This window comes from Lygodium microphyllum, chromosome 27, assembly GCF_053477565.2.
Source record: "Lygodium microphyllum isolate KBCC chromosome 27, Lygodium_microphyllum_v1.1.10, whole genome shotgun sequence".
NCBI lineage: Eukaryota > Viridiplantae > Streptophyta > Polypodiopsida > Schizaeales > Lygodiaceae > Lygodium > Lygodium microphyllum.
In genome coordinates this window covers 13,927,280-14,071,458 of record NC_141161.1, presented here as the reverse complement: position 1 = coordinate 14,071,458, position 144,179 = coordinate 13,927,280, and the positions used below count along the sequence as shown (strand labels likewise).

The 144,179-nt window shown below is 42.8% G+C and overlaps 1 protein-coding gene and 4 pseudogenes across 4 annotated transcripts; 3 read left to right on the top strand and 2 right to left on the bottom strand.

Moving 5' to 3' along the window:
• Positions 1-47,241: 47,241 nt before the first annotated feature.
• LOC148012069 (Ribosomal protein S18) lies at positions 47,242-119,692 on the top strand. Of its 4 annotated transcripts, XM_087668898.1 has the most exons (8): positions 47,276-47,432; positions 94,295-94,429; positions 116,418-116,503; positions 116,598-116,778; positions 117,785-118,305; positions 118,569-118,667; positions 118,861-118,920; positions 119,016-119,692. In XM_087668898.1, exons 4-8 carry the CDS (start codon positions 116,607-116,609, stop codon positions 119,274-119,276), a joined length of 1,113 nt encoding a protein of 370 aa, XP_087525024.1. In that variant the 5' UTR covers positions 47,276-47,432; positions 94,295-94,429; positions 116,418-116,503; positions 116,598-116,606; the 3' UTR covers positions 119,277-119,692. The 4 variants fall into 4 exon arrangements, with proteins under 4 accessions (XP_087525022.1, XP_087525024.1, XP_087525023.1 ...); XM_087668897.1 differs by lacking the exon at positions 116,418-116,503; XM_087668899.1 differs by lacking the exon at positions 94,295-94,429 and having other exon boundaries at positions 47,286-47,432.
• On the top strand, positions 56,866-58,293 carry LOC148012073 (putative pre-mRNA-splicing factor ATP-dependent RNA helicase DEAH5 pseudogene; annotated as a pseudogene).
• Positions 67,723-69,253, bottom strand: LOC148012072 (uncharacterized; annotated as a pseudogene).
• On the top strand, positions 94,466-108,473 carry LOC148012070 (uncharacterized; annotated as a pseudogene).
• LOC148012071 (uncharacterized) lies at positions 102,731-105,744 on the bottom strand (annotated as a pseudogene).
• Positions 119,693-144,179: the final 24,487 nt, after the last annotated feature.

Here is a 144,179-nt window from a genome sequence, read left to right as displayed (position 1 = left end):
TGCATGTGGTATTTGCGTAACTGCAACCATAGAATCTCCCAAATCATGCAATACATAATCACTGCCATATCTAGCACCTCTGGCCAATAACAAGCAACCACGATGGATTTTCCATGAAGTATACCCAAGAGAGACATAATATCTTACACCATGCAACTGACTGACATAGATCAGGCTCTTACTGAGCGTAGGTATATGCAAGACATCACGGAGCATAAGAGAATACACATTTGGCAAAGCCAAGTGTATATCCGTTGTACCAATAACATGACAATCCTGCTCAAGGCCCAAAGAAATGCATCCGTCAACCTCCCTGTAAGAAGAGAACCAAGCCCTATGTGGAGTAACATGACAAGATGCCATACTGTCTAAAAGCCAATCAAAGGTATAGGCCATATCACTGAGCAAGTAATCTGTAGGGTAACACGATGCCAGGAGTCTAGGCTCAGCTACATCATCATGGGTAACTACATGCACCATACCACTATCAATAGTGGTCTCACCTACTATATCACTAACTCTGCTCTCATGTCTAGTGCGGCGCAATCTTTTTTGCTCTCTAATCCACTTGAAGCATTTACGCTTCACATGCTCTGTCTTTCCACAATGAAAGCAAATAGAACCTGTAAAACCTGTAGAAGAGGAAAATTGCTCTATAATAGCATGAGAAGGGCTGTCCAATACATCCAAGGAGCTCAAAGAATTAGGAGAACTCTCATCAGAGAGAACAGGCTCATCAAGAGGACTATCTGCATGACTAGAAGAGCTGGAAGTCATCATAGCATACTGCAAAGGGGACTCATCCAAACCAGAAGAGGAGAACACAAAGGCATCAACCACAAATGCAAAAGCTCCCACACAGACAAGCCTAGTAGATAAAAGCATGACATATCCAACCACTGTAGCTTGTAGCCATAAAAGCATAAGCATGCCTCGAAGCCATAAATGCATAAGTATCCCCGAAACATAGGAGTATACATAACTTTGCAGTGTCTCATACCATGTACTGACATACATGTCTAGCCAAGAATGGCAAGTGGCAAATAAACCTACAAGAATCAAGCTCCAATAAATGCCCAAATATTTGTGTAAAAGCATCAAGGTAAGAGGCTCTAAAAAATACATAGCAACAGACCATGTGCATACATGGGTGGCCATAAAGATCAACGACTCCCCTGACATACACGAGAAATAGCAATCCAAATAGCATAGATGCCATACAACAGAGAAGCAGGACAACCATAACTGTAAATCCCAAGCGCTATCCAAGTCTATTGATCAGTAAGTATCCTGCATATCAAATGCAAACGAGCAATCACAGCTCAATAGGCAACTGCCAAAACAAGGGAGCAATTCACTGCTCAATATCTGTAAGTACATCCAAGTAATAGCCAAGATCCATAATCAGAGCATCAAATCCCATATAGCATCCAAGGTCGTAACTGAAAAAGCCAAGTCGTAATGGAAAGAGCCAAGTCAATGTCCAACTGCTCAAGGGAATACTCAAATGAATGTCGAGACAAGCTCAAACAACTACCATCCACAGCCAAAGCATAAAGCATTCACCAAGACATCATAACCTGTACCGGGTAGCCTAGGCATAAACCATGTCATAGATGAAATTCCAGCTGTAAAGAAGTGACAGTCAAACCTAAATCGAGCTCTAATCTCAAATCAAAAGCATTCCGGAGAATAAACAAGACATGTGGCATAGTCCAAATACATCATAACATCATACCAAGTAACTGAGAACACCCCGTCCCAATAGGCATAACCCAACTGTAGCATAAATAGCTTCAGGCCTGAAGTTTCCAATAGCAAATAACAGTCCAAAACTGAGCAATATAATGCTCAAACCAAGCTCAAATCAAGTGCCAACTCATAGGCATACATTCCCTGACATGTAGGCACCAACCGGGTATAATCGGGCATCAAATGACCATGTAGCATGAGCATAAAATGTAATGACTGGGGGCTGCCCTGTTTTGGGCTGCCCATGGACTGTGTAAAACAGTCAATGGCTGAGCAAGATCAGCTCCAAAACCATCTCACATGATAGGCATACATTCCCACATCATTCAGGGAGCATTCGGGACCAACTGGGCGACCAATGTCAATGCCAATGTGGCCCAAACATAAAATGCTAATGTAGCACTATTGTAAACTATCTGTGAGCAGTCCTGGACTGAAGCAAATCAGCCCACAAATCAATGCCAAGTCAAATGCCAAGTGCCGAGGTCAAATGCCAAGTGCTGGGAGGTCCAATGGACCAAGATCAAGTGCCAATGAGTAGCCAAGTGGGTGGGGGAGCTGGAGAATGATCACATGCTGTCTAGGGCCTGCCAAAAAATGGTGCAAATTGTCCTGAAGGGGGCTAATCACGTATTTTATGAAAGGGGGGTTCAAAGGAGCCACAAGGGGACTCAAAAGGTGCCAATGAAGTCCCAAACAAAGCCTCAACAAGCCAAGCAAGGCGAGAAGCTTCAAGCTTCAAGGGGGGAAGCTCATCAATGGCTGTCCCAACCTGTAAACCCTGTTGTACCTGTGTGGACTGAAGAATGAGAGAGAACAAGATCTCATACCTCGTGTAGATGCCGGGAAGAGCTCGCAAAGGAGTGGCTCTGATACCAATTGAAAGGGATGCAGGAGACGTGGGAGACAAGAGCACACACAATGTAGGTGCTATCAATAATGCTATGATAGCCTTATTACACTTTCATAATATATATGAATAAAGAATATGGGCGGTCACTGTACATGGGCAGGCCCAAGGGCCTTTTACCCCAACACCTGGCCACATAGCCAACTAGGCTTGTAGCCCAAGGATTGACCTCTTGACTATGACTCAGCCTTGATAGAGCGTAGAGGAGCAGCATAGTTCCCGTACTACCCTCAGAAGTGACGAGAAGTGACTAGAGACTACGGTAGAGCCATACTGGGTCATAGACACAAAGGGGGGATAGCTAGAATTGCATGATCATTTCATTGATGCACCTCACACGGTAATTTCTTCCACAAAAGTGCACTGGAAAAGGACAGAAAGCTTGATTTTGCATCGTTCACAACATAACACCCACAGCACTGAGTGCATATAAGTTGAGGACTCTGTTTTCAATAACAAGGAATGCAGTCAAACTTAATAACTCAAGGAACACACCAATAGGAGGAAACCCCATAACATAGTCAGATGCTTTGGAGCCCCATCAATAGGACCTTCGAAAACAGTGGTGGGACCAAAATGACAACAAGATTGAGGGCAAAGCGCTACCAGAGCTACTAGGGCTGATTGACAACCTCGTGGAGTAGGAAGCATGAACGATGTTAGGAACAAATGTAGACCAAGGAGAGGACCCATTTGGACCTAGGTGAATTCCCAGTTGTAGTAGTCCAAGACATGGTTAACGAATACGACATGCTAACCAGACATTGGTCCATGGTAGGTCAGTAGAGGAGGTGATGGCAAGCCTGGAGGAAGAGAGGAAAGTGGTTAGGAGAGCACTTGCAGGGCATAGCGGCCTACAATCGCAAGCAGAGAACTAGGAAGCTACAACAAGACATAGATGTGCACGAGACTCGACGCGTGCTAGCCTTAGCTGACAAAAACAAGGCAGGACCAACTGCAAAGAAAGAGAAAGAACTAGAGGCAAACCTCAAGCTGAGCAGCTTGTGACCAAGCACCTCATTGACAACACAACTGTTGAACAGAGTGCGGCAGCATTGGCGACCTCGCTACTCTCAAGCCTAAGAATTACTCAGGGGGCAAAGAGCTAATCAAAAATCCTGTGATAGCTAAGTAGCTGGACAAGTACTAGCCTAGTATTGACCCGTACAGTTTTGTTGAGAAGTCTGAGCAAGTTTGTGAGGCCAACTGTCTCACGAACCTTGCACAAAGCTCCCAAGCTTTCAAACTTTGCTTAGGCGATAAGGGTAGGACATGGTACACCAGCTTAGAAGTGGCAAAGCGGGCAAACTTTGCTCGACTAAAAGGTCTCTTTATTAAGAGATTCTTGAAAGTGGGATACTTTGATAACCTCATAGTCTGACTAATAAATGTCAGTCAAAGGGGGACAAGGAGGACATAAGAGACTACGTCACTCATGTGTGCAGCCTCTTCAAGAGAATCCCCACGAATGAGCGACCAAACGAAAGAGCAGTCTCCACCATCTTCATGAACGGAATTCGCAGTGAGGAGTTGTACAAGGCGTTGGTAGGTAACTCTAGCCTGCAGTAGCAAGGCGTGCTAGCAAGGGTCTTCGATGAAGCAATTAGGGTGGATGACTAGCTAAGAGAGAGCAACTCTCGAAATTCAAATCGCGACAACTTCAGCCAGAGAACCTCAGAGGGGACCACCACCTCCAGCAAGGAATCAACTCCTAGCACACAAGACAGAGGGAACAGTGTAGATCAAGACCAAGAGCTAGCCGAGGTGAGAATGGAGTTAGTACGACTGCAAGAATTGGTGAGGAAACCAATGCAACCACACGTCCAATGTGTGCATTGTGGCAGCAACCACCTCTCGACCGAGTGCTAGGATCCTAGGTCTAAGCCTTGTGCAAAAACTATGGTAGATTCGGCCGCGATGCCATGCACTGTAGGTTGCCTAAGAAATTTCCCTATGTCTAGTAGTACAACCCTTCATACCTAGGGAACAAGTGGCCAAATTTCCCTGGACGAGGAGCCCAGCTAGTGCTTCCAGCACCAAATGATGCAAAGCCCATCATCCCTAGGATGGAGATCAACTCGACGGGCATACCTTGGCTACCAGGACCCTACGTGACCTACCCACCGAGTGATGCTCCAGTCCATTACATGGAGGAGCCTAACGAAAACGAAGCATATGTAAACCCTTACATCTTGTATGACAAAGAGGGCAACCCAGTCCTGATTAGTACTACCGCTGATGGCGTTAGGTGGAGATAGGGGAAAGGGATTCATAGGACTGAATCTCGTGTTGGACCTGTGGTCACTCGGGCCACATATCGTCACGCTATCGAGAGAGAGAACAACTGCATAAGGAAAAAATCGACCTCAAATGTGTCAAGTGTGGCATCACTCACCTCTTTGTTGATTGCCCTATACGGAAGCATCCCCTAACCCGGCAAAGGTGCCCTTAGTGCCTTGGGGTTGTTTGGAGTTGAGACATTCGACAACGAGGACACACCCATCCTGCTGCATGTCATGACCAGAGCACAGACAAAGCAAGCGGGAATATCAATGCCAAGGCCTAGCAATGTAGATGCAATCTCAATAGGAAAAAAGAGCTAATGGAGAAGGAGGAAAAAGACTTACGCAAAGGTCACTTTTAAGACTGAGGGTGCGACAATGCTAGTGACCGATAAGAAGGTCATGGATGCAGAGGCAAAAACTACTACTCCAAATACGGCAAAGAAAGGGAGTGCCAAGGTAGGGGAGTATCCCCATCCTAGGCACCAACTCGAGGCAATAGCCAAAGTCAAGGAGTGGGTAAAAGAAGCCTAGGAGCACCTCAAGGATGCGAAACCTGTCTTAAAGGACGAGATTGAGGACCTCTCTAGTATAAGCATGCCAGTCTCACCTGCAGACCAAGGTTGAGAGATGCACCTATGACACAAGCGGTGCCACCTAGGCCAAGTTTAGATGCCATGAGCTAGCCAATTAGTCAAGATCAGTGGGCAAGGAGCACAAACCTAGGAGAGAGGCAAGCATCCAGCAACCTCCTCGCGACATTAGTGACCACCCCAGTGACTTTGAGTTTAGGAGACCTCCTCAGACAGCACCCCATGCTATGGCAAGAGTTGAAACACTGGGTGGAAGAACCGGTGGAGCATGTTGGCTAATTTGCAAGATCATGATGCAGTCACACAGATGCCCAGCTTGACACTATACTCAGTGTCGAAGTCATTACACATTAATGCCTTTTGGGAAGGGATTGAAGCGCACGCACTCTTGCCTATCCTAGCCTTAGGAGACGTCACATGGAAAGGAATCGTAGATACTAGGTTGGGAGTGAGTGTGTTGAGCCATACTATGCTCTAGGCTTGGGGAAACCCGCTCGTCGAAACCGCTAGGTTCAGCATCACTCTAGCTAACAGAATGAAAGTAAGGCCATTTGGAGTCCTAAAAATTTGGGCAATGAAGATCGTAGGTGTCCAGTTCTATGTGAACTTCATTGTCATGAAGAGAGTGGACTACGACATTCTGCTGCTACGACGACCCTGGATGAGGAACACTCGAGTCCTTGAAGATTGGGCAATGGTCTAATGTTCCTAGGGAACTGAACGGAAGCGGTAAAGGTTGAGATGGACACTTGGAAGACAACCCCTATCGACTTGGATGCCATCTCTACCATGCTCAGGGGTGACACACCAGTAAGAAAGTCTCATGGACCCCTGACCAAATACATCCCTTGTCCTGACGATGAGCGAGATTGGATGCATGTACTTGCAACCATCGATCTCCCATTCTCACATGAGGAGGAGACGTACAAATAGGCTGCAAAAACTACAAGTGTCTCAAGGAGGGATCCCGCAGTGCCACTTTGTATGATGGCCAAGAGCTCAAGCAGCTAATCTAGACCTATCCCTTCCCATGTTCCTAGCAACAAGCTAGAACTGCACGAGACCCTCGAGTATCTGGCGGGCAGGTTGACTGGCAATCCTGTTGCTATGGGTATCACCAATTGTGATAGTCATGAAGAAGAATGGGAAGATACAGGTGTGCATGACTTATAAGAATGTTAATGTCGTGATAAAAAGGGATCATTATCCATTACCATACACAGAGCACATGCTTGAAAGGGTAGCAGGCAAAGAGGCCTACAGCTTTTTGGACAGCTTCTCAGGATACAACCAGGTGCAAGTACACCCGGACGATAGGCATAAGACCACATTTGCTACTGAGTGGGGTGTTTTCGCTTACATCATAATTCCCTTTAGGTTGATGAACGCACATGCAACCTTTCAACGGCTAATGTGCACCATCTTCAAAGATAGGCTTAGACGAGAGCTAGAGTGTTTGCAGATGATCTATGTGTGCATTCTAGTTGGGCTGAATACTTGGAGAAGCTGCGAGCAGTCTTTGAACATTGCAGACTTTACAACTTGTCATTGAACCCCTTGAAATGCCAGTTCTAGGTCAAGCATGGATGCATCTTAGGGCACATGGTGTCCAAGAATGGCATAGTCACTGACTCTTTGAAGGTCAAGGTCATTATTGACTTGCCACCACGAAAAGAGTATAAGGGAGTTCGGTGCTTCTTGGATCACATAGGATACTATTAGCACTTTGTGTTGAATTACACATTGATTGCAAGATCATTATATAAGCAGCTGATCATATTCGAGTGGACTGATGAGTGCCAATGAGTATATGAGGAGTTGAAGAAGGCTCTTACAACTACACCCATCTTACAAACCCCAAATTGGGACATCACCTTCCACATGCATATAGATGCGTCTAAGTGTGCTATTGGAGTTGTCCTGTGCCAGCCAGGGGAGCATAATTTGGATTACCCCATGAGTTTGCCAGTAGACAGCTCACCAACACGGAGATGAACTACTCCGCCACAGAAAGGGAAGGGATGTTGGCCATGGTGTTTGTTGTAAAGAAGTTCTGACACTACCTCCTGGCCATGGCTTTCACCTTCTTTGTAGACCATCAAGCATTACTCTATCTTGTAAATAAGCGATGCACTACTGGACATTGCTAGATGGCTACTCCTTCTAGAAATTGACTTATCTGTGGTCGTAGGCAAGGGCAAGCAACACTACATGGCTGATCACATGTCCCAAGTACCTATAGGAGAAGTTGATGGGCAGGGCATAGCTGACGATTTGATGCTCATCTTTTCAGCTTGTCTAGTGAGAAAGATTTTGTTCAAAGCCAATCTAACGCCGTACTGGGTAGACAATATAGTCCAAGTGCTCGAGCATGGTCTGCCCGATAGACCTATCGAGAAGGCTAGACTTCGGCCACTTGTTCTAAGAATCCAACCTTATTAGTCGATGGCCGGTTATAGGCTAGGGCAAGACAGGTTACTACGACGGTGTGTGTGCGAGCATGAAATGCACGATGTGTTGACCGAAGCACATGGAGGGATTGCGAGAGGACACTTTAGCGGAGATATGACAGCCCGCAAGGTGTTGCAATCTTAGTTGTGGTGGCCTACCCTATTCTGTGATGCTACTATGTTCGTAAAACATTGCGACGAACCAAAGGACTAAAGTCCCTATTCAAAAGGATAAGATGAAATTGATCTCTATCATTGCACGGCAACTCTTTGAGAAATGGGGAGTCGACTTCATCGGACCCATCAGTCCCGCAACACAATATTCAAAGGCTAGATACATCATAGTAGCAATTGATTATGTTACGAAATGGGCCAAGACACAAGCACCAGGAGGAATGATTCTAGGACCACTGCCAAGTTCCTGTGGAAGCAAGTAATCTCATGATTTGGTGTCCCTATTGAACTCGTAAGTGACCAAGGCACGCACTTCATCAACAAGGAGATTGCCCACCTACTCTCAACCTTCTTAGTCATCCATAGGAAATCCTCACCCTACTACCCTCAAGTTAATGGCCAAGCAGAATCCACGAACAAGATCTTAGTCACCGTCCTTACGAAGGTGGTTTCTACCTCGCGAAGTGACTTGGACAACAAACTTATGGCAGCATTATGGGCTTATCAAACGGCTTATAAAATGGCTGTGGGACATACACCCTTTACGATGACTTACGAGACTGAGGCAATTTTTCCATTAGAATTCCTTGTCCCTAGCCTAAGGATAGCAATGCAGGAGAGATGGGAGGGGAGGGAAGCTTGGACCAACTGCCTCATGGAATTGGAACGACTTACTAAGACTCGACTCCTAGCTACCCACGTCCTAATTTGTGAGAAAGCATGATGAAAGATGTGGTTCGACAAGCACGTCAAACAACACAACTTTGAGCAAGGAGACCTTGTTTTTCTCTACTCGGTAAAGGGTCACAAGCAGAAAATGAAATTTCAAGGGTTTGGACCTTTTCGAGTGCACACCATTAGTAGGATGGGCAATGTGGAACTTGAAACCCTTGAAGGTGAGGGCATAGGCTTCTTTAATGGCAACGGCATAAAGAAGTACTATCCTCCCACACACCCATTGCACGAGCCCCCTATGTTGGAAGCGTCTGTCAATGTCCGTGTAGCCACCATCACCAAACTAAAGGACGAGGATGAAGAGGCAGTGGCACCAGCATACCTACGCATCATAGCCACCGCTCAGTGGATGCATACTTTTGATGTCTTGATTGACAAGGGAGGTGACTGTAATGTCCTAACTCACCCTCATTGGACCCTCATTGGTCAGCCATAGTTACAGCCCACCAACTCTAAACTTAGCCCATTCGAGGGCAGGCCATATGCACTCCCAGGGAAATGCAAGATTGCAATCTCTATCGAGTCTGAGAGCCTATCCATCATCTTCTACGTATTGCCAAACACAAAGGTCAAGAATCATTATTAGGATGCACCTTTAAGAAACAGGCATAATGCACCATAGATTATGATATGTAGTGTATTCACCTGGCCATTGGCAACGTTTGAATCATGACAGCTTTCAGCAAGGGCAGCGAGGCACCACCCAAGCTTGCGCAATGCCGCCAATAGAACTACCTAGGAGCAAGCCTAGGGAGGGGGGTCATGAGCCACCACAACCCACCTAGACTACAAAATTGCCGCCAACTAAGGCCATCCCCAAAGTCCTAGAGTCTGTGCTTAAATGGGTGCAGAAGCACCAAAAACGACCTCCCCATACCAAAGTACATGTGTATAAGGCTACATAGCCTACATCAGAGACCAAGTGAGCATGGGTAGGGATGAGAGTAGCAAAGAATATTAGTATAGTAGAGCTACCAAGTAAGAACCACACCAAGTATACTACATCATCGACATAAGTATCCTCAACTTCATTTTATTCAAAAAAGAAATAGGGGGATTTTTTCCATTTATAGCCATCATATTGACAATTACAAGGCAATGATATGTGACTACGCACATAAAAAGCTATTAGAAAAGAAAAATGATTATACTAGTCATAGAGTATGCAAGTATAAAAAGACACGGCATAGAGTGACAATTATCTTGGGTAAAGAAGGCCATTCATGATGGTTGATATTGCTTTCACAAGCATTGAATGCCAAACTTAATGGAATACTCATTGTTTCAAGTGCTTTAAGCAACATAGCTATGGCTACCTCTCAGATAGCCATTACAAACTCTCAAAATAAAAATAGCAAGCTCACCTGACCTACCTTCTCATTGTAGTTTATTTGCAAAGGTTTGTCGACGGGTTTGTGACTCAAGCAATGTGCCTGAAGCAAGATCCATCTCCAGAGCCTCAATCATCGCACGAGCTTCGCATAGAAGAAGAGGAGCAGGAGGAGAGGAGGAGGAGGAGGAGGAGGAGGCAAGGGCTTCACCCACAATGGTCCTTCACTCTATCTCACACTCTTCCTCCATCCCTCTCTCACTCTCCCTCTCTCACAGAAGCAAGCTGCAAGTAAGAAGCAAGAAGAGAGCTCCACAAGGTTGCACACCACAATAATGAGCTTATCCTTTCACGTTTTAGCCTTCATTTTTTGGGCACCCTCCCATCTCATTGGTTTAAAACTAGTCCTTTTTCCACTTTGTGCATACTCTATTGGTTTACAAATCCTTTCTAGCTTGTTGAGCCATGCTTGTACATCACTCAAAATATTATAACAAATTTACATGGGTGTTAGCCTAGCTCTCCTAAATAATTTACAACATAATTTTCTTGTTAAAAATTATAAGAACTAGGTAGTCATTCTTATTTACGCATCTCTTTTTCCAAAATTGTATATTTTTTCCTTGTGTGTCTCACCTTCATCTTTGCTTTCCTAAAGAGGGTTCACATTACCCCCTCTTAGACATGTACTAGTCCCATGGCACTCTGCAATCTAGTGGGTAGCATTGTGTGGCTAGTGTTGGTGGGTGAAGATGAGGGTGGTGGTTGGTAATGATACTGCAATTTTGGATCACATTGGTGTGGATGGGATTGGCTTTCTTAATGGTCCATCAAGATGATTTTCTAGGAAATGCTACTCGGTACTCTTTCAAATAACATGAGGTTTACTGCTGCCTAGACCCTCTTCAGTCCACTTCACAATGGAAGGTCTTGGATGTTCTCATGAGAATGGACCTAAATTTAGGTTCTAAGTAAACTAAGGTCACTTATCCAATTTCACTAGTGTTGATCTTCAAGCAACTACTTGTTCTAGATTTTCCAAACCAAAGCCGACTCATATCACACTTGGTTCAAGGAGAGTGAGAAACAAGGGAGAGTATAGGTACGTCGACCCCTCTACCCGTAGGGCAAAGTCTCACTCCGTTCCCTTAAAATGATATGGAGTCAAGGTTCTAATTGATCCTATGTGGTCAATGCTTTTTATGCTATAAATCATCAAATTGTAAGAAGCTCTCAGCTTATCGAAACCACCTTGCCTTGGGGTAGATCGTTAGGAATCATGCCCTCCCACTTCCCTTAGTTAGGTAGTTTTAGTTTCTACTTACCTAACACATTTAAGGTATACACATAAAATCAACTTTCTTCATTAATCCCTTTTAATCATAGTATTCGTTCATGTAACTTAAGTCACAACACATAAACAATGAAAATAAACCTTTGAAAAAACCGCTTCTTTATTTAATAGAGAATCTTATACAAGTGTTCACCTTTTGTCCATATGAAAGAATAGGCCAAAGGTCTTTATTTTACCAAGATGTCCACCTCTAACTAGTATTGAGGACCTCAATAAGTCCATCTTCAGTCATGTACGGGTTTGGAAGATTCCTAGGAGTCTAAGAGTTTATTAGCTAGAGCCCCCTAGCACCCTCAACTCCTCCTGCCCAAGGATCCCCCTATAGAGCAACCTCTTGCCATCAGGGTCAGTCTGAACTCTCTAAGAGGCGGAAAAACCAATCCCTCTTGATAAAGGGATCCACAACTAGCCTTGGGGGAGGTCTAGTGTGCTTTTGTTTTATCCTATTGTAAATTTAGTATATTAGAGTTTTGATCAATTCAATCAAACTTCCTAAGTGCATCAAGTAAATCTATATGAGAAATACAAGCACTTGTTTTTCAAGAAATAATCCTATATAAAATAGGGAATCAATGTAAGGTTTTTAACTTTTAGCGGCAATTCTTTTCAACTTGGTTTTAGCTCCCCCCTCCCCCCATTTTTTCCCCCTCCTAGTTGCCTTCAATTTTTTCTAAGTTCCCTTCTAATTAGTCTTTCTTCGTTGGATCTTCCCTTTGTTAATAATAATTTTTTCTAACTTGTTTTGATCCTCGCTCGCAATCTTCCTTCACCTAACCTTTGTCGAAGGTTGGTTAGTTGACCTTCTTATGAGTCTTGATTATTTTCTATACCCCCTATATGTTGCGAAACAGTTAAATTCTATCTTAGTTTGTGGAAATCAAGTCGAAACCTTGGAATCTCAATTTTTTCTTTAAAAGCTATGTAAGTCAACAAGGTGAGTATTTTCCATAGGGATTTTTTGCTTCTTTTCTCTCAAAAGAGAATTACATCATCTTTTTAGTTTCTTCATGGCCTAGGATTTGTATTTTACTTTATCATGTTGGCAAAGTGAGTTGATTTGAATATCATAGGTTCTAATATCTACTTACACCATTCAATAAATTCCTAATGGTTACATATGCAATTTTAATATTTTTGACTTAATTAATAATGGTTGAATTTTATTTATTGAAGAAGGTAATTCAACTCAATGAATTAAATGACCTAGTTTAATTTTCTTAATTCACTTTACATCATTTATAAATACCAAGAAAAATATTTCTCTATGTTTGTATGATTGATAAATGCCAAAAAAAATATTTCTCTATGCTTGTTTGGTCTATAAATGCCAAGAAAATATTTCTCTATGTTTGCATGATCTATAAACACCAAGAAAAATATTTTCCTATTTGCATGATTTATTTTATGCATTTTATTAATATGTAACTATTCAATGTATTATGATGCTGTGCAATCTTATTTTGCATTTAAAAAAATAAAAATTTACATTAATGGTTCCTACTTTTTTGAATTTTTATTATTGCCTAGTTGTTAAACTAAAAATTATTCATCAATTATTGAAAAATATTTTATTTACGTTTCTAATATTTGTATTGAATAAATTTAATCTATGAAAGAACCTAGGATGTAGTTGCATGTGATAGTGTGTTATTCACATTGATAGACACATTTGTAGCTCTCGAGCTCCCCACTCTAGAATATCATCTCTTCGGGGCCATCGTGAGTAGGGAGTCTTTGTACACTAGCTTCCAAAATTCATTGGTCTTGATTAGAAGCTTCAAGCAGCTAGGAGGATTCCTTGTGAGACAAAGAAGAAGAGGTCATTCCACGAGTGCTAGAAGCAAGAGGGTGGATGAAGCTTCTACAAGCTAGAGAGGTGCTTCTTATATGCGAGGGTCATTAAAGATAATAACTTCTTGCTCTTCTTTTCCTCCTATCCTCTTCCTTACTATTTTTCTCTCTCCCTCCTACCTTCTCCTTCTTCTTCTCTTTCGTTTACTCTTCCTCTTTCCTCTTACGCTTCCTCTCTCTCTCTCTCTCTCTCTCTCTCTCTCTCTCTCTCTCTCTCTCTCTCTCTCTCTCTCTCTCTCTCTCTCTCTCTCTCTCTCTCTCTCTCTCTCTCTCTCTCTCTCTCTCTCTCTCTCTCTCTCTCTCTCTCTCTCTCTCTCTCTCTCTCTCTCTCTCTCTCTCTCTCAAAACAACAACTAGCGTGCAGAGAATGGAAAGGCTTAAAAAAGCTAGTCTTGTCTAGCCTTAAGCTAAGGCTAACAATGTCATCATTACCACGTGTAAACTGACTAATAGCATGGGGCTCAATGGTGCTACTAATAACATAATTTTAATGATGATGATCGTGTTGAGTTCAAGGGAGATGATAGCACAAATTTAGAGGAGGTGGCGATGTTCTTGATGATGTTAACATGCTTTACCAATCTGTTGACTTGTCCATTTGATTTCTTTTTACCGTTTAAATCCTTTGTTAGTATTTTTTCCTCTTTAATCCCCCTTCATGTGCAGTTTTTTTCAAGTTGTTACATCCTTTGCCCCTTAGAGGAATTGAGATGTCCTCATCTCAAAGTTAGGGAATAAGTTGGGTTGCAAGACTTGTGGTATAGGACTCCTCATGCTTCCGTTGTGCTGCTCTGAATATAGACAAACATCAATAGGTCAAGATTATAAAGGTAAAATAGCCATTGCAAAGTAGTTCTCATTATAGATGTAGGGCTTATTACATCCCTTAAAGCACTTTCTAAGATTTCTAATCACCTTCAAGATTTTAGTGGACTCTTGTCCTTCATTACGAAACAAATTGGGGATGTTGTTTATATAGAGTATCTTTGTCCATCCAAGTGGCATCCTCTTTAGGATAGTCTTTCCATGAGATATTCCTTAATGGTTCTACTTCGGAGGGTACATTCTTTTATATTAAGTATTATGTCAGGTTGAAGCTCAAGGACTTCGTGGCTTGGCATTACAACTTATTGATCATCAAGAACATGATCAAGATTGGGTACATAACCCTTTAGAAGGCTAACATGAAATACATTGTGAACTTTCAAGTGTTCAAGAAGTTGTAACTTATAAGCATTGAGTCCTAGACACTTGAGAATCTTGTATGGCCCATAATATCTTGGGCTTAGCTTCTTGAATTGCCCAAAGGATAAAAAACTCTTCTTAGTATGGACATGAATAAAACCCATGTCTCCTTCCTTGAAGATCTGTTCTTATATTCCTAGATCAACATATGTTTTCTATTAATCCTTGGTGGCCTAGGTATCTTGTCTGATAGCCTTAACTCGTTCATCCATTTCCTCTAGCATCTTCTTAGAAGCTTCTACCTTTACGGTGGGATCATAAAATTTTAGTGGAGTTAGGCATTCTTATCTATACAAAGCTTGGAGCGGGGCCATTTGGATGCTTTGATGATAGGATGCATTGTAAGCAAACTCCACCAAAGGTAAGTATTGTATCCACCACTTAGGCTCCATGTAGCAGTAAGGTTTAAGTATGTCTTCGATGACTTGGTTTACCTGTTTAGTTTGCTCATCAGTTTGAGGATGATAGGTGGTGTTGAAACAAAGTTCAGTACCAATGGCCTCAAATAAGCTCTTCCAAAAATGAGAAGTAAAAAGAGAATCACAATCAATAATGATCCTTTTAGGCAATCCATATAGCCTAAAGATATCTTTCACAAAGATCCTTAAATCTAAAGCCTTGTAGTTGGTTTTAATTGGGATAAGATGAGTAACCTTAGTTAGCATATTCACAATTACTAGGATTAAATTGTATCCTCCTTGCACACAGGGTAATCCAACTATGAAATCCATGCTGATAAATTCCCACTTCATTTGTGGAATGTCAAGTGGTTAGAGCTATCTTAGCATCTTAACACGCTCTCACTGTCTTTACTCATTGATAACTCATGCATTTAGTGACATATCTAAGCACATCTCCTTTGAGCTTTTTCCAATGAAATCTTCTTCTTCTTATCAATGTTGAGAGTCTTTGCATAGCTTGGATGCCCTAAAAAGGGGGAATCATGGGCTTCCCAAAGTATCTTCTTCTTGAGATCTTGACTTCGTAGGATGCATAGTCTTGCCTTGAAGTAGAAAAACTCCTTTTGTCGACAAGATACTTGAACTTGAACGTAGGCTTTATCTCCTCAAATAGGACCTCTTTGATCATTTGTTGGTATTTTGGATCCTTACCTACTTCTTTCTTAGCCATTTTTGTGATTGGATTACTGGGCATTGACACCATTGTTGCGAGGATCTTGCCTTAGAGGGTTCCTCTAAGATAAGGGCATTGAGAAATGCTTTGCAGCTTAGGGCATCTGCAATGGCATTCTCCTTACTTGTACCTGATCTCAAAGTCATACTCTTGCAACACTTCAATTCATTGTCGTTGCCTCACGTTTAGGTTTGATTGGAGTAAATATCCATTTGAGACTCTTATGATTGGTGACTTAGGTGAACTTGTTGCCAAGTAAATAGTGTCTCCGTAATTTGAGAGCATGAATTACATCAAGTAGCTCCAAATCGTGGGTAGCATAATTTTTCTCATGAGCGAGAGTTGTTTTAAGGCATAATTTAAAGCGCAAAAGCGGTATGAGATCCATAAAAGTGGCATCTTTGACGAAAAATGTATCGATCACAGATCAAGGAGCTGTAGTTTTCCCAGATGCATTTTGATGCCAAGAATCCAAAGCAAGTGTCCATTTTTCAATCGGATTCTATTTGACCCTCCATTTAATGGCTGCAAGGTTTAGCGTTATGAAGCAGCTACCTAATTCAGAAGCAAAAAGTAGGTGACAGAGGCCAGGGTAATAGATTTCGATGCCAAAAACTATCCAATTGGATCATGAATCTGAGGTCGTTTGCCCCTCAGTTCGGCCCAAAACCAATAGTGAGATAATGTAAATGCGCTAGAGTGAACCATATTTTTTTTAAGTTATGAGTTAATTAGGCTTAAGAGAGCCGAGAAACACAAAAAACTTGACGAATGGGGAAAGGAAGGAAACGTTTTTTTTTGTGCCCCTCCATTCCATTAAATTTGATTTTCATAACCCTCTGCATTAGGCATTCTCCTCTTGGCCATGGATTCCCTGATTTCTTTGCTCCCCATCGCAAAAACCGACAATTTGATGCACTCTATATGAAAAGAAAGAAATTCAGTCTTTCTCTCTCCCCTTTTTCTCTCACCATAAACGCAGTTCATATGGGCTGAGAGGATGAGGGGGAATGGTTGTCAGCTTGTGATGAGATGTGAGAAATGATACAAGAAAGCACAAAGGAGGCATTAATTGCTATAAAAGAGCGTCATCAACTTCTCATTTTTGAAATATGATGGAATGCATATGAGATTATAGCATAAGAGATTTTTATTGAATTTTTTATCGTATCGCTTGTTCTTATGATGGAAAACGATTGGAAATGGTTGGGTATGCTTGAATATGTCTGAAATTATAGAATTATCAATAATTTTCAACAAGTCACGTAATGAAAATCAAAACTGTAAAACCCATAATGCGAGATTAAGTAGAAAAATGATAATTTCATGGATTTTTATTATTCAAATGGTATTCCTATGGAGTTATATTAAATATAATGCTAAATCACAATCCACATAAGCTTCATAAATCTAAAAATAAAAAAATAATGAATATTAAAATAAATGATTTAAAAATATGAAAAATAGATTTTTTGATGGAAAATTTTAGTTTTAATGAGTAAGAAATTACAATAAATTAGGTATACATGTGTGGATGTATGGTGAAGGTAAGGCATGGGGATTTGCCTCAACCTACCTCTATCTTTATGTGAAAGTGTGTGTTTACCACTTTTTTACATGAAAAAATGACATGAAACACCCTCTTAAACCAATGTGCATGATTGCAAAACCTAAATGATAGAGAGAAAGGAATTTGGAAATTTAAGTATCAATTAAATTTTGATTTCCATGCATGTCATGGTACACGACACGTTGGCTGATTTGTGGTTAATTTGTTTGAGCATTATATGGCATTACACCTTGCATTTGCAATTGGTTGCTAAAACTATTGACCAACAATGAGAGTGTGAGGATCCCTAAGCTGTAGGATAGTACAATTTTCTTAAGGGATTGATTAAGTGAGGAAACATAAATATCTATTGAAACGTGCAGTTTGAAAAAAGAGGGAACATTGTTACGATTTTGTTTTATGTTTAAGATGATGTATCTTAGGGCCAATCCACTGGGTGTAGGAGAGTCGTAGGAGCCTCTGTATATATGTGCAATGAGGTGTTGTTCACCTATATATGTGTGTGGAGGTATAATCCCTTTGTTGTATTTGGAATGGAAAAAATAACTGGATTACAAATCGATACAAACACATTATTTATTCAGGGTACTGTATAGCCTCTAAAGGCTCCTGGGCACGAGGCCATGAGGGTGGTTTGGTGAGAATATGATCTCGATTAGATCCTTACAGCCAATGTCAGGCCCATTTTTGGTTCTGACAAGCCGGGAGCTGTTGGATAAGTGGCGATTTTGGAATCTTGGTTAATAGGGATCAATTATTCAATGTATGCCAAATAGCATTAAAATAGATCCATTATTTCCTGATAGACACCGTCAAGCCAAGATCCAACGTCAAGAAAGAGACGAAAGGGCTAGATAGTGAGTTGAAATCCTTAGAAGATATTCTCCTAAGCATAGTAGTTCAATGTCCTTGAGAAAGAGAGGTTTTTTTGACCCTATTATCCCAGCCAGCCCATTAGAAGGGGAAAGCTCTAGCGTACCTCTTACCCTGAAAAGTCAACCTACTTCGAGTGGGGGTATAGTCCCACCGATACAGACCCCTATAGTGAATTTGGTCATTGTTACGCTGCAACCCATTGCAATACCTGCAGGAACACCAGATTTGCCAGCCCTAGGTTTCCCTCTACCCATTTTTAATGGGTTAGTAGAGGAAGATACAGAGCTCCACATCAGTGAGTTTCAAAAATTAATGTTCAATTGAGAAATTTAGGACAAAGGACATCTCATGATGTTGTTCAACATGACTGTGAAAGGAAGAGCTGCAATGTGGTATCATGGCATGGAAGCTAGGACGATAACCACAATCAACTTATTCTTTATGGCCTTCCGAATAAAGTTTGCCCCTAAGAGGTGTGGTCAATATTGGCTACATATTTTGAATGTGATACGTCAAAGAGCCCCATGATAATGCTCGAGCGTATGCCAAGAAACTGAAAGAGGTGCTTTACAAATTGCAAACCTCTATTCCTATTCCACTTGCTGCCCAACTGCAACACTTTTAACATGGATTAGACTTCAATATCCATTGAGTACTGTTACTCTTGTTGATATAGACACTGCTATTATACGAATAGAAGAGGTAGAGTCGCGCTTATAAGTGAACTATGCATCTAGGGCTAACCTAAATTCAAGTCTCAGAAATAATGTGGCATTGATCAATGGAAGTCAAATGTGACTAGTACACCTATGATCAATTCGAATGAAAGAGGAAGCATAATTCAAAATGTGCCCATGTTGTTGGCTCCTCTAATGTTGCTATGCCGATGGCTAGCCAAATGGTTCCACTAAATAATGGAAGCCAAATGACGAACCCTAATGTCATGCCAACTAATTAGCATCAGCAATCCCTAATTAGGTGGTTAGGTGAGTTGAATGGTAAGTGAATGATAACAGTTATGAGTCTAGTGCATCAAATTTTCTTAGCGAAGTCAAGGACATGATGAAGCATTATACCAATATGATAACGGAACAATATAGACAAATAGTTGTAGATGTTAATTTCCTAAACAAGCAACAAAACTTGATAGAAAGTCGATGTCCTGAAGAGGGTGGTCTATCAAGATTTAGTTGTAAGTGGTGTGGTGGTCAGCACTTTCCAAGAAACTGCCCTAATGTCAAATGTGACATATATGGGAAGTCTGGCCATCTAGCTAGTACTTTTGCTAGAGTAAGATCAACTCTCTTTAGCAAGGGAGTAGGCAACCGGGTCCAATTAATCATCAAGCACAAGGAAATAACCTTCAGTAGGATAAGGGACCAAAAAAAATATTGCAGAGAGGAAAAGCTATCATAAAAGAGCTGCCTAGTGATAGTGGTGTTATCCTTATCAAAGTTGTGCATGTCAATACCATAGAGACTTTTGATTTATAAGCCATTACAAGAGGACAAAATGTTAAAGAAGGTGAAAGGGATAAAATGAAACCTGTTGAGGCAAACTTTAAATAGGATGATAAGGGGACACAAGTCCTTAACCATAATGTGGAAGTTGGTCCTCTAAAGGCTACCGATGGCAAAGCTGACTCTAATAAGGAGCTACCAAAGTAGAAGGTAAAAGCTAAGAAAGAGGCATCTAAGCATGTCCAACGACCAAGAGAAAGAATGGTTTGGTGGGAGAAGAGAACCATTGCTAATTATCATGAATTTGACTTAGCCGATTCTCTTTGCAAGGTAAAGCTTGATATGAACCTCCTACAATTGATCAAATTATCTTTAGGAGTGTGTAAATATTTTAATAAGATCCTTGGCACTGGATATATCATTGAACCCTTGGGAATAGCCTATGTGGGAGAGACTGGTTTGAACATGCTGAAAAGTATTGTCTAAGGGTGGCAGCATATATTGACGGCATATTAGTGGATTATGCCATTGTGGATATGGGATCCTTCATCAACATTATGAGTTCAAATTTGATGGAAAGGCTGGGGTTGGAAATCCAAAAGGATGCCTCCACAATTCTTCGGATGGGGCTGATGACAATTTAAGGCAATCGGAAGGTTGTATTACCAAAGTCCACGTGACTATTGCTAGTGTGGAATGCATTTTGGATTTTAGGATTATTAGGTTTGTAGGACAACCAAGCTGTCAAGTATTATTAGGAAGGCCATGGATCTTGCAATTCGTCTGTCAAGTTGATATACCTGCTGGTCATTTGATTTTTGGTAGAGATGCCAGAGACGCATAATAGTGGATGTATATCTTGAATCTCCTCTGAAAGCGAGAGAGTACCCTTATCTTTGACAGAATTAGATGCATTAGAGGATTCTTCTGATAGTGAGACTTTGTCAAGTGATGAATCAAAAGAGGTATCCATTACCGAAGATGTCTACTAGGTGACTTTGAATGAGCCGATAGAAGCTCAAGACAAAATGAGAGATGCAGATGTGATTGAGCTAGATCATCTCAGTACATTGGATGAGCCACGACCAATTAAATTAGAATCTATGCTTAGTTTAGAAGAGAGAAAAGACTATGTGTCCTTGATCCAAAAATTCCGTGATATTTTTTCCTAGAGCTATGATGAGAGCTGAGGGATATTCCTCCTAGTATGGATGTGCAAACTATTCCCTTGAAGGAAGTAACCATCTTGTTCGAGAAAAAGTGAGGCATATGCCTTTTGAGCTAAGGGATAGACTATTTGAGGAGCTACAAAAATTGTTAAGGCTAGCCTGATATTTCTTATACAACACACGGAGTGGTGTTCCCCAATAGTTATTAGGAAAAAGAAAAATAATCAAATTTGACTTTGTGTAGATTTTAGGGAGCTCAACAAAGATTACTATCCACTGCTATTTATTGATCAGAGTCTAGATCACTTATCGAGTAGGGATATCTATTTATTTATGGACTACTTTGTCAGTTATAACCAAATGGCTATTGTAGAGGAAGATAAGTTAAAAACAATATTTATCAATGTATTTGGTATCTTTGCATATCATGCTATGGCTTTTGGATTATGCAATGTGCTAGGGTCTTGGCAATGTACGTCTGATAAAACTTTTGGTGATACTTCCCTAGAGGAGATGAAAGTCTTTATTGATGACCTGGGGGCAACCACCAGAAGGGAGTGATATTTGATTATTTTGAGAAAATATTTCAAGCGGTGCAGGTAGTTCTTTATTGCTCTCAATCTAAGGAAATGCATTTTTTGGAGTGCCCTACACTGATTGCTTTTGGGCCATGTGGTTAGCTTGGCTGGTGATCCTAAAAAGATAAAGATTATCGTTGCGATGAGTCCGCCACATACTCCTAAAGAAGTGCATAGCTTTATGTTGTCAATTGGATATTATCGACGATTTATCGATACAGTGGTTGAGAGGACATTGCTATTGATAAATTTATTTTCCTTTAACTGTCTATTTGTTTGTAGTGAACCATGTCAAGAGGATGTGAAGCACGAATTGACAAAAGTATCAGTCCTGAAAGTACCTGAAAGGGGTGAGATATTTTATATATTTTCAGTGACTACGATGTATACTATCAGTTGTTGTTTAGCCCACATTTGGGAGAAAAAGTGATACCATTGGATTGCTTTTGCCAGTCATCGCAAATTGAGGGTATTCGAGATTAACTATACCTACACGAAGAAATTGTGCCTTAGGATGGTCTTTGCAATGAAGAAATTCAGGCACTACATCTTGTATGAAAAGGTAGTATTTTATACAAAGGCAAGGGGCTAAGGCTATTGTTGAATAAGTTGCAACCGCATGACCGAAGTGGTTGATCACTTTGTAGGAGTTTGACTATGAAATTAGGAGTAAGCCACCAAAGTTGTAGGGCATCATTAACTGTCTTGTGGATTTTAGGGAGCCAAAGGAAGTCTTTGCTGAAGGTAATGACCTCCACGGTCTATTCAAAATCGATAAGCCTCCATTCCATGCTGGTATGCTACCATAATACATTATCTATACACAGGAGAGGTTGGAGCTGCTTTGTCGAAGGCTGAAAAGAGAAAAATTAGGCAGCAAGGCTTGAAATTTGCCTTGATTTTAGGAACAATATATTGACAAGGAATCGATGATGTTTATTGCCAATGTGTCATGCCTAATGAGGTGCCATTTATATTGGAAGAGTGTGATGACTCCGCTTGTGGAGGGTACTTTGTTGGACTGCATTGAAAGCTTTGAGAGCTAAAGATTGGTGGCCATTCATTTTCTAGGATGCATTTTCGTATGTCAAGAGATGTGATACATGCCAGAGACATGATAATAGGGAAAATAGGGAGCACCCATTGACTCCTATCATGACTATACTACCATTTGAGAGGTGGGCATTGATTTCATTGGACCTACAAATCCTTCATCAACTACATGAAAGTATTATATCATTGTGGTGACAAACTATTTCACAAAGTGGTTTGAAGCTTGTGCTACATTGAATGATATGCCAAGGAGACATCTAGTTTTACTTTGGAAGAGATTGTTTGCCATTTTGGTCCTCCTAAGGAGCTTGTGTCTAATTGTGGGACACATTTTTTGAATAAATTGATTGAGGCTTTGACAAAAGCTCTAAAGATTAAATATAATAAGACCATGCCTTACAACCCTCAATCAAATGGACAAGTACAGTGTATTAATAAGCAGCTTGTTGTGGGGATTTTATCCAAGACTGTATTTGAAGGTGGGATCATAAGTTGTATGTGGTTGTTTGGGCTTATAATACAACATGCAAAAGAGTTACATGCCACACCTTTTTTAAATTAGTACATGAGAAAGACTGTGTTTTACCATTGGATATTGAGCTGCAAGCAGTAAGGTTTGCTCTAAACCATTCTTTGGGTGAAGAGGAAGCATTGGAAGAAAGGCTTACTTCCCTTACACATCTTGACAAGATTCGGTTGCAAGCCTTGTTACATCACGAAGTAGGGAAGAAGGGGATGAAAATGCTACATGATCTTCGTGCTAGGAAGTATACATTTACCAAGGGTCAATTGGTCCTTTATTATGATGCCCGATAAGCTCTTCCTAGGCAAGTTGAAACCCAAATGGGATGGTCCTTGTAAGATTTTCCAAATAGGAAAGAATGGCTCTACAACCCTTTTAGAAGATTTGCAAGGGTAGAGTTCAAAACTAAAGTAAACTTTAATAAACTGAAGCCCTATTAGGTATAGGGTTTGACGTCGGACTTGGTGCCTTTACAAGTCCTCCATGATCTAGCTTAAACTTGCATAGGGTACCAAGACTATTGGATGGGGAAAGTCATTCCTTATCTTTAGCATCCATATTTAGAGCATTGTTACCACCCAGGCAAAGTGATTTAGTGGAGTAAGAATTATCACATTACTGAGTAGCAAGATAGCTCTTTCATGTGGATATTAAGGTCTATTGCCACCAATATCATAGGGTTCTTACTAGGGTCCCTGTCGAGTTTAGTGAGGAATGAGGGATTGTACTTGTCATCTTACTCCCCCTCTCTAGGTTAGATTTTGATTATCATAAGTATGAGTAGGTTGATTGTTATGGCAGGTTATATCAATAAAGCTATAGTTTACACATTATATTCTGTTGGAACTTCTCGAGGACCTACTAAGCATGTGAGTGTTGGGGTTGTCATTAAAGATGCCCATCGTTGAGTGGTTTTAAATATGGGAGTGTATTTAGGCACTGCTTTTACTAATAGCACAATAGAATACAAGGCCTTTCTTATGGGGCTAAATCAAGCTAGACATAGTAATATTCGCCAGTTATTGATAAAAGGCAACCCACAATTAGTGACCAACCAATTGAATGGGATCTATAGTATGAGGGATCCCATTCTAAGGATGTACCATTGTGTAACCTTGGACCCTTGAGATCTTTGAGGTTGTGACTTGCCACAGCTGATTCCTCGACATAGTGGAATCGCTTTGCAAACTCCTTGGCTGATTATGCCTTTGTTAAAGATATCTTTCTTAACTGTGGTCCTGAGGGGTTTTTACAATTGCCTTCTAATGTTAGTCTAGGACTACTATGGGGACTGCTTGGCTGAGATGTCCTATTTTGGCCATCGATGGTTAATATGGGTAATCAACCAAGTGGCAATTGACCATATTCCTATTTTATCATGGACGCATTGGATTGTTCAACGGCATATTCATCGAATACCCCTTGCCATTTCTATAACAAGGGGGTTAGCTAATAATTTGATACATTTAGTGTAGGGCATGAATTGGTCAAAGCTTTGTGCTTCAAAGAGGGTTGTTTATTTTACAGTGAAATGGGTTATCTCATTAGGCCAAGAAGGCCATTTGTTTGTTTGGTGCAGGTGTGCTTAATGGGCTTTGGTTTAGCATTACACTAAATAGATTCAACAGAGCACCTTGAGGGAGCCTCTTACTATGCAAAATCTTCTTATAGCCAAGTCCAGGTGATATCCTTTCTCTATGAGTTTTTTTCCTTTATGACATATGTGTATATGTATGTGGGGTATTTTTCTTTTGTTGGGGACAGGCATTCAAGGAATGGAGTCTCAAGTTTGGGTCAAGTGTGTCTGGGGAGGTTTGAGCAGTTGTTTGTCTCCTATGAAGACATTGTGGGGCACTCTAAGAGCTATTTTTAAGGGTAGTCCTCGTGACCCTATTCTGCTAGCCTGCTAGGTAGGTGTTTCTAAGAATCCCTGTTAGTATGAGGCAATTAAAGAAGCTTGCCAAATAAAAGAGGAAAAAAACAATGAATATATTTGAAATATATAAGATACGGGGGTGTGTAAAAAGAGGTTCTAACCCCTTAAAAAATAATAAAATAAAGGAAGAAATTTTCAAAGAGCAAATGATCATCGCCTTGCGAAGTCATGGTAGGTTTCTGGGAATGAGTCAAGCAGAACTAGTGCCTTGTCTTCTTCGGGGTGGCATTTAGTTGAAAAGTAAATAAGGATGGTTGGAGCGAAAACAAAAGTGAGTAGAAGAAAAAAGGATTTAGTGTCGCCTCGTGAGAGCTTGGTAGGTTCTTGGATGCCGAGACTGGACCTGAGGCCTTGATGCCGTGTTCTCTGAGAGCTAGATTTTGAGGCCCATTTTTTGAGTGCAAAAGTGGCCATAGCAAAATTTCATGGAAAATGAGTCGAGTGTGGATCAAGGATCTAGAAATTACCTAGATGAATTTTGGCGCCAAGAACCCAATGCAAGTCTCTATTCATCGATCGGAGTCCATTTGACCTCTCCATTTAATCTCTGCAAGGTTTTGCATTATAAAGCGACTACTAGATCTGATAGCCAGAAAGTGCGTGACATTGAGGCCAGATTGATAGATTTTGATGCCACGAAGCCACATGTCCAGTCTAGTATTCATAATTTTAAGCTTTTTTGGTCCTCCATCTAGGCCGAAACCACTTCCAGGAAGTGTGAACATGAAAAAACTTAACCAGTTTACTTTTAATAAGCTAAAGGCTTAACAAAAAATTTGCATCCCCTCAAATCATTGATTTGTCGAATCTGCAACTATTGGAGAGGAGGGGAGGCATTAGAGGCATGAAATCCACAATTTCCACACTCCCTATCACCCGAACTCTTGTGAGAAACTATGCAATGAACATAGATAAGTGTCAGCGGCTTTACGAGCATGAGATACGTATGGATTTTTATGCAATTTTATGCATTTTGGTTTCATATGGTTGGAAATGGTTGCTACTGCTTGCAAATAATTTTTTCTATCAAGAAATATAAAAAAACCAACAAGTATTAATTGTTTAATCATTTTGTGCTAAACACGCAAAATCTGCAAAATGTAGTTTTATGATAAATCATGAGTTTTGCGGGTTTTGTTGTGTCATATCATGTTCTTATGGCATGAAATGGTGAATAATGATAAATCTTAGCATTCTTAAATATTTTACATAATTTTTAAAGGAAATATTATATTTATATTAAATATAAAAAATGGATTTTATATTAGAAAAATAGATTTTATGCGGTAAAAATTTATGAATATATTCGTGAGAGTATGGTGGGGCTAGGGCATAAGGTTTAGCCTCAAGCTATCCCCATTTTTATGTTAGAGTGCATATTTATTGTTTTTTTATATACAAAAAACACATGAATAATACTCTTTATACTTACCAACGAATGTAAAACCATAAACGGTAGGGGAAAAGGGTTGCGAGGAGTTGAGAATCCATTGAAATATGATTTATGCATATATTGACATATAGGATTCACTCGTTTTAGGTTTTTAAAGAAGGGCAATAGCACAAATTACTTTGATGTTGCCTTAGCAAGGACGCATCGCGTTAGGGTGAATGGTTGAGCATAGAGGCCCAGCTAGAGCCTTAGAGCCAATGTCAAGCCCATTTTTTGGTCCAGACATTCTCCTTGGGTCACAATACGCTCAATTCTCTTATTTTTACGTGCTTGAGTATAAAGTACTAAAGAAAAAAAATGCAATCAACTGGAAAATATGTGACTTCTTATAGACCAGGCTATAGGAGTCCTCACCTAGTAGGAGTCACTGGTCCAGTTGTCCTAGGTCAAGTCTGTAGGTTAGGTCACCGCTTAGGATACTCCTTTGATAGCTCTTTTAGCCGGTCTGTGTTGGAGCAATTGGTTAGCAACTAGCTCTAGATTTTTTATGCTTGGATTATCCCTCATGGACTTCATGCCTTGATTTTATCAGGGGATAGGATGAGGGCTATGTTTGTGCTTTGTTGTTTGTTTTTGTTTGAAGCAGCTTGATGTTCTTTATGATTTGTGTGTGTGTGCACATCAGTTTGTGGGTTCGACGGGCTAAGTCACCCTATCCCATGGTTGCTAATGAGAGCTATTTTAGGGCAGAATTTAAAGTGTAAAAGTGGCATGAGATCCATAAAAATGGTGTTTTTGGTGGAAAATGTGTTGATAACGGATCAAGGAGCTAGAGTTTTCCTACATGCATTTCAACACCAGGAATCCAACGCAAGTATCTGTTTATTGATTGGAGTCCATTTGACCCCCTATTTAATGGATGTATGGTTTGACATTATGAAGTAACTACTTGATTCAAAAGCCAAAAAGAAAGTGATAGAGGCCAAGCTAAAGGATTTTGATGCCAGGAAGCCAGTCGTCTAGTCATGAATCCAAGGTTGTTTGCCCATCCGTTCAGCCCAAAACCACTTGCAGGATAATGTGAACGCGCTAGAGTGAACCAAATTTTTTTGCTAGACATGCCATGGATCTTACAAGTAGGCTATCAGCTTGATATACCCGCTAGGCAATTGATCTTTGGTTGAGGTGCTAGACATGTAGTAGTAGATGTCTATCCAAAATCTCCTGAGGGTGGGAGAGTTCCTTTATCTTCATCAGAGTTTGATACGCTAGATGTTCCATCTGCTAGTGAGATGTCATCAAGCGATGAATCCAATGAGGGGTCCACACTACAGAGGATATCTACCAAGTGACTTTGAATGAGCCAATAGAGGCTCAAGAGAGGATAAGGGATACGTATGTAATTGAGCTCAACCCAGAAGAGGTGAAGTTTTCTATATATCTTCAGCAGTCACAATGCATAGTATCAGCTATTGTTTAGCTCAAATTTGGGAGGAGAAATGGTATCATTCAATTGCCTTTGCTAGTTGGAAATTTAGGATATCTAAAGTTAATTATACATACATGAAGAAATTGTGCTTTGGAATTATCTTTGGGATGAAGAAATTTAGGCATTATATTCTCTATGAAAAGATAGTATTCTTTACGAAGGTGGAAGGACTCAGATTGTTGCTGAACAAGTTGCAGCCGCTTGACCGTTTAGCAAAGTGGTTAATCACTTTGCAGGAGTTCGATTTGAGATTAGGAGCAAGCCACCAAAGCTGTAGGGTATTGTAGAATGTCTTGTGGATTTCGAGGAGCCAAAGGAAATTATGGATGAGGGAAGTGATATTGGAGGTCTATTTCAAATTGATATAGCTTCCATCCCTTCCTAATATACGGCTATAACGTATTATTTATCTACAGGAGGATTTGGGGCTGCTTTATTGAAGTTTGAAAAGAGGAAGATCAAGCGACAAGCATTACAGTTTTCGATCATAGTTGGTGTCTTGTATCGGAGAGGAGTAGATAATATCTATCATCATTGAGTAGTACCCGATTGAGGTACAATTTATTCTTAAGGAGTGCCATGATTCAGCATGTGGGGGACATTTTGCTAGCTGGCTTACCGCCCAAAAAGCTCTTTGTGCTAGATATTTGTGGCCATCGATTTTCCATAAGTGTTGTGATGTCTCCCAAAGACACATGCAAGGGAAAATCGTAGGCGACCTCTAAATCCCATTTTGGTTACATTGCCCTTTGAAAAAATGGGGTATTGATTTTGTGGGACCAATATACCCTTCATTAACTACGTGAAAGCGGTATATTATCAGCTAAATGAGACCTTAAGAGTGCGGGATCCCATCTTACGAATGTATCGTTATGCAACCTTGGATATGTTGCATATCTTTGAGACGGTGACTTGTCAGCTAGTTCCTCGACAATGGAATCGCTTTGCGGATTCCCTGGCTAACTATGCTTTCATGGAAGATGTCTTTTTCAATTGTGGGCCAGGGGAGCCCTTACAATTACCTCCTAACATTAGCCCAGGACTACTTTGGGCTCTTCTTGCTCACACATCGTATTTCGGCCGCACCAATGGTTAGTTTGGGTTATGAGTCAAGTAGTAAGGGAGTACCTTCTGACTCTGTCATGGACACATAGAATTGTGTATCGTCATATTCGTCGGATACCCCTTGCTATTTATGCAAGGGGTTTAGCTAATAACCTTGCACTTAGTGTAAGGTCTAAGAGGCCTTATCCTTGGTCAGTTTTGTGCTTTAGTAGACTAATGTTAGGATCAAGGGATTGTTTCAACAGTACACTATGCTGAATGGTAGTAAAATGTTTTATTTCACAATGCCAAGAGGGCCGTCTCTATCGAATTCTAAAAGTTTACTTCATAAGGCCAAGAGGTGTCAAGATTGTGGGAGAGAAGGAAGGAGTCTCACTTGTAGCTTTCTTGCTTGCACAATGGGGGAATACACACAGAGGTGGAGGCTGAAAACAATTTTCCTCTTCTTAGTTGTGTAAGCCAAAAAAAAACTCTAGTACAAAGAAATAAAAGAACCCTATATATGGGTCTCAAACCAAACTCAACTAACTAAGGTGGCATACTAACTGAGCCACGAACTAGAGTAGTTAAGAATAGCTATCATGTAGCTATTATTCATGGGCGGTGTACCAACCGCGTCTGCAAATGACAAGTCGGTGACATAAATACACAACGGTCACCCTAGCGTATCACGAGTGGAGCTCGATATCTCAACACTCCCCCTCGAGCTCAATCCCAATTCCTGCACACCAAGCAGGTCTCTGAACTTGCGCAGCTTCTCTACGCCCAATGCCTTCGTGAATATGTCAGCTACCTGATCCTCTGTGCTGACATAAACTAGATCAATAAGACCTAGTAAAACCCTCTCTCGCACATAGTGATAATGCACCTCAATGTGCTTTGTTTTAGCATGATAGACTGGGTTATTTGCCAAGTGTATCTACTCATGTTGTCACAATAAATGACAACTGGCCCATCTGTAGACTGATGCATATCATAAAGTAGCTTATGCAACCAAGCTACCTCACATGCAGCCATTGCTGCACCCCTGTACTCGACAAGGCAACTGTAGGCTGTTTCTTGCTGCTCCAAGTGACTGCAGCACTCCCAAAAGAGAACACATATCCACTGGTAGATCGTCTATCAGAAATACTACCAGCCCAATCAGCATCAGTGTATCCATGCAACTGTATCTGAACCCCAGTCTCATAAAATAGTCCATACTGCAATGTGGACTTCACATACCTGAGTATACGTCCAGCCGCATCCAAATGTGGTTTCCTTGGAGCCTACATAAACTGACTTACCAATCCAATAGCATAGCTCAAATCTGGCCTGGTAATAGTCATATAAATCAAACTTCCTACTATGCGTCTGTATATAGTAGGGTCTTCTAGAAGCTCACCTGCATCTGTGCTCAGCTTCACATTCTGCTCCAAAGGAACTGAAATAGGCTTACAGCCTGTCATCCCATATTTGGACAGCATGTCCAATCCATACTGCCTCTGCAAGAGCTGTATCCCACTTGGTGATCTAATCATCTCAATGCCCAAGAAATAACGCAGCTCTCCCAAATCCTTCATCTCAAACTTCTGCTTCAATAGCATTTTCACATGAAGGATATCTTCATCACTGTCACCTGTCATAATCAAATCATCAACATAAATGACAAGTAGCATAATACATTTCTCTGTTTTTCTCACATAAAGTGATAAATCTACCTTGGAAATCTGAAAGCCAATAGTGACAAGATACTGTCCTATCTTGTCAGACCATGCTCTAGGTGCTTGCTTCAAGCCATACAAGGCTTTCTTCAACCTGCAAACAAACTCAGGATGAACAGCATGCACATAACCTGGTGGCTGCTCCATATAGACCTCTTCTTGCAAATCACCATGCAAGAAGGCATTCTTTACATCCATCTGATGTAAAGACCATCCCTTTGATGCAGCCATAGCAATGAATGCTCTTACAGTTGCCATCCTTGCAACCGGACTGAATGTTTCTTCATAGTCAATGCCATATGTTTGTGCATACCCCTTGACTACTAATCTTGCCTTGTATCTGTTCACAGAACCATCTGCATTGTGCTTCACCTTATAAACCCACTTACAGCCAATTTCATTTTTACCTTTAGGCAAAGGTACCAATTCCCATGTAGCATTTGCTTCCAAGGCATCCATTTCTTCATCCATGGCTTTCTCCCATTTTTCTTTTCCCATGGCTTCCTCAAAAGAAGTGGGTTCTGGTTCCTGTATCACTTTAACCATATATGCATAGTGAATGGTTGTAAATCCATCATATTTCAGCCTATCCACAGGATACCTAGCTCTCGTAGACCTGCGCAAAGTAGATTCACTCCCAGGTGCTCTCAAAACATCCCTGGTCTTCCTTACTCCAGGTGTAACAATAGAAGGAATACCCAACTCATCATCAATGCTCTGTTCTGAGCCACTGGATTCACCATCCACATAAGAGTGACCTGCATTCACATCAAACATGGGCTGATCAACCTTCTCTTTTCCTTTTCGTGATACCTGCATACCACTATCTGCATTGCTTTGAGAAGATTCTCCTGATCTCAATCTGCCTGTCCATGGTGAAGAATGTGAACCACTGCTAGAGGACACTCTAGGTCCACTAATATTTTGTGACTGCTGCTGTGAATTCTGTGAAGCATTACCATTTTGTGCATCTACATCATCAATCACATTTACTGGTTTATACGAGCTACTCATCTCATCAAAAACAACATCTCTGCTCACTGTAAACTCACGAGTAAAGGGGTTATAGCATCTATACCCTTTTTGCTGCAGAGAGTAACCAATAAAGATGCACTTCTCAGCTTTTGGATCCAACTTGGATCTCAACTCATCTGGCACATGTACATAGGCAATGCAACCAAAAATTTTCAAATGAGAAATATCTGGTTTCCTACCAGTATACCTCTCCTATGGAGTCATTCCATGTATTGCTGCAGTGGGAGTCTTGTTCATTATGTAGACTGTTGTAGCAACTGCTTCAACCCAATAAAAATCTGGCAAGTTTTTTTCATTGAGCATGGCACGAGATACCTCTCCAATATGCCTGTTTTTCCTTTCTGCAATTCCATTTTGTTGTGGGATATGACTGCATGAATATTGCTGCTTTATGCCATGCTTCTACAGGAACCTTGCAAACTCATTTAAGAGGTACTCTCCCCCTCCATCTGACCTTAGGCATTTTATCTGCAGGCCTGTTTCTTTTTCAACCATAGCTTTAAGAGTTTTGAAATGCCCAAAAACTTCACTTTTCTTTTTCATAAAATACACCCAAACTTTTCTGCTATAGTCATCAATAAAAGTGACAAAATAATGACAGCCTCCAAGAGATGCAGCTTTAGTAGTCCACACATCAGAGTGGATTAATTCCAATGGCTTCTCACTCTCTTGAACATGTCTAGGAAATGGTTTCCTTGCCTGTTTTCCAAACTGACAGGCTTCACATACCTGATGCATTTCTGCAACCTTGAATTTGGGCAATCCTGCAACAATATTTTGGGCCTGCATTGATTTAAGTCGCTGTACATTAACATGACCAATGCGTTTATGCCAGATATCAATATCTACAACTACACCGGTCCCATGTGCAAACATTGCTGCACTCAATTCAGACATGTCTGCATCCAATGTAAACATTCTGCCCTTCTTCTTTCCTTTTGCTATCAAGCGACCTTTATTTTTCATATTCTCAACAAAGCATCCATGAGGATTAAATCTGACCTGCAAGCCCTGCTCAACCATTTGACCAACAGAAACCAGATTCTTGTGATATTCGGGACATGAAATACATCGGACAGGTATTTCTTTTTCCCATCCTGCATAGACAAAGGAATTTTTCCAATCTGCACAATAGGATGTGCAGTATCATCACCAGTCTCCAAAATCCTGGTTTTTCCATTTTCCTTGCATCCTCCATCCATTCTGCATGACCTGTCATGTGGTTTGATGCACCTGAGTCAACATACCATACATCATTGCTTTCTTCTGCACTTGTCACAGAATTATTCATGTGCTGCACCATAAACAAATGCTCATTTCTATCATCACCCTGTCTACTAGAAGATGCATAATTCCCTTGTTGCAGTTTTTCATTCATGATGTCATTCTGCTTTTTATAGCAGTCTTTAGCCATATGACCCATTTTACCACAGTAATAGCATTCAACATTACTGTTTGCATTTTGGCCTCTTTGCCATCCACCACGACCTCTTTGGCTCCCCCTGCCTCTAGAGTTACCACGTCCTCCTCCATAGGACTGGTTTTCTTGAGTTTGCTGCATATTCTGATTTCTACCACGGCCTCCATATCAGCCTCCTCTACCTCTGCCTCTACCTCTTCCAGCATTTGAGTAGAAGACAACTTCTTTTGAAGTTCCTCCTGAAGAAGATGCACCACCATTTCTCTGCTCCTCAGAAATTAGAAGAGCAATCAACTCCTCAAAATCAGGAAATCTTTCACGGACGGAAATGGATGTTCGGAACTGTGCATAATCCTTTCCTAGACCATTCAAGGTTACTGAGACTAAATCATCATCTTCCACTGGTGACCCAATAGAAGCAAGTGCATCTGCAATCTTCTTCACCTTCATGTGGTAGTCATTGATGCTCATACTTTCTCTTTGCACATTGTGCAACTCTTGCTTGACCTGCATTTTCCTGGCTTGCGTATTTGTGCTATACATTTTTGACAAAGTATCCCATGCCTCCTTTGGCGTACTTGCATCTTGAATATGCACAATCATAGAGTCTGAAATGCTGATAGACAGCCAGTACATAACTTTTCTGGCTCTCTCATGCCATGCTTTAAATGCCTGCATTTGCTGTTGATTGGGAACATCAGGAAGAACTGGTTCTTCTTCATTTCCTGCAACAAATTCCCAATATCCTTTTCCCATAAGGAAATTCGTCATTCTAAACTTCCATGCTTGGAAGTTATTCTTGTCAAGCTTTTCAGTGACAATCTGTGAGAGAGAATCAGACGCCATTACAGAACACTGCAAAAAATTCTGTCACTGCAAAGAACACAGCTTCAGCCTCACAAAGGCAAATATGCAAAACTGACGAATGTGGTATTTGACCACACAGTCACTTCCTAGTGACGATTTTGCATCAACAGGCAAGAGGGATGATTCTGTAACTCCCAATGTCTCTGCGCACAAGCATACGATGCAATTTCTACAGTAACTTTTCACCGACCTGTAAAATAGTGGCTGCACAGCATAAAACTGGGCCTTTTCCTGAGTGCGTGCAGAAAACTTTCGCCTCCAAAACAGGCCCCGAAATGGCCTCAAATCAAAAAAACAAGGTCGCCAAGGGCTAAAGCCCTTGCCCGCAGCATATACTGCCCTCTTGCTTCACCGCGAAGGGCGTCTCAACCTGAGACAATGCACTCCTGCACTTTCCGGCTGTGCTACCTGTAGAGATCTGCTCCCAAAACAGAAAATGAGAGTAACACTGCTCCTCTTACCAGAACACCGCGAGCTTGGCTTGCTTTCTTGAGCTCCTTACCACGAACAAGGCTCTGATACCATGTCAAGATTGTGGGAGAGAAGGAAGGAGTCTCACTTGTAGCTTTCTTGCTTGCTCAATGGGGGAATACACAGAGAGGTGGAGGCTGAAAACAGTTTTCCTCTTCTTAGTTGTGTAAGCCAAAAAAAAACTCTAGTACAAAGAAATAGAAGAACCCTATATATGGGTCTCAAACCAAACTCAACTAACTAAGGTGGCATACTAACTAAGCCACGAACTAGAGTAGATAAGGATAGCTATCATGTAGCTATTATTCATGGGCGGTGTACCAACCGCGTCTGCAACTGACAAGTCGGTGACATAAATACACAACGGTCACCCTGGCGTATCACGAGTGGAGCTCGATATCTCAACAAGAGGGCCGTTCTATTGGTTGTGAAGTATTCCATCTCTTTAGGCCAAGAGGGCCATATGCCTCTTTGGTGCAGGTACGTTTAATGGTTTTCTGTTTTAGTGATTGCATCACACAGGTTGGATGAAGTGCCTGCAGGGAGCCTTTGTTACGCAAGAGCTTCTTGTGGCCATTCCAAGTGGTGTCGTCATCTTTCCAAGTTTTCCTCTTAATCTAATAGTGCTATATGTGTATGTGTGTATGGGTTAGTAGAGGAAGATGCGAACTTCATATCAATGAATTCCAAAAGTTAATGTTTAACTGTTGAATTCAAGATGAAGGACACTTGATGATGTTCTTTAACATGACTCTCAAAGGTTGAGCTACAATGTGGCATCACATCCTAGAGGCTGGAATGATAACTATGATTGACTTATTCTTTGTGGCCTTTCAAAGAGAGTTTGCCCCTCAAAGGGGAGGTCAATATTGGCTACGTGTTCTCAATGTTACACATTAAGAACCTCACAAGAATGTCTATAGGTATGCCAAGAAACTGAAGGAGGTATATTCATAAGTTGCAAGCCTATATTCCTATTCCAACTACTGCTCAATTGCAATACTTTTTGAATGGGCTAGACTTTAACATTCAAGTGCAATTGAGCAATGTTACTCTTGCCGACATTGATACGGCTATTACATGAGCAAAAGAGGTACTATCGCGATTACAAGTAGCTTATACCTCTAGGCCAAATTGAGTCCATGTTTAGGATTTGGAAATACTTTACCGCTGACGAATGGAGGTCAAGGGATGCCCATGAGTCCTCATCACGTTGAGTTAATCATCGAGTGCAAGGGAATAATCTCCAGCAAGATGAAGGACCGAAACAAATATTACAAAGAGGGAAAGCTATGGTAGAGGAGCTACCTAGTGGCTGTGGAGTTAGCCTTATAGATGCTATTTGTATCAATGGCACTAAAGCTTCTAATCTACAGGTTATTATGAGAGGTAAAAAGGGTAAAGAAGTCGACAAAGCCAAGGAAAAATGTGTCGAGGGAAACCCCAAGCAAGATGATAAAGGGACGCAAGGCCTTAATCCCAATATGGAAAGCAGACCTCTCAAGGCCATAGATGGTATAGCTGACCCCAAAAAGGATAAGGAGTTGCTAAAGAAGAAGGAAAAAGCCAAGAAAGAAGCACCAAAGCCAGTTCAAAGACCAAAGGAGAGAATGTTCTGGTGAGAAAAGCGAGCTCTTGCTAGTTATCATGAACTTGATTTAGCGAGTTCTCTTTGCGAAGTTAAGCCAGATGTAAATCTTCTACAATTGATTAAGTTGTCTCCAGGAGTGCACAAGGAATTTAAGAAGAATCTACGCACTAGGTATATCATTGAGCCCTTCGGAATAGTGCGAGTAGGAGATGATTGGTTAAAGCATGCTCAAAAGCATTGTTCGAGGGTAGCAACATATATTGATGGAATATTAGTGGATCGTGCTATTGTGGACACAAGATCCTCCGTCAATATTATGAGTTCGGAATTGATGGAGTGACTGGGATTAGAAATTAAAAAGGATGCCTCCACGATCCTCCGAGTAACTAATGACAATTTAAGACAACCTGAAGGGTGCATTACTAAAGTCCATGTGACCGTTGCCAATGTAGAATGCATTCAGGACTTCATGTCATTAGGTTTGCATGGCAACCTAGCTATCAAGCATTGCTAGAAAGGCCATGGATCTTACAAGCAGACTATCAACTTGATATACCCATTGGGCAATTGATCTTTGGTCGAGGTGCTAGACATGTAGTAGTAGATTTCTATCTAGAATCTCCTGAGAGTGGGAGAGTTCCTTTATCTTCATCAGAGTTTGATATGCTAGATGCTCCATCTACTAGTGAGATGTCATCAAGTGATGAATCCAATGAGGGGTCCACACTACAGAGGATATCTACTAAGTGACTTTGAATGAGCCAATAAAGGCTCAAGAGAGGATAAGGGATATGGATGTAATTGAGCTCGACCCAGAAGAGGTGAAGTTTTCTATATATCTTCAGCAGCCACAATGCATAGTATCAGCTACTGTTTAGCTCAAATTTGGGAAGAGAAATGGTATCATCCAATTTCCTTTGCTAGTAGGAAATTTGGGATATCTAAAGTTAATTATACATACATTGAGAAATTGTGCCTTAGAATGGTCTTTGCAATGAAGAAATTTAGGCATTATATTCTCTATGACAAGGTAGTATTCTTTACGAAGGTGGAAGGACTCAAATTGTTGCTGAACAAGTTGCAGCCGCTTGACCGTTTAGCAAAGTGGTTAATCACTTTGCAGGAGTTCGATTTGAGATTAGGAGCAAGCCACCAAAGCTGTAGGGTATTGTAGAATGTCTTGTGGATTTCGAGGAGCCAAATGAAATTATGGATGAGGGAAGTGATATTGGAGGTCTATTACAAATTGATATAGCTTCCATCCCTTCCTAATATACGGCTATAACGTATTATTTATCTACAGGAGGATTTGGGGCTGCTTTATTGAAGTTTGAAAAGAGGAAGATCAAGCGACAAGCATTACACTTTTCGATTATAGTGGATGTCTTGTATCGAAGGAGGAGTACATAATATCTATCGTAGTTATGTAGTACCAGATGAGTTACAATTTATTCTTGAGGAGTGCCATGATTGAGCATGTAGGGGACATTTTGCTAGCCGACTTACCACCCAAAAAACTATTTGGAACCAATATACCCTTCATCAACTACACAAAAGTGGTATATTATTGTAGCAACGGACTACGTTACAAAGTGATATGAAGCTCGAGCAACGGTGAAGAAGGACAATGCTAAGGAGAGGACAAGTTTTATTATGCAGCAAATTGTTTGCCGTTTCGGTCCACCGAAGGTGATTGTGTCTGATCGAGGGACACATTTCTTGAACAAGATTACAATGGCCCTAACCGAAGCTTTGAAGATTAAGCACAACAAGACTATCCCATATAATCCTCAAGCGAACGGCCAGGTTGAGAGTACAAATAAACAACTAGTGAGAATCTTATCCAAGATAGTATCGAGAAGCAAGCACAACTAGGATAAGAAATTATATGTAGCAGTGTGGGCTTACAACACAACATTCAAGAGAGCCACATGCCACACCCCATTTAAGCTAGTGTATGGGGAGGACTACATTTGGCCATTAGAAATCGAGCTCCCCACTGTGTGTTTTTTCCTCAATCATTCATTGGGAGAGGGAGAAGAATACAGGAAAGGTATATGTCTTTGGCACATCTTGGTGAGATTCCATTGCAGGCTTTACTACATCAAGAAGTCGGGAAGAGGAGAATGAAATCCCTTCATGATCTTCCAGCTAAGAAGTACAAGTTTGCAAAAGGTCTATTAGTGCTATATTATGATGCTCGTCGGGAGCTCTTTCTAGAAAAATTAGAACCCAAATGGGATGGACCATACAAGATTGTACATTTAGGAAAGAATGGCTCTACGCCCCTTCTAGCAGATTTGTAGGGGGTAGAGTTTAAGACTAAATTAACTTTAATAAGTTGAAGCCTTATTATATGTAAGGACTGACGTTGGGCTTGGTGCCTATGCAGGTCCTTCAAGTTTCAGCGTTAACGTGCAATACGTATCAAGACGAAGCGGATGGGACACATCATTCCCGATCTAGAGCATCAGTGTTGAGCAACGTTACCAAATCGAGTGATCTAGTGGAGCAAAGGTAATCATGTTATTGAGTGACAAGACGAATCCTTTACGTGGGAAATTAAGGTCTATTGCCACCATTGTCAGCGACTTCTAACTAGCATTCCTATCGAGTTCAACGAGTAAGGAGGGATCGTGCATGTTATACACCCTCTCTCTCGACTTGATTTTGATTATTATACGTATGAGTGAGATGATTATTATGGAGTGGCCTATCAATGAAGCCTGGGTTTATACTCTGTATTTTGACGGAGCTTCCAGAGGGCCCGCTGAACACATGAGTGTTGGTGTAGTCATTAAATATCCCCGACGTAGGGTTGTCATGAAGATGGGAGTCTATTTAGGACCCTCTTTTACTAATAATATCGCAAAATACAAGGCCTTGATCATGGGGCTGAATGTAGCTTGATGTGGTGGTATCCGCAATTTATTGGTTAAAGGTGACTTGCAGTTAGTAATCTATGAGCTAAATGAGACCTTAAGAGTATGGGATCCCATCTTACGGATGTACTGTTATGCAACCTTGGATATGTTGCATATCTTTGAGACAATGACTTGTCAGTTAGTTCCTCGACAATGGAATCACTTTGCGGATTCCCTGGCTAACTATGCTTTCATGGAAGATGTCTTTTTCAATTTTGGTCCAGGGGAGCCCTTACAATTACCTCCTAACATTAGCCCAGGACTACTTTGGGCTCTTCTTGCTGACACATCATATTTCGGCCTTGTCGATGGTTAGTTTGGGTTATGAGTCAGGTAGCAAGGGAGTACCTTCCGACTCTGTCATGGACGCATAGAATTGTGTGTCGTCATATTCGTCGGACACCCCTTGCTATTTATGCAAGGGGGTTAGCTAATTACCTAATGCACTTAGTGTAAGGCCTAAGAGGCCTTATCCTTGGTCGGTTTTGTGCTTTAGTAGACTAATGTTAGGGCCAAGGGATTGTTTTAGCAGTACATTGTGCTGGATGGTAGTAAAATGTTTTATTTCACAATGCCAAGAGGGCCATCTCTATTGAGCTCTAATGTTTTACTTCATAAGGCCAAGAGGGCCGTTCTGTTGGTTGTGAAATGTTCCATCTCTTTAGGCCAAGAGGACCATATGCCTCCTTGGTGCAGGTACGTTTAATGGTTTTTTGTTTTAGTCATTACATCACACAGGTTGGATGAAGTGCCTGTAGGGAGCCTTTGCTATGCAGGAGCTTCTTGTGGCCATTCCAGGTGGTGTCGTCGCCTTTTCGAGTTTTCCTCTTAAGCTAATAGTGTTATATGTGTATGTGGGGGATATTTTCTTGTTGTTTGTGGGGACCGACAATCAAGGCATGAAGTCCTAGGGTTTGGTTAGGTATATCTTGGGGGGAGATTTGAGTAGTTGTCTACCTCTTGTTGTTAGGACATTGCCAGGCATTAAAGACCTCTGATAGAGGGTAGTCCTTGTGACCCTGCCCTTCCTTCTTTACTAGGCAACTTTCCTAGGAGTCCATGCTAGTGTGAGGCAGTTAAAGAAGCGTGCCAAAATAGCAAAGAAGAGGAAGTTCTGAATATATCTAAAGTTAAAAATTTATAAAGGTGTGTAAAAAGGGGTTCTAACCCCTCAATTAGAAATGAAAAAGTAAGAAAATTCCTACAATAAGTTAATTATCGCCTTGCCGAGGCCTAGTATGTTCCTAGGGATCAGACCCAATGTCTTGTCTTCCTAGGGGTAGCAACTAGCTGAAAAAAATAAATAAGGAAGGTTGGAGCAAAAAAGAAAGTGAGCAAAAGAAATAGATTAAGTGTCACCTCGTGAGGACTTGGTAGGTTCTTAGGTACTGAATGAGGACATGAGGCCGACCTGAGGCCGATGTTGTGTTCTCCTTGGGTCACTCTACACTTAGCTCCCTCCTTTTTACACACCTGAGTATGGAAACCTTGGGAGGCAAATGTGTTACAAGAAAACTATGATGACGAGGCTATAGGAGTTGTCGGCTAGTAGGAGGTACTGGTCTAGTTTTCCTAAGTTAGGAGGTAGTTCAGACCACCACTAGGATGATCTCTTTGATAGTTTTTTAGCCGGTCCGTATTCGAGCAGGTGGTTAGCGAGTCGATTTGGATTTCTATCAGATTATGTTGGGCCTCTCCGTTATGGATTTTCATACCTTGATTCTGTCAGGGGGTAGGGTGATAGTTGTTCTTGTGCTTTGTTGAGTATATTTTTTGTGGCAGCTTGATGCTTTCTTTGGTTGTTGTTTGTGCGGATCAGTTCGTGCGATTCGACGGGTTGTCACCCTATCCCGTGGGTGGTCGCTAATGAGAGCAGCATTTAAATACCTGTGAAGTACCAAAAAGAGAGGACTAATGCAAATTTTATGTCGATGGAAGAGGAAGATGAGGATTCGACAATTTTAAGAGACCAAGGAAGACGAAAATGCAAACTTCGGCCATTATAGTGCTTGCAGATTTTTCATAAATGTTTCAATGGTCCGATTGAAGAAAGATAGCTTCTTGGTCGTTCGGGATGTCAAGCCGGGCATGCAGGATTTTTCAGATTTGCAATCGGTCACTAGATGTAGGAGTTGTGAGAAGTGGGACATTGCAAATGTCAAAATTGACCAAAAGAGAGAAATAATGGGCATGGCCATTAGGGGGCCCAAAATCCCCTAATTTTTTGTGTGTGTGGAGGGGGGGGGGGGACATTTAAAAAAATGGCGTGATTAGACGCCGCCCCCTCACGACGACGTTTTGGTTGGTGAAGGTGTGGAGGCTTGAGAGCAACCCACCCAACAGATCAATCCCAGTAATTTCCTATTTTTTCCGCTCTCCATTGCCGCCTTCTGCACGCTAAATGGCTGCCGGATGAAGAAGATCCAGAATTATTATTTCTCTCTCCTCTCTCCTCTCTCCTCTTACTACTCGTTCATATGTGTGAGAAGGGGGTGGAGTTTGATGAAAGATGCTGATGGAATGATGGTCATGGAGCGAAGGAGATCGTAGATCGAGCTTTGAGAGAGCGTCAGCAGCCAAGAAAGAGCGTCAGTGGTCTCCCAACATTGAAATACGAGTCTTAGAAAGTGTGTTTCTATGCATAAGCAATCATTCTACTTGTTTTATGATAGATTTTGGTTGAAATTGTTTGGAAATGGTTGCCTTTGGTTCTTTATGCTGAAATCTATCAAAAATATTGAAGAAAACCAGAAAATTTAGTCATATAATAATCTATACCAAAACACGCAAAACCCACAATTATACGATTTTCATAGAAATGATAATTTATAAGGGTTTTGCTGTGATTTTGGGGTTCATGTGGATTAGAAAAGAATATAAAATCACTTCTCAGTGATTGTGATTAGTCCCAACCCATAAATCAGAAATATTTGAATTTTTATCTAAATAAATGAAGAAAAATAGTCAAAATTTTGGAAAATTTTAGGTTTTTGAATTAGAAAATTAATGAAAAATATGCTTTATGTTTGTGAATGTATGACATGACTGGAGCATGAGGGATAAGCCTTAGTTTAGCCTTTTCTCTATGTTAAAGTATAGTTTTTACCGCTTTTACAAGAAAAACACATGAAAAAATGTATTTTACACCTATCAACTCATGCATAATCTAAACGGTAGGGAGAAGGAGGGGTTTTGAGGTTGAGTAATGGCTAATAAGATGATAAATTCTGATCTATTTGCTTGTGCATACCATATAGGACGTTTATAATTTAAGTTTAAGAGGGTCTAGCAACACGAGAATGCTTGGTGGTGACCCTTAGCAATGCATCATTACGTATAGATTAAAATCATTGAAAGAAATGTCTTTGCACTTCACAATGCTGATTTATAAACAATAAAATGATTGAGTACTATGGTTCATACACAGTTGCATTGCACGCAACTCATAGTGTCATTCCTGGATGCATTGCAATTGTATTCATGCATATGACCTACGTTGAGTATGTGAGATGTCCCAAGCTGTAGGTTTAGACGATTGATTTCCTTAGGGACCATTTAGTGAGGAAAATATCTATATTTCCTGGAATGTTTGAAAACAAGAGTGGATTTTGTGACCGTATGTGCTATTTGTATTAGTGGTGCATCGAGGGGCCAATCCCCAAGGTGTAGAAGAGCCGCAGTGGGGATGTCGTGTCTCCTTATGTTTGTGCTTACGTTGTGTTTTTACACCAAGATATGTGTAGGAACTCCCTCTGAGGAGTGTGAGGAAGGCTTAACCGTTGGATTACAACCCAAAACAAACACGAAATTTACGATAGAAGTTAGGGCAGTGTGTCCCTTAGATGCTCCTAGCCGTGTGGCCGAGGGGGTGAGTTCGTTGAGTGTAGAGAGGCTCGGCTAGTGCTTAGAGCCAATGCCATGCCTGTTTTAGGTCCTGACAGGAAGCATGCCTAAGGGTGTGGTAGAGATCAACTGTTGGAATAAGGATTCGTAAACACTAAATGAGAATATCATGGATAGGCTTTACAAAAACATAAGGAAATATTAGGAGGGAATATACTAGGAGGGTGAGTTGAGAGAGAGAGAGAGAGAGAGAGAGAGAGAGAGAGAGAGAGAGAGAGAGAGAGAGAGAGAGAGAGAGAGAGAGAGAGAGAGAGAGAGAGTGTGTGTGTGTGTGTGTGTGTGTGTGTGTGTGTGTGTGTGTGTGTGTGTTCATGTGTGTGTGTGTGTGCGTGTGTGAGTGATAGCTTTTTCACTCCCTTGATGGATAATGAGGGGTAATACAATGATATAAAATGATATATTGAGTGAAGATTTTAGAAAATGCATACATAAACATATGAATCATTTGACTCAGCCAAAACCTTCCTTTACTATCCAAGAATTTGTATCATTGTTTCAAGTAGCTTAAGAAAACGTATCATTATGAGTATAATGCACCATTTTTATCACGTGTGAAGCATGCTATTTTGTTTATTTTTTGTGAACAAAGGGAAGCAATCGAGCGATACAAACTATGAAGTGAACGAGGTGTACCTTGTGAGCTTTGCAATAATGCCAACCACACGAAACATAGTTAGCAGGTCTAGCCGACAGACCAGCTAGTTACTATTTGCATATGGTGGTTTTGAATATTTAACTATAACATTTAGAGATAGAATCCAATGTGTGAGTGAAAGAAAGAGCATGAGAAAAAGGAATGTGCAAAAGGGCATTTATTATCTTGGCATCTTAGTCCTATTTATTTATATAAGTACATTTGAGTGAGCAAGAGCATGAGAAAGGATGCCAAAGAGCATGCACGTGCATCTCCACTTCAAAACACCCATTCCCCTTGGGACCCTGCAACGTGGGTCGTGGAACTCTACAATTTTTGTTTACTTCCTATGATGGAATCCACTAACGCACTTATATTAGGTACGTCATATATATGGAAATTATACATAACCTCCTCATATTTGGCTAGCTTTAAATTGTGGCTTAACCATGTTTATACATAAGCCTCATGTTTACCGCATGATGACTCTTTGGATACAATCAACCTAATCAATGACACATGGTGTCACATAGCTATAATGTGGCTACTCCTTGAATCAACTTTTGTTTTGAGTCTCTTCATATTCTCACACTCTTGCTTGAGTCCCTCTTTCTATATTTCTCGGTTTGGGGGTGGGGGAGGGTAAACCCTTTAACCACCCCTAAACACTTTGGCGACCACATAGAGTGTTCCTTTTACCTTTGGAGATGCAGTCCTTGGTGTTGTCCCTGATGCCTTGTCCAGCAGCATGGTGGTGCTCCTTGCTATTGTCTCCTTCCTCATTATTGTTGTTGCTAGATGCCGCCTAACGACATTTTTGGCCTGGTTCCACTTTGTCTACAAGTCCTTTTGGAGGCAATTTGGCTTGCACCTCCTGACTCCTCAGCCCTATTATGAGCCTTCTAGAAGGCACTCTCTGTCATTTTGTGATACCAACGATCGGACAAATCTCCCTTCTTTACCTTGCATGTTGGCATATCGACACATCATGCCTTCTGTACTATAGACAAGGCATGTGTTGAAGCAAGGTGAAACTCCCCCCTGCTCGGGTGTGGCTGGAAGCTAAAACCTTGGTCTAAAGCTTTTGGGTAGTCCAGATGGCGACTAGCCAGAGTTTGCACTTCTTTTCGAACTCCACACTCCGAACTCCCAATTAGTCCACATTCTTGACCAGTCCGCACTCCTGACCAATTTGCATTTTTTACAAATCCTAATTTTCAATCATTCCACATTTTTGACTAATTTGCACTCTCGACTAGCTTACTCTCGTTTTTGGGTTTTCCCTTCTCCACTCCTCGCCCACTACCATGGCATAACTCCAGTCTCTTCAAAAAAAGTTCTTAGATTCATGAATTTATCAAGATGAAGATTTGTGGTGGCAGTTGTTGTGTGGCCGATATGGAAGATCACATAGGAGCAATGGGTGTATGGGGAGGTGTAAGGCCCAAAGATGCCTAAGGGGAGCGACCTTAGTTGATAATGTACCCATGGATTAAGGGTTATACTGGTGCCAAGTTGTTATTCACATGCTTCACCTTTATCTATTTGGGATATTGTACTTAAACGTTGTATTTGGCTTACTGATGCATTGCAACTCGCTACAAATTTTCGTACAATTGGGATTCACACTGTAAAATAGATAAGGCATTTGACCTTTATCAAGGGACACCATTGTGAGATTCACGTCCTCTATGCATGCCATGTGTATGAGGCAAGGGGAAACGGGGTGTGAAAAATCCTAAGAATAAGGGGTGTGGAATTAGGGTTTCGTGGCTATAAAATGTAAGCTATGGAAAACCCTAAGAATACACATGAATTAACTTTTATTTTGAATCTCTTCGTGTTCTCTTGGTTGTGCCAATGATCACTCTTGGTTGTGTTGAATATGGAGTGATCATAGCCATAGCAAGTAGGAGTGATCATTGTCACTTGCAATACAAGTTTTTTATTTTGGTTCTTACAAATACTTGAATATGTTTGGCTTTGCAGGTACAAGATCTCTCCTTTGCCTCTGACTCGATGTGCTTTTTGGATTTACTTTGTATACTATTGAATATTTTAATGAATGAAATGTTTATACCTTGACACCCTCTTTCAATGTTAAATATATTGTTGGTTTTAATTATGTGATAACATGTAGAAAAAAAAAGTTCACTACAAAAAGTTGTTAATCAAGCGTATGAAGCTATCTTACACGTTCTAGTTTTGATTTTACTAATGTTTAGATTTTAAAGCTTGTTTCAATAATATAGCCATGGAACTACGGCACTCCTAAAGAGGTTATGAGCATGTGAAAAAGAGGTAATTAGTTTTTATATACTTATATGCTTGCATTTTATGTTCCCTCAAGATTACCTATAATATATGTCTCTTTCTTGTTACAATATTAAGCAAAGGAGGGATCGTGTGAGGATGAGATCTCATCACTTTTTACTTTATATGCGAACATATACTCAATTATACTATTAGTTAGAATTGGTAGTTTCAATTCCTACATAGGTTTAGTTATACCTCTTGTATTCCCATCATCTAGATTCAAACACATTTATTTTCTGTTGTCATATCATTGTTATTTTCAAAACGAAGGCATTGGAGGCTCAATACTATGTTCGTTGTTTTATACAAAGCCTAAGCATTTCATTAGATTTTGTTATGATAAGTATTACATTAATTTATATACTTTGATTAGTTTTGTACATGGTTATTTAGTACTCTGTATTTGGTAGGATAACAAACATGGATCGTAGGAATTTGGCCTTGCAAGGATTAGATCCCTGCTAATTTTAAAAAATTGTAAGAATGATTTAATTCTATGCTTTGTTTGTTTAGATAAGGATGTTGGTATACGCATTGGTCTAAATCACTATAATTATCAGAATATGCTTTGGAAATGTTTTTGCTCACATTGAAATTACCATCGGTGATTTACGTATCGATGCTTATACCAACACATATATCGACGTACTCACACTAATGCTTATATCGACGACTATTTCGATGGTGGGGCATTACAATAGAAACAACTTTACACGCATTTTTCATCTTAAATATAGTCAATATTTGTCTCATACATTGTAGTGCTCCTCATGATTTAAAGTGTTACCAAAAGCTCAAGAGAGATTGGAAAAAGCAATAGCTATTTGTAACTCCAGTTAACGAGTAGAAATCCCAAAATTATACGATCTTCACCTATGGAGTCTAGCATCCACTAAACATTGCCTTAGGGCATTGCTAACAAAGCACGTGATTATCCTAACGAGAGGATGTATACTTTCAATACTCTTGCTTTTTGGGGGTATTATTAGATTCTTTATACTGGCCTTATATTACTTTTAGGAAAGAAAGACATGATCACAAGGACTTTATATTATACCAAGGTTGATGACTTTGTCTATCCAAGTGCCTCTTCTAGCTTCGATGGTGATTCATATAGATATCAGATGGAGGACAATAAGCGTAAAAGGTATGAGTTCTTTATAGTTGTGATTTATTGTGTCGAAGGTTGGGCAAGCACAAACAGTATTTTTATGGGTGGTCTGATTGGACTCATTATCCATGTAGTCTTCACTTGTAGATTATTGCCCCACTTTATTGATCTCTTAGCCAAGGGTTGGCATGCTCCCTCTACTTTACAATATGGGTCATTGCTAACTTGCCACATGATACAATGTACCTTAGTTTTCTAGTTGACAAACTCCATTGACTCTCTATGACATAACACAACAATTGTAAAGGCCCATTTGGTGGACACTTAATAATCAATGTTTAAAATTGAAGCTCTATCAATGTTAAGCTTCTCCCCATGCCTTTACCCTCCCCTCTCTTCCCCCCATCGTCTCTCTTCCCCCTGTGTACACTAGACGCATTCTCACTATTTGTTCGACACAGAAAGACAGCGAGAGAGCTCTCGCATGCCGCTGCGCCACTTCGCGATTGTGAAGTCATCAGCTTATGATTATGCGGTAAATGCTCAATTCTCGTGTGGCCGTGCGGAAAATTCTGATTTTGAAGAGAGAGAGAGAGAGAGAGAGAGAGAGAGAGAGAGAGAGAGAGAGAGAGAGAGAGAGAGAGAGGTGTGTGTGTGTGTGTGTAGCCCTTCCGGTTGATTTCCGATTTCCGCCATAGCTGAGACTTGTATTCAATTGTAGTCGTTCTGGTTGATTTCTGACGTGTGTGTGTGTGTGTTAAAATGTCTACTTCCGACATAGTTGAGACTTTGCATGAGTTGTTGTCTTACTGAATTTGCATGTATCCTTGATTTAGAGAACTACTCTGTTCCACGAGGTCTTGCCTAGGGGTCGTCTCAGCACTCCTGACGGCGCTATGGTAGGCCTGTCTCACCCTGCTTTTCCGTGACAAGACGCTAGGCTTCACGAATCAGTCACAAGTTGCGTCTTGCATTTCGTTCTTAACAATTATTATGTAGGATGGAGCAAGTGCGTTTGGGTGTCAGCTTTTGTCTAGACTTCCATGTCTGGTCCTCAATACCTTACACGTAAAACTGCAACGTAGTACCGATAATAGAAACAATGTCCCTATTGTTTGGGAATCTTTAAACAACAAATGGAGTAGAAGAATGGTAGCCCACAAGTAGCAATGTCTCTCTTGGTTGGGAATCTTTAAACAAGGAATGGAGTAGGAGAATGGTTGGTAACTACTCGTGAGTGGAAGTTATTACAAACAAACAAGAGAGGACTTTTGATTACTAGAAGCAAGATGGAGTGCACTTGTTGTGTTGTGGTTAGTGGTGTACATTTCATGTGTGCTAGGCTCTTTCTTAGGCTTTGTATTGGGCACCTTTGCGCACAATTGGGCAGTCCATTTGGGGCTAGTTGATTTTTTTCGGACCACATTGACTTGGAGAGAGGGAGATTAGAAGTGTTAGCTTGCCTATGTTAGTTCCATCAGACTGTCATCTCTTGGTTGTGAGCTCCTTTCAGAGTCTGACGGAGACTAAGGAGCTCTGATAGTTTTAGGTGCATTTCCTTTAGTTGTTAGCTTCTGAAGGTGGAAATGGGGTGTTGTCCTTCTCACCGAGTCCATAATGCCGTCCCAAGGCCTCCAGTGATGGAGAAGCCTGACAGGATATCATGGGGTCCCGAGAAGAAGGTGTTTGAGTTATTATGAGTCACGTGGCGCTCATGTGCCTTGCGCAAAACCAAGCTCTCCACAATATCCACAGGATACTCTTTACAAAAGCATCGACTGTGATACCATGTGAAGAAAAGTGCTAGGGTTTCCACTAAGGAAACATAGACAGTATGACCACAACTTAAACACAGAAACAGACAATGACTGTGCAAAACTGAAACCCTAATCGCAAAATGCAAAAACAAAAACGCTAACAGAGAGAGAAGAGAACTCTAAAGTGAATGAATCAATGCTGTAAATGAAGGAAAGAGTGTACAGAATGCTCAAAGGGAGAGTTGTCCAACAACCGGTGGCTCATGGGGGAGAGGACTCAAGGAGGTGTCGGTGTGTGTCATCCACTGGAGACGAATCTCGAGTGTTGTAACCACCAGTTCGAGCTGAAAGAGTGTTGAATGTGGAAGGGCAGCAGGCTGGTCACCAAAATGCAGCAATCTAGAGGCTGAAATCTGGTAAATGCAGCAGTGTACCACCCGTCGCAATGTGGGAAATTAATCACCAAGACTGTAAATAGCTGGGCAACAGCTGGGGAAGGTGAGTCGGATGCTGTCAAGGCTTGCGCTGACAAAAATGCCAACAAACTAATGACGATGAGGAAGCACATAAGTAAGGCAGTCAGGCTGATGATGATGTGGTAGTAGTCATGGGGGTTGGACAGCCCACTGATGGAAGGCTGATGGCTGAAATCTAACTGGTGGCGTAAGAAATCTGCACCCAAGGATAAGGCTGAATCGTGGCAACCTATCTATTTATAGATGTGGAAAGATCCTCCCAAATTAGGGTTTCCATTGAACTCTCTTGAATTGCTCTCGACCAAGCTCTCCACAATATCCGTAGGATACTCTTTACAAGAGCACCGGCTCGGATACCATGTCTCACTAGAAACTTATCGTAGAACTTGAGATGTTTTGTTCAGAGGAGTAGCTTGGAAGATATAAAACCAAAGAAAAGAAAGTTGATTAGTCAAAGTTTGAAAATCGGTGGGTTTTACATTTTAACTTATGGTTTTGAAAAAAAGATTAAACGGAACGTATAATTAATGGATGTAGTAAGAAGCGCCTCTCTTTGTCTTTGTCTTTCTCTCTCTCTCCTTCCCTTTCTCTCTATCTTCTTCAAGCTCTCTGTCGATTAACTAAAATTAACTAAGTACAACTACTACTAATTTATTTCATAATTTAACTGATTTCTTAGGAATTAACTAAAATTAACTAATAAACAATCTAAAATACTAACTAACTATTTCTAACAACTAACTACTAAGTAGTAACTATTGTAAGAGTATTACAAGGTGGGTGCATTTGCAAAAGCAGGAGTATTGTATGAGCTTCGTGTTACAGATGTTGTCCCTTGGAGTTTGCTTATTGCACGATATGCACAACATGCGCAAGGTAAGGAAGAAGCACTGAAATGTTTTGATACAGAGTCATAGGGGATGCACAGGATGCATGGAACGTGACATGGCAAGTGGATCAGCAAGTTCCAATGCAAACTCCTACTTATGGGCATCACAATTCGGACTCATCTTTTTATGTTTATCAACATGAAGACTATCATGGGCAGTTTGTGCAAGTGGACATGGACAATCATCTTTTACAATGCCGAGCTACTGGAGTACTTTGTCAAGACCTTGCTCACCACCATCCATGTTGTCCTTCTCCCAAAGAAAGCCAACAAGGATGAGAAGTCCTTGCACAAGTCTCAAGACACCTGGCCATATAGTGCCTTTGGCATGTTGAACAATAGGGCTCATGTGAAAGAGATTGAAAAGGATTTGAATAAGGAGGCTCTTTGCAAAGGGCTGTGATGACTCAGTCTGCCTTGACAAAAGAGAAAAGAGAACTTTGAGAGCAGCAATAGAGGACCATGTTGGACTCCATTTCCAAAGATTTGAATCAAACTTGGGAGGATCCGATGCCAGAGATAGGGGAGAGGCATTCGGCACAGGAGCTTCATGGTGTTGGACTTTGTGCCTACAATATGCCTGAATGGAAAAAGGATGCATTTGGAAAGGCACCCACTTTTGGTTAGAGATTAAAGCTTTCAATTCAGGAACAGAGATAGTCTTCCCATATATAGGTTAAAGGCCTTTACAGTAGGTTCAAGAGGGGGAAAAAGAAGGAGAAATCAAAGGAAAAGAAAGAAGAGGATAAGAAGAATGACAAGAAGAAGTCCAAGAAGAATGACAAGAAGAAATCAAAGGATACGTACACCGGCCCTACCATCAGAGAGTCCATCTTATCATGGTCTCCATACATTATGGCAAGCCACATCACATGATTACTTGGCTAATCGTGGATAGTGGGGCCTCTTTCTACATGACTTACCGTGCTAGGATTGGCTTCAGGACATGAAATCCATCGGTGTTGACAACTCTTCTGTACCCTTTCATGGACTGTAAAGAAGGATACAACTCTTGCTTCTTTCACGAGCCTTGGCTCGTGGTAGTGGAGCCTCTTCCCACAGAGACGGCATCCATTCCATCACTACATCGGCGCGGTGACAACTCTTTCATAACCATTAGGGGAATGGGAACCATTCCCCTATTGCCGGATCGGCAATCCTCTTCTTTTTGTTGCCATTTTTGAGGGGCTATTAGGATAAGGCTTTCAAGGCATGTCCTCACACCTATTAGCCATGCATTGAAGCATTAAGATATGAATGTAATATATATATATATATATATATATATATATATATATACATGTGTGTGTGTGTGTTTTCTTTTGTCAATGCCAATAGCACTCATCAAAACGCAGTTTGCTGGGTGATTGCAAATTTGGAAGATGTCTTATCATGAGTTTCAAGGATTTGATGACTCAAATGAAGAGCTTTTGTCTAGACACTCATCTAAGCAGAGTCATGGTTATCGGGAGTATGGTGATCATCAACGGGATGAAACTCCTCAAACCCATCCTTCTTTTGCCTATCTATCACAGAGGGCTTGATCTATAGTGAAGGCCCTGTCGGAGAAGGCTATGTCGGAAGTGAAGATGCCTTCCTTGATCTACAATGAATGCCCCATCGGAGAAGGCTCCGTTAGAAGAGTGAAGATGCCTTCCTTGATCCCTTCTATTCAGGTGCCTATACTTCCTTGTACAATGAAGGCCCCATCGGTGAAAGCTCCCTTGGAGAAGGCTCCATATACAATGAAGGCCCCGTTCAAGAAGGCTTCGGCGCTAGAAGTGAAGATGCCTCTCCTGATTCCTTCTATTTAGGTGCCTATACTCTTCTCTTTGCCCAAAGAAGACACTGGATGGTTCAAACTATTCATTATGGTATTATAAGGTGGAGTGCATCGTTGACATCTTTGATCTTTGGGAGCTCGTTTCTTTGCCTATTACTTGTCGTTCCGAGGAGAATCTCAATGGTGGACCCTCCATGGATGGTGTCGCCCTCTGGGATTGGCTCAACTCTGGAGCCCGGATCCTTTATCTTTATGAGTCTACAAGATATTATTCTTGTACATGTTCGCAAGTGGAAGACTGCGGCAGAAGTGTGAAGTAAGCTTGCATCTTTGTATCATGACAAGACATTTGCCCATAAGATTTCCCTTGCAGATGCTTAATCTTGATGATTCTTTTGCAATGAAGGAGCACATCACGAAGATGGAGAATATGAGAGGTGAGCTTGCCTCTCTTGGACGGATGATCCCTTTTGAGGATATGGTTATGATCCTCTTGACTCAGCTGCCATTTCCTGGTTCGATGTCTTCTACACCAGCCTCATCATCTCGAGGACCCGTGAGAAACTGTTATGGAAGGAGCTTTCACTGCTTGTCTTGGAGCATCATGAGCGACTCAGAGAGGTGGGGGCCACTGGCTCTGGCTTCACCAAGTCATTTACTGCAAGAACAGGTGGCAGGAAGAAGAAGCAGAGGGAGAAGGCCAAGGAAAAGAAGGAAGCCCATACTATGGGAAGGACTCTCACCTTGAGGAGAAGTGTTGTTAGAAGCACTCCCATTTAAAGCCAAAGGAGAAGGATTTGAAGGTGAATCCAGCCACGATAGTCTGTCTTTGTGCATGTATGTTATATTAATAAAGTAAATTACAGAAAACAGGCACGAGGGATGACCATCCGGGGCCTTGGGCGCCGAACGGGGTTTAGGGGAGCCTAGAATTAAAGAGAGTCCAGGAATAGTAGGACTCATCAACAAGTGACGGTTGGCAATCGGATCACGATGAGAGTTGCTAGCAATAACTAGGCAAGGTTGGGAGGAAAATAGTATCTTGTGCCCTTTGAGGGTCGGAGTGTGTACTCTTCCGTTCTCTTCATCTTATTAGTCGATATATAACAATGTATTTATCGAGAACGATACAACTTTTGCTTCTACCACTCAGAAAAAGCCTTGACTCGTGGATAGTGGAGCTTCTTCTCACATGATGTACATGAAGGCTTGACTTTAGGAGGACATGCGTTGCAGAGAGGGGCACTGTCACCATTGGTGACAACTCTACAGTTCCCTTTCAAGACGTAGTGACTCTATCTTTATTATGTAATAGGCAATCTTCTTCTGCCAGGGTTCCCTATGTTGCAAATTTGGGTTTTAACCTATTGTCTTATACAACTAGGTACCCGAGTTGTCTTTACCTACGTTGCAGTTATCGATCTACTACAGGTGCAACTCTTTGGACACGTACACATGAGGGTGGGCTATACAAGCTCACAGCCTTAGAGGCGATTTCTTCCCATAAGCTTGGGCTTCTTTGGCATGCTGGTTATGGTCAACATTGATGCGATACGACGGGCTTCTCAAAAGAAGATGGTGGAGGGACTTCCCGATTTCCTTTCTCTTCACACCTTATGCCCTAGCTACTTGAGGGGCAAGCAACATGAGCAGTAGCCACATCCATAGGTTGCCACTAGGCAGGCTTCTGCACCGCTGGAGTTGGTTTACATCGATCTTTGCAATCCTATGGGCAGGACCTCCCTTGGGAATGCCAAGTATTTGATGTTGGTGGTTTATGATTTCAGTCGTTATATGTGGCCTTATTTTCTGGAGTACAAGAGCGAGGCGTACTCTCGATTCTGCAAGTGGAAGATGTTTGCGTAGATGCAGACTACTTCCACTAAGCTTGATGTGTCTTATTTCAAGGTTTTTGGGTGCGATGCTTATGTTCACATCTCGAAGACACAATGAGACAAGTTTGAAGTGGCTTTTTGAAGAGAGATGTTTGTTGGATATAGCTCGCAGTCCCAAGGCTACCGACTGTATGATCTCGTCATGGGAGATGTCTAGACGAGTCAAGATGTCCGATTCGTGGAGATACCAACTTTAGAGGGGGGTTAGGAGAACCCTGTACTTGGAGATCTAGAAGATAGTTGGGCGCGAGCAACGACCGTTTCCTTGGAGCCCATGTCTCTTGAGAAGCCTTTCTTTGTGGATGAGGAGTTTGCTTCAACACAGCCACCGCCCCTACTCCTTCTGTACAGACCGATGTTGCAAAGACTTCGGCTGATATGGTGAGTGACAAGGAGAGATTTGGCCTCCTCGTTGGTGAGTGACAAGGAGAGATCCAGTCTCCTCGTCGTTGGGCTCGTGATACACTCCGTGATGTAGGAATTGAGGGGGTCCCTGAGGAGTGGCAGCCGCAGGATGGCCCACGGCGTTCTTGGAGGAACCGTGCACATTCCACGGAGCATGTTTGCACTAATTACTGTTTGATGACTCGTGCATTGTAGGATAGAGGGCCCACCTGTGTGAAGGAGGGTTTGCAGTCTGACCATTGGTGGAAGGCTATGGAGTAGGAGTTGGAGGCGATTGAGAGGAATGGCACTTGGTCTCTTGTGCCATGGCCTTCTCATTGCAAGGTGATTAGGTGATTAGCGTCGAATGGGTCTTCAAGACTAAATACTGGAGTGACGTGCACCAAAGTGCCATGGGACTGGCACTCGGCTAGGAGGGGGATAATGTCACAGCCCAAAAAGAAGTCCAAGATGAAAAAGCTCTAAAAAGTTGGAAACGGAAGATAGCCCAAGGCAAGAAAAATGGAAGAGAAAGGCAAGCTCAGAAAAATGGAGGACAAGCCTCAAATGTAAAAGGAAGCATACAATAATGAGTGCACCGAATATTCTACCAAGGAAAGCATCAGGCGCATTGGAATTCATTTCGTAAAAGAGCACCAGTCTCCCTCCTATGCAATTGGATAAGCACAAGGTCCACCTTGTTGCTAAATGTTTTGCACAGCGCCCACCAGGAGTCAACTTTCATGATACCTTTGCACCTACAGCTCGGATGCCGACCATACATACTGTTCTTGCCTTGGCTAGCCATAGGAGATGGCCAGTCTATTAGCTAGATGTGAAGTCTGCCTTCTTGAATGGAGATTTGAAGGAGGAGATCTATGTTAAGAGCAGCTTGCTTCGGTTCATCGGATGGTAAAGCCTACAGGTTGAAGAAGGCCCTTTATGGCCTCAAACAGGCTTCATGTGCTTGGAATGAGAAGATAGACTCGTTTTTTCGAGCAGAGATTAAGGTATTGGCGCTCCACGGCCGATACACAGTTTTATGTCCACACGTTGGAGGAGGGGGAACGAGTTTGCTTTGTGCTTGATGTGGACGATTTGATTTTGAGAGGTGATCATGCACAGATGGATGGTCAAGGAAACCAAGGCAGCACACCACGAGAAGTTCGAGATGACAAACATGGGATTTCTCCATTTCTTCTTGGGGCATGAGATCTATTAGACTTGGATGGGGATTTTCATTTCGCACCAACGTTATGTGTAGGAGCTATTGACTACATTTGAGATGGAGGGATGCAAGTCCATATCGTCTCCTATGGATCCGAACTGGAAGGCCACAGCCCATGTTGACTCACGTTTGGCGGATGCTACCCATTACAGGCAACTGATTGGGTCCTTGATTTGGCTTCTGAATACTCGTATTGATTTGTGTTATGCTGTAGGTTTATTGGCCAGGTTCATGACCGAACCCAGGGAGGTACACTAGCAAGCTGCTAGCTATGAGGATTTTGTGGTTCTTGGGGGACCCCTGATCTAGGGATCTTGTATCCAGCAGGTATAGCTGGTTCAGATCTTGTGCTTACAGGTTGGAGCGATTCAGATTGGGTTGGAGATGTGGACTACAAGCGGTCCCCATTACAGGTTATTGCTTTACCTTGGGTGCAAGTGGTGTTGCATGGAGCAATAAGAAGCAACCCATGGCTGCCTTATCTACGATTGAGGTGAAATATCGGGCAGTGTCTTCTACCACATGTGAGATGGTATGGCTTCGGAGGTTATTGGAGGAGCTTGGCTGCCATCAGACAGGTTCTACTACCCTTCATTGTGACAATGAGAGTTGTGTTGCCTTAGCCAGGAACACAATGCTTCATGCTAGGACATAACACATTGAGATACAGTACCATTTCATTCGGGAGAAGCTTTTGTATGAGAGGATTGATGTGGCTTACTATAAGACAGAGGACAATCTAGGGGATTTGTTCACAAAGGCGCTTTCTCAGGCTTTACTCCGGTAGCATTCCAAATCCCTTAGCCTTATGCCACGTCTAGGATTTGAGAGGGGGTGTTAGAGATTGTCATCCTTGGACAGACATTGGTTTGTCAAAGGTTGTGTGCTGTGAGTGCCACGTGGCAATTTGATAGAGTCAGTCGATTTATTGCAGGTATACCATGTGGCAGCGCTGGGTCAGATTGCACATGTGGAGCCACATCAGCAGCAGTCATACAGTGCCATGTCAGCAGTAGTCAGTTGGAGAATTTATGACTGTCAATGTCAGTCGATCATACTTTTTGCCCAGCCCACACACACTCCCACATATCTGATCGCAGATTGCCCCAGACTACTTCGAGGTGTACAGCAGGGTGACATCATCGAGGTGGAGAGACACAGACATTCCTCTACGCCCATGTACATATCTGAATTCCTTATTCAGCATTCTTCATATTGTAGATATGTGTTCTTCTATCTCTTTCTCTCTCTCTCTCTCTCTCTTCTCTTTGTGTTCACTCTGTCTCTGAGCTACAATGGAGGGGGATTGATGGACATGGTTGGTTGGAAAGCAGTGGTCAAGTGAGATCAAGAAGTTTGGGTAAAGGTTGTTTCTATGACTGGGAAGAAACTTAGCTTTTCCATGAGGGATGTAGACAAAAAGACAAGGGCAAGCTCTCCTCCCGATGAAAAGGAGCAGTTTGGATGAAGAGGCAAATCCTTCCTGTTCCAATCGCCTTCCTTCTACTAGGGAAGGCCTCTCAGGTATAACAATAACGGAGGAAGATGATAATGGTTCTTCTCGCCGCTCATTAGAATGAATGAGCTCTCCAGAGACATGGGAGGCTAAACAGCTCATCGGATCTGAAGTTTTGGATGTGAGGGTTTATCCCAACTATGACCGAGGTGGTGGCGGCTTGTTTTATCAAGATGAAGGTGCTGAAGAGGAACTTCAGATACGGCTGAATGAGGACAAGCTCGCATTCTTGAGAGGACAAACCCAATACTCTATTGATGTGGCCCCTGTAAAAGATTGTGAAAATCTCAGATGGCTCTTTGCAAAGGGCTGATGACTCACTCTGCCTCGGCAAAAGAGAGAATAGAACTTCGAGAGCAGCAACGAAGGACTATGCTGGACTTCATCCCCAAAGATTTGAAATGACCTTGGGAGGATCCAATGCTAGAGACGGGGGAGAGGTGTTTAGTACAGGAGCTTTGCGGTGTTGGCCTTTCTACCTACGATATCCCTTGTGAGTGGAAGAAGGATGCGTTTGGAAAGGCACCCACTTTTGGTTAGAGATCAAAGCTTTCAATTCAAGAACAGAGAGACAGAGTCTCCCCATATATAAGTTAAAGGATGAACTGATCAAAGCAGTTCATGACAATCGATTGCTAGCGGAGACTGGGGAGAGAGGTTCAGGTGAGACAACACAGGTCATGCAGTACCTTGTGGAAGCAAGGTACACAACCAGAGGAAAAATTCGGTGCACCCAACCTCGAAGAGTTGCAGCAATGTCTGTTGCCAAGAGAGTATCTGAATAGTTTGGTTGCAAACTAGGGGAGGAGGTAGGATATGCCATCAAGTTTGAGGATTGTACAGGACCTGAGACAGTAATAAAGTACATGACAGATGGTCTGCACTTTAGAGAGGTATTTGTTGATGAAAATCTTTCAGCTTATTTTGTGATCATGCTTGATGAGGCACATGAAAGGACGATACATATACTGATGTGTTGTTTGGGCTATTAAAATGGTTGGTTAGTTGGCAACCTGACTTGCGTCTAATTGTTACATCAGCAACACTGGATGCTGAAAGGTTTTCAGGTTTTTTTTTCAGCTGCAACAGTCCTGCAGATCCATCTGACTGAACCAGATGGGGATATACTGTTGTTCTTAACTGATACAGCCTGCCAGATTCCATATGAAAGGATGAAAGGGCTGGGTCCAAATGTTCCTGAGCTAAATCATTCTCCTTGTCTATAGTGCCCTCCCCAATGAGTTGTAGACGAGTTTTTGAGCCAGCTCCTCCGGCAACAAGAAAAGTGGTAGTAGCCACCAACATTGCTGAAGCCTTGTTGACAATTGATGGAATTTATTGTGTAGTTGACCCAGGATTTGCAAAACAGAATGTCTACAATCCCAAGCTTGGTTTAGACTCCCTTGTCATTACACCCATTTCCCAAAGAGGTGATTTGGTGGCTGTCATTTTATTCTCAAAGAGTTGATGACTTTGCTTCTGGGCAGCATGATCTGGTGGCTGCAGAATTAATTCAGGAGAGCAGTTACTCAAAACGATCATTGCAGTGTTGTTATCCTATTATTGTTAGTAATTAGACAGGGGTAGTGCCAACTCTTTGGTGTTGATTGTAGCAAGAGCAGTTTGGATGAAGAGGCAAATCCTTCGAGTTCCAATCAACTTCTTGTTGAAAAACCCTTCACCCTTCACCCGCAGTTTGCGTTTTTGCGTTTTTGCGTTTTTGCGTTTAGGGTTTGCAGCCCCAAAAAGGGGTGCCGCCCTAGACTGACTGTGCCTATTTATAGGCCACTCTCTCATTCATTCCTTACAATTGATTCATTTAGTCCGTCACCTCTTCTCTCGACCCTCTCCACGGCCCTCACACCCCTTCGAGAGGACATTCCGGTTCGTGGTTCATGGTTGTCTTCATCATCTTCCTTGTGATACGGCACCCTTGTTCCCTTGTATCACATTCACTCCATGATTCAAATCTTGATCATTCCATTCATGAGAGTTTCTTCTCTCTTCTCTTGTCTTCTCATCGTTTACCAAGTTCATTCCGTCTTTCTTCCGCAAACCCTATTGTCTCATCGGTACATGGTCCTTTGATATGGTATCAGAGCTAGATCTGCTTAAACAATGGCAAAGATCCTCCACTCCAACGCGGCAAAGACCGGTGGCGGATTCAGCATGCACTTCTCTTCTTCTTTCGTTGCATCAACATCCTAACTGGCAGTTCCTTCCTCTTGTGTTTGCTATATTTTCTAGCCTGCATTCAGGGCTGTTGCTGCCACCTCCACCTCCCGGTTAGCTGGCAGCTCTTCCCTGTTACTAGTGGCTGTTCTCTGTTGTTGGCGGCTTAGCCAAACTGATGGCGACTGTTCTTTACAACTTGGTGGCTCAGCCAGACTGTTGGCGGTGATATTTTGCAGCCGGCAGCTCCTCTCTCACTGCTGGAAGCTGGGTTTGCAGCTGGCGGCTCCTTGTTGGCAACTGACAGCTCCTCCCTCCAACCGGTAGCCTACTTCTAGCCCTTCCCCTACTCTCTCATCCCTTGAGGCTGACATTGTGGCTTGTGGTTTGTGGCTGACCTTTTCCACCTCTTCCTTCTTCAACAAGGCATATTGGTACCCATGGCTTCTTTCCCAACAGATGACCAATCTATTGGGTGTTCCTACTGCGGCACGAACAGTCATCCCACTGAAGACTGTCAACATTGACCTTTGCTCCCCACCCCTCCGGAGTATATGTGTCTTCCACTAGACACTCTCCTTCATGGGCCACAGAGATCATTCTGCATCAACTATCAAAGTATTATGCTCAAGGCAATAAGCTGCAACCGATGCGCACTAAGTCCTTTCGAGCATACAGAGGCTCTAAGACCTTACGAGGCAATAAGCCCTCCTGGAGACCACTCCACTGTGGGGAGGTTTCCCCCACCTACTTTCGGGTCCAGTGGCTTCCACGGCCCACATCTCCTCCACAGTCCACTCTTGTGAGAGCCCACGGTTGTTCCCCACCCTTGGCTATTCTGAGTCTCCTTCTCAACCCCCTTCCACTTAGGTTCGAGAGGCCACTTGTGGGTGCTTTCCGCCTTCTTCATCTGAGTCCCAGATACCTTCTTTGGCACGGCCGACGGCGTTACCTTCATCATTACATGCTTCGCAGTCCGTAAGCTATGAGTGGTTGGATTCCCCTTCTCTCTCAGACTGGGATTTAGAGGGGGAATTTCTTACTTCACTCTCAGAGGGGGTTTCCAGTTCTTCTTTGGCTTCAGAGGGGGCTCCTTCTTCTACTCCTTCCGATTCAGAGAGGGACCCTATGTACCATGAGGTTCTTCACACACCACCACCTTTCACTTTCAAGGAGTGGCTCTCCTTTGAGCAATCATTTTCTCTACTCATAGCCAGGATCTAAAGGATCTATCTAGATTGGGGCCCTTGGGTCTTCAGCAGTGACTTGGTGGCTAGGCTTCTCTCCGAGGTTGAGTTTCGGGTTCTACAGCTCATCCTGTCTCCTGATTATCTTCTTAGGTCTCATTTTAGGTGGCATTCTCAGATTATATGGTGGATCTTCTTCGTCCTTTGGTAGTATGGAGCCACCTCCCGAGATCGAGTACGGGCATATCCTTATGATTCTTGGTACCACACAAAGTCGGACATTTCTCCTATGCATTGCATGATTTCATTATCTTTGTACTAGGGCGCTTGGGTAAGTGAACAATTTCCGCACGAGGGACATTGTCCAAGTGGCACCTGTTGCATGACCATTCTTCAGCATGTAGCGTTCCATCTCCACCTTACTTTTCTCTCATTCCCCTTTTGTTAGCGATGTCAGATTCTGGTCTGGCCAATCGGATTGACCAGTCGGACTGCCACGTGGTAGTCCGACCTGTTACTGCACCAGTCGGCTGCCGACCTGCCTATTTCTGGCGCCTATTCTGTGGCTATTTATAGTCGATATCCAGCAGTCTTCTCCCACTACTGATTGCAGGTTTCAGGTTGGAGGCTCGTGCAGATTTCATCTCTATCTGCAGATTTCAGGTTGGAGATCGTGCAGACTGCAGCAGACTTCGAGGTGAACAGCAGGTTGCATCGTGGAGGTGGAGACATGCAGTCCTGCGCACTGTGCCCGTGTACATATCTGCATATCTTTGTATACAGCACACTATATATAGCAGATCTTCATCTTCCACTGTCTCTTTTTCTCTCTTCTCTCTGCGTTCTCTCTCTCTCAGTCTTGGTCCCACGCTTCCGCATCGCTGCACTCTGACATGGTATCAGAGCAGTGTAGAAGGGCTGGCTGAGTGAAGAACCAACTTGAAGAGGAGTTTCCATCGCGACACAAGGCTGCGCTTCCAGCGTTTGAGGGCGAGCGGGAGGGCTGCGCCTCGGAATAAGGCTGAAGCGAGCGTGGGCGCGCGGGAAAGGAGTCCAGTTGGTGGACTTGCTGTTGTTTGCTGCTGTTTGAAGAGGAGGAAGGTTGAGTTTTCAGTCTTCAAGTGTAGGTTTTGCTTTTTCATCGCCTCCGGCGGGTGAAGAAGGTTCGGGATGCGGAAGAAAGAGTCCTAGCAGGCTGCGTTTTCACAGTCAGAGGGGGCTGCTTTTGCGTTTGTGAAGGCATTACAGGTGAAGATGTCTACAGAGATTGACTTGGAGTTCCAGACGATCATGGACCGGAAGGTGCCTGTCTTACCGGCTCTTCCCGCTGATCAAAAGCTCGATGGTGACAATTACCGCATTTGGCGCGTGATGATGTTGGCCATCCTTGAGTCCTACGATTTGGCGGAGCTTGTACAGGAGGAGATCGACCGGCCCTCGGTGAGAGATGAGTCCAAACTCTCTTCCGATGCTCGTGCGGAGTTGGCCAAGGCATAGTCTCACTGGGACAAACTGAATGGCCGGATTTGTTCTTTTCTTTTTCTATCTTGTACTACAGCCGTGATAGCCCACATCGAGCACTTGACGGTGGCTCGGGAGATATGGCTGGAGCTTGATCAGATGTATAACCGGATGACCCTTATGAAGCGGGTTTCTTTGGAGGTGCAGATGTGGACCTTGTCCGTGAATAAGTCTTCTTCGTTACGGGAGCACATCAACAAGCTTAGACAGCTTCAGATGCAGGTTCAGAATGCGGGGAAGCCGATTTCATATGAAGACATGGCAATCACACTTTTGTCCCAGTTGCCGCGACGATTCGGTGCTTTCTACTCCGCCCTTATTGCTTCGGGGCATGAGTCTACTCTTCGGTGAGAAGAGCTGGTTCCTATGGTCTTGGGCCAAGAGGAACAACTGAAGGGACAATATGCTTCCAAGTCGGAAGCCTTGACAGGTTAAGCCTCTCAGAAGAAGGGGAAGGACCAAAAGAAGAAGAAGGAGGACAACAAGTCAAAGAAGGACAAGGACAAAGAATCCACATGCCATATTTGTGGAAAGACTGGCCATTGGAAGAAGGATTGCCGTGACAAAGACAAGAAGGACACCTACAAGAAGGACACAAAGGATTTTGGAGCGGTGGTTGCACCCTCATCAGCTGCGTTTCTTCATCTAGCTATCATTGAGGACTCTACACCGAATGCTTCTGATGCTGCGATGATAGCACCCCAGGCTCGAGAGTGGATTGTTGACAATGGTGCCTCCCGGCACATGACTCCTTCACCAGTTGGTGTTGCCCAGTTGCGACCTTCGCGTGGGCAGATTCTCATTGGAGATAGCTCTTCGATGTCTATTGCAGGACGGGGTGAGATGTAGCTTATTCCAGATGGACATGGTGGTATCCATACCTCAGAGGTCTTGCATGTGTCAGGTTTAGGGTATTATCTACTTTCGGTCCATAAGATTTGTTCCCTTGGACTTTTGGTGGAGTTTGATAGTGATTTGGTGCGAGTCCTTGATCGTGCGTCAAGGAAGGTTCTCTCATCAGGATATGAGGAGAATGGCATCTACAAATTGACGTCTTCTACTGCCCTCCCTACTCTTGATCTTACGTCTCAGACACAGTCAGAGCTATGGCATGCTCGGTTTGGTCACCTCAACTATGATTATCTTCGGAGGGCGTCACGTGGACAACTTGTTCGAGGGTTGCGGGACATAGTGGTGAGCCAACAGCCATGCGTCTCTTGCATTCGTGGGAAACAGCATAGGGCTGCCATTCCCAACAAAGCTTCGTGGCGGTCTTCTTCATTGATGGAGCTTGTATCTACGGATCTTTGTGGCCCTATGAGGAACGAGTCCTTGAGAGGAAGCTCATACTTCATGTTGATCGTAGATGACTACAGCAGGATGACTTGGGCCTATTTCTTGGCGTTGAAGTCGGAGGCCTTCTCCCACTTCAAGGATTTGCTTCTCTTTGAGGAGAACCGATCGGGCCGGCGATTGAAGACCTTGCAATCCAACAAGGGTGGTGAATTTGTTTCTAATGAGTTTGCTCGTTTTTGTGCAGATAAAGGCATTCACCAGGAGTTTGCTAACACCAACACTCCTCAAGAAGATGGCATTCTTGAATGGAAGAACCGAAGTGTGATCGAGATGGCGCGCTCCATGATGGAGCACTGACATACATCTCAGGTTCTGTGGGCCGAGGCTGTGGCTACTGCAGTCCACATTCTTAACCGATCCCCCACTTCGGCCGTTGATGGGATGACCCCTTTTGAGGCTTACTTTGGGACTAAGCCCGATGTTTCTTATTTTAGGGTTTTTGGGTGTGATGCCTATGTTCACATTCCCAAGGCTCATCGTGATAAATTTGAAGCAGCTTCTCGAAGACAGATGTTTGTTGGCTACAGCTCTCAGTCCCAAGGCTATCGTTTGTATGATCCCGTCAAGCGGGATGTGTACATCAATTGAGATGTGCGGTTCGTGGAGGTTCTGGCCATAGCAGCGGGTGAGGAGCATCCCGTTCTTGGAGATCCAGGGGAGAGTTGGGCTCCCGAGACAGTTCCTTTGGAGCCCACGCCTTTTGATTCCGATTCTGTTTCTGATACAAAGTCTACTGTTCCACCGGTCACCCCGAGGAGTTACCACCGGTGGATATCCCAGAGTCCTCAGCTGATGGAGAGAGACGAGGAGAGGTCCGGCCTCCTCCTCGTTGGGCCCGTGACACACTCCGTGATTTAGGGATCGAGGGGGTCCTTGAGGAGTGGAGACTGCAGGATGGTCCGCGGCGGTCACGGAGGCACTAGACACATTCTACGGAGCTTGTTTGCTCTAACTATTGTTTGATGACCCGTGTAATGCGGGATCGAGAGCCCACCTACATGAAGGAGGCTTTACAGTCCGCACCATGGAAGAAAGCTATGGAAGCCGAGTTGGAGGCTATTGAGAGGAATGGCACTTGGTATCTCATGCCTCGCCCCCCGAATAAGAAGGTGATTGGCGTCAAATGGGTCTTCAAGACCAAGTACCTTAGCGATGGTTCTTTGGACAGGCACAAGGCTCGCCTTATTGCTAAAGGTTTTGCACAACGCCCAGGGATTGATTGTCATGACACTTTTGCCCCCACTGCTCGTATGGCGACTATTCGAGCTGTTCTTGCCTTGGCTGGCCATAGGAGATGGCCTGTCTACCAATTGGATGTGAAGTCGGCCTTCCTCAATGGTGATTTGAAGGAGGAGATCTATGTAGAGCAGCCTTCTGGCTTTGGATCTTCAAATGGGCAAGTCTATAGGTTGAAGAAGGCCTTGTATGGCCTCAAGCAGGCTCCGCGTGCATGGAACGAGAAGATTGATTCGTTCCTTCAGTCACAGTTGGGATATCGGCGTTCCAAGGCCGATCCGCAGCTTTATGTCCACACTTCCGAGGCTGGTTGTGTGCTTTTTGTGTTGTATGTTGATGATTTGATTGTCACAGGTGATCAAGCACAGAAGGTCAAAGAGACGAAGGCAGCTTTACATCAGACGTTTGAGATGACGGATTTGGGTCTACTCCATTTCTTCTTGGGCCATGAGATTTATCAGTCTCAGAGGGGGATTGTCATCTCTCAGCAGAGATATGTACAGGAGCTCTTGGTTTCTTTTGCGATGGAGGATTGTCGGACCATCTCTACTCCTATGGATTCGAATTGGAAGGCCACTTCACATTCAGCTTCTCCCATGGCGGATGCTTCCTGCTATTGTCAGTTGATTGGATCATTGATTTGGCTTCTCAACACTCGTGTTGATCTTTGTTTTGATGTTGGTCTCTTGGCGGGGTTCATGAGTGAATCTCAGACGGTGCATTGGCAGGCTGCCCAGAGGATATTTCGGTATTTGAGGGGGACATCTGATTTAGGGATTCATTATCCAGCAGGCACAGGTGGTGCAGATCTTGTACTTGCAGGTTGGAGCGACTCAGATTGGGCCGATGATGTGGACCACAGGCGGTCTACAACAGGTTACTGTTTTACCTTGGGTGCAGGTGTTATCTCATGGAGTAGCAAGAAGCAGCCCACGATAGCCCTTTCGTCTACTGAGGCGGAGTATCGGGCCGCGTCTTCCAGCACATGTGAGGCTGTGTGGCTTCGGAGATTGTTGGAGGAGCTTGGCTGCCCCCAGACTCGTCCTACTCTGCTGCAATGTGACAATGAGAGTTGCATTGCCTTGGCACGGAATCCTGTTTTCCATGCCTGGACGAAGCACATAGAGATCCAGTGCCACTTCATCAGAGAGAAGCTTTTGGATGAAACCGTAGCTGTGGAGTACTGCAAGACGGAGGACAATCTTGTAGATTTGTTTACAAAGGCGCTTCCCCAGGCTTTACTTCGGCGACATGCCAGATCCCTCAGGCTTCTGCCCCGCCCAGGCTCTGAGAGGGGGTGTTAGCGATGTCAGATTCTGGTCTGGCCAGTCGGTTACTGCACCAGTCGGCTGCATTTATCTGCCTATTTCTGGCGCCTATTCTGTGGCTATTTATAGCCGATATCCAGCAGTCTTCTCCCACTACTGATCGCAGGTTTTAGGCTGGAGGCTTGTGCAGATTTTATCTCTGTCTGTAGATCTCAGGTTGGAGATCGTGCAGACTGCAGCGGACTTCAAGGTGAACAGCAGGTTGCATCGTCGAGGTGGAGACACGCAGTCCCGCGCACTGCGCCCGTGTACATATCTGCATATCTTTGTATACAGCACCCTTTATACAGCAGATCTTCATCTTCCACTGTCTCTTTCTCTCTCTTCTCTTTGCGTTCTCTCTCTCTCAGTCTTGGTCCCACGCTTCCGCATCGCTGTACTCTGACATTTGGGCTTTAGAGGGGGTGTTGAGAAACCCTTCACCCTTCACTTGCAATTTGTGTTTTTTACCTTTTTGCGTTTTTGTGTTTTTGCGTTTGCAGCCCCAAAAAGGGGTGCCACCCTAGACTGAATGTACCTATTTATAGGCCACTCTCTCATTCATTCCTCATGGTTGATTCATTCAGTTTGTCACCTCTTCTCTCCAGCCTCTCCACCGCCCTCACACGCCTTCAAGAGGACATTGCGGTTCATGGTTTGTGGCTGTTTTCATCATCTTCCTTGTGCTACGGCACCCTTGTTCCCTTGTATGATATTTACTCCATGATTTAGATCTTCATCATTTTGTTCATGAGAGTTTTTTTTCTCATCTCTTGTCTTCTTAGTGTTTAATAAGTTCACTTCGTCTTCCTCCTCGCAAACCCTACTATCTCGCTGGTATGTCGTCTTTTGATACTTGTCATCAATCAAAAAAGATTGCATGGATATAGTATACCACCGAACACACAATTGAACTTGACTCGTGTGAAACCTGCTGCTATTGTACCAACTGAATATATATAATATTAAGGCATTTTTAAAAAAATAAATCAAGCCACATGAAGGAGGGGGAAAGAGAGACCTTGTCCATTGTCGAGACTTGGTGTGTGAAGTCGACACGTAGAGAGTTGGTTTACCCAAGTTATCATCGACGTTGCTCACCACGTACAGTAATCATGGCAACTCCTTTTCGGACACACAAGTACCCTTTTGGGTGATGCTCTTTTCTTTTTTAGTCAAAGATATTAGGAAAACGATGTCACGGGCAAGCCGGCTTTTTGACGTGTAACACGGTGTAAGATGCCCTTCATGAGTATTTTAGTGAGCCCTTAAACTTGAAGGCTTGTGAAACCTTTAATAGGTTTCAATGCAAAGACTTAGCTGAAATAATTTTTCCTTGATAAAATTAGAGGTAGGTTAAGGCCAACCCAAATTTTAACACTTCGAAAACTTATTCATTAGATATTCAAAAGTTTTATAAAAGACAAAGCAAAATTTTTATAAGGTACAAATTACAATGATATTGAAACATAGTAACAAGATAAATTCTAAATGAAGTCTTCATTGTATCATTTTGGAGAGACCAAAAGAATATTACAAAAGGGCTTTCATTTGATTTTGTGCCTCGTTGGTCATGAACTTATGCAACATCCATGGCGCTCTAAATATGGCACACTCTCACTACAACAATGGCTTCATCACAATATCAAGGAAAAAGCTCTTTGATTCTTATGGATCTTTATTTTTTTTCATCTTCATATCTTCACCTAGACACGAGAATCCAAAAGAACACCACAGCTTATAGAGATTGTGAATCAATACATGGATTATAATGCTTATTTATAAGGTTATAGAGCTTACATTTTAATCAACATCAGAGATGTGAGCATGCCTTGAAGTCTTTACATCATTGCGCCATAATGTAATTGCTTTGTCAAAGTCAAACTTAGACATTGGAGGACCTTCAATAGAAATTCTCATTAAAGTACATGTGCTTTTAGTAGTAAGAGAATTTCTTAATTTGCTCTTAATCACATTTTGGATGCTAAAGCCACGCTCACAAATAGTAGTGCTACAACATTGTACTAAGGCTACTTGAGCAAGCTTTAATAATGATCCATATTTCTCTCTCAATGTTTCATTATTACTAATATAGCACCATGTGCTTTTAAAATTCCATCATTTCCATTCATTGAATGCTTGAAACTCTTTTCTCACACAAGTAGGATCAATAATTCTTTCAAAAAGCATTCCTCCTTTTAAAGTTTTGTCTACCCCCCATAAAATTTTATGATGTCTTCTATATCATCGCCTCCATAATTCTTTAGTTATTTTCTAAATTCTTTGTTAGGAGGATAACATGATGGAGACAATAGTTTAAAGTGACCTAGGATTGATCTATCATCAAATCTTTTTCTCAAGTTCCCTATAACATGAGTAGTGAAGGTCTTTTGAAAAGCTATTGTCTTCTCAAGGTTAGAGGCACTTTGATCACGCACAAGCTCAATGCTCCTCTACTTAGGACCTTAATGGAAGATCTCAACTCATATAGAAGACTTTTTGAGGGCCCATAGTCAGGAATAATGGGATATCCACAACTATCGAACTCTAGGGCATTAAGATCCAAGCTAGGTCTCATGATAAACTCTAACTCCATAGCCACTATTTCTGCATCTACAATGCTAGGGATTGCAGTGACATCTACATATGTTTTTTGGAAAAGTTTACTCAGGCTTGTTAAATGGGAGAATTGATCTCCTAAGAAATGTATGACATATATAAATGCAAATGAGGAAACTTTAGCAAAAATTGAACTATTTTCTACTTTCAAATACTCGAGCAATGGTTCAAGCAAGTCACAAAACTTGCAAAGGACTTTATGTCTACTTAACCAACGAATTGAGTGTATTATATCAAGCTTAAGAAAAGGAAAGTCAAACTTTTGTTGTAAAACCTTAAGCTTTTTTATTCGAACAATACTTTTTCTAAAGAGAGTTGCAATTTCATTCAAAGTGGAATCTACATGTTTTGCATATGAAAATTTTGCAACTACCTTACTAGCACAAAGGTTAGTGCGATGTGCAACACAATATATAGCTGTTAGAAATGCACATGTATCTTTTAACCTTCTTGCAACCCCACCTTTTTTTTACCAATCATAACTGAAGCACCATCAAAACCAAGACTTACCAATTTTTTCTCATCAAGGTTATGCTCTTATAGCAAAATTTTCAATGAGGCATGGTATCTTCTACAATCTCAAAATGTTTAGATACTCCCATTTCAAAACTTTTTTTTCCACCATGCAATGTCCATATGCCAATTGTTGGTGTCTCTTGGATTGGGCATGATTCACTAATGCACTATGTTGAATATTAAATTTTAATAGCCCCTACGGTTCCAAATTCATTTTTACAATGTTATCTTCCTTACAAACTTCCTTACAAATTTTACAAAAATTTCTTGCTTGGTTTTTATCAAAATCAAGCCATTCAAACTCGGATTTCCATTTATCATTCCAAAGCAACCTAGCTCTTTTACGATGATTAACTTCGTTGATTCCAAGGTCTTGTACTTCAACTTCATCCGCTTTCTCATCATCAATCACATTTTCTAAATTTTCCTTTCCTTTATCTTTATTAACTACAATATGCTTTGAAAAACCAGGCAAGCCAAGTAAAGTCGTTTGTTTAGACAATGTTGAAGCCATTAGAAAGACTTACTTGATAGTTGAAATGTAAAACTAAGATAAAATCGAAAATCGTGTCTTGAAGTCACAACAGTAGCTTGTAATATGTAGTGCTTGAAGGTATTCCCTTTAAAAAATAAAACTTTTCAAATAAAACATAATGAATATATATTACTTATAATGCATTTTCTAAATAAAAAAGAAAAAAGAGAGTAAAAGAGATAGCTTAAAATCAAACCTTTTTGTGTTGATGACCGATCCTCTTTGCAAGTTTATAGCCTTCTTTGCAACGTGCACAAAATTCAAATCCTCCTTGTTTGTATGATAAAAACAGAGAGATTAACCTCTTTTTCAAAATCAAATAATTAAATTAAGTACATGTGATACCAAGTTACTGTCGCGCCTGGAACGATGGGTGCTATGGGTATTTCTTGTTGAAGCTGAATCTACAACAAGTGAAGGGATGGCTTGTATCTATGAGGTCACCACCAGAGTCTGTGTGCGGAAAATTGGGTTTGGTGGGGAGGGGGGCTTGCATCTACCCATAAAGTAGTGAGAGAATGGAGATCTGCTTACAAAGATGAAACTTTGAAGGTGGGTGGGTTTTGCGATTTTTGGGGGGTTGTTGGGGGGGGGGGGGGAAGGAGAGGGGAAGCAAAGATATGGGGCGATAAAAAAAGAGCCCACGGTGGATGTAACATCCCATAGGACCACCACCCCCCACCCCCCTTGTAATTTCAAAAAGAGAAAAATATATTACCTTTAGTACAAATTTTTTTAGTCCCCCCTCTCTCCTCGCCGACAGCACGTCGGGGAGAGAGAGAGAGGAGTGATGGTGCTGGGGGGGCATGCAGCCCCCGAGGTGGGAGGAGTGGCCATGCCACCTACCTCCTCTCCTCCCCTATATAAGGGGAGACTTCTCCCCTCCCCTGGCAGAGCAGACAGAGGCTACGTCCCTCTTCCTTACGTCAATCCCCCCCGGTCAGCGCTGTGCAGGGCCACCTAGGCCTTCGTCCATAGTCACCCCTCTGTACGCCAGACGTTGCAAAACCCCCCCCCCCCCCCTTCGTAAGGGCTTTGTAGCTATATCATGCCGTTGCTACTGATTGCACCTATATAGGGAGTAGTAGTGACTCAAAGCCTTGCCTTGTTTCCACTCTACGTGTGATTCTCTATACCCAGTGGTGAACCCTCTTATGTGCGGCGTCACAAGGGTGTAGTCCTGGGATGTGTCTATGTTGTCCCGCTTTTTGGATTGAATAATACAAGAGTATATCTTGAGCTCATATATCGTGTTACCTTTCTGTGCCGTGTTGAGTGCGTAACGAGTGCAGGTTTATCACACTTGGTATCAGAGCAACTCTTGCTCGGAGTGAAGGAGTGCTCACGGAAGCAGGAGGAAAGATCCAGTGCCCCGAAGAGACCGAAGTCGTAACGACCCACGGCGCGACGCCCCGCGTCGTGTCGCCCCACGTTGCGACGCCCCACGTCGTATCGCCCCCCGTCGTGTCGCCCCGACGTGACGCCTCAACCTCGACATCCCACCGTCTGAAGACGTGACGCGGCTTCCCCCTGGCACGACCCACACCACCACAGGCGAAACGCGGCTTCCCCGCGTCGACACCACCACCAACCACATGGAGGACGAAAGGGAGAACGTCACCCTCCCAACACTGGAGGAGAGGAAGAAGAGTAGGGGGCAAGAATGGAGAGTGGCCCAAGAGGAGAAGGTGGCCGGACTAGAAAGACAATTAGATGGTATGTCAGGCATGTTGGAGTCAATATGGAGAAACATGCAGATGAAGGAAGAGGAGGAAGAAAGGAGAAAGAAACTAGAAGTGGAGCAGGGCTATAGAGAATGGGTGATACAACAATAAGAAGAGGAGAAAATACACAAAATGCAAGAGGAGATAGATAGAATGGGTAGAGAAGAGACATCTAGGAGGGCGCAAGATACAAGGAAAGAGAAGGAGGAAGTAGTAGAGTTAGGCAGCAAAAAGAAAGACAAGAAGAAAGAGAAGAAGCACCACCGTAAAGAGGAGGAAGATAGTGATAGTTCAGAAGACGATTATGGAAAATTCAAGATGCCCCAACCAGCCAAATACAAGGGAGAGAGAGATGGGTTGGTTCTGAAGAAATGGATCGGGGAGGTAGACAGATACTTGAAGTATTCACGCATAACAGAAGACAGGAAGGCGGAGGTGGCAGCCATTTACTTGGAGGAGGACGCTGCCAGTTGGTACCTACTGGAGCAAGAGCAGGGCCACACCATCTTTACATGGGAAGAACTACATGAAGAATTGAAGGACTACTTCATTCCAAAGATGGAAAAGTTCAAAGTTAGAGATGAATGGAGGAACCTCAAGCAAACACAGGGAAAGATGAAAGAGTATGTCAGCAAGTATAGGCAAATCATGCTTTAGCTGCCAAACATGGATACAGACACTAAACTACATGGATTTTTGTTTGGGATGCAAGAATGGGCTAGAAGAGATGTGGAGAGACAGGAACCAACAAGCTTAGCAGAGGCCATGAGAATGGCCGAAAGACTGGTGGACCTGGAAGGCAGAAGAACAGCACAAGGGAATCAAAACAGGTTCAACAACAATTTCAGCAACACCTTCAACAACAACTCATGGAACCAGAGGCCCAATGCTCCTAGAGGGGCATTCACAGATACAAGGAGCCAAAACACCACAACCACCACGCCCGTATCACAAACCGCATTAGTACCAAGAGGAGCAGCAGGAAGATGGGGAAATAATCACTACAGGCCAACCCCTAGCACATCATATGGGCCCGCAGGATCAAATACATCATGGTGGAGACCCCCAGGCCCTTCCACCGGCATCAGATGCTTCAAATGCGGGGGTCCAGACTACCAAAACAGATGCCCAATAGAAGATACAGCTTCATCGAGTGGATCAAGAGTGAATGCAACTTGTGCATATGGAGGAGAAGAAATACAACCACCGCGTATCCAGGAAATTCCAAATGGGAGTGAAGAAAGCATGGACCACCCAAGGGTAGGGTCAGTTAGTGCCCGATCCCAATGCATGGCAGCCAAGGTAGCGGCAGTCCACCATCTATACATCAAAGGCCGAGTGGGCGAAGGAAACCAGCCAATCACGGTGGACACAGGAGCAACACACAACTTTATGACACCGGGGTGTGCAGCAAAACATGGATTGAAACTATCAAAGGCCCCAGAAGGATTAATAGTAACATTCGCACAAGGAGAAGCCAAGGAAGTAAAACAAGTCTTTGCAGTCCAAGTGGAAGCCGACAAGTGGAAAGCGAAACTCAACTTCTTAGTAATCCCCATGGATGATTTTGAAGTGATATCGGGCTTAGAATTCTATGACAAGTATGTCATTGCAATGTTTGGTAAAGGTGTGAATGAAATGATGCTAGATATGCAAGGAGAAGGCGTCAGAGTGCCATGTGAAAGAATGCAGCTACCTGGCAGGACCCCAATCAAGTTGCAAATGAAGGAGAATAAGCCAGGAGTATCATGCGAAGCAGTAAAACCAACTGCAAACCAACCAAAGGGCCAAACCCAAAAAGCACCGGTCCAAGGGACCGTTATTAGGCCACGTATCATGACATGCAGTGCAAAGCAAGTCGAAAAATCAGTCAAGCAAGGAGATATGGTCTATCTGTGTATGATCCGACCAATTGAAGAAGAAGAAAATGGCAAGAAACCCAAACAACAGAATAGGAACACAGAGGTGGCAGAAATACTTGAAGAATTCAAAGATGTAATGCCAGTCGAGCTACCCAAGGGTCTACCACCCAGGCGAGATGTGGATCACAAGATTGAGCTGATTCTAGGGTCTGCCCCACCGGCCCGAGCTCCCTATCGTATGAACCACATTGAGCTCATGGAATTGAAGAAGCAACTACATGAACTAGAAGAACAAGGATTCATCCGCCCTAGCAAATCCCCCTTTGGTGCCCCAGTGTTGTTTGTGAAGAAGAAGGATGGGGGACTTAGACTTTGTGTAGATTATAGGGCTCTTAACAGAATCACCATAAAAAACAAATACCCTATGCCCCTAGTGGAAGACCTCTTAGATAGACTGCACGGGGCCAAGTACTTCAGTCGGATTGATCTTAGATCAGGATACCACCAAATCCGCATAGCCGAAGAAGATATCCCAAAAACAGCCTTTCGTACCCGATATGGTAGTTTTGAGTGGTTAGTCTTAGGGTTCGGCCTAAGCAATGGGCCAGGCACATTTTGTGGCCTCATGGATGGAATTTTTAGACCGGAGATAGATATCTTTGTCATTATCTACATAGAAGACCTCCTAGTCTACAGCAAGACCTTAGAAGAGCACAAGCAGCACTTACGCCGAGTTTTTGAGAAACTGCGGTAGCATCAGTTATACGCCAAGCCGGAAAAATGTGAGTTCGCAGTGAAAGAATTGGAGTTCTTAGGCTTTATTGTAGGAGCAGATGGAATCAAAGTGGACCCTAAGAAAGTGGAAGCTGTCCAAAGATGGCCTGTATTGAAAACTGTAAGAGAAGTGCGGGAGTTTCTCGGCTTCACAGTATTTTGTCGGAGGTTCATCAAAGATTATAGCCTCATCATTGCCCCACTCTCCCACCTCACCAAAGAAGATCACTCTTTTACATGGGGGAACGCGCAATAGGAAGCCTTTGAGCAGATGAAGAAGTGCATGAGCCAAACTCCTGTCCTAAGGGTGCCAAATTTCACCAAACCCTTTGAAATCTCGACAGATGCATTTGACTACGGCATAGGGGGTGTACTGGTCCAAGAGGGTCACCCCATTGCGGCTGAGTCAAAGAAATTTACCGATGCTGAAACAAGGTGGAGCACACATGAGAAGGAAATGTTGGCAGTCATCCACTGCCTTAGAAAATGGAAGCACTATGTTTAAGACAAGCATACAATAGTCTTTAACGACAATATCTCCCTTAAATACTTCCAATCCCAACCAAAGTTATCAGCAAAGCAAGCCCGCTGGCTAGACTTCCTAGCCGAATTCAACCTGGAGATTAAGCACAAACCCGGCTCTACTAACAAGATAGCAGATGCCTTGAGCCGGAAAGCTGACCTGAAAGCTGTCAGTGTGGTCAGCAGCAACTTCATAGAACTTGTCAAAGAGGCTCTAGAACAAGACCAAGAAATGCACAAAATAATCAAAGATGTGGAAGCAGAGAAGACACCACATGGAATGTACACCTTAGAAGAGGGTATTCTATTTTTAGGCAAGAGATTGTATATACCCAACAATGTAGAATCGAAGAAACTCATCCTGCATGAGATACATGACGGCCAGATTGGAGGCCACAAAGGGCAAAGCAAAACCTTGGAGGCCCTTAGGAAGCAGTTCTTTTGGCCGAATATGAAGGAAGAAGTGATAAACTACATCAAAACTTGCCCCACTTGCCAAATGGTCAAAGCACCAAGATCAAGACCAGCCGGACTACTACAACCATTGCCAGTACCCAACCGCCCATGGGATGTCATCAGCATGGACTTCATTGTGGAACTACCTGAGTCCCATGGGTACACAATCATCTTTGTAGTGGTGGACTATTTCTCCAAACAGACTCACTTCATCCCGGCCAAACCACCACTGAATGCCAAGGAGGTAGCACGCCTCTTCTTCACACATGTATTCAAACTGCATGGCTTACCACTGGCCATTGTATCAGATAGAGATGGAAGATTCATGAGTGACATGTGGGAGGAACTTTTCAAGACTCTGGAAACACAGCTGAGATTCTCATCATCCTTCCACCCGGAGACAGATGGACAGACAGAACGAGTCAACCAAGGCATCGAAGATTATCTCCGCAGCTATGCCCGAGTGGACCAGAAAGATTGGGCCTTGTACCTTGATGTCTTGGAATTCCACTATAATAGCTCCATCCACTCGGCAACGGGGTGCACTCCCTTTGAGTTAGCCACAAGAAAAGAAGTCATTACACCACTGGCCTTAGCATCTGGAGCGGCCAAAGCGGAGGATCAAGATGCAGAAGAATTCTTGAAGAAATGGAGAGATCGCAATGCAGCAGCTAAGCAAAGCCTCGAGCAGAGCAAGATAACCATGACAGAGCAAGCAAACAAGAAGAGAAAGGCTGTACTATTCGCCAAAGGAGACATGGTCCTAGTGAGCTCTAAGAATATTTCACTTCCCAAAAACATGACCCCCAAGTTCAATCACCGCTACTATGGACCCTACCGAATCACTCAAGTGCTGAACGAAGTCACCTACAAGCTGGACCTGCCAGACAGTGTTTGTGTGCATAATGCATTTCATGCTCGTCTTCTGCGCAGGTTCTGTCACGACAACCAATGGGGACGGCACGTACCAATGCTCCATTCCAATGGTCCCTTCGAAGTAGAAGCATTCCTCCGACGCCGGGAACAAAGAGGCTTCCTCGAATACTTCACTAAGTGGCGCGGGCGTCCACTCAAGGAGGCTACTTGGATCTCAGAAGCGGAGGCCCGTGAACGCGGAAAAGATGCCTTCGCCCTTTGGCTCGAGGAGAACCCCCCTGCTCCTTCTACCAACCTTTGAGCCGCCCCAGCACTCCAACAAATAATACGGTTCTCAATCATAGACCCCAAATGTGCCTCCACTCCTCAAATATAATCGAGTCGAGGGTGGACTCGCATGGTAGCAATCATCACAAATAACTCCAATCAAACAAAAAGCCCCCAACGTCTTAGTGTGGCAGACACTGGCCAGTCTGATAGTATAGACTGTGTTAAGACCCCGCGGTCCCCTTAGACCGGCAGACACTGACCAGCTTGCTAGGAAAAGCTGCGTTAAGACCCCGGATGAGTCAAATAACAAACGCTACCCTTAGATTGCTGAGGTCAGCAATCCAGTAAGCGGGGGTGAGTGTAAGGGCTTTGTAGCTATACCATGCCGTTGCTACCGATTGCACCTATATAGGGAGTAGTAATGACTCAAAGCCCTGCCTTGTTTCCACTCTACGTGTGATTCCCTATACCCAGTGGTGAACCCTCTTATGTGCGGCGTCACGAGGGTGTAGTCCTGGGATGTGTCTATGTTGTCCCGCTAATAATACAAGAGTATACCTTGAGCTCATATATCGTGTTACCTTTCTGTGCCGTGTTGAGTCCGTAACGAGTGCAGGTTTATCCCCCCCCCCCCCCCCCCCCCCTTGGGGCCCTCCGAACGGCATTTGTCCCCCTGCATTCCGCTGCAACGGCAGTCGTGGACTGATGTACTGCGCCGCCATCCAGGCTGACGACTTAGCCCACCTTTTTCCCCCCCTCGTCTTGCTGAAACGGGCCCTGGGACCTTCGACCATAGTCACCCCCCATTTACTAGGTGCCGCGGGACCCTCCCTGGGTCCTCCAAACAAGCCACCTCCCTCCCTGGTTGCCATCCAGTTCGGGCCGTGAGGAGAGGAGAGAAGAGAAAGAAGGAGAGAGAGAGAAGAGGAGGAAGAGGGAGAGAGGAGAAGGAGAGGAGTGGGAGAGAGAAGGGAAGTAGTGGGAGAGGAGTGAGGAGAGAGGAGTGGGGGAAGAGAAGGGAAGAAGAGCTCAAAGGAAGAGAGAAGAGAAAGGAGGGAGAGAGAGAAGAGGAGGAAGAGGGAGAGAGGAGGAGGAGAGGAGTGGGAGAGAAAAGGGAAGTAGTGGGAGAGGAGTAAGGAGAGGGAAGGAGTGGGACTGAGAAGGGGGAGAGAAGGAGGTGAGAAGAGAAAGGAGGGAGAGAGAAGGAGAGAGGTAGAGGAAGAAGAGGAAGAGGTAGAAGGAAAGAGGAAAGAGGTAGTAGAAGAAGAAGAAGAAGAAGAGTAGAAGGAGAAAAGAAGAGAAGAGGAAGAGAAAGAGAGAGGAGCAGGAGAAAAGAAGTGGGAGAGGGAGGAGAAGAAGAAGAGAGGGAGAGAGAGAGAGAGAGTAGGAGAATAAGTGGAGAAGAAGAGAGGGAGAGAGAGAGAGAGTAGGAGAATAAGTGAAAAGAAGAAGAAGAGAGAGAGGGAGAAAGAAAGGAGAGGGAGTGAGAGTTGGTGAGTAACCGCAACAAGCTACACCCAAACCACTCCCTCGGCAAAGGATCCCATCCAGCGATCTTTCCCACCTGAACGTGTCAACCCGAAACCCATTAAGGTTCGGACTGCCCAATCTCCGCGAGGCGAATGGCTCCCAAGAAAAAAGTCACGGGAAGCGTAGGCGCCCAAGCTATCGGTAATGCTGGAGAGGTGAGTGGAGCAACCAACGCAACAAACACGAATCAAACCCAGGTTCTAAGCTTTAAAATTAATTAGGTATTATTTCTCGTGGAAGAGATGAATGGTTTGTGACGTGCATGGAACAAGAACGAGTCTTAGGGTTTTGTTTACTCTAAGTACTAAGTTGCATGTGCGAAACGGTAGAGTTTGGAATTCACATAAAATGATAAGGTTATCGCTTTACCTCACATGAAATGATAGCTTTTACTCACATAAAATGATAAGGTTATCGCCTTACCTCACATGAAATGATAGCTTTTACTCACATAAAATGATAACGTTATCGCCTTACTTCACATAAAATGATAGCTTTTTAACCAGTTCAGTGCATGAATAGTCATTTAGAATTCACGTTTCGCAATCATGGTTAAAAGAAACACATGAAATGTTAATTTCTATTGATGAGATGCACTTGCATTGTTAGACAAAACCCTAGACTTTCATATACGCAAGTCACATGTGATCCGGTGCATTAGAAATAAGTACTCGTTGCCGGAAATAAAGTGAGATAAAAGTCGTTTAGGAGGTACAACTATACTAAAACGCACAATGTGCATGATGGTTAAGGTTGATTGGAAAATCCTACATAGAACCGCACTGAGAGAATTGGAAGGATCACATGCATCTAGACTGCATCTTGAAGGTCTAAATGAAGAATCATGTATTGCCATGTATGTTAATTGAGCTTGGTTGGAATTAGAGATTAAAAGACTCTTGGTTGGGTTGCGAATAAGGCATGTCCATTGCCTTGACTGACCAGCTAATGCTTGAGTTAGGGACTAAGATACCCTAAGGTAAAACCCAAGGGAAAAGGGCAAGTATAAGTCAACTTACCAAGACCATTTGCTTGCGTAATCTTGTTTGAAATTATTGGGTTCTCGCCAAGTCGTGAAAAGACCCAAGATCGGATGCTGGGAGCATCCAGGGAAAAAAAGGAGTCACACCTTAGCAGTCGGTCGTACAAACGACCTCCGAAATGTTCGTGCTTGTACTTAGGTACATTAATTGATCTCTTTGCTCAAGGAACTAATTCAAGGAAATCACTTAATGCTTCAAGTTGAAAGCCTGGAGGGAGAGGCATGAACAATTATCTCCGACTGTCTGCTTGGCCTTATCCAAGGGGGTTGTTAGCTACGCCGGGTATATGGACCTAACCCGTTGCGAGAGGTCTCTCCGTGGGTGTTGCTTGGGGCGGGAGGACGCTTGGGTGCCAGGGGAGGCTCTGGCTGTAAATCCCTTGCCTCTGGATCCCGCACAAGAGGCCGACGTGACTCGAGATGGGATCTTGAGGCCCGTGTACTAGTCAATGGGTGGAACTTGGAACAACAATCCTGTAGATTGTTGGGATAGCCGTCGGGCGTGATATTGGATATACTTCAGGATTTTTATAAATAAAGAGCAGTTATTAGAGAAAAAGGAACTTGCTTGGCATTGTTTTTGTGTCAGTGCCTAAGTTACGTGAAGGAACCCGTGGTTAATTTGTTTAATTAAGGAAGCTGATTTTGCATGTCAAAAATGTAATGTGTTAGGTAATTAGATAACTAAAGCAAACAGAGGAAAGTGGGTGGACGTGATTTAGGTCCGTTCTATGGAAGGGTGGTCTCGGTTAGCTGGGAACTTTTCTCAAATGATGAGATAATAAGACAATAGATGTAGAATTTTCGGTTTATTCTGTTTTAGGGGAAAGGAATGGGACTATGCCATATGGTAGAGAGATTGACCTACGCATCCCCCTCGTTTCCCATTCTCCATGAACCAAGTGCAACATGAATCCGCTTCGACTCTGTTGTTCCTACGCAAAGTGGTACATCTAGAGCTTGACGCTAGCTCCTTCCTAGAGACTTTGCTGATAGGAGAGGAACCCTAACCTCAGGTCGATCCTAAGTGGGAACGGCTGGACACTTGTGCTCGGGGCAGACTCGGGAAGATCTAGATCGCAAACCCTGTGTCATTCCCTGCGAGTGCCAGGCGGAGCCTTCTAGACACTGCTCCCGATGGGCTGCTAAGGCGTGTCCCACAAGCGGATAAGCAGACACGTTACAGTGGAGGGGTGGAGAGAGAGCAGAGGAAGGAAGGGGGGGAGGGGTGGAAAGAGAGGAGATATGGTCGATACGTTGGAGCTTGGGAAATAGGGGAGGTATGATCTCTCCCAATCTGCTTGGGATTATATGTAGGCTCTTGCATAGTAGTACATCGAATCTTGGTATAATACAAGTCAGATTTGATTATATAGGTCATAGGTGGGGAGTCCGGACTCACGACTCGACGAGCGCGTGTGAGAGAGAGAGATTGATCATCATTCTCATCGCATTTGCTTGCAGCCTCCTGCGGTAGGGCCACTTGACACTGTGTCAGTTGACTCTCTCTCTCTCTCTCTCATATTCATACAAGGTGCAGTGCAACATCCTACGCTTAGAGAAAACAGGCTTCACGTATGTAGCACTCAGACCTTCCAATAAATCCTTACAACTTTATATCTTAATACATTTACACAATGTTTTTGCACTATTTCTTTTTTCCTTGACTATTATTTTGTCAGTTTGTACTCTTGCCAGGTGTGCAGGGTGTTTTCTTAATAGGTGTGTAGGTGTATTTTTCTAGGAATAGGTTTAAAGCTGTAAAGCTATAAAGCCACAAGGATGGTATACTCTTGCCAACTTGGTGTCAGGGTGTACCTTAGCTAGGGTGGTGTAAAAGTGAAAGTAAATCTGTATAGCTATAGAGTTGCGAGGATGCCTTACAGTTCTTAAATTCTCTTACACTTCTTCTACTATTTTCTATCATAAGGACCCTCACATCTTTGCCCCCTTACACATTTACACCGTGTTTTTAATCTAGTCCTTTCTACTTTACTTCTAGTTTTTCAAGCTATGCTCTTAAACCTTTCGAACTATTTCTAATCATAAGGATCCTCACACTTATATAGTGATTATATACTCTCCAATGTTACATGAGATATGTACACCATGAGTCATAAATTCCTTCTACTAAAAATAGGTTTGAAGTAGTAAAGCCGTCCAGCCGCAAGGATAGTGTCAAGGTATACTCTTGCTAGCTTTGTTTCACGGTTTGCTTTGGTTAGGGTGGTGTTAGGGTATAATATTATCGTTAGGGTGGCGTTCAACTATACTCTTGCTAGCATGGTGTCAAGGTTTACTCTTGTTAGGGTTCTGTTAGAGTATACTCTTACTAACTTGGTGTCAGGGTGTAGTTTGACATCTGCACATGCTTTCAAGGCACAAATAAAGACAACTATAATGAGGGAGTGCCCCTCATATCGCATCTTATAAAAACATTTGAATGCTTCCTTCCCTTGCCCTTGTTGTGGATACCCTGCAACAAGTGCACTCCAAGACACTGCATCCTAGATAGAAAGCTCGTCCAAGACCTACTACACTTCAGATCATGCCCATTGATTTCTCCTCCTTCCTACTCTCACAGAAATCATGCTCTCACGGAAATCATGGGAACCTCGGACTGCTTCATTGCTCAAATCCTCACAAGTGGAGCAATGAAGAACTCTTCGCTGTCCACATATCCTTGTATATGCAACCGAAGCTTTGCAATGAGCGGTATGACGCACTCTGCATGGCCTTTACATGCCATTCCAACTTCCCCCATGGGTCCCATCTCATTCTCTGTGATGCCTAGACAGGCGGCCATGTCAACAGAGATGAAGTTGGCTCGTGCACCATTATCAAAGAAAATCAGTGCATGCTGATCTCTAATTTTGCCCCATGCTCTGCACAGCTCAGTAGCATCATCATTGGACTGATCACTAACAACATCGGGCACTAATCCCACTGATGTTTTGGGCTTTTTTTTAAAAAGAATTTGCTTGATTTTTTGATTTTCCAGCTTGTTATCTATTGGGATAGTCCCTTGCAATGTGACCCTCCTCTTCACAAATAAAACATTTATTTGCAGCCATCAATTCCCTACGTTGTGCCAATGTTTTCGAGTCCTTTCTTTGTTGTTTTGACATCTTTTCAGGCTGATGGCAAAGCATCGGCTGTAGCAGCAGTCTCTATGAGTTGAGACATGCTAGACACAGTGGATTTAATGCAAAAATCCCTGATTTCTTTGGGCAGCCCACAAACATATTTTTCCACTTGCTCATGAAGGGGTATGAGGCAATAAGAAGCGACAAGCGACAATGCATCCCAAAACTTCTTACTATATTGCTTCAACTTCTTACATTCCTCAGCATCCAACTTATTCCAAGATGTCATGATGTCCACCACAAAGATACTTGTCAAACAATTCGATGCAAACATTTGCTTGAATTGTATCTATGTTGATGGTGCTCTACCTTGCATGAAAAGAGTGGACCGCCATTGCAATGCATTTCCCTTCAAGAAAGTGACTACCTTTGGAATCTTCAAGGACTCGGTGAAGTTTCCCCCCGAGTAGGCTGCATCAAACTGCTTAATGAAAGTCAAAGCTTTCAGCCTATCTTGTGCACCCCTAAAATACTCAAACTTCACTGCTTTTCCATCCTTATCATAGTCTTTTGTTGCCCCTTTGGGTGTCAAGTTGTCATACACTAACTGCTGCAAAAAGGCCCAAACTGTCACCCAAGTGACCAAGGTACAAACAAGTACCAATCAGCAATAAATGACCATGCAGAAGCATAGATTTCAGATCTGTAATTAAATTTTCAGAAGCACCAAACCATGTGCTATAGCATTATCCAACTGATTACAGCTGTTCCAAGGGCATGTGCATCCCATTACATGAGGAATCCCAAAATTTCAGTTGCAATTTCTGTTGTACATGTACCCACGGGCATAAAATTTGACACTAACAGTCAAAAGCCCCAAAATTTTGTGCTCAAAGCATCAAACACACATCTGCATTTTCTGTGTCATGCATAGAACAGTCCAATTTTGCCAAAACAGAGCAATTTCAGCAAAACCCCCAAATTTTACAAAGTATTGATATCCAAATTGCGTGGAATTCAACTTGCATGTACATAAAATGACCAAATGCACAACATAAATTTTGCCCAAATTGTAAAAGCCCCAAATTGCACGGGGTCCAATGTGCCTCAATGTCGAGAAATTGGGTAAATTTCAGCCCAATTTGTGCATGTACATTAAAAGCCCCAAATGTCTGGGACAAAATGTCACAAATTCCTGCAATTTTTGAGACAAATATCACTGTTGCATCTTGCTTGTACCAAATCTGGACAAATCCCCAAATTTTCCAAGTCTTGCGTGCACTTATTTCAGTGAAATTAAAAGAATTTCACTAAAATGTGAAAAGCCCCAAAACTCCGGGGCAAATGTGGATCGACTTTGCAATTTCTGAGTCAGATTGTCCAATTTTGTGATGAGATTCTCAAATTCGGGAAAAGCCCCAAATTTCTGGCTTAATTTTGCACAGATCTGAGATTTTGTGCTTGTGTGCGCAAACCTTGGTTAGAGGAAGAGGATTTTCAACAAATTTTGAAGAAGAAAAGAAATGTTGAATGGCGGGTCAATGGACCCACCGTAGGTCGCTGCCACGCACTGGACCTGTCCCGCCGTGCAGCGTGTCTCTAGTCCCGTCGCGTGGTCACCGTGTAGCGCTGTAGTCGTCACGTCGTCAGTAACTGCCCTGTCGCCTGGTCTCCAGCCTGTTGCTTGGTCTCCAGCAATCGTCTGGTCTCGCTGCGACTGATTGCCGTCTGCTGCTGCCCATTGCTTGCACGTCACGTCGCAGCTTGTCTTGCTGGAGTTGCCCGTCAGCTGTGACTGGCAAAACGATGCTTGCAGCTCACGCCTGGCCTTGTCGCCTGTGACTAGCAACACGATGCTTACAGCTCACGCCTATGACTCTCCTGCTCGCCTTTGAGCTGTCTCGTCACCATGCTGATCTTTTGCCTCAGCCTGACGATTGTCTGCAACACCTTACACTCTGATACCAGTTTGTAGGGACCGGTCAGGCATGGAGATCGAGAGAGACTGTTGTGGCGTGCAGGGAGAGATAGAGTGAGAGAAAGCAGAGTAGAGAGTGAGCACGTTTTTTGATACAATGATGAGTGTATACCTTTAGGCTTTTAGATAGATATATATGTGTAAGTACAAGTCTAAGGGTGTGTTCACATCCGAGCACATTTAAAAGGCACGAGGCCTTTATTCCCAACACAATTTATGTCAGAGTCAATTGTTAGTGATCAAGACCCTCTGATGACCAATTTATTTTGGAAGGGGTTGTTTGAGAACATGGGTACTACGCTGGAATTCTCATTATCCTTCCATCCGTAGACAGATGGTTAGTCTGAGGAAGCAAATTCCACAGTGTTAGATCTTTTGAGGTGCTATGTCTGAGACCACAAGGCATAGTGGAAGCAATATTTTCCCTTAGTTGAGTTTGCTTATAATAATACAGTGCATAATTCCATTGGCAAAGATCTTGTGAGATGGTTGAGAGTGGCAAGAAGGCACCACCTATTTTGCAAACTAAGAATAAGATCTTTGAGGCTGATCGTCATGTGGAAAACTTGGATGTAGCCCATGCAAAGATTAAATATGCAGTTTAGAGATCGCAAGAAAAGCAAAAGAGGGCAGCCGATCGCCACAGATGTGCTTTACAGTTTACAGAGGGTGATTATGTATTGTTGCGTTTTGAAAAGGAAAGGTTGAAAAAGATGAAAGGAAGAGAAAGATTATATCCGAAGTTGAGTATGAGATACTATGGGCCCTTCAGGTATTGGAGAAGATTAGCAATGTGGCATATCGGTTGAAATTACCTCCACATTGGCGGATACACAATGCCTTTCATGTCAGTTTATTGAGGCCTTTTCATGGTGATGTGCCAAAGGATATGTTTGCTGAAATTCAGCCTGAGGTTGAGGAGCTGGATGAGATTTTGATATCCGAGCAGAATTTGGTACATAAGGAAAAAAAAAGTCAAAGGTAAAGTTTCCAGGAGATACTTGGTGAAATTTCAGAATTATTCATCAATGGATGCCAAATGGATAGAAGAGGATGACATGGCAAACCATCCTCAGTTGTTGCTGCTTTATGTAGATGCCTTTCATTTACAGCCGACTTTAGTTCGGGCTCCGTCAGGTTTAGTAGAGCAAGGATCCGGGTTATTGCCTGATGCTCAATGGGGAGGTAGCATTTCCACTCCTCTAGTTATGGACAGCTCTAGTATGTAGTGGATCTCGGATGTATTCAGCATGCATCCAAGGTACTACGATGAAAGTATGTTTGCCATGACGTCACTACTTAGTGTACTAGACACCGTTAGATGTATGTAGATGAGTATGGTTATTACCACTATTAAAATAATAGGAATGCTCTAATACTATGTACAAATAGTAGGTATGCTCTGATGCCATGTCAAAATAGGCAATAGTGCAGAGAGAGAGTAGGGTTTGCGGGAGTGACACAGAGTGTGTACAGCAAATACTGAGAGAGAAGAGAAACTCAAAAACACAAGAACACGCTGATGATGCACCGAATCATGCTATAAGAAGAAAAACTGATACAACAAAGCTGAAGCTCTAAAGATAACTGTGCTGTCCTGTCTGAATTAGGTAGCAATACCTGTGGGAAATTTGCACATTAAAGGAAGTGAAACACAGTTCTTTGAGCAGTGGGCTATTAAAGTAATCAGTGGAAGGTGAAGGACAGCTGTCGAGGGAGTGAACCATGTAAAGAAAATACCCTAACATAGAAGCATAAACAAAAACCGTACGACAAAGCATAGACTGATAAAAGAACACAATTAGGGTTAGGGTTAGGGTAACTCAAAGACAATGAATACAGTTAATAAATGAAATGATATGACTATTAGTAATACGATGCTTATGCAGCAAACACACTATGCAGTGAATGAATAGTGTACCTTGAACTCCTGTATCTCTAGGATAAGGGCAGGGGTAATGAGCTGGAGAGTGTATCTACTGCGAACGGATCCCGAATCGCAGCAAGGCAGCCTCCGGATATTGAATACTAGCAAATGTAGCAGTGAGAAGCTGGATCGGATGCAGACAACAGTGAGGAGAGATAAAGACTAAAAACGCAGGCATGACAATCTGCAAGAGAGAGAAATACTAAAAACGCAGGCAGCAGGTGAGAGAAAGACTAAAAACGCAGGCAGGACAGTGTGCAAGAAAGACTAAAAACGCAAGTAGGACAGCCTAAACGCAGGCAGGACAGCCTGTAGGAGAGAGAAAGACTAAAAATGCAGACAGGATAGCCTGTAGGAGAGAGAAAAACTGCAGCGACTACAGCAGGAGAGAGAAAACTGTCAGGGCAGCAGCTGGGGTCTGTAAACGCAGCAGTTTGTGGATGTGGCAGGCTGTACGATAGCAGTGTAGATGATCAGTAGTCAGTCGCCAGGTAGAAACAATAGCAATCAGTGTGTGGAGGGCTGGAAACAAGCGTCAGACTGTAGGGAATAGAGATGGACAGCAAGGGCTGAGATGTCCTTCGCGAACGGGGTGTGGGCAGCAAGCTGATAACACCTGAAACTTGCAAACACGAGATTGAGGGAAGAGTGGAGGGTTGGTTGCCAATTTATAGAAAATTAGGGTTTTAGATCCTCTCCCACTTAACTCTCTCGATCTGCTCCCCGTTTTAGGGTTTTGGCTAAAATAAGCCTAAAATAAGCATGTTTTGGGGCTGTTTAAGTGGCTAAGAGTAGTTCTTAGCACAACACCCCCTCTCAGACCCAAAATAGAGCGAGAAAAGTAGGCTAGCCTAAATTTTGATTTACCCCAAGGCGTCCCACCCCAAAGCAGCTAGGGCATCGGACAAAGGGTGCACGTTGGCTGCCCACTGGCCTACCAAGACTACAAAGGCGATGGTTATCTTACCAAGGGAGCCCAAGTGATCACCCCAGAGAGGCGAAGGTATCAGACCAAGGGTGCTCGGCGGTTGCCCAAGGGTCTACAAAGTTCTACAAAGACGGATGGAATCAATGGACTTTTTTTTTTTTTGGAAATGTTTTGAAAATACATAAGTAATATAGGGGCAGTGGTCGATTAAGTGACAGATAGGAAAAGATAAAGAGAGTTTTAAACCCAAGTCAAGCACAAAACTAGCAGACCAATCCCTCACACTGACTAGGATAAGTGCCTAAGGATGAGAACAAGTGTCTGTATGTGCCAATCATGTGGTGAATATGTGGAAAGGCAAAAAAGAGGATGGTGGGCTTAGCAAGACGAGCAAAACAAGCAAGGAAGCAAGGATAGGGAAACTGCCGTTAGGGAAACTGCCATGTGTTATGCTACGAATATGGTGTATCCTAGAGTCGACTACTCCAAAAGACCAAAAAGGGATAAATGCGCATAGATGCATGTTTACATGAATAGAATGCCAATGCATGGGGTAATGCAAAGGGAGATGCAAGTTGTCATGCTCATGCAATATGCTATGCAATGGTGCCACTGGGAAAGTGCCCTCGCAGGGGAATTGTTCACTTGTCTAAGTGCCCTTTTACAATCAGGTCATCCTAACAGTGCGGATGAAGTTACAAATATCCATAATACAATACAAAAGAATAAGTGAATGTAATGTCTAAAAACTGTAAGCATCATCACTGTCACGATATGTAGAAGCCACTCCCTCTCAAACTGGAAGGGAAAGCAAGAGGGAAGCACCCTCTCCCCGTCAAGCTGAAGAAGTAAGGGAGGGTGTACCCAAGCCGATCCTGGGTAGCAGGTACTGAAGAATCGGCCGGTTGACCGCTTTGGTCAAGATATTTGCAAAATTATCTGATGAAGGCATAAACTCTAGGCGAATAGTGCCTAGCTGAACCTGCTCTCTGGAAAAGTTGAAGTGGACTCGCACATGCCGTGTCTGTGGTGTGATGATCGGATTGCCCGCAGCAAGGGCAATGGCACTTTGGTTGTCGCAGTAGATAACTGTGGGAGAGTCACATGGAAAATGAAGCGTCGCCAGTAAACTCCTCAGATAGATGGCCTCGGTGGTGCCATTGAAGAGAGCCCGGTACTCAGCCTCGGCCGTGGAAGTCACCATTGTCTCTTGCTCACGGCTGGAACAAGAAATTGGAGCCGTTCCCAAGGTAAAGAGGTAGCTGCCATGGGAACGCCGGGTGTCAGGATCTCCTGCCCAATCAGAATCAGTGTATTCCTACAAACATTAACCAGAACCATATGTCAAGCCATAAGAAAAAGTACACCGCAAATAATGCAATACACGAAGACATGCAATCCAATGTGACATCCTAGGTGTTGTGAAATACTGACTGAGTATGCTAATTGAGTAAGCTAAATCTGGCCTAGTATGAATTAACCAAGGAAGTTTTCCTACAACAAAACGATAGATGTCTGCATCGAAGTGCTGTCCTAGGGTATCCTTCGACAAGTGGACAGTAGGATCAAAAGGTGTGGCCACTGGCCGTGTCTGATCCGAAGTGGTAAGCTTACCTATCTTGTCATCAGGCGTGCGTGTATATGTATGACACTCGAAGACTCTGAAATGGGAAGTAATAGGCCGAGAGCCAAAAAATGCCTCATACGAGATCTTCTGGGGAAGAGCCGCAGCCGGCCACCGGTTGAGGATGTACACTGAAGTATTAACAGCCTCGACCCAAAGGCGCTCAGGAAGCTGTGCTACAAACAACATAGAGCTTGCCAGTTCCATGGCTGTGCGGTTCCTACGCTCTATGACTCCATTCTGAGAGGGGAAGTTGGTAGAGGTGAGCTGGTGAGAAATGCAATGCTTCTGTAGAAACTCGAAAAACTCGTGGAAGATAAACTCACCACCGCTATCACTCCTTATGCACCCGATACGACGACCAGTTTGGTTATGAACCAATAGCACCCAAGCAGAAAAATATGTGAAAGCATTTGACATATGCTTGAGAAAGTACACCCACATGTATCGAGAATGATCATCCACTATCAAAAAGAAGTACAACGCGCTGTTCAAAGCGGCAGTGGATGTTGGCCCACAAAGATCAACGTGAATCAATCTAAGAGGCTCCTCAGCTCTATGTGTAGACTGCTGAGGAAATGGGGTACGGTGCTGCTTCCTGAGCTAACAGGCTTTACATACATCTCAAGCTAGCTTCAAGCGTGGAAGGCCCTCAACCAACTCACGGCGTGACAATTCATAAAGTGAGTCAACCAAGATACCCCAGGCGAAAATGCCAAAGACGCTCATTGTGCGTAGGCTCCCGAGATGTGGCCTTGGAAGCTATGGAACACGGAGCCCTCGGCAGTTGGCTCGATGAGAAAGTGAGTCATGTGGTATAGGCCATTAGGCTTGCCTCACCGCGAGCAATCACTAAACCAGTCTGAGAGTCAAGGACCTTGATTGTGGTCGCTATAAAGAAAACTGCTCGCCCTAATAGGCAAAGTTGTTGAATGGATAACAAGTTCACCCCAAGCTGAGGGACATGATATACAGTTGTCCAGCGAAGCTAGATCCCGACCCTTGTCAGTGGCAAAACTGACGCAACCTTGAGCCTGAATCTTGACTGAGGAGTTGTTTCCTACACGGACCCGCCCGGTTGCATGGGCTCGGGGACGGAAAATGTCCTCTATAGGAGTCATGTGATGTGTAGCTCCACTGTCCACAACCCAAACTAGAGTTAAAGTGCTCGGCTGTGACGAGTGGGCCTTTGCAGTAACCTCCTCAGGAGGCAACTCACAGATGTGGACAAGACTCGCATCGAATGTCTCTACGGAGACTATGTGGGCCTCTGCAGACCAGTTAGACAAGCCCTTTGGAGTTGAGAACGTTGTCGACTGAGATGCTGTGCGGTGGCAGTGTGAGTTTGACCTTTAAACTGCCCCTTGCCATGACCTTGCCTCCCCTACAGGCAGTTGCCCGACTGAGAGGCGGGGGTCTGAGACTTAGGTTTTGGTGCTGGGCCTCGTGCCTTTGATCGATACTCGTCGTCAAAATGGCCAGCCTTTTGATAATGTTGACAATACTTATTATTTTTAGGTATATTTTGCTACCCTTGTTTAAGTTGTGATTGGGAGTTTGCTTGAGAATCCCTAGATTGATTTAGCTTTTGAGTTTGATTTTGATTTTGAGTGAAGGTTTGGTTTGGCTTGCTCTTCCCTTGTTGCCCTTTTTGAGAATGAGCAAGAAGATCCATCTTTGAAGAGGAAGTCATATGAAATTGATCGAATAACAGTGGATAACGCAACATCTGACACTCAAATTCATAGAATGTAGGCATGGTAGGCTTTGAAACTATTCCTTCCACAAAATTGAAGTATTTCTTGGGGAGTTTATTGAGGAACAATGTGACCTGATCGTTAGAGGACTTGGGAGTCTCCGTAGTGGAGAATTCAACGAGAAAACGTCGATACTCAGCCAACTTGACTTTCAAGTCATCCCGGTGAGAGATTTTGAAAAACTGAAGCTCATGGTCAAGATTAATACGACGGGTCCTATCTTGAGCTGCATAACGGTCAGTAAGTGTGCCCATCGCTCTGACGCTAAGTCAAAATGCTGAAGCTGAGAGCATTTCTAGCGTTCCATGAGCGGACGACCTTGTATGGAACAAATGCGGGATCGGGTTGGGGTTCCAACCCCTGCACAAGATCCCATATGTTCTGTGAGTCAAGGACATGTCTCATCAAATTCGACCAAGTAGTAAAGTTTGATCGGTTAAAACGAGTCTTGTCATTAAATGCATTCTTGGCAGGAGATGAGCTAGAACCATGAGGTGTCGGATAGGTGGTGTAAGATGATGGTGGGAAAGATGATGGAGGTGGGTATGTTTGATAAGAGAAAGAGGAAGGGGGAAGAGGTGGGTAGGCAGGAGGCTGTGAGTGTCCAATGAGTGCTGATTGATACGGAGACACTGAAACATGAATGTTTCCATAAGGTGACATGATAGCCTTGTCCAAAGTGAGACTGGGACACAACAGGATGACCAAAAGGTCCACTAGGCAATGCCATGGAGGCAAACTGTGGAGGCAACTGATCCCCACTCGGGAGAGATTAAGTGGGATACCCAGGCTGCAATGATTCCGAAAGTGTGTATGAGGTAGGTGGAACACCACCCGGTTGAGGGAAGGATGAGGTCTTAAAGGATGTGCCTATGTTTCCATAACCCCCCGGTGTGATGTGCGGTGAGATATGAGGTGTCTAAAATGGAAATGTAAATGATGTAAATGGAAGAGGTGAAGTAGCAGAAGAATGTGGTAGAATGGGTGGGTTTTGAAAGTGAGGTGTATGAGGTGGAGATTCTTTTTGTTCATGTTTACTGAAAATGAAACTGTGAAGATGATGATGCACCAGGTAATGAAGTGAAAGGAACACCAAATTTATTTTGATTATGTGAAGTAGACGGAAAAGAAGGAAGGGCAGAAGGAGGTACCTAACTTTTTCTTATAATCCCCGCGATGTATGATCTCTACCAGTATATTGCAAAATAGAAGAGGTAAAAGAAGAAGGCACAAAAGAGGAATCAAAAGTACCTTGCACCGGAGAGGACGGAAGAGTCTGAAAAATGGAAAATACTCTGGATCTTGCTCTCCAAGAGGGGGGCCCATCCCTGATGGAGGTCTCGACGGCCTTGCAACATCATCAGACTTACGCTCAACATTTGAAGAGTGAAAATCATGCATACCTTCATTCAAAAGCTTTTCTTGAAGGGCAATCCTTCGGTCGAGCGCCTTAATCTTCTTTCGTCGATAGGCTATGATCAGTTTATATTCTTCAAAGGTCAGCTTGGCTATCTTTTCTTCCATGTACTTAGATGTGTCTTCCACCATGTTGGAACTTTGTGGAGCAAGCTGATCGGCCCACTCTCGCTTGGTTCTCGGCATGGGCTGTTTTGGAGACAGAATCGGTGTTGATGTGTTCAAAGTCATTTGAACCTAATGTTGTTCTTGCTTCTTGCGAAGAGCTCTCAAATGAAAGGCCTAGGTTTCTTAGAGAGTACCAGGCTCTGATACCATGTAAATAAAATACCCTAACATAGAAGCATAAACAGAAACCGTATGACAAAGCACAGATTGATAAAAGAACACAGTTAGGGTTAGGGTAACTCAGAGACAATGAACACAGTTAATAAATGAAATGATATGACTACTAATAATACGATGCTCATGCAGCAAACACACTATGCAGTGAATGAATACTGTATCTCGAACTCCTGTATCTCTAGTTTCAGGGCAAGGGTAATGAGCTAGAGAGTGTGTCGTACTCCAAACGGATCCCAAATCACAGCAAGGCAACCTTCGGATGTTGAACACCAGCAAATGCAGCAGTGAGAAGCTGGATCTAATGCAGGTAGCAGTGAGGAGAGAGAAAGACTAAAAACGCAAGCAGGGCAGCTTAGAGAAAGACTAAAAACGCAGGCAGGACAGTCTGCAGGAGAGAGAAAAACTGCAGCAGGAGAGAGAAAACTATTAGGGCGGCAGCTGGGGCCTGCAAACATAGTTGTTTGCTGACGTGGCAGGTTGTACAACAACAGTGCAGATGATCAGTAATTCGCCAGGCAGAAACAGCAACAATTAGCGTGTGGAGGGCTGGAAACAGGCGCTAGACTGTAGGGAATAGTGATGGACAGCAAGGGCTGAGATGTCCTTCACGAACGGGGTATGGGCAGCAAGCTGATAACACTTGAAACTTGCAAAAACGAGATTGAGGGAAGAGTGGAGGGTTGGCTGCCAATTTATAGAAAATTAGGGTTCTAGATCCTCTCCCACTTAACTCTCTTGATCCGCTCCCTGTTTTAGGGTTTTGGCTAAAATAAGCCTAAAATAAGCATGTTTTGGGGCTGTTTAAGTGGCTAAGAGCAATTCTTAGCACAACAAACCACAGTCCTCTAATGCTGTCAGAGATGTGGAAGATGATCACGAGCTGTTGAGGGAGTGAGCTGTAGTCCTTTGATACCGGGGAGTGACCTGGGCAGCAAAACACAAATCCTAGAGTATCGGAGCTATCAAAAGTAGAGAGAGCAACTTAGATGCTGACGTTGGGTGGATAATGATGACGCCATATGATGGCGGATGAGTTAGGTTGCAAAGACGCAAGTCCCAGCAACCTTTGTGAAAGACGTGTGATGTTAGGTGATGGAGGAGAAGCCAAGTTGCAAAAATGCAGGTCCCAACAGCCCCTAAGATAGAAGAATGATGAAATAAGTGATGCTAGGTGGTGTGGACTACCACCATAGGCTAGGATTTCTGACCTACTAGTCACTGTTTGAAATACCCAAGCTCACATTGGTTAAATCCTCACAATGTCTATCCCACCAAAATTGATGTTCAACATTTCATTTTTGACCTACTAGTCATTGTTTGAAATACCGAAGCTCTCCTTGTACTCTAGCAACAACTCCACTGATGTCACTGCCATTCTACAATAGCATCTCCCCGGATGTCACTATCTCACTATTTGGTAGAGATTTCGAGTTTGAAGTTCTAGCATGATGTTCTATTGTATGAGACTACTTAAATCTCTTGTGGCAATAAATGAATGCATATGGGTCAAACATTCCAAACATGTCTTCATTAAGTAAACCATGGGCCTCCACAAGATGGAGTTTTAAAATACCATGACGTGCATTGGGAAAACTTCAAATCGATCTTGATGGAATTGTTGAGGAGATAGCTATATTTCAAAAGCAGCAAGGACTCTAACTTCATATGCACTAGTGATAAAAGTAGGCAATGAATGGATCAACAAATAGGGGCACATTGAGTTTCCATATAGACATGTCGAGTTTCCCCACATAGATTTGCCTTCTAGTTCAGAAATAGAAACAATTACCATTTTCAATTGCTCAAACATTGGTTACCATTTTCAATTGTTCAAACATTGGTGGTAAGCTTGGATTCACAGTTTTCCAATGCTATTGGTCCTGTATGGAACTACTTCTCTATATATACCAAACTTCAAATTTGCGCTCATGCTTCTTGGGTAATACTTTGGAACTGCAAGTTGATATGCCTTTCACTATACTCAGTTTGGACTTGCACTTTTGTCCAAGTTTGACACTAATGAAAAGAAGGCATGCTCTAACTAAACTAAACTAACTTTCAATTCCTAGAAAACATGAAACGAAAAGAAATGTAATGGGAAATTGATGATCTTCCATTAGACCTGAAATCCATGAATCCACAATTACTGCAAAGTACGAGGAAGGGGAGGTATAAAGATGTAACAACTAATGCCAACTAATAGTTCTTCTTGGATATTTGAAAATTGAGTAAAAAGTAATTACATTGGCACTAAGGACCCATTTTATACTCCCAAAATAATACTCTCTATTTACACACTCCCATCCTTTGCTGTTCTTCATTGCATAAAACTTTTTGTACTTGATATTAAAAGTGATTTTACACTTTGCCACTGCGCCCCCCCCCTTCCCCTTCTCTCTCTCTCTCTTTGTCTTTATCTATGCATGTGCATGTTTGTGTTTAAGTCTCCCCTCCCTCCTCTCACCTCACATAGTTTTGGTGTAGACTTTGCACACCAATGAAAGGGCCTGCTAGCATCATCTCCGCCACTGTTCTGGTAACCTTGAACCCTGCGACGAAAGAAGAAATAAATTATTGTGTTCAAATTCGAAGCCTAAAATGGGTGTCATTGAAGCACGAAGAGATATGCAAGCATAATTTCCATGCTCAATAGCTTTCTTTATCCCGCATAAAATGGGTGTCATTGAAGCACGAAGAGATATGCACACATAATTTCCATGCTCAATAGCTTTCTTTATCCCGCATAAGAATCAAGCCTTAGACTTTTCCAAAGTCTAAGATTTACGTTGAGTTCTATAAGGCTTGCAGCATCTCTAGATTCAGGTTTAGCCTTAAACCGTTATGTTTAACGTACAGAAATGAAGCTCGATGCTTAATCACATCGTCCGTTCGGCTTCGTGCAGGATGGATCCTCACGGCATGGACTGTGAAGCGTAATCGTCGAAGGTGGTGGTTGTGCTTTGAGAGCTGCGTTTTGAAGTCGTAAGCCGTCCGACATTTCCTGCGTTTGTGGGGTCCTGCACCAACTGTATACCCAGGTACGGGGCCGCATTTCTGAGGAAAACTCGATTTGTTTCTGTGTACTCATTCGCCATATCGAGACATGGAGCCGCATGCTTCAAAAAAAGTGAATTTGTTCTTGTGTGAGTATCAACCCTACCTAACGTTTATGTTTAAACCTACACCGTACTTGCAAGTTTTCGAGGCACAACCTTTAACAGTGGCAATTATTACAACCTCGGGGCTTCAAATTTGAGGCCCAAGGTTGGGCTTCAACAAAACTTTGTTGACACCTCTCGCCTTTTTCCTGGGAGTCATATTGACGTTTTCACAATAATTTTGAGATCGGGGAGCTCTATTAACAAGCTTGAATATGTCTTATGTAATAATAAGAAATTATTGAGGCTACGGCTGTACGATCAGTCACCTACATTCCAATATTACAGTCTACCTATGTAGCCTATTAGCATTCGATTCTTGATCACTTGGACCTATGTAGCCTATTAGCCTATTACAGTCTACCTATGTAGCCTATTAGCCTATTTCAGTTTACCTATGTAGCCTGCATCCGATTCTTGATCACTCGGACCTATGTAGCCTATTAGCCTATTACAGTCTACCAATGTAGCCTATTATCCTATTTCAGTCTACCTATGTAGCCTATTAGCATTCGATTCTTGATCAATTTATCATGCCCTTGAAAATAAGGGTGATTTTTTCGAGTATTTTAGTTATAAAACTGGCATTTCATATAGGTTATGAATAGCAAAACTGGTTGCTTTGGGAACTTGCCTTTATTTGCCAATTGAGAAAAAGGTGTATCGTAAGCATTGCCAACAATTTCTAATGGAATCTAATTCTCCTGGTTTGTGTCTCCATTTGGACATAAATGAAGCTTCCTGAATGGGGCCTGGAGGCATAGAGGTGATGGAGTAGCTGGTTGGTTATGTTTAGCCTAGAGGGTTTCATTGTAATGCACTTGGATGGTCTCTGTGTCCAAATGATTGTAAGTAGGGCAATATGATGTGGCAAGAGAGCCACATGGTTGATGATGCCATGGAGGACTGCAATCATGGGAAGAAGTAGGATTGCATGGAGGGCAAATTGATCATGTGTGCAGCAAGTAGGTCACATGTTGGTTCCTGTGAAGGCAATTTTATGCAAATTTGGCAGGAGGTTGTCATTTTGTGTGGCAGGAAGATCGTGTTTGATTGGGCCAATTAAAGTGACCTAATTAAAGTCAATGACATGGCAATTTAAGGTTGTTGGGTAGCTTTAATTAATTTGCTGATACATTAAAGTCGAATTGGTATAAGGCATCGAGTCTTGATTGTGAGGGATCATGGTGAGATCCTTATAAGCAAAATGCATCTTCTTGTCTACTGATTGTGCCAAGTTGTGGAGCAAGGAAGGAAGTCTACTAGGTGAGCTGAAGTGTTTGTGATTGAGACGAGCATGAGTGTTCATGGCTTAATTGTGGTCAAAGATTGTTTGTGGCAAATCAAAGCTGGAGTTTAGGAGCTATTTTGGAGAGGCATGTGAGGTGGCTTTTGTGAGAGTGTGCAATGGAAGGGGAAACATGAACATGGAGAGATGAAGGGAAGAGAAAGAATGCAATGAAAGAAGAGGATGGAAGGAGAAAATCTGCACTGAACTTTGAAAGAATGCTGAATACAAGGACTGCATGCGACCCAAGGCGTTAGTGAGGGTGTTGAATCAAGTTGATGATGACCCGGATGTTAGAGTGTGTTGGAAACCTGCAAGATTAAATGACCGGCCAATTGAGAGGTTATGCTATATCTAGCCAAATAACCCAAAAACCAGCTGACTATTGCAGAGGAGGGCCAAAATCTGGCTGAATGCATAAAATAATGGAGAAAATGTAGTCGGCTACAGTTTGAGCTGATCGCCATAGAAAACATGTGTGAATATATTCTCTAACCATGGAAAAAGAAATGCAAGGTTGGAAATAAACCTTAGCCAATGTGAACACACCTAAAATTGACTGAAAAAGAAATGCATTGCAATGCATGCTCTAGGAAGAGCTGCCTCCCCCATCAGAACATGTGACATATTGAATGTTAGAGCTCCTAATGTCCCCGTTTGACCCAGATTGAGGTTCTCAGGTAGGAGATGTCAGTGCATGACAAACATGACTGCTAACACCTCTCAGATCTTGGATGTGGATGAAGGCCAAAGAAGACGAAATGGATCCAAGGGTGGCAGAAGAAGTCCATCAATGAAGAAGTTTCTCATGATCCAAGGGTGGCAGAGAGGTGTTAGCAGTCATGAGATCTTGGGAATCCTCATGAGGAACTTCTTATAAGATGTCTATGCATGTTTACCATAAACATAATGATCACAATTCTCAAAATCAACATAACGAAGACAAGGCAAGTAACCCAAACGAGAAAGCACTTTCATTCCAGTTTGACTCATGTGTCCCAACTAGCCATGCCACAATGAAACACTTGGCTGCTCGGTCATGACAACAACATGGTCATGCACACTAGATACATGGAGAGGATACCAGGTATCACTTTTACAACATGTGGCAATCACTCTAGATCCCTTACAGATCCTCTAGAGGAGAAGATTTCAGTGAAAGAGACTTCTTCTGAGACGTCTATGCATGTTTACCATAAACACAATGATCGCAATGCTCAAAATCAGCATAACGAAGACTTGGCAAGTAATCCAAACGAGAAAGCACTTTCATTCCAGTTTGACTCATGTGTCCCAACCAGCCATGCCACAATAAAACACTTGGCTGCTCAGTCACGGCAACAACATGGTCATACACACTAGATACATGGAGAGGATTCCAGGTATCACTTTTACAACCTGTGGCAATCACTCTGGATCCCTTACAGATCTTTCACTTCCCATCACCAAAGGCGGTATAAAATCTATCATCATCTAGCTGCCCTATTCTAATCAAGCTCTTCTTGAGCTGAGGTACATGCCGTACATGCTGAAGTGTGAAGACAAAACCATGCTGAAACTGCAATTGCACATTGCCAATATCTCCAATCTCACATGCATAGTTGTCCCCAAGATAGACAACACCATATCGACCCCCTGTATAGTCAGAAAACCACTCACGATGAGGGGTGACATGAAAGGAAGCACCTGAATTTAGAATCCAAGTGTGCATGTCATTCTATGTATCTACAAGTAAAGCATGTGTATTAAAGTGTGAATAGACAAAGAGTACGTCATTTCCACTGTCACTATCATGAGTGACTACATTCACCTCTTCAATTTGATACTCCTCTTCTTAGACTGACTCTCTTTCTTCCTTTCTTGCTATCATCTATCTTCTTGCCCTTTTCTTTCTCTTTCTTCCATTTGTAGCAGTCACATTTAAAGTGACCCTTCTTGCTACAACAATGGCATTCAACATCCTTACCATGTGATTTACTGCATCCATTGGTATTAGATTTGCCTTTCTGTTGTGATCTGCCCCTAGTATGCAAAGCACTGGAAGACTTAGTGGATGCATTGTTCTGCCGATTCATTTCTTCCATGAGTAGAGCACTCTCTATATCAGCATACAAAAAGATTGCATTAGAATTGCTCATAGCAGTCTTGAATGTATCCCAACACTCTGGCAAAGTGCAAAGCAAGAACTTAGCCTTAAATTCTTCATCAATCATGAACTTCAAGGCAACCAGTGGGCTGAAAATGGAGTTAAACTCACTCAAGTGAGTAGACATTACTAAACCCTCTTTCATATGCAAATCCATAAGCTTTTTCAGCCAATATACTTTGCTTGCGGCACTCTTTTGGGCATACAGTTCTTTCAGTCGAGTCCAAATAGCATAGGCAGAATCCCAACCTTCAATGTTAAACAGCAAGGCATCAGAAATCGATAGCTTGATGGTTGAGCGTGCAAGCTCATTTAACTCATCCCAGTCTTCCTATTTTATGTCTGCGGGCTTTGCCTCTTTGGTCTTAATCGGCTTTGCATGCTGCTTCTGCAAGAGGATATTATTACACTTTTTTTGCCAAACTGCAAAGTTATGTGCTCCTTCAAGCCATGATTTTCAGCCTAAATGTGACAAAAAATTCAGCAAATGCAGGCCCAAACTGTCACACAAGTGACCGAGGTACAAACAAGTACCAACTAGCAATAAATGACCATGTAGAAGCAGAAATTTGAGATCTGTAAGTAAATTTTCAGAAGCACCAAACCACGTGCTATAGCATTCCACAACTGATTACAGCTGTTCCAAGGGCAAATACATCACATTACATGAGAAATCCCAAATTTTAGCTGCAATTTCTGTTGTACATGTACCCAGGGGCATAAATTTTGACACGCACGGTCAAAAGCCCCAAAATTTTTGTGGTCAAAGTATCGACCACACATTTGCATTGTCTGTGTCATGCATAGAACATGCCAATTTTGCCAAAATAGAGCAATTTTAGTAAAACCCCCAAATTTCACTGACCAATCTGTCCAGATTGCATTAATACATGTTCCGGAAAGCATAAAACGGGCAAAATTAGCAAAATTTCACAAAATTTTGCAAAAGCCCCAAATTTCTCGGGTCCAAATGTGCACCAATGTTAGCCAATTTGACTCAATTGAACAAAATTTAACCAATACAGTAAAAGCCCCAAATTTTATGGATCCAATGTTGAGAAATTTCACTCAGATGAGGAAAATTTCAATAATTTTGGCGAAATCCCCAATTTAAATGTGCCCAATATCTGCAATTTATGACGCATATGCCTCAATTTTGCATGAACAACACTCAGTTTGGAGAAGTCCCAAATTTCTGGGTCTAGATTGCACATAAAAAAGGAAGCTTTGCCTCCACGCATGAATCCTCGTCAGAGGGAAAAGGGGATAAAGGAGATCTCCTTATTAAAAATAAAAACTTGATTTTGAAAGGTGTGACGGGGGGGTCGGGGTCCGTTGACCCCGTGCAAGTCGCCGACTGAATGTCGCCCGTCCGAGGCGCGCCGTGGAGTTGCCTCGTCAGCGCTCATGAAGCCGTCGCCACACTTGTTAGTGCCCCGCTAGTTGTTAGCGCAGCCATGAAGCCGTGTCTCCTTGGTCTTGGTCGCTTACAGCTCGTTACTAGTCACGCCCGCTGGTCCAGCTCGTCGCTTGCCTACGAGGTGGTTGCCTACTCGCCTAGCCCGTCACACGCTCGTCAATTGCTCGTCAGGCAATTGCTGACTCACCTAGCCAGTCAACTGCTCGCTGACTTACACCTGCCTGCGCTTCTCCTCGAGAAGTGTGCACTCCTCCTGGCTCACTTGTCAAGTGCTGTGACCTGACACTCCTTGGAAACACGAACGTTGTAACCAACACTTTGATACCAATTTGTGGAGTTCAGAGAGCGCGAAGATCGAGACACTCAATGCTTGCTAACAAGAGAGAGTGAGAGAGAGAGAGAGTGAGAGAGAGCAGAGTAGTGGGGAGAGTGAATACGATTTTTTGGGTACAATGACAAGTGTATCACTTTAGGTTTTTAGATATATATATATATATATGAAAGTACAAGTACTAAGGATGTGTTCACACCTAAGCACATTTAAAAGGCACGAGGGCCTTTATTCCCAACAAAATGGTGTCACACTTCACGTTGATGGATGGAGTTGTTAGAGATTGTCATCTCTTGGACAAGCATTTCTTGTCATTTGTGTGTGCTAGTAGTACCGTAAAGTCTGCAAGTGTGCCATGTTAGCAGGCAGGTGTGCCACGTGGCAGTGCTGGTCTGATCGTCACATCTGTAGGCAGTTGGACAATTGCAAGTAGTCGGATGGTACAATCGGCTGCAACCAACCTCATATTTTTATCTTTTTTCTCAAGCTATTTAGTGCCTGTTTTTAGCACACACTTTCTGATCACAAGTTTCTAGATTGCTGATCGTGGAGACTGCATTGGGTTTCACGGATTATGAGATCTTTGAGGTGGAGACATACGCAGACATACACTCTGCGCCCGTGTATATATCTGCTTCCTTATACAACGTTCTTCATTGCAGATTTTGTGTTCCACTGTCTCTCTCTCTCTCTCTCTCTCAGTCTCTTCTCTCTCTGTTCACTCTGTCTTGGTCATACGCTTCCGCACCGCTTCACTGTGACACGGTATTAGAGCATTGAAGGACTAACTAAGGGTGGATCTACCTGAAGAGGAGATTTCAGCACAACACAAGGCTGCGTTTTCATTGTTCAAGGGCGAGTAGGAGGGCTGTGCATCAGAACAAGGCTGAGGCGAGCGTAGGTGTGTGAGAAAGAAGTAGAGTTGCTGAAGCTGCTGTTGATTTTTGCTAGAAGAGTCTAGATTCTCTTCAAGTGATAAGTTGGAGTTGGCAAAGGCTGAGGTAGTGTTAGGACAAACTAAATGCTCGCATTCGCTCGTTTTTATTTCTCTCATGTACTACAGCTATGATCTCCTATATAGAGCATTTGATAGTGGCATGGGAGATATGGTTGGAGCTTGATCCGATGTATCATCGCATGACCATCATGAAATGAGTTTCTTTGGAAGTGCAGATGAGGACCATGAGTGTCAACAAGTCATCTTTTATGCAGGAGCATATCAACAAGCTGAGATAGCTTCAGATGCAGGTATAAAACACATGGAAGGTGATCACTTTTGAAGACACGGTGATAACTCTTCTTTTAGAGTTACCGCATCGTTTCAGTGGTTTTTATTCCACCTTGATTACCTCAGGGTAGTCGGAGGGAAGGAGCAAAAGAAGGAGGAGGAGGACAAAACAAAGAACAAGGAAAAGGAGTCCACTTGTCACATTTGTGGCAAGACAGGTCACTAGAAGAAGGATAGCCCCGACAAGAAGAAGAAGGAATAGGAGGAGAAGGAGAAATCTTCAAAGGATTCTGGAGCAGTTGTTGCTCCCTCATTAGTTGTTTTCTTCCACTTGGAGGTGGTTGAGGCATTGACCTTAAAGGCCTCTGATGCTGCATTGACGGCCCCATACACTCGGGAGTGGATTGTTGACAGTGGTGCCTCTCGGCACATGACTCCTTCTGCATTAGGTGTTTGCTCATTTGCGGCCTTCGCATAGTCAGATTCTCATTGGTGATAGTTCTTCTATCCCTATTCAAGGATGGGGTAACATGCATCTTATTCCAGATGGGTAGGGTAGTGCCCATACATTTGAGGTGCTTTATGTACCGGCCTTGGGATACCATCTTCTTTCGGTGCACAAGATTTGTGCCCTCGGCCTCTTGGTTGAGTTTGATGTGGATTCCTTTCGGATTCTTGATTGTGGATCGAGATAGGTCCTTGCTTTAGGTTATGAGGAGAATGGAGTCTATAAGTTGCGGTCTTTTTCTACCTTGACTTCTCTTCTTCTTACCTCTTAGACAGTCCGAGCTTTGGCATGATTCGTTTGGCTACCTCAACTATGATTACCCACGGAAGGCGTCTAAGGGACAACTTGTTTGAGGTTTGCCGGATATTATGGTGAGCCAACAGCCTTGTGTATCCTCCATCTGTGGGAAGCAAACTCGTGATACTATTCCCAGCAAGGCTTTGAGGTGGTATTCAGCACCCTTGGAGCTTGTTTCTACTAATCTTTGTGGACCGATGAGGACGAAGTCCCTTAAAAAGGAGCTTGTATTTCATGCTAATTGTGGATGATTATAGCAGGATGACATGGGCTTATTTTTTGAAGTTGAAGTCGGAGGCTTTCTCCAACTTCATGGATTGGTTGCTCTTTGAGGAGAATCGATCGGGCCGGAAATTGAAGACCTTACGATTGGATAAGGGCGGTGAATTTGTTTCTAATGAGCTTGCTCATTTTTGTGGGGATCGTAGTATTCACCAAGAGTTTGCCAACACAAACACCCCTTAGGAGAATGGCATATTTGAGCGAAAGAATCATAGTGTCATCGAGATGGCTAGTACCATAATGGAGCATTAGCAGACACCTCAGTCATAGTAGCAATGGAACGGGAACCACGATGGAGCATTAGCAGACACCTCAGTCATAGTAGCAATGGAACGGGAACGCGAACGCGGGGTCCTAAGGGAACGAGAACGAAGCCTCAAGGGGAATGGGAGTGTAAGGGGAACGACTTGTACTATATATATGATTTATATATTTTAAACTATTCATTTATATATTTCATAAAAGCTCTTTGAAAAACACATGCACAATTTGCAAAACATGATAGTCTTTTTCATAGATGAAAGGATGGTTACATTGAAATGGCACATAACTTATAAGATCCAAAATAGATGATAATCTAGGATTATACTACATAAAAGAGTCAAGAAGCATCAAGTATTAAGTATAGTTGACAAAATATTGCAACTTGGAATTTGAAAGTCTCTCAAAGTAACCATTGGATCATACATGGCTGCCACTAGCAGTAAGACTATCCAAAAGACTATCATCCACATTGTCTAAGAAAGCCATATCATCATCAAAATCAGCATTTGCAAGTTCCAAAGCATCTTGATCATCGGCCATATGTGTAGGCATAGGTGTCTCCCCATCCTCATCATTAGAGGACTTTCTTAATCAAGAGCTATAAACTTTTCTGCCTTGAGGGAAACTACATCTGCAAGCAAGCGCAAGTTTGCACTGACAAATATCAAGTCATTCACTTCCGCTTTTTAGATGCAACATGCCCAAATACACTCTATAGTTGCTCAATGGGAGAGGAGCTTGCACCTTGAGACAAAATCCGCACTGCCAATGTTTGAAGCTCAAGTGTACGTGCCCCATAATCTTCCCACCACAAGGCAGCCCCAATCTTAAACCGATCTATTTGTGCATCGGCTGACCCAAACCTTCCTAACTTGTTTCTATAAAAACCAAGCTGATCTTTCACCAATCTTCTCTTAGTATCAATTGGAACCAACCTAGAAAGCACTATGTCCCAACCTTGCATTACCTCTTCATCCTTCCCTTGACCATACCCTTGGAACTCTGGATCTAATACATATGCTGCTGCATGCATAGGTGAGTGATAAGCATTCTATCTTGCCTCACATAAATCTTGGACCTCTTGATACTTTGCATCATCCAAACCAAGCTGTCCTAGCTTCTCAATCATGCATTCTGCCCCCTTATAGACCTTTCCAATGCATGGCGCTCGTCCATCTGCAATTCGCATCAAGCGCATGATTGGCTTCATGACAATATTGATGCTTTTTAATTCATTCCAAAATGCATGATCTTGTATGATGTTTTCCATTGCTATACCAGCCTTGATCTAGAAGTAGCCCATCCCATCCACTCATTACTTACCACCAATTGCTTCAGGGGTAAGCTTACCTTCTCAAGTCTCTTTGTCATAAGAAAGTTATAGCCAAAGCGCATCTCAGAGTACTTTAAGAGATCTTTTTTAGGTGATCTCCTGCGGAACTCACTAAGAATGAACTAATGGCTTTGGATGAAACGAATTATATCCTTGCCCTTTTGGATGAAGGGATCAATCCATGACAAGCTACCAATGTCTTTCAACAAATTGCTCAAACAATGTGCAAAGCATGGGCTGAATGTGATGTGCAGATATCTCTCCTCAAGTCTCATACTTGCTGCCCTATTTGTTGCCTCACCATCAGCAATAAACTGGATTACATTTTCAGCCCCAACTTTTTCAACACCTTCCGCCCATTCCTCCACAAGTTGATCTGCACTTTTTCCTGTACTTGAGGTGTGAGGAAATGAATTGCATCTTTCCTCGGGAATAAGCAACCGTCCCATGGATGGACCGTTTTCGAGTATCACTCCACCCATCTGCTATAAAAAAGACACCATTTCTCACCCAACTTTCTTGCACAGTTGCCAAAGCACACTCAATTGCATCCTTTTCCTTTTACAACAAAGTGGTACACAGTGTCTCATATGATAGAGGCTTATAGGTTGGACCATACTTGGCAATCTCTTGGACCATCTCAAGGAAGTAGGGAGATCTTATAACATTGAATGCAACATGAGCATGGTAGAAAAACCTTGCCACAACTGCATCCACCTTGTCCTTTTTACGAAGATCCCAAGTTGTTCCCAAGGTTTGTTGCTTGCTGCATTTTCCATGATGGGATAGTGAGGATGGAAAAGTTCCAAGTCCCCCATGCATGGCTCCCTCACCCATGACTATATCATCAGCTTGTCCATGAAAAAAAGATGCATCAATTGCTTGCTTTTTCCTTGCACATGCTTTGTCTTCTTCACTTGGGTACTTTGCCAAGAGCTGCCTTCGCATTTCGGGTGTGGTATTTGGGCAGAAATTTATTTGGTCTTTGATGTCAACATGACATAAGTGTTGCTTCACACGATTGGATCCTCCTGTTTTCAATTGCTCACACCTTTTGCATTTCCATTTCTTTGCACCTCCCTTTGATGCATAGTGGTCCACTTTTTAACCTCGTCCCACCAACTAGGCTGAGATCGCTTATTTGCCCGAACGCTTTGATCTTGAGGAAGCCATGACTTATACAAATTCAGGAATCAAAAGCATTAGTCGACCCTCCATGAGACTCAACCTGTTTTAAGAGAGAGAAAGAGACTACTGTGAAAACAGAGCTGTTTTAGAGAGAGAGAGAGAGAGAGAGAGAGAGAGAGAGAGAGAGAAGTTGAAGACTACAAAAGATGAGTGCTGAATAATGAGGGCAGATATGTACTAAGGGCTGTGTGAATATGTCAGCCAGAGATCTCTCACTCTACACACTTGAAGTGTGAATAACTGTGATCCTGGCCAGGCTGGCTATATATAGCAATGGATAAAATAATCAAATACATCAGATTGGCCAGGCTGAAAACTGGCCAACTGCAGTAGCTTGGCCAACAACATTAAAAAAAAAAAACTGAAAAAATGGTGCGATCTCTACTACGCTGCCACATGGCACTTGTTTGCCAATTGCTATTTTGCCCAATCTACCCGAAATTGTGGAGGAAATGCTGGCGATTGCATAAAACCTGTCCTCCTACATACTCCAAACTGCATAAATCTGCCCTAAACTATCTTGACACAGCTTGTGCTCGTCTTGGGGATGACTAAATCTCTAACATGCCCTCTTAGATCCTAGACACGAGCATAAGGCTCAGGGATTTGGAATACTGATGAAGAACGGTGTGAGAAATAGCCTTAGACTCATGTATTTGGAATGCTGACAAAGAATGACCTGAGAAAGAGCCTTAGTAAACAAGTCTACCGAGTTATCCAGTGTCTTACAATGCTCCACATCAATAGTCTCATCCAAGATCTCCTACTAAATGAAATGGTACTATATCTCAATGTGCTTCGTCCTAGCATGGAATACATGATTCCGTACTGAAGCTGTGTATTTCTCATTCATAGTGACAGGAAACGGCCGGAACGGCCCCCCGGCACGTGGAATCGCCGTCCCCGGCATGTATCTGTCGTGGACCGCGTTTCCAAATGATGGAACGTTCCCTGTCCCGTTTCAGATAGGGAATGCGTTCCCTGTCTGAAACGGGACAGGGAATGCCACGTGGCAAAACTTACCTGCGCCCGGCCGCCCGCATTCTGCTTCCGCCTGCACCCAGTTCGCCTACTCCTACCTGCGCAGTTCGCGTTCTACTCCCGCCCAGTCCTGACGTGTGTCCTGCTCCCTCCTGCATCCTGCCCCCAGCCACCTTCTTTCTCTTCCTTCTTCTTCTTTCTTCTCTTCCTTCTCTTCCCTCTCTTCCTTCTTCTTCTTTCTCTTCTTTCTCCTCCCACCTCTAACCTCTTCCTTCTAGAAATGTTAATAAAAAACAAAACCAATGATAGCGTTCCTTCTTCTTCTTTCTCTTCTTTCCCTTTCTTCTCTTCCTTCTCTTCTTCCTTCTACCTTCTCTTCTTCCTTCTTCTTTGAACCTTCTTCCTTCTTCTCCTCTTCTCTTGAGTCTTCCTTCTAAGTTCTTTTCCAAGTTCCAAGTTCTCCTCTTTTCTTCTTCTTCTCCCTTCTCTCCCTCTCCCTTCTCTCTTGACTCTTGAGCGAGTCTTGACTCTTGAGCCTTCTCCCTTCTCTCGAGCCTTCAATTTTCAGCCTTCAAATTTTCCTTCTCTCGACTCTTGAACCTTCAATTTTCAGCCTGAAATCATAAATGGCTTCATCTTCCCGCCCCGCTCGTCGGGTTGGTGGTCGAGGAAGAAGGTCTGATGATTGGTCATGGTGGGAAGAAGTAAATGCTGACCGCCCTTTGAGTGGTGGAGGATCTCGACCATGGACTTTCAAGCTTTGCCCATACAAGCGAACTAGTAGAGCAAACAAGGTAATCCATTGAGCCGAGCATTTGTATTTCAAATTTTGGCATATACTCCTACAAGTATCTTATGCTTGGAGAAAGTAAATAACTCCACTTTTTGGGATATAAAGCGGATAGATGCTATGGTATCACCCATTGTACATTTATTGAGGTTTATGGATGCTATGCAGCCTTGCATTGGCAAGGTATATGAGGCTATGGATAGGCTGAATGAAAAGTTGCAGGAGTTGGCACCAAATGATGAGGCGTATGAGGAAATACACCATTTAGTTGTGACGAGGTGGAACTCCTATAGCTCACCCATGCATGCAGCTGCATTTGTTGTGGATCCTGAGTTCCAGGGCAAGGGTCAAGAGAATGACATTGAGGTTATGGATGCATGGAGACTTATATTGTCTCGTCTAGTGCCTGATCATGGCACTAGACGAAAGATCAGAGATCAGCTTTCATGTTATAGGACCTTTCGGGGTTCTTTTGGTTGTGGGGATGCACAGGAGGATCACTGTAAGATTGGGGCAGCTTTGTGGTGGGAGGACTATGGTTCGGATGGTCCTTAGTTACAGCAACTAGCCATTTGTATTTTGAGTCAGTCAATTAGCTCCTCTTGTTTGGAGCAATTGTGGAGTACATACGCTCACATTGCTTCAAAGAAGAGGAACCGTCTTGGTGTGGAGAGGGCAAACAATCTAGTATTCGTTAGTGCTAATTTGAGGATGTTATGTAATAGTATGATAACAAAGCCTGATCCATTCACAGAGTGGGAGATGAAGCAAGAAGAGGAGACACATGCTAATGTTGAGGGAGATGCAGCAATTCATGGTACACATGATGATGAGGCTAGCACTTCAGGAGTGGCTAGAGCAGCCTCAGATCATGATCATGATCTTTGATTTAGCTTACTTATCACGAGTTTCATGATACATGACACATTTACATTATATATGATATTATGATCATTGATGAGAGTGTGACACTTGGGCTGTTAACAGTTGTGCCATGCCGATATTATATTTGTACTTGAGTCGTGCAGTCTTGCAATTGCCCTTTGGGCTATTTTGGCATGCCGCATTTTGCTTTAGTCTAGAGATTAGACTTTATATTTGTAGTCTTTTTTGGGGCAACGAGCATGTTCTTTCAAAGATTAGACTTCAATTTCATGTTTGTAATCTTTTAAGTTTTTTGGCAATGGTACCATAGGCATGTTATTTTAGCTTAGACTTTAAAGTTTAGTTTATTGTTCATTGTTTTATCATTTATGATTTTTGGCATATACATTATGGATTTTATTATTTATAATTGAATAGCTTACCTCTTGAGCCTTGTAAGTTGCAATTCAATTTCTAATGAGTAGTTTTAGAATAATGCATGATATCTTAAAGTTAAAACTTAAAATGATTTGTCCTTGTGGATTATATACCTTGGTTTTAAGTTTTAACACTCTAGAGTCCACATGGATTATGAGTGAAATATTAAATTTTTTTCATGAATTTTGATTTTTTAAATGCCGTTCCCGTTCTCACGTTACCGTTTCTTAGGTTTGGCGTTCCCGTCCCCGTTCCTTAGGTTTGGCGTTTCCCGTTTCATGTTTCTATGCTCTCATTGTCTTATAGAAGTGTAGTAGGACTTGTTTGTGGGCAATCAAGCTCTCTTAACAACGTTGGAAGCCAGATAATCTCACATGTGGTAGAAGACTCTGCTTGGTACTCAGCCTATGTAGATGGTAAGGCAACCATGGGTTGCTTCTTACTGTAAATGCCCCGAACAACGTAGTATGCTTAACAATTATGATATTCGCTTGTTTTCGAGATTTAATATAAAAGAGAATGAACACTTAAAGTTGAAAGTGAAAATTACTCACAAAATTACAGCCATGAAAATGTAAAAGTAATGGAGACAAGATTGAGGGTTGAAGATGGGCAATCCCCCCCCCCCCCCCCCCCCGAAGGAATGTATTTCTGCTCAACCCAAGTCCCTTAGGGAAGAGCTCAGTTACAATCAACCTGAGAGTGAGGAGAAGTAATTCTCACTCTTGCAAGATCATGCAAAGATGTACAAACACACATGCATTATCTATTATGCAATGATAAGAACTGATTTCTTTATTGTATGAGAGAAGAAAGAGGGAAAATCAGCCTTTCCTCATCGTTGATCAGCAGTACATGGATAGGCTTGCTTCTTGTTGCTAAAATGGAAGAAAGAGCTTGAGAAGTAGGTGCTGTAATGAATTTACAGGCTTGCTGTCCTGTAAAACAGCAGTGATAGAAGAGGGAATATGGAGGGATTTGATAATGGAGAAGCGGGGGATGATGATGGGGATGGATGGGGCTAGTTTTTGGCTATCTGTGGGTGCTGTACATGAGTTTACAACAAAGAAAAATGATGCTGAATGAAGAAAAACGAGCTCTTATTTATAGGAGAGGGAAGAGCTAGTACAAAAGGGGAAAGTGGAGTAGCACAAGACAAGTGTCCAGCCACATGTCATGAGATGTGACAAGTGGTGGGACACTTGGAAACTTGTGTGACAAGTGTCTTGACACTTGTCTCTTCTCTATGGCCTTCCTTTTTGGGTTGAATACTGTCAAGAATAGAAACAACCAAGCATAGTCAGAGTACAGAATTTACTATTTTTAGAATGACATCCCTATTTTTTAGGACTAACATTTTTAGGCTAATTTGAGGCTTCTAAAATTTAGGGACCTTCTAAAATTTGGGGATCTCCTAAAATTTAGGGACCTCCCCTTTCCCTCCCCTCCCCCCCAATATGGGTGTCATATAAAAGCTTTTTCCGTGTACATCGCAAAAACGGTATCGGAATCTTCATGTGACTTTCCTATGCAAAGAAATGTGCATTTTAAGCTTTCAGTCCACATATACACATTGTACAAGCATTTCATGATCATGCCGTCTTGTTGATTGTAATTGTCTGTTCTGGCGGATCTAGCCCACACTTCAAGGCATCAATCCTTTCTGTGTGCGAGTCTAACCCTGATATGCGTGAGTTCTGGTCACAGGCGCCCAATCGGGCCATATAGGTGGAAGTGTGAACTATCTTTTCTCTAACCCACCGCGTGGGTCCACCATAACCTGTAACCACTAATCAGTGGCCAGCTCCAATGCACTTTTCTTTATATCTAATTAGTGCAAAGGAAACAAATTTAATAAATCATTATATAGACAAATTAATGAAAAAGGATACAAATTCCATTTCTATAGAGTTGTGACACTTACTACTCCAGGAGATAGCACCTATATCCAAAATGAAGCAATGGCATGTTGTTGAACTCCTGTGGTCAACATCTTCAACCTAGTTTGAATTTGTTTAACCTGGAAGAGCCAAGGTTGTATCTCCTATACCTGCTAGATAGAATAGGCCTATGTTGGGAGTCCCCCTCAAGAAGTGTAATATCCTCAACCTGGATTTGTTTAACCTGGAAGAGCCAAGGTTGTATCTCCTATACCTGCTAGATAGAATAGGCCTACGTTGGGAGTCCCCCTCAAGAAGTGTAATATCCTCAACGTAGGCTGCCAATGAACCTTCTTAGGTTCTATAAAACTTGCAAGCACAAATCAATCCTAGTATTCAAAAGTAATATCAATGACCCAGTCAATCGTCTGTAGGAAGCATTCGTCAATGGTGAGGTTGTATGAGTCCTAGCCTTCCATTCCATGGGAGTGGAGATGGTTTGACAATCATATATCTCAAACGTGGCAAGAGCTCTTGCATATATTGCTCTTGAGAGAGAAAAATCCCCCTCTCAGTTTGCCATATCTCATGACCTAAGAAAAAGTGTAGAAATCTCATGTCCAGCATCATCTTGAACTTTTCATGAAGTGCTTCCTTTGTTTGCTTGACCATTTGGGCATGGTCACCTATCAAAAGGAGATCGTCCATGTATAGCACGAACAAAACATGCCCTCCAGTTGATGTGTAGACATATAGATTGGGATCAACAGTGGATCGCCAATACCCCAACTTTTCTCGGAGGAATGAGTCTATCTTCTTATTCCAAGCACGGGGAACTTGTTTGAGGCACCATTTAAGAAGGTAGACTAAACATCTAGTTGATAAACTAGCCATCTCCTACGATTGGCCAAGGCATGAACGGCGCTAGGGGGCAAAGGTATCATTGAAGTGCATTCTTGGCTGTTTTGCGAACCCTTTGGCAACCAGCCATGCCTTATGTTTGTCAAGAGTGCCATCATTGTAATATTTGGTCTTGAAGACCCACTCGACTCCAATAAGCTAATTATGAATGGGCCGCGATACAAGATACAAAGTGCCATTTCACTCAATGGCCTCCAAATCTTGCTCCATAGCCACCAATTCTCACTGTAGTGCCTCCTTAAGTGAGGTGGGCTTCCTGTCTTGTATGGCACGGACCATTAAACAATAATTAGAACAAAAAAGCTTAGTGAAATGTGCTTGGTTTCTTCGAGATTGTCTTGGGCCATCTTGTGGTTCCTGCTCCTTAGGAACTCCCTCAATTCCTGTATCATGGAGTGTCTCACATGCCCAATAAGGAGGTTGGTGCTCCCCTTATCGCTTTACCTCTGCTAAAGACTCTTATACATCCATCGATGTTGATTCTGAAGGGGAATCTAGTGGTGAAGCAATCCTCCTTTGATGATGGAGCCTTAAAAGGCACATGCTTTGAAGGCATTGACTCATGTCGCATGGATCTCCAAGAACAGGACACTCCTCACCCCCCTTTGCAGCAGCTGGAAATTCTACGAATTGCACATATCGACTTTTGTAGACATCTCGTGACAAGGGATCATAAAGCTTGTATCCTTGTGATTGAGAGTAGTATCCAAGAAATACCCGTCTCTTGGAAGATGGCTCGAACTTATCTCTTTGTTTCTTTGGAATGCAAACATAGGCATCACATCTGAACATTTTGAAATAAGAGACATTTGATTTTAGTTCAAAATAAGCCTCAAAAGATGTCGTGCCAAGCATGGCTGATGTAGGTGACCGAATGAGAATGTGGACTACAGTGGCCATTGCTTCAGCCCATAGACATTGAAGTGTTTGCCAATGCTCCATCATAGTCCTCGATATCTTGGTCACACTTGTGTTCTTTTGCTCCAATGTGCCATTTGTTTGAATCAAATTGGCAAACTCTTGATGAATGCCATGATCTACACATAATCAAGCAAACTCATTGGAGATGAATTCTCCACTTTTGTTGGATCTTAGGATCTTTGGTTTTTGCCGAGACGGATTCTCAAAGATGAGCCAATCCTTGAAATGCAAGATTGCTTCAGATTTGTACTCCAAGAAGTATGCCCATGTCATCTTGCTAAAATCATCAACAATTAGCATAGAGTACGAACTCGTCTTAAGGGACTCTTCGTCGTTGGTCCACATAAGTCCGTTGAAATAAAGGGTCCTTTGTCCTTCGTGGCACCTTGTTGGGAATCGCATCTCTATGTTGTTTGCCTCAAATGCAAAGACACACATGACAAGTGGCTCACCCCAACATTGGACAATCCATGAACAAATTGACCATGAGCTGCCTTCCAAAGGTACTCGTAGTTGAGGTGGCCAAACTGAGCATGACATAGCTCTGAGAAGAGAGAAGAAGAGAAGCTAAGACCAAAGAGGTCTGCATGTGTAGACTCCATTCTCCTCATGCCCTATACAAAGAACTTATCTTTTCTTTCCACCAAGAACTTGGAAGGAGTCCTTATCAAACTCGACCATGAGGCCAAGTGCACAAACCTTACTTCTTGAAAGTAGATGATAGTCCAACTGCGGCACATAGAGAATCTCTGATGTGTGGATACCACCATGCCCATTCGGAATCAAGTGTATATCACCCTTGCCTTTGTTAGGGACTGATGAACCATCTCCAATCAGATTTTTCCCATGCGAAGGTCGCATATGGGCAATGCCATTGAGGGAAGGAGTCATGTGGCGAGAAGTACTTATTGAGAAACCCTTCACCCTTCACCTGTTGCAGTTTACATTTTTGTGTTTTTGCTTTTTGCGTTTAGGGTTTGCAGCCCCAAAAAGGGGCACCATCCTAGATTGATTGTGCCTATTTATAGGCCACTCTCTCATTCATTCCTTACGGCTGATTCATTCAGTTCGTCACCTCTTCTCTCCAGCCTCTCCACTACCCTCACACCCCTTCAGGAGGACATTGCGGTTCATGGTTTGTGGTTGTCTTCATCATCTTCCTTGTGCTACGGCACCCTTGTTCCCTTGTATCACATTCACTCCATGATTCAGATCTTCATCATTCCATTCATTAGATTTTATTCTTTCTTCTCTTCTCTTCTCCATGTTTGCTGAGTTCACTCCGTGTTCCTCCCCGCCAACCCTACTGTCTCGCTGGTACGTCATCTTTTGACATGGTATTAGAGCTGGATCTACTCAAATAGCGGCAAAGATCCTCCACTAGTGAAGGCAAAGACCGGGGCATCCACTTCTCTTCTTCTTCCACTGCATCAAAATCTCGTTTTTGCACGTTTTAGGTATTTTCAGCTTGCTGCCCACACCCCTTTCACGGAGGGCATCGCAGTCTCAACTGTCCCTTGCTGTTTTCCACAATTTGGTGCCTGTTTCCAACCTTTCACTGGCAGTTTGCAGCTGTTTACTGCAGAATGACTCTTACCGATCACTCTCCATTCAGAAAACAATCTCGTTTTTGCAGATTTCAGGTATTTCAGCTTGCTGCCCACACCCCAAACGCAGAGGACATCGCGGTCCAAGCTGGCCATTGCTGTCTACAACGGTCTGGCACCTGTTTCCAGCCTATCACACACTGTTTAGAGTTGATTTCAGGATATTGACTACTGTTGCTGTTTTTTCCTGCGTTTTTAGTCTTTCTCTCTCTTGCAGGCTGTCTTGCCTGCGTTTTTAGTCTCTCTTTGCGTTTTTAGTATTTCTCTCTCCTGCAGGCTGTCCTGCCTGCGTTTTTAGTCTTTCTCTCTCTTGCAAGCCATCCTGCCTGCGTTTTAGTCTTTTTCTCTTCTTACTTCCGTTTTTCTATTGGTTGCAACCTCTTATTGCTAGTCACATCCTCCTACCATTGGCAGCTCACTTCCACCCCTTTCACTGTCCTCCCATCCCTTGAGGCAGACATTGCAGTTCGTGGTTCATGGTGGCTGACCTCTTCCTTCAGCAAGGCACACTGGTATCCATGGCTTCTTTACCAACAGATGACCAGACTATTGGGTACTCCTACTGTGGCATCATCGGACACACCACTGATGCTTGCCGACTTCAACCTTTGCTCCCCAATCCCCCGGAGTATATGCATCTTCCACGAGGTACTCCTTGTGCCACCTCTCCTTTCTGGGCCACAGAGATCGTTCTATATCCTACATCGGCTATCAAAGTACTATGCTCAAGGCAATAAGACGCATCCAATGTGCACTAAGTCCTTTTGAGCACATGGAGAATCGATTGGTGCTACGACCTCTTGGAGATGGTCGCAATGCCAACGGCAGTCTTCTCCCACTTATTTTCAGGTACAGTGGCTTCCACGACCTACGGATCTGCAGTCCGCTCCATCGAGAGACAGTGATTGTTTGATACCGTCTCCTTGTCAGTTCGCTCCTTCGAGAGACAGTGGCTGCTCGACTCCTTTCTCTGCTTCGGCTACCGAGTCTGCTCCATTAAGAGACAGCGACTGTTGCCCACCTTGCTCTCATTCTTAGCCCTACCTTTCCTCATCCTCGACTACTCAGGTTCGAGAGGCTACCTCTAGGAGCTCTTCGGCACCCCAAATACCTTCTTTGGCACGACCTGCAGCACTTCCTTCGTCATCAGACATTTCAAAGTCCATGATCCATGAGTTTTTGGATTCCCTATCTACTTTAGAGGGAGATGTTATTTCTTTGCCCTTAGAGGGGGCATCTACTTCTTCTTCGACTTCAGCGGGGGCCCCTCCACCTCCCACCTCAGAGGGGGAACCTACTCCACATTAAGTTCTTTACCCATTCTCTACTTTCTTGGGGTGGCTGTCTTCGACTAGTCATCTCTTCTATTGATACCTAGGATCTTTAGGTACCACCTAGATCGGGACCTCGGAGATTGGTGATGAGGCCTTCGTATTACTTCCAGCATGGATGCACGGAGCTAGTGGCTTCTCTCCCGAGGTTCTGTTTCGTGTTCTCCAGTTCACTCTGTCTGCTGTTCTTTACTGCAGGTTCCCTTTTCGATGGAAATCTTGGATCTTCGGGATCCCCTACAACTTCTTCCTCCTCTTCTCTTATTGCCTTGGTCACTTGGTCAGCATGGAGCCAACTTCCACGATCGAGTACGGGCCTATCGTTCTGGTTCTCGGCACCACACAAAGTCCGACATTCCTTCTATACATTGCATGTTTTCATCATCTTTGTACTAGGGCGCTTGGGCAAGTGAACAATTTCCTCACGAGGGACACTATCCAAGTAGCATCTGCTGCATAAGCATTGCATCTCCACCTCACTCTTCTCTTGTTTCCCTTTTTGGGCCTGAGAGGGGGTGTTGAGAAACCCTTCACCCTTCACCTGTAGTTTGCATTTTTGCGTTTTGCGTTTAGGGTTTGCAGCCCCAAAAAGGGGCACCATCCTAGACTGACTGTGCCTATTTATAGGCCACTCTCTCATTCATTCCTTATGGCTGATTCATTCAGTCCGTCACCTCTTCTCTCTAGCCTCTCCACTACCCTCATACCCCTTTTGGAGGACATTGCGGTTCGTGGTTCGTGGCTGTCTTCATCATCTTTCTTGTGCTACGGCACCCTTGTTCCCTTGTATCACATTCACAACATGATTCAGATCTTCATGATTCCATTCATTAGAGTTTCTTCTCTCTTCTCTTCTCTTCTCCATGTTTGCCAAGTTCACTCCGTGTTCCTCCCCGCCAACCCTACTGTCTCGTTGGTACGTCATCTTTTGACAGTATCACTATCCATGATCCACTCACAAGGCTGTGGGGCCATCATCATTGCATTAGAAGTTGCTTGTGTAGAATCCTCGACCACCTCCAAATAAAGGAAAGTGGCTGATGAAGAAGCAGCCATTGCTTTTGAGTCCTTCATAGATTTCTCCTTCTTGTCCTTGTTGTCCTTGTCCCTATCGGGGTGATCCTATCAGAAGTGGGTGCAACAATGGAAGCGTAGAAGACTGTTGTAATAGACTGCACTATTGAGAAACCACATCATTCAGTATAGCTTCCCTTCTTCATTTCTATTTTTGGTTTTCATTTTTGGCTTTCTAGGGCCTTCTGAGAGAGTTGGAGTGCCGTTCAAGAGACTTCAGTGGGTGAGACTCTAGACTGTTTGTGCCTATATATTTGGCACCACCCATTCATTCCTCACCACACTCACTCACAAAGTTTGGTGATGATTACATCTACCTGCTATATTATTTCCATCATCAAGCTGTTTTAAAGGAGCACAAACAAAATGATGTTCTCAAACAACCTTGTAGTAATTGTTTGTGTCAAAGTTCTATTATCTGCTGGTCTGCCTTGCTGCGTGGTACATGGAGAAAGTAGGATATCAGCTTCTTTGGTTCTCTTTTAAAACAAGTTGAAAGTTGTACCTTTGCGACATATATTTTATATTTTGGTATGATAAGAGGTATTTGCAAGCTTGCAGGTCAACTAGAGATGAGACTTTGTCAGGTACCTACTAAAACCAATATCCTTGTTTTTAAACATACTCTCTACATAAATGAGCAACTTTCTTTTTCATTGTACTTTCATCTTGGTCCAATTGTACTTGTGTATTTTCTTTACCTATCATTTATCTTTTGAATTTCTGAACATGATATCTTAGAGCAAGTAAGAGGTATGGATCCTTGAAATTAATAGGAGTAGATTGCTACCATGGCTTTGGAGATGGAAAAAGGAGTTCTATTTAGGGGTTGAAGATCTATGATTCATGATCTATTTCTACGGTATTACGCTTAATAAGGCTACTGTACAATATAGTTATTTTATGGTTTTATTTTTTCAAAGTTGTTGACAAACCTTGATTCTATGTTAATGCAGATTTCCAAAATGATGAGAAATGCCAAGAAATGCGGCACATTTTCTCGCGTACTCTCTTCTGTATCCACCAGATCGCCGTTGCATGGTGCACAAAGTGGATCAGCTTTGAAAAGGCTGTTAGACCTTGGGCACCACAGAAATAACATATTCTCATCAGTATTGAAAGCTTCAACTAATCAAGGTCATACTCTCATACTTGTTATCAGGAAACAAGCTGAAAATAGCAAGTATGAGATATGTTCAAGAAAACATTTATGAGTATTTTAGGTTTCAACTACCCAAAAGTCTTGAACAAAGTCATTTGTAATAGTATGTATAGCTTGCTGCTGCCAAGGCTTCTTATATTGCAACTTGGTTTATGTAAATGCTGTTGGTGTGTCCATAGTTCTACTTTGCATATTTTGGTATTTTGGGAGCAAAGTTTACTTGGACCATACTGTAGGGAATCCTCTGCTTAGATGATTTCTTTCTGCTTTCTCTCTCTTGCTGAGGTGATTCCTGATTCCCAAGGAGGCAAAAATCGTAACCTTTTATTGACAGTCTATCATGGACCATTAGAAATAAACTTGGAAAGGTAAAATTCACTGGGCATAGTTGCATATCCTATTTCATTTTAAGCATATACAGTAGTATCATGCTAATCTTTATGGAGAGACGTTAACTGAACCTAGTGATACATGAAGACGGGAGAGTTTGAAACATATACTGATCAATGATTCGAAGGGATTTTATAGATCAACATATATGTCTTGAGTTGAATCCTTCATTATCTTCCACTTGATGCTTGATAATGCAGCTTCGATTTCTTCTTGTATTAAAAGAAGCTCATCTTGAAGGTTCTGAATCTACTTCTGATAGGGTGCATGCAGTGGGTCCTGGTGATTCTGTCTTTTTCCCCTTGCTGATAAATCACTGGTGTTTGAAGGCACAAATTATTTTTCCAAACTTTTCTTTGTTCCAAACTTCTTGTGATGTGATCAACCACCTTGGGTAATTGGTCTTTTATAGATGTTCTCAATAGATGTACATGCAATTCTAATGCCTTGTGCATTTAATTGGCTCTTGAATCTTGTTGTGAGTCATGTTTGATATACTAGTGTGAACTTTTGTGATGCTGCTGGTTGTGATTAATTGCAATAGGGCATAACTGGAATTGGGATCTCTAACCAAGAATTTGCAATGTTCAGTCAGCAGCCAAGCACTATATTTCACGTCCAGTTCCAGGAACATCCAGGCCTTATTTTCGAGGCAGTTTGCATCGACAACTTTTGATGATAACGATGATGGTGTTGAGGCACGGCTGATGGGTGATGATGATGCTGCTGCTGCTGCTGCTGGAACTGATTATGACATGGCTGATATGGACTATGATGCTTACAATGAGGAACAAGTTGATAGTTGGGAAGGCCAAACATCAGCTAAGAGTGGTGAAGCAATAGAAGGCATGATGGCACAAAAAACTCGAATTGTTGCTGATGATGATCATTATAATGATCCAAGTGATGAAGAACTCGAGGGGGGGACAGACGAGGAGCTGGAAGAGTTACTTGCTAATGCTGAACTAGATGGACCACCAGTAGATGAAGTTGCTGAAGGTAGCACATTTGCACCAGAAGGAGAAGACGACGATGACGACTGGGGTCCTGAAGTGTATAGTTTCAGACCAGAGGGTCCAGTTTTCTACCCTGGAATGACGTATGACCCAGAGGTGTGCCATTAGCTTTCTTTTCCCCCTCCACATCAATGTTATGCTAGGAATTATATTCACAGCACTTCATACTAATAATACATTGGCTAATGAGAATGCTTTTGTTCTTCCTCTTAGTCTGCATTATCAAGCAGAAGATGTATTTGTTTTCTTTAAAACAGATGAAAGTGTTTGCTGGAGAGACGATGATGTGTGTTACTTGCTTTTATTCCATTGTGGATGCCACTCATGAACTCTCTCTCACATGAAGCTCCTTTACTTAGGATCTTGATATATCAAGACCCTATAAACCACGGGAGAGACCACCGAGACAAAAATTGACTTTTTCAGTACAAGAAGTCATTGACAAGGCAGATTTTCGGGTAAGAAGAATGAGGTTTCAATGGTTCTATCCATTTCGGAGCTTTTGAGAAAAGAAGAGTGGTTGGACTTGAGAGGATTGTGAGGAGATTTGATTATGCCATCTTTGTTCCCTGAAAGTCTTGGGTAAATGCTTAGGCACTAATGCAGCTCAATTGTCAATTCATCTACAACTTGTCTCATTGTGCTATGCAGAATGTGAGGTTTTTGACAAAGTTTATCTCAGAAACTGGTACCATTCGAGCACGGAAGGAGGTGACTGATAATTATTTTTGACATTCAAAAATTTCAGCTTTCAATTTTGAATCTTAAACATCTTGTATGTATCCCATTTTTTGGATTGGAAACAGTTCGATATGCGGAACAAGTCACATAACAGAATCACAAAGGCTATCAAGACTGCAAGATTCTTTGGTTTGATGCCTTACAGCAATATGGGCCGGCCCAAATTTGTCTTCAATCAGCCGTTTGATGAGATGGCTGATTTTTATGAGAAGGAAGAGGGCAGTTCAGAAGCCAGTGGTCCAGCACAAGACAGAGTATCTAATAGAGGAACTTTTGCTGGAAGGTGGTCAGGCCCTCCAGGTAGGCAGGGTGGGCCTCTGAGATAATGGCCAGACAAGAAATTTTCTGTAGTCAACACAAATATTATCTCAGCTGTGACAACAGATCCAATACTTAAGATTTGTCTTTCTAGTTACATCTCTCAAGCTGTAGGACGTCTGTTTTAGCCTGTTTTGGGTCCTCAGTGAGCTGTTACATTCTAAAGCTCTTGTAGATTTTCCTCTTTTTGGCTATGTATTTCAAGCCGTTGGATGTCTGTTTTAGCCTGTTTGGGTTCTCATTGCTCAATGAACAAATATGTTGTATCAAACAGCCACAGGTTTGACAGACCTTCCTACATCCTAATCAAATTTTCCATCACCGACTTGAAGATTGAGGTGGAAGCTTCTAGATTCAAATGTGAGATATCTGAGCTTTTTTGTTGGAGGATCATACGTGGAAAATAATGATAGTTTTGATTAAACTTGAATGGGAAGCCTTAGGACATACTCATGTAACAAATGCTTTGAAGCATAGTGCAATCCTGCTTTGAGCAGTTAAACCCAGCCTGGAATGTTTATTGGTTATAATAAGTCTTTTAAATCCACATTTGTCTGATAGGAGATTAGATTTTGTTTACATAAGGTGACTTGTGGGCTTAACATAAGTGATCACTCAAAAGTTTAGACTGGAGGTGTTAAGCAAGAGTGTATTGGTTCATTTCATTTAAATCATGAGCACTGTATATTTTCCATTTGTCATATAGATCATCAGCATTCATCTGTCATTTCACTTTGTCCATTGTTTGTGCAGTTGATTCTAGCCCACTTGTTCACATATGATATCAAACCTGACAGGAAGTGCTCTTAGATTTGGAGTGTTGTAGGCAACTCAAGGCAAGTGATGAAATCTTTAGACAATGACCATTGCAAGAGAAGCACTTGCATGTATTAGAATGTGTTTCCTAGCAAAAGAAAGTTGATATCATGCATGTGTAGTTTTATAGCAAGTTTTAAACTTGCACTATCATCTAGATCTTCTTTGCTTTCATTTTGTTAACATTGTGTGGGTAGACACAAAGGAAGAGTCATTTTTTGCCATGTCAGTTTTACGTGGATCATAGACTAGAAAGAAAACAAATGAAAAATGTTCATTTTTTGGATAGCACAATATTGAGATAATCCTTAATCATGAATTGGCTACATCTCAATTATGTAAGCTCCGTATTCTACAAATTGTAATCACAACTGAAAGCATTCTGCATGTGCTGCATTTTGTTGGATAAAATGTGAGCCATTATCATCACATTGGTAGGTAAAAATTTATCGTATTAGTGAAGCTTAGTAAATATATTTGCACTTGACTTTGCATATGGACACAATTCTATGTGCAACTAAGCTAGAACACTATATGTAACATGTATTGACGAGTCGTATTATACTTGTCAAAGTTTCTATCTCCACCCAATTTACTTGATTAGGATGATAAAGTTGCACTTTGGATGTACTTTTGATTCCAAGTCAATGTGAAGATAGCATATATGTTTGTTTTAATACAAGTTAGCATGAACTACTAGACTTCGAGTATAATCTTTGTCTAGTTATATTATTGACTCCATAATTGTTCTTATTAAGATGTTAAGAAAGAATTGGTGAATCTCTTTTTGAGCACAATTTGAAAAGAAATTATATGGTGTATATTTAATTGTCTGAAGTGACTCAATTAGTTTAAAGTTCTATTAAGAAGTTCCAATTTAAAAATTCTCATCTCATTTTGAGAGTGATTTTTTGAGTAAATGTTGTCATTGAAGCTGTTTGTCCTTAGATTCTTTGTCCATTTGAGTGAGAATCAAGGCGTGGAGTTTGTTTTTGTGAAGAGTTGTCCACAGTTACTCAAGCATGTGAACATATTCAAAATGCTACGATCCATTTTATAGTTGACCATGCTCTCAAACTCAACTAGGTTGTCATTGAAAACACTACGATCCATCTTTAGTTGACCATGCTCTCAAACTCAACTAGGTTGCCATTGAAGATTTTCAAAATGTACAAATGCTTGAGAAACTATGGAGAATAATCTCTCACAAAAGCTAACTCCATGCCTTGATTCTCACTCAACTGGGCAAATGAAAGCTTAAGAGCAAACGACTTCAATGATAATATTCACTCAAAATATCAACTCTTAAAGTGAGGACTCTTAAATTGAAAGCTTTTAAAATGGAAACTTTAACTTACTAGTGTGGTAAAGAAATTGAAGCTTAAAACAATTAAGTCACACCATATAATTCCATTTCAAATTGTATATGCTCTACAAGAGTTTTATTCGTATATGGGTGGTTTTGTTCCTATATATAAAACACTTATCTTTATCTAAGCCAACTTGGAATCATCGATTGTATTACTTACGCTAATTTTCTTTTGGTATCTAAAGAAGAACAACGATCAAATATTGTACTCTTAAAGTCTTGTGGTTCATGCTAACTTCTGTTAAGTTGATTGGAGATGAAAACTCTAGCATTTATCAATATATATTATTATAGTATTTTAGGTTAGTTACACATAAAAGTGTGTCCACATGCAAGATCGAGTATATATATATTTATTGAATTTCACTAGTGTGATAGGTTTTAACTAGAAATATGACGATTGTGGCTTATATTTTATCCAACAAAATGCAAACAATGTATCCAAAGTATTTTAACTGCAATTACAATTTGTGATAAGAGAATTAACAAAATTGAAATGCAACCAATTTTTAATTAATAATTATCTCAAGATTATACTATTCGAAAATGTTGTTTTTCTCGCTTAAAATGTACCCGCCTTTCGTTAGGCCAAAGGAGACATTGTTTAGTAGTCGCTACCTTGCCATGAAGAACACCATTGGGACTTAATTTGGATATACAGACTCAAGTGGTGTAGTCTCTAAGTTTATCTCAAGGTGAAATATCGAGACCTCTATTGAAGGATCATTGACTTCAGGATTTCTAAACCATGATGATCTTCTAAGTAGTAGTCTAATGCCCCCTTAAGAAGGGTCACTTTGTAACAAGTCAAAGGTGAGAGTGGGCTAATATCGCACTTGGTTTAAAGAGAGTGGAGCTATCTTTTGGACTTCCATGGCCATTTGAACTTGTACTCAACTGCACTCTATTTTCCTAAAATGTTGTGAAGCAAGTTATCTTATCAAATCGAGGGGGGAGGGGGGCATGTTCTAGCAACTATCTAATGTTTATGGAAGTTACATGACTGATCGAGTTTATTCAACCATAGCTCTCAATTATTAGGTTCATGTTTTTCACTTTCCTCAATGGGTTTGTTTTAGTTATCTAATTAGCAAAGCACAATACCACATTGTAAAATTATATAAAAACATATTTATTTTATTATTCCATTACACAAGTTTTATCACATGCCCTTGGATCATATATACAAGAATATGCAAAAGCAATCATTTGTTTCAAATAAGTGAATAAAGAATGGCTTTGGAAAAAATTAACCTGTATCGAGCTAAACAAACCACGTTGGATAGTTCGTTCAATATCGAGCAAATTGCTTTGGATTGGGACTTTGAATATTGAGTGTTCCCTCGGATAGTAGACTATTGAACTGCTTTGGATTGAAACTATCAACATCAAACTTGCACTATATCTCCTACGTAGTGTAGGAATCTTATGGAATGCATTTGGGCTCATAAGTCATTCATCCCATTCATAATCTGTAAAAGTCTCCTTAGAGTCATGCTAGTTATCACGAGCTCAAGTGATTAGTCACACCTTGTAGAGGGACCTCTCGTCTACTATGCTTTCTTATTACTTGCTTAAACATAAACCAAACATATAAATTCTAAGAGGAGTTTCTCTCTAGCTTTGCTTGTGCTCATAGAGTGGTGTCTCCTCCAAGAGAGTTGAGTGTCATTGAGGCTACCCATGGGTTGTTTATATAGATAGAGAAGGGGGACTTGCCTTAAGCTTGAAGCAAGCTATTTTGAATGCTTTTTGAGTGATCTAGCTCAAACTAGTGAGCATCTACATTTTTACAAATTTAGAAGACCAAAAAAGTAAAGAAGTGGTCCTTTTTCACTGGCATGTAGCTTGCATATTCAAATTTATGTACACTGGACATGCCTTAAAATAGCTATAACTTTTGGTTGAGGATTCAAAATTTGGATATGTTTGAACCATAGCAATTGTAATGATGAGCTAGGCTAGAGTTTTACTATCTTTTTGAGAGACTTTCAAGATGCTAAAATTCACCATTAGAAATCCTTACAAATATATCAAGAAAATCATTAAAGATAAGGTCTTCAGTACTACCAAACATTATTACTCTTGAAGTTATTGATGTGCAATATCTTCTATTACTTTTATCACTAAATATTATATAATATCTAAGGTACCAAGCTTGATACATTACATCCACTCCCCCTTGAAATCGAGATGTCCTCATCTCAGCAAAAACTAGGGATACATTTTGAAAATTGATTTGCTATACTCATAACTTTATCGCTAGGGTAACTAGAAATATAATATCCCAATCGATATCAGTTGGATAATAGACATTTGCAGCACATACTTTTGAAGGGTAATAAAATTTGAGCAATATTGCTTTAAGGTTAAGCTAGTTGTTGAAGGCCAATGGATTCATTCATCTTCAATGTTTCAAAAGACAATGAAAGATATCTTCCTCTTATAATAGCTTTTACCTCATCCCGAGCCCTTTATCCTTTTGATAATGATTTATCAAGGTACCACTATTTTTACCACAAGTTGGCTTTAGCAATAAGGTGTACATGCACTACCATAGATTTACTTGCTTCATTGGTTCCAACAACGGAGAAATAATAATTCACACTATCAATCCAAAATTCTACATCTATCTTGATTTTAGTATTCTCACCATTAAAGTCTGAAGCTTTTATTTGCTTGAATTTTCTTCTCTTGGAGTTTAGCTATGGTTACATTCTAAAGTTCATGAGGTCATAAAAATATTTTGTCTTAAATCCTCAAGTCAATATGCCATTAAGCTCAATAACTAAATCCACAAATACTCTCAATCCAAACACTTGGATTCACTCCACGAACTCATTTTCAATTAGTCTATCCATTTTCTTTTCTTAATTTGAGAAATCTCTTCCTCACAAAAAGCCATATCAATATTACTTTTCAATCAAAACCTCTTGGAAACGACCTAGACTAAGTTTTCCCAAGAAAATTGAATGATTATTCATTTATTTTAATAAATTCAAAACAAGGAAATTAATTTGAATGATTATTCAATTAATTTAATAAATTAAAAACAAGGAAGTTATCTCTCATATTCTTTAATTTTTTTTTTGGTAAAACCCTATACTTTGATACATTTTTCTCTAACTCCACATGTAATATACCTATGCCTAGCTAGGCTAGAGGAGGCATCATTTAGTAGTTGCTTGGACACCTTGCTATGAACAGTACCATTTAGACCCAATGTGGATACATAAACTTAGCTGGTTGGGTAGTCTTCAAGTCTATCTTGCAGTGAAACATCAAGGCCTCAATTTGAAGGATCGGCATGAGGGTTCCTGAACTATGATGGTCTTTTAAACAACAGTCTAACATCCATCTAAGAAGGGCCACTTTGTAACTAATCAAAGGTGAGTGTGGGCTAACATTGCACTTGGTTCAAAGGGAATGGAGTTGTCTTTTGGACTTCCATGGCCATTAGGACTTTTACTCCATTGCACTCTAGTCCCTAAAATAGCATTAAGCTGGTTAACTATCTTATTGAATTGTAGGGTCACGTTCTAGCAGCTCTATCTAGTGTTTAGGAAAGTTGACTGATTGGATCCACCCAATCATAGATTCTCAATCATTAGGACTGAGGCCTCCCACTTTCCTTGACAAGTTTGTTTTAATTATCTAATTAGCAAGCATGCTACCACACTCTAATTCTAATCAGTAAGCATGAACCACATTGTGAAAATATATAAAATCACATTTCTTTTATTATCCCATTACACAAGTTTCATTACATGCCTTTAGATCACACCCACAAAAACAACTGAAAGCAATCATTAATTCAAACATTGAGTAAACAAAGATTGATTTTGGTATATCGAGCCAAAAAAATCACTCTTGATAGTTCATTTAATTCCGAGCAAATCACTTTGGAGTGGGACTATCGGTATAGTGTGTTATCCTAGATAGACCATTTGATACTACTGAGAAAATTGCTCTAGATTGGAACTATCAGTACCAGACCTTCACCATATCCCTTAACTAGTATATGGATTTTTCATAATGCATCATAGCTGGTAAGTCATTGATTTTGTCATGGACTCATGAAAGTCTCCACATAGAGTTTCGTTAGTTATCACTATATTGGGCAATCAATCGCATCTTGTGGAGAGACATCTCATCTATGAGCTTAGTCCAAGCACCATGACTGAACAATTTCCTAGTGTTAAAACTCATTGTGGTGTGCTTGGGGATAGCCACACCCGCTCTTAATTTATCATTAGCTTTCTTATTACTTCACAAGCACAATCATAAAATAAATATATCAAAGCATGTAATACAATGTTTTTCAATTACTAAATGAGATAAACTAAAGCATCACATTTAACTTAATTAGAAAGCAAAAAATATATAAAATAAACAAATCAAACTCAATTGTTGCAACTTAGTATGATATGATTTACATCCATGATATCATCTTCTAAGCATCTTCCTCTAGTTCTTGAGAAGTACCTTCTCTAACGACCTCCTTTTCTTCATGATGTCTCTTAGGAGACATCATAGAGAGCTCTTGCACAATTGTGGAAAATAAAGAAAGCCTAGGTGGATTTTGAGAGATTTTCTACTAGCTTTTAGTGAAGAGAGAAAAATCTCAATGAAATTTGGCATAGGTTCCACGCGAGTGTGAAGAAGAGGAGATAAGATTAGTGGATTTTGGTAGAGCTTTCATGCGATTGAGAGTAAATGAGGAAAACCTCGACAGATTTTTGGTCGAGCTTCCATGCAAGTGTGGGAGATAAGTTTGATGGATTTCAACAGAGCTTTTGCACAATAGATTTTTGGTAGAGTTCCTGCATGCATGTGGAGAAGAGAAGAGAAGCTTGATGGATTTTCGATATAGCTCCCATGCACATATGGAGAAGGGGGAAGGGAAAAACTAAGAGAATGGAGTTTTTCTCTAGCTTCTCTCCTCTTCCAAGAGAGTTGTGTGTCATTAAGCTACTCGTGGACAGTTTATATAGATAGAAGGAGGGCTTACCTTAAGCTTGAAGTAAGCTAATTTTAAGTGCTTTTTGAGTGGTTTAGCTCAAACTAGTAAGCATCCACATTTTTACAAATTTAGGAGTTTAAAAAAAGCAAAAATGTGGCCTTTTTGCACTTGAGCATAACAATTTCATTGGTAGAGCTTAAAACAACCATAACTTTTGATCCAAAACTTGAAATTTGAATGCATGTGAACCCTTGCAATTGTGTTGACGAGCTCTATGATTCTATCAATTAATTTACACTTTTATTAAACTTTTAAAATTTCAAAAATCAATATTTACAATTTTCCATCAGAAATCCCTACTAATATCTTTAACAAATGAATAAATCTAAGGTATTTGATACTCACAAATCTTATTACTCTTGAAGTTACTAATGTGCAATAGCTTTGATTACTTTTATCACTAAATATTACACAATGCCTAGGGTACCAAGGTTAGTTCATTACATTGCTACTCTAGAATCCATATAGATTGAGATTGCCAAAAAATGACTTTTCCATGCCAAAGGGAAATTTTTGTGTTTACCAACACGATGCTAAGAAGAGGAAAGCAAAGAATAACTAGAAGATAAGAGTCCTCATTTGAAGAGTTATCTTCAAAGTAAATGTTGTGATTGAAGTTGTTTGCCCTTGAGTTTTCCTTTGCCCATTTGAGTGAGAATCAAGGCATGGAGCTTGTATTTGTGAGGAGTTATTCTCCATTGTTTTGTAAGCATGTAAACATGTTGAAAACCTAGAGGAATATGAGGACACGGTCACCTATAAGGTGGATGTGGTAATTTAGAGCTGATTATAGAGGAGGGATTATGTAGTGACTTTTCAAGGAGAGTTCATATGCCTTGGTTCTCACTAGAAGCACCTTGCACATTAATATAATAGAGGACACCTGTGGTAGTTTAGAGGTGAGCGTAGAGGAGGGATTATATAAGGAGATGTAGTATTCTCAACACATAAGAACTTAGTAAGTTTCATTAGTAACCTATCCTGAGATTAGTCTATAGAGAAGAATCTAGTAGACTTAATGACCTATGCATAAGGAAACATAAGCACCAAGTTTCTATGCTCGAAGAAGGCCTTCATTTTCTTCCTTTAAGACAATGATAAGGAATCCACTATAACCTCATTAGAGAATCACTGCAAAACATAGCCTTTGAAGCTGAAAGACTTGCTAGATAAGGGGACACCCTCTATGAGTATGCAAAGATAGTTCCTACTAAAATAGTATATGAGATGCTCACCTTGGAGATATCAATAAGACAAGCATGGTAGGAGATGAAGATGAGGAGGATCCTTGCTTTGAGACACTCTTCCTTCAACAAGTCCATGCCAATGACAAGGTTAGGCTCAACTAAAGGGATGACGAGCTTTCAAGAATTAAAAGATATGTTGTCTATTTGTTGAAATACATTTCATGAAAGAGACACTGAGCACATGATGGCTACCATCAATAGTGTTTTGTGAGAATATGTATGCATGACACTTCTTATAGCTACAATAGAGCCTTCATCCAAACGACAAGTCTATAGACACCTTTTAATTGGCCTCCTCATCTATGTATACAATTTGTAGACTAGTCTATCCATGTTTCCAATCGCAACCAAGAAAACCATATCAACATGATGCTTATATGCCAAGCCATAGTTTTGAGATGATTAGCTAGAAATGGGATGTGTAAGAACATGTCCTTAGTTAGCTAGCATACATCATATGCAAATGCTCATGCCTCCACTCTATGGAATCCGTCTTTGTGATGATACACTTTATACATTACTCCAATTAGAAGATGTGTCCACTTAAACCTACATATGATCATATGACATATGTGACTTTGTAGGAAGGGTTTGTACGCATGAGTCCTCACTTGAAGCACCTTGCACATATCCAAAGTTGCATTTTTAGCTCACATTCCATATTGAGCAACACCTTTCTAGAATAATCTCCATAGAGCAGTCTTAAAATATTACGCTTCAACATGATTGCTCTCCATCCAACTAAGCACATTGTCATAATACTAGAATGGTTGATAAAAAAATTTGGGCTCATGATTAGGCCATTGAAAGTCTAGCATGGAATTGTGGGCTTTCATAAAGTCAATTTCTTGCCTATTACATTTGGCTCCACCTGTCCTCCCTTAAAGAAGAAAAAAAAATCGATACACCTCTCTCCACCTTGTCGTTAGAACCTTCCAAAAGTCAATGACAAGGAGTCAAACATTATTTAATACTATGTCAACTATCAGAAAATCCTTGATTAGATCTTCATTCTTCCATTAAAAGTGATCGACTTCCATGCTTGTCTCTTTCATGAAAATTTTCCCTTGATAGTTTGCTTGCACTTTGAACTCGTGAAAAAAAGAAAGCACTATATAACCCACAAAACCATGAAAAGATTCAAACAATTACACATGCACCCTTGGTCATTGTCTAAAAGAGAATATATGTTCTCTTTGGCCTCAAATATATATAGTTGGTGCAAGAAAAAAAAAGTTTTTTTCTATGATTGAAGAATTTTAAACGTATGAGAACGACTAGAAATTAACTTCAATATCACTATCTTTGAACTAGATTACTTGAGGCTTCTAAAACTCTTGGAATTTGATCCACTTGATCCACATTTGGGTCTTTTGTTGGGTTATTTTAGTTCTTCTCATGTGCAACATTAAAATATAAGATTTTTGCTACAATTGAGAAGTTTGAACTTGTAAGCATGATTGGAAACTTGCTTCGATATCACAAACTAGAATTGGAGTGTCTTGGTATTTTGAAACTCATTGGATTTGATATGTGAACTCTTCAAGTCCCTTTATGGCTCACAAGACTCCTAATCAATGTCACACATATTGGAATATCCACAATAGTCTCATGAATTGAAATACCATCCATCCACATCCTTAAATGCACTCCAAAGTGGTCTTAGAAATTGAAGCATCCTCCATGTCTATATCTTTAAATGAGATTCTATTATCATTAGCCATTATAGACTATTGTACTTTACATTCTTTAAATATTCAAATTTGGCTTCAATGTACTATTGCTACATCACAACATCTTGATCAAACCAAACATCCAGAATAACAAATATTGTAATATTTAAATATTCTCATCATAATTGTAAACCCTTTAGAAGAAGAAAATTTGACACTAAATGTAAAGCACACTCTGCAATCCTCCATGGAAAAATAGGGAGGTCAATTTGTCACCCTTTTTTCTAAAAATAGATCTAACGAGTCAATGCATCCCTTTCAAAAGAGCCTCTAGTGCTATATCATTTGGATTCATTTCATCTTGATAGAAAAGATCCTCTTTGAGGGATGCTAGGGCGGCACAACAACCCATGCCATATACTACAAGTTACCCTTTGATGGATGCTATGGCACAACAATCCAAGCCATATCCAAAACTCCACAGAAAGAAAAAGTCAATGCACATGAGGCATAAGAGCACTATGACAAATATGTATATATTTGTGAATTAAGTCTCATGCTAGGTCAATATTGGGTTGGTAGATGTAAAATGTAGATACAAATATATTGCATGAGGTAAAATATGTAAGAGATTGGTGAGATGTGAACTTCATGACTCGAGGGCTTGAAATAAGTATGTAACTTGGAAGCACCAAATAAAGACAATTCCTTCTGAATGGTTTTTGGAATGTAGTGGAAGATAGACAAAAGACTTGAAGTTGCTTGTGAATTTCAAAGAAAAAAATGGGATAGAAAGTCTATGCTTAGCAAATGTTAACCCCGACACGAAGAAAGCAAAAGGAAATAAAAAAGACGCAGGTCAAAGGCGGAAAAAAGCCAACACGAAGAAAGCAAAAGGAAATAAAAAAGACGCAGGTCAAAGGCGGAAAAAAGGTAGCCTGACTGAAGAAAGAAGAGGAGAAAAGGCCAAAAGTGCAAGGGCAACCTTAAAAGTCCAAGGGAAATGTAAAAGGGAAAAGGCGCATTTTAAAATACAAAGGCGCACCCTGAAATCTTGTAAAAGAGTGCCTAGCGGTGGAAAATCCGGAAAGCTAAAATAGAAGATAAAGACAAAGGCCAAGGCAAAGAGAAACGGAAGACAAAGGCGCATGAGGAAAAGCACAAGTCAAACTATTGTAAAAGAGCGCAAGCGCATCATGGTTTAATTCAAGGAGCGCCGGGCTCTCACCCGTGCAATTTGTAAACGTAGACGGGCGGTGGAAAGGAAGCTAGGAAGATAGAAGGGCAATGGGAAAAAGGGCCTAGGCTACGGCCGGCCATGTAAAAAAGGGGAAAAGGGGATGACTGCCCAAAAGGGATTTAGGGTTTTGTATATAAAGTTGAAAAGTGAATGAGAAGCTCATTCTCGTGTGTGGCAGAAAGCTTCTTCTTCTTCTCCTCTTGTTTCTTGCCTTCTTGCTTGTGCTTGAGAGAGGGATTGAGAGAGTGTGAGGGAGTGAGGGAGTGATTGTGTGAGAGTGAGGGATCTTGGAGAAGAAGCTCTCCATCTTCTCTCTTCATCTTCTCCTCCTCTCTTCTCTTCTCTTGTCTCGTGCATGGCTATGGAGGATGAAGCTCATGGGAGAGGGATTGAGGTTGCTTGAGCTTGCCTCAAGGATCGTGGAGCTACCGGCATGTAAGAGAGAGGAGGGTACTTGATCGAGCATCAAGGTAAGCTCACTACACCCGTAAGGTAGGCATTGCACGTCGGCTATGGGAGAGGTAGCCATGGCTGCTCGGTTCGAAACACTTGAGCAATAAGTGGTCCGTAGGTCTCGGGGTAGAGCTTGAAGAGCTCCCACATTTTGGTTCCGTTGCCAGGACCGACGGAATCGAGCTTTGAGCGCCGCGCACATTAGATCGAGCATGGAAGTAGGGTTTGTAGCCTGAACCAGTGCTCGAGATAACTAGGAGACTTAGGAGGTTTTAATCTGAGGAACAGGTAAGTATTTGGGTTTGTTGGAAGCATTAGATTAGGACTACTGTTCTGCATTTCTGTTTTTCATATTGGCTGCACTAGGTTAAGGTTAGATTAGGGTAAGACCAGAGAAAATAGAGGTTCTGGCTGCTGCCGGAAACAGGAAAACAGGGGACCAGATTCAAGTTTCTGGGTGAAATAGGGATAGGGAACTGGTTGTAAGGTGTTGCAGTGCTAGGAAAGAGCCCTGGGAGGCCAGGACAGACCTCATTTTCTTAGTTGGCTTTGTTTGTGAGAGAGAGAGAGAGAGAGAGAGAGTTTCTGGTTCACAGGACGAGGAAACGTGACTCCGATTCTGGGCGCATTCGATTCGTGCTGCTTCAGGTGAGTTTGATGTGTTCCATTGGCTCTCTAATCGATCATGGGAAGTTTGTGGTGATTGAGTGCAGCAGGCATTAGGAAGGATTCAAACACGCCGGAATCGCACCCGTAGGCCATCGACGCAGTCGGATCAACCCGCAGTGGTTTGATTCCTAGAATCGGACCACTCGAATTCTAGAGTCGGACCGTTCGACTCCCAGGATCGGACCGTCCGACTGAGAGAGAGTCGGACCGAACTGGTCCGATTCCCAGAATAGGATCGTCCCGATCGGACGTGCCATGTGGCACTCGGACTGCCCCTTATAATCGAACGCTCAACCGTCCGATCGGACCACCCTGTCTGATCGGACCACTCGGACCACTCGGACCAGCCTGTCCGATCAGACACCTCATCCGATCGAAGAAATTGGACCCACCCCTGTTCGAATCGGACCAGTCCAGAATCGGACCAACCCCAGTTCGACTATTAGAGTTGGACCAGACTGGTTCGATTGCTAGAATCGGACCGTCCGACTCTCACAGTCAGACCATCCCGGTTCGATTCCCAGAATTGGACCATCTTGCCAGAACACAAAGATAAGGATCTTTTGCTGACATGACCACAGACCTGACCCCAGGACGCAACCCTGAACACCCCCAGAACCCAATTTGGCCATCAGAACCTCAGAGATTAATCGAACTTAGGGTACATAAAGAGCATAGAATAGCTGGGAACCGAGTTCAAAACTCAAATTAGGCTAAGAACATGGGTAGAAACAAGGTGGAGTTTGCATTAAACTCTATTTCACTTTTGTGCTCCACTAAACCTGCACAGCAAGAAAAGAGAAAAGCCTGTTTTCGCACCAAGCACCACGAAAGCACTAAGCACAACGTGTGAGTAAGGATCGACACTGCTTTCAAATAACAAGGAACACATCTGGATACCTAATAACATTAAGGAACCCACTAGTAGGAGGAGACTCGAAGGCTTAGACAGGTGCCTGAGCGCCCTACTAGTAGTACCTGGAGAAAACACAAAGACACGGGAAGCAACAAGATAGAGGAGTGGAAGCTGCTGGAGATGATTGGATTCATCGACAATCTCGTGGAGCTGGAAGAAGAAACAATGTCGGGATCAAGAGGCGATCAAGGGGAAGACCAATTAGACTTAGGATAATTTCCAACTTCGGTCCAGGAACTGGTACATGACTACGATCTACTCATCAGGACTGAGATCCAAGGTAGACCTGTAGAGAAAGTGATGGCTAACCTGGAAGAAGAGAGAAGAGCTATCAAGAGAGCATTGGAAGGCATAATTGCCTACAACCATGAGCAAAGGGCTAGAAGGCTGTAGCAGGACATGGATATGCACGAGGCTAGATGAGTACTAGACCTAACTGGGGCAGCCAAGTCCGGACCAAATGTAGAGAGGGAACGGGCAATAGAGGCTGGCATGACGTTGAGTGAACTGGTGGCAAAGCGACTCATGGCCAATACATCCGTGGAGCAAAGTGCTACTGCCCTAGCCACCGCGCTACTGCCCTAGCCACCGCGCTACTGTCAGGATTGGGAGTCATGCAAGGGGCTAAAGGGCAGGCTAGAATCCCCATAGTAGCGAAACAACTAGCTCGATACGAACCTAGCAGTGACACGTACAGCTTCATGGAGCAGTTCGAGCAAGTATGTGAGGCGAATGGTCTTACTGACCCTGCGCAACGAGCTCAAGCCTTCGGCCTGTGCTTAGCCGACAAGGGGGGGATCTGGTACTCTAGTTTGGATGACGCAAAACGTACAAACTTTGCTCGTCTTAAGGGCCTCTTCATCAAGAGGTTTTCAGAGGCAGGGTATTCGGACAACCTCATTGTTAGGTTGATGAATATCAGTCAAAGGGAGAAGGAGGACGTTAGGGATTATGAGCGACCTACCGAGAGGGCAGTGTCTACAATATTTATGAACGGGATTCGAAGTGAGGAGCTCTACAAGGCTTTGGCCAGTAACTCCACCTTACAACGAGACATGCTAGCTCGAGTCTTTGAGGAGGCAATACGCGTAGATGATCAACTCAGGGAATGTAGCATGAGGATTACCAACCGAGATAGTGTGAGCCAGAGGGACCCTGAGAGATCAGCCATCTTAGGGGAAAAAGTAACTGCTAGCGCGCAGGACAAGGGAAAGAGTGTGGACCACGACCAAGTGATGGCAGAGATGAGAATGGAGATTGCGTGATTGCAAGAGCTCGTTATAAAGCGTATGAGATCGCATGTACAATGTGTGTACTACGGTGGCAATCACCTCCCAGTGGAGTGCCAAGATCCTAGATCTTGGCCGTGCTCGAATTGCGGTAGATTCGGACATGATGCAGCGCATTGCAGAATGCCGAGGAGACTCCCATATACGCAGCAGTACAACCCTCCATACTTAGGTAATAGGCCACCTAATTTCTTTGGCAGGGGAACCCAGTTAGCTCTTCCAGCACCAATTGACCCAAGACCTATCGTGTCTAGGCTGGAGATGAACCGAACTGGTATACCCAGGCCACTAGGGCCTTTTGTGACTCACCCACCTAGCGAGGCTCCTGTTCACTTTGTGGAGGAGCCTAATGAGAAAGAGGCATATGTCAATCCTTATATATCCTACGACGAGGAGGGCAACCCAGACTTGATGGACTATCGGCCAGTGCTGATGATGGCTTTAGGAAGAGGACGAGGCAAAGGCTTTGGAGGGCCAAGCCAGGATCCAGTCACATGCTGGACTTGCGGCCACCTAGGCCACATTTCATCACGTTGCCCAGAGCGAGAACAAGATAACAAGGACAAAGTGGATCTCCGATGCACAGAGTGTGGAATCAAACATCTGTTTCCTAACTGTCCTAGACGGAAGCCATCAACGAGCACTGCCAACATGCCATCGGTGCCTTTAGGGCTCTTTGGAGTTGAAACTTTTGGTAGTGAGGATACGCCCATCCCACTACATGCTATGACGCGAGCTCAAACGAAACAAGCAGGCATCTCCTTGCCAGGGCCAAGTAACCTTGATGTAACCTCGATAGGGAAGAAAAGCCGGAGGAGACGGAAAAAGAGAATCGATGCGAAGATAACCCTTAAAACCGAGGAAACGACTACACTGGTAACGGGAAAGAGGGTCACAGATGCAGAGGCAGAGACCTCAGCTCCTAAGACAGCAGAGCTAGGGAGTGCCAAGGTAGGGGAATATCCCCATCCCAAACGGCAACTCGAAGCTATAGCCAAGGTCAAGGAGTGGGTCAAGGATGCCCAAAAGCACCTCGAAGATGCTGAACCCATATTGCAAGACCTTATGGACGACTTCTCCAGTGTTAGCACACCAGTCTCACCCTCAAAACGACAGGCTAGGAGCATGGCTGCACCACTAGGAGCGACTCAGCAGCAAGGTCGGGGGGAAGCTTGCCAGGGCTGACAGAATGCATGGCCTAGAACTGCCAGCCTCAGAGGAAGACAAGGGTCCAATAGCCTCCTCACAACTTTGCTGTCCACCCTAGTAACTCTAAGCCTAGAGGATCTGCTTAGGCAAAATCACTCCTTGTGGCAGGAGTTAAAAGACTCGATCGAGGGACACGCAGAACTTGCGGGTACTGATCCGCAAGATCACGATGCAGTTACACGGATCCCAAGTCTAACTCTACACGCAGATCCTAAGTCTTTGCACATCAATGCTTTTTGGGAAGGCACTGAAATGCACGCAGTTTTGCCCGTCCTAGCCTTAGGAGACATGACTCGGAAAGGAATTGTAGACACAGGCGCCGGTGTTAGTGTGCTAAACCATGCGGTCCTAGAGGCATGGGGAAACCCTCCCGTAGAGACTGCTAGATTCAATGTCACGCTAGCAAACGGAATGAAGGTAAGACCATTTGGGGTCTTAAAGAATTGGCCGGTAAAGATTGCCGTGTGCAATTCTCAGTAAACTTCATTGTCATGAAGGGAGTGGATTACGACATACTATTAGGCCGACCTTGGATGAGGAATGCACGAGTCATAGAGGATTGGGGGAATGGATTGATTTTCCTAGGGAACAGAACTAGTGCAGTGAGGGTAGAGATGGACACTTGGACGACGATGCCTGTTGACCTGGCTGCCATCTCAGCCATGCTAAAAGGCGATACTCAAACGACCAAGCCCTATGGATCGCTAGCTAGATATATTCCTTGCCCTGAGGATGAGAGGGATTGGATGCACGTGCTGGCAACCATTGACCTACCATTCTCGAATGAGGAAGGACCACATCAGCAGGCTGCTAAAACCGCTACCGTGCCAACTGAGGATCCAGTTGTGCTGCTTTGCATGATGATAGGAAGCTCGCTCAACCCAGGCAAACCGGCCTTGTCCCGCATCCCCAACAACAAACTAGAGCTTCAGGAGATCGTAGAGTATCTGACCGATAACTTGAACGGCAATTTGGCCGCTAACTTAAAACCTCTATGTGACCTTTTAGCTAAACCAGAATGGAAATGGAACAAAGTCCATGACCTGAACTTGTTATATAACTGGGCTTTAGTTACTGACGACAAGGAGAGTGAAGAGGGAAGCTTAGGGGATGATGAGCAGTCAGAAGGACAGGACCCAGACGATGAGGAGTATGAGGACTGTCGCCCTACGGGGGAAGAGAGTGAAGAAGAAGTAGACACGATAGAGTACGACACGGAGGGAAAATCGATAGAGCAAATCAGGGCAGACTCAAGGCCTAAGAAAGAAGGGCTCAGTCGAAACAAAAAAGGAGTCATACTAATAGAGTGTGACAGATCCTGGCTGGAACGAATAGAAGCCGTAGATTACGAGCAAGTTGGAGTAGCACAATGATGGGTAATCCCAGTGCTCAAGACAGATTCATCTACAGAACTAAGACCCCCTGGGGAAACGCCTTCCTCAAGTGAAGGATGTGAGTTCAACTCAGAGTCGAAAGTTAGCATTGAGAGTGATCCCGAGATACCGCAACTCTCTGAGGTCAAACGAACCAAGGGAGACTTGCCAGTCCACTTGAGGCGCAGGAGGCTAAAAGAGGAGGCCAGGAAGCAAGCAAGGGGCTCGGAAGTGGAAAGGCAGAGGAAACCACAGGATCTACCCAAACGATTTACAAAATTTAAAAAGGGTGACAGAGTGGTGGTCCTGCTAGGTGCAAAAAGACAAGGTCAAAGTAGTGAACCGATAGAGGGACCCGCCAAAGTCAAAGAGGTTAACTTGGCTGGGAAAGGAAAAAAACCAAGACCGATGTTCGTCGCAGATGACTTGGCGGAGGAGGAAGAGACCAAACTTGTTGCGCTCCTGCAAGAGTACATTGACGTGTTTGCCTGGACATTGGACAAACTTAAGGGAGTCAATCCTAGGGTCGTGACTCATAACATCCCAATGATTCCAGATGTAGTGCCAACAAAACAACGACCTTACTCCATGAATCCTAAACACACCCATGCAGTGAAGGAGGAGATTGATAAACTCATGAGGGCAGGTTTCATATATGAGATCGAGCACACGGACTGGGTGTCACCTATCGTGATTGTCATGAAGAAAAACGGAAAAATCCGAGTGTGCGTAAACTACAAAAAAGTGAATGCCGCTACGAAAAGGGATAATTATCCTTTACCTTACATCGAGCACATGCTGGAGAGGGTAGAAGGAAAGGAAGCCTACAGTTTTTTGGATGGTTTCTCGGGTTACAATCAAGTGCAAGTGCACCCCGATGAACAGGCACAAGACTGCCTTTGCCACGGAATGGGGCGTATTCGCCTACATTGTCATGCCTTTTGGGCTAATGAACGCACTTGCAACTTTCTAGCGCCTAATGTGCACTATCTTTAAAGACATGCTTAGGCGCGAACTGGAAGTGTTCATAGACGACCTATGTTTACACTCTAGTTGGGACGAACACTTGAAGAAATTGAGAGCTGTCTTTGAAAGGTGTAGGCTGTACCACCTCTCGCTAAACCCCTTAAAGTGCCAGTTCTAGGTAAAACATGGGTGCATCTTGGGGCACGTAGTGTCAAGGAACGGCATTGCCACTGACTTTTCCAAAGTCAGAGTCATTGTTGACCTATCGCCACCTGACAACTACAAGGGAGTTCAGTGCTTCCTGGGACACACTGGATATTATCGACGATCTGTGCTAAATTATGCATTAATAGCTAGACCTTTGTACAAGCTATTGATAGTGTTTGAGTGGACGGAGGAATGCCAGCGTGCATATGAAGAATTGAAAAAGGCTCTTACGATTGCACCAATCTTGTGAGCCCCAGACTGGAACGTAATGTTCCATGTGCATATAGACGCCTCTAAGTTCGCTATGGGAGCCATGCTATGCCAGCCTGGTGAGCATAACTTGGATTACCTGGTGAGTTTTGCCAGCAGGCAGCTCACAGAAACCGAGATGAACTATTCCACGACAGAAAGGGAGGGGTTGGCCATGGTATTTGCGGTAAAGAAATTTAGGCATTACCTGTTGGCCACTCCCTTTGCCTTCTTCGTTGACCAGCCCTACTGTATCTTGTGAACAAGCCTTGCGCTATGGGGCGCATAGCTAGATGGTTACTCCTTTTACTGGAGTTTGACTTCTCTGTGGTTGTATGCAAAGGAAAGCAGCACTACATGACTGACCACATGTCCCGCATACCCACAGGAGAAGCCGCTGGACAAGGAGTGCCTGATGATTTACCAGACGCCCATCTTTTTAACTTGTCTAGTGAACGAGAATTGTTTAGAGCGGATCTGATGCCATATTGGGCCGATGACATAGTGCAAGTGCTAGAAAATGGACTACCAGAGCGACCCATTGAGAAGGCCAGGCTGAAGAGACTTATCTTGAAAATTCAGCCCTACGAACTGATAGCTGGCCAACTCTATAGGCTGGGACAGGACGGTTTATTGCGCAGATGCGTGTGTGAGCACGAGATACACGACGCATTAAACGAAGCACATGGTGGAATCGCTGGAGGACATTTTAGTGGGGACACAACAGCCCGAAAGGTGCTACAATCCTAGCTATGGTGGCCCACCCTATTCCGCGATGCAGCTAAATTTGTAAAGCACTGCGATGAGTGCCAAAGGACCAAAGTGCATGTGCGAAAGGACAAGATGGAGTTGACCCCTGTCATAGCCCGACAACCCTTTGAAAAATGGGGCATCGATTTTATTGGGCCTGTCAGTCCTACAGCACAATATTCCCAAGCTCGATACATCATAGTGGCAATCGACTATTTAATGAAATGGGCAGAGGCACGAGCCACGAGGAAGAACAATACTAGGACCACCGCAAAGTTCTTGTGGGAGTAGGTCATTTCACGGTTTGGTTGTCCAATCGAACTTGTAAGCGACCAAGGCACACACTTCATTAATGAAGTGATTGCCCACTTGCTCTCCACTTTCCTAATAATTCATTGGAAGTCCTCTCCCTATTACCCTCAGGCTAATGGCCAAGCAGAATGCACGAACAAAATCCTAGTCAATGTGCTTACAAAAGTTGTGTCTACTTTGAGAAGTGACTGGGACAACAAGCTAATGGCGGCCTTGTGCGCCTATCGCACGGCTTATAAAACTGCTATAGGACAGATGCCCTTTAGGATGACTTACAGAATTGAAGCCATTTTGCCTGTAGGATTCTTCATCCCTAGTTTGAGGCTAGCAGTCCAGGAGCGTTGGGAGGGAAGAGAGGCTTGGACCAACCGCTTAGTAGAACTTGAGCGCTTAACGGAGACCCGACTCCTCGCCACTCACTCTCTGATTTGTGAAAAGGCTCGACGAAAGATGTGGTTTGACAAGCACGTCACGTAGCGAGACTTCGAACAAGGGGACCTTGTTCCTGCTGTACTCGGTAAAAGGACATAAACAGAAGATGAAGTTTCGGGGGCTAGGGCCTTTCAGAGTACGCGTGATCGGTAGGACCGGGAATGTCGAGTTGGAGACACTTGAGGGTGAGGGAATAGGCTTTTTTAATGGCAGCCGCATTAAAAAGTACTATCCTCCTTCACATCCATTACATGAGCCACCCATGCTAGAACCCCCACTGAAAGTCCGCATGGCTACTGTAACTGACCTGACAGATCAGGACGAAGAAGCAGTGGCACCGTCATACTTGCGGATCATAGTTGCAGCAGGAGCGGTGTATTCTTTCGACGCCTTGATTGATGAAGGTGCTGACTACAATATCCTAACACATGACCATTGGACGCACATTGGTCAACCGCAACTACAGCCCACTAACACTAAACTCATCCCGTTTGGGGGTACCGCTTACCCACTCCTGGGGAAATGCAAGGTGGTCGTTTCCATCGAGTCTAAAAGTTTACCAGCCTTCTTCCATGTGTTACCTAACACTAAGGACGCTGGTAATGTATCACTATTAGGTCGCACTTTCAAGAAACAAACCAACTGTAATGTGGATTACAACCTAAATCACATACATCTTGCTATCGGCAATGTGCGCATAGTGACGACTTTTAGCAAGGGCTGCCCTAACTCCCCCACTTTTACGAAGCCGCCGGTAGAAACCCCTACGACCACGCTTCAGCCCGAGTCTAAACAGACGGAAACTATGGCCTCGTGCCGAATTCTCAACCCCAGACCCACGCCCACCAAGAGCGCTCACAAGGCCAGAGAGTCCAAGTTTCTATGGGTGCCGAAACGGCAAAAACCACATCCGGGTAAACCATCCAAGTATGATCCTAAACGTCCAAATTATCAACCGTCCCGACCCAAGAGGCAGTCTAGGTGCTATCGCCGTAGATGCACAACCACATTGTGCTGGATTTCCAAAGACCTCTTGCGGGCACAAGAATACCATGAGGGGAATCCCTGGATTTGGGTGCCTAAACATGGCCAGCTAAGAAGCTCATCTACAAGCAATCTCACCCTAATGAGAGAGGTTTGCACAAGTGGCGCCCATAACACAGTTAATAGGCCAGGGCCAGTGGTGGCTAGCAAGCCTCAGCTCATCTATCGACCAAACCAAATGCCCCAGGCCTTAAACCTACCTAATCCTGAGAACTTACAAACCACGATGACTGCTCACTCAGGACTGAGTACAACCCCCATGCCTCTAGAGCTTCCTATAGCATCTCAAAGTGCTTTCCATTGTGAGGCCCGACCTGTGACACCGATGAGGAAGTCACAACTATCTAGTCCAGTTGCACCAGCCCCACCAGAGGGTCTTAAACCGTCATACGCAATACGACCTTTCCTCTCTTTGGCTAAGGACCTTGGTGCAACTTCTGGGGATGATTTAATAACCTGCATTAAAATGTTAGATGAAACTTTCACTACATTTGCTAGAAGCTACGAGAGGCTAGACCTAGGTCTTCTTGACAAAACATTTGCTTCGGATGTTCGTGCATTACCATGCACTTGGGAGGAATACAAACTTATGACCACTAAAGTTCCCAAAATTGCTGCCGAACTGATAGCAAACGATGAAATCTCGAAGGATCAGGCTGCACTCAGAAGACTTATCACTTCTTATCGTAAGCCTCCGCGTTTTTGCTCCTGAACAGGAGCTGCAAGAGCTCACACAGATGGCAAGCTCACCTTCCACATTCTTGCAGCAGTGGTCTACGCTAAGGATCTAATGGGAGAAAAAAGGTTGTCACATAATGACCAATGCTGAGCAACGTAGGGCAATCAAAACTATCGAATATGACCCCACTTACATGGCACCTATCTCATTTAGGGTCTTGGCCATCACCCGTGATCAGCATTTGGATGACCATGTGCTTGCCCACCCCTACATTGACCAATTCCTCACCAAAGAGGAATTACATGTTGTCAGTCGCCTCAGTACCGGAGATCTCTTTCACGACGTTTTGACCTACATTTCCCAAGTCTCCATCCAACCATTTACTCTGGATTGTCATGCCCAACTCGAATACAATACAAACTTCTATGATTGGCTATTGGCTAGGTAAGTCAACCCACGCGAAACAGTGCTTACCTCGCCCTTCCTGTGCTAATCTTAGGAAGGATTCTTTGAAAGATTCCTGAAGGAAAGCAGAGCAAGGTAAGCAAGAGCAGAGCAAAGATGAAAAGTTATGTTATCTAGCTAGCAGATTGTTATAATTAAGAAAGTTTCTATGGAAGAATATTGCAGAATAAAACAATAGCAATGGTCAAGCCTCTAAGCAAGTGTACCCACTTTGGGCCCATATATTTTTCTCTCAAACTTAGTTCTAATCAGAAATAAGCTGATTGTTAGGCATTAATGTTGGCATGGTGTGTTGACAGGTCACCACCATGGCAGGACAGGACAAAGGAGGCAAACTACCATTCTCAGAAGAGGAAATGACCAAATTCGGCATCACCATCGAGATGCGCGGATTCAGTCACTTCACTTTCAAGCACACAGTGAATCTGGATGAAGCCATCATGGAGGAACTCGTGATCAAGACTTAGTGGACAGATGCCATCTCCACAAGTACGTGGAGAAGGTGGGGCAGGCGGTGGATTACAGCATGTGCGCAGATTTCCTGAGGAATTTCGACAAAAGCAGGAATTGTGGCACCGTCACAGTAAGGATAGGGGAGCAAAAAAGGAGAATCGAAGTGCCCCTCAATGCAACGATCATAGAAAAGGCCCTGGGGCTTGTGCCAAAGAAAGATAGAAGACCGAGGCGAGACGTTTACACCATGCTGGGGGTCAAGAAAGAAGCAGTGCATACTGTGGATGGAATCAACTTGGCTGACATCCCGAACCCAGTAGTGAAACTACAAGCAAAAATGATCCATACCCTCTTCTCGGGCCAACGTTACAATGCGCTGATGAGCAGGATCGGGGTCCCACTGTTGGAAAGCATAGCAGCAGGAGCCCCTGAAGAAATAGACTGGAATGGATTCGTACAGAAGACCATTCAAAGTTCAGCTGCCCTCCTCACTCAGGCGGAAGCACCAGTAGAAGGAGAGTCCCCTGCCTCAACAGCATGCTCCGCAAGGAAGAAACCTGTGTCAAAAGCAGCTACAATCAGATACCAGGGCATCTTGACAACCATCATAGACGAAGCAATAAAGAATGAGGGCGTCATGGAGGAGGAAGCGGTGCATCAAAGCTCAGCTCACCACGAAGGAGGGGAATCAAGCGAAAGAACAGTAAGCGACAAGGGAGAGCAGGAAGTGCCGCCTCCACGAGTGACCAAACCCGCAGAACAAAGCAAAAGTGATAGGAGACAGAAGGAGAAGAAAGAGAAATTAAGTAAGGAAGAACGGGCTGACATCCAAAAAGCTAAAAAAGAGTCTTGAAGGGCCGAGGAAGAAAGGAGGAGGAAAGAGGAGGAGGAGCTTGCCAGAATAGGAGAGGAGTCGAAGAAGGCGGAAGAGGACAGGAAGAGGAGGGCAGAGGAAGAAGCCGAGGAGCAGCGACTCAAGGAACTGGCGGAACTGGAAGAAACTACCCGAAGGTCAGTGGAAGAGACCCATGGGGGCGGAGAACTCGAACCCGCAAGCCCTGGCCATAAAGTCAAAGCCAGCGCAAGTGTGGAAGCAGCACCGGTGGTCGTAGGCAAGGGCAAGTTCCTCCTACACCCACTCCCTCCCTCCTTTGTGCCAACAATAGCTGAAATTACGACCGCAACCGCTGCACAACCCACGCCTCCTCTCGACGTGGCACAACTCATGACCATGGTGCAGATGCTAGTGAGCAAGGTGGTCAAAATTGCCCCTAAAACTCGATTGAAAAGGCTCGTCGCCGCAGATGCAGAGTCACGGCAAGACCTCAAACGACAAAGGCTGGAGGCATCGACCACCACGCCTAATACTCCCAATTTTGCCACACACTATGATGCATATGTGGCCGAGTTACTGACACAACTGGACAAGGCAAAAGAAGAAAAGAAGGTGGCCTTGCTGGAACTAGAGAAAGAAAAGGAGACGTCAACGGCCCTCAGGCTAGAGGTCTCAAGGCAGGAAGCTGACAGACGAAGAGAGATAAAGGCCCTGCAAAACCAGCTAGAAGAGAAAATGAAGGAAGCCCAAACCAATGAAAGCCGCCTTAGGCTAAGGCTGGAGGATGAGGAGTAGAGCCTGGTGGCGGAACAAAGGAACCTAAAACTATTGATGCAACAATACAGTGATCTCCAGCAAGGGGTGGCCCAAGTGGAAAAGCTCTGCCCGGGAGGTTCAGGAAGGCGAAGCCACTATTCCACAAGAACATGCCGTGCAGCCCCAGTCATGGCACGAGCAAGAAGAACAAAACAGGCTAATCAGGGAAATCGAATTCCTGAAAAATAAAGAGCTGGGGGTCTCAGTAGAAGCAAAACGACTGTAGGATGAAGTGCAGAGCTTGCAAGATGCACTGGAGACCTCCCAGGAAGACGTGGAAGCCCTCATGGCCATGACCTTTAATCAGAAGAGGCTGTTCCGCGCTGAAATCCAGAGCCTAGAATAGTTGGTATAAGAGAAATCAGAAATCCTGGCCAAAGCGCACCACAGGCTCAGCATTGTTGATTAAGCAAGAGGGATCGCTGA

Bases quoted from the DNA above. Each gene is read 5' to 3' on its own strand.
- LOC148012069 (XM_087668896.1), top strand. From the start codon at position 47,382: ATGCCGCTGCGCCACTTCGCGATTGTGAAGTCATCAGCTTATGATTAT. The intron at 118,306-118,568 runs GTGTGCCATTAG...TCCTTTACTTAG, and splicing joins GAATGACGTATGACCCAGAG to GATCTTGATATATCAAGACC. The intron at 118,668-118,860 runs GTAAGAAGAATG...TGTGCTATGCAG, and splicing joins TTGACAAGGCAGATTTTCGG to AATGTGAGGTTTTTGACAAA.